Raw genomic sequence first — 139,140 nt, 5'->3', positions numbered from 1 at the left:
AATTATTATCGTTGTTCTGAATAAACAGTAGGAATAAGGGGAAGAGCAGGGATAAAATAGGTAGTGATGTGACTATGCTGGGATGAAGTTGCAGAAATAAATCAGAAAAACATACCCAGCATATATAACCAACATGTAGAAAATGCTTTGCACACATTAGACACTTAGTATCTAATCATTTGAGTACTTAGGGGTTTATAATAAACATCTAAGTGCTAAGGGTGGCTTTTGGGTTCAGGGTGTTGGGAATCAAGAAAGTTTTTCTGGTGTGGTGGGCTTTTAGTAGGGCATCTAGTTAAATCCTGTCTCCTCTTCCTCCACAACATTTCCAGAATCCTTCCCTTCCTCTCCATCCAAACCGCCCCCAGACTGTTCCGGGCACTTAATATTCCAGCTTGCCTGCTGATTCAGCCTCCTCACCCATTTCCCTGCCTCTTATCTCTATTTCACTCTGCTACTCAGATCATTTTCAAAACTGATCTGCACGTTCCTCTCCATTCCTCTTTGTACCGAACAAAAACTCTTTGCCATTGGCTAATAGGCCTTCAGTCACAGCTCTTTCTCTTTTAGTCATTCCCTCTCTTTTCCCACTATACCCCAGTTTACACTCCTCAATCCTGGCATGCCAACTTACCCAATGGGCCTCGTTCTTATCCTCCCTTCCCGCCTGGCACTGCCTCCCCCTACGCATCTGACCGACTGTGGCTCTCCTCACCTTTCAAGCTTTTCTGAAACCACACCTCCTCCAGGAGGCCTTCCCTGATTGATTTCTAATATTCATTCATTCGGTCGTATTTATTGAGCACTGTGTGTGTGCAAAACACCGTACTAAGGGCTTGGAAATTAAAATTCTCCACCCTACATTTGCCTAACTTCCATTTCAGCACTTCTGCACTCCGAAATCCTTGAGCACTCACGACTGTCTTTCACCCCTCCCCCGCCCCCCCGGCCACCTCCTAGCACTTATGAACCTATCTTTCCCTTCTGTTACTTCTTCCTATTTGTGGTTTATTTTAGTGTCAATAAACCCATCATTCATATTCACTGAATACTTACGGTGCGCAGAACACTCTACTAAGCACTTAGGAGAGTAAATTAGAATAAGTTGAGAAGCAGCGTGGCTCAGTGGAAAGAGCCCGGGCTTGGGAGTCAGAGGTCATGGGTTTGAATCCCAGATCTGTCACTTGTCAGCTGTGTGACTGTGGACAAGTCACTTCACTTCTCTGGGCCTCAGTTACCTCATCTGTAAAATGGGGATTAAGACTGTGAGCCCCACATGGGACAACCTGATCACCTTGTATCCTTCCCAGCTCTTAGAACAGTGCTCTGCACATAGTAAGTGCTTAACAAATACCAACATTAGTCATGCTCCTGGCTGACAACGAGTTTAATGCCTGTCTCTCCCGTTTGATTGTCTACTAATTCTTTCATTCATTCATTTAATCGTATTTATTGAGCACTAACTATGTGCAGAGCACTGTACTACACCCTTGGGAGAGTACAATACAGCAATAAACAGACACATTACTAATTCTATTCTACTCTTCAACATACTTAGAACAGCATCCTGCATACAGTAGGCAATCAGTAAATACTACTGATGGACAAAGAAGTGGGAAAATGATAAATGTGTCATAAGAAATAGGGATAATTTTTCTTTCTCTCTTCTCAGGTGTAGATAGTGGCTCAGACTTTCCTTCCAACTTTGTCTCGACTCCATCTGAGACACTCGACTGCACCTGACCCTTGGATTTTAAACTAGGCAACTTTTAGTCGGGACACTGGCAAGTCACAGTCTGGGAAAAGAAGTCTTTCCTAAGCCGGATTTTTCCTGAGATTTTAATTTTCTCCTTCATGGTTTTCAGTGACTGTCATCCATCAGGCAGAGAAGGGTTCGAGGATCAATGTGCCGAGGGGAGGGGTTTGAGGAACGGAACGTCAGGGTCAAAAAGGCTCAGCCGATGTGAGATTTATTTCGCGTGGCCAACTGAACTTCCCTTTGGGAAAGGATGTAATTATTTCATTATTTTGGGCGCGGCGAACTGAACTTCGCTTTCAGGAGGAATTGGATTATCTTTGAGGCAGACTGAGGTTTCCAGCTAGGATCAGCTCTGGTGTCGCAGACGCTGGCCGCCCTCCGGGCCGGCCGCAAAGCCGCCTTTTGTTACAGGAGAGGCCGATGCCAGAAAGAGCAGTCAACAGTGCTCAGCCTCGGCGACTTCTGGGCTGCTCCGCGGGCAGTCCGAGGCAAACCCGTAGCCACGGTGAACGCTCCGGAAGTTGCCATGGCTATCACAATTTTCCCGAGATTCTGTGGAGGCCTCAGGCTGCAGTTGCTTTTCTCCTTCCCGCCACGGTGGTCCAAAGCAAGTCAGCAGCGTTTAACTTTCGACTGTCCTGTCGTGTTTCCGCTTTCCATTAGGTTTCAGATACACATAGGCAGAGGACGTACTTTGTGCTGCTGTACTTCAGTAGACGCCCCATAAATCGAAATGCTTAATAAAGCATTTCATTTTCGCAGGAAGATCGTTCATTCATTCATTCAATCGTGTTTATCAAGTGCTTACTCAGTAGCCGCTTGGGAGAGTAGACATTCCCTGCCCACGGTGAGTTCATAGTCTAGAGGGGGAGACAGATACCAATATAAATCAATAAATTACAGATATGTACCTAAGTGTCGTGGGGCTGGGATGGGGGATGAATAAACGAAGCAAGTGAGGGTGACGAAGAAGGGAGTGGGAAAGAGGAAAATGGGGGCATAGTGAGGGAAGGCTTCTTGGAGGAGATGTGCCTTCAATAAGGCTTTGAAGGCCTAAAGCTATTTTAACCTTCCAAGCTGTTTTTCTTTTAGACAGAAAGGGTTTCTTGACTGTCTGTGATCAGGAGACGGAAGCTGTCTGGTCTTAGGGCAAGTGTACCTTTGCAGGAGTCTCTGACCCCTGTTTTCCCAGGGGGGTCTGGCAGCCCCGGAAATCCATCTCTGGGAAATCTGTCTCAGCAGGTGGGCCAGTTCATACCCACAGTTACGACATAAGAGCTCCCTTTTTAGCACTCATTCCTTCGATCATATTTATTGATAGTTCACTTGGACCACTCTAAACACTTCGTACACTCGGCGGCCAGTGTAGAGTGATAGGGATAGGCCGGGGACCCCTGCCCCTTAGAAATTGCAACGGTGAGACTGGCTGCCTCCCAGGTTAAATGAATTTCGGTTCCAAAATTCCGCCGCTTCCCCAAACCCAGACTCTATAAGTGCCAGAGCCCAGGCCTGGGAGCCAGAGGGACTGGATTCTAATCTCAACTCCACCACCTGTCTGCTGTGTAACTTCGGGCGAGACACTTCACTTCTCTGGGCTTCAGTTATCTTTTCTATAAAATGGAGATTGTGGGGTAGGGACCGAGACCAGTGCGATTATCTCGGCTCTAGAATAGGGCTCGACCCCTAGTATGGCTTAACAAATACCATGAAAACAAAAAAAACCTGGAGTCAATGAGCAACAGAGGTCCAGGAATCAGCTGCAGGTCCGGAGGGAGTGGCAGGGGCCTGGGGTGGCCACAGGGCAATCAGTAGCCAGCCCAAGGGGTTACTTGCCCCGCAGTCTACCCCAGCTAATGAGCTGGACACTCTGCAACAGGATCAGATGTCCAGTCTGGCTTGACAGAAAGAGCATGGATCTGGAAGTCAGAGGGCCAGGGATCTAATCCCAGCTCTCTTACTTTCCTGCCGCGTGACCTTGGGCAAGTTACTTCACTTCCTTGGACCTCAGTTTCGTCAACCGTTGAAGGGGGTTTCTATACCTGTTCTCCCTGGCATAGTGGATAGGGCACTGGCCTGGGAGTCAGAAGGTCAGGGGTTCTGATCCCAGCTCTGCCACTTGTCTACTGTGTGACCCTGGGCAAGTCACTGCACTTCTCTGGGCCTCAGTTCCCTCATCTGTAAAATGGGGATTGAAACTGTGCATCCCACATGGGGCAGGGGCCGTTTCCAGCTCGATTTGCTTGTATCCACCCCGGTTCTTAGTACAGTGCCTGGCACATAGTAAGTGCTTAACAAATACTGTCCTTATTATTATAATTATCACTTACCTCCTTCCCATCAGCTTTAAAGCATTCAATCATCTTGCACCCTCCTACCTTACCTTGCTGCTTTCCCAGTCTGCGTGCTGCACTTTTCCAGTGCCAATCTCCTCCATCTCATCTATCTCGTCGCCAACTTCTCGCCCATGTCCTGCCTCTGTCCCGGAATTCCCTCCCTCTTCAAATCTGACAGAGAATTACCCTCCCAACCTTCAAAGTCTTTCTAAAAGCATGTTTCCTTCAAGAGGACTTCCCTGACTAAGCCCTCATTTCCTCTTCTCCCACTCCCTTCTGGCTTGCCCTGGCACCCTTTATTCACCCCTCCCTCAGCTCCACAGCATCTTTGTACATATCCATAAGTTATTTATTTGTATGAATGTCTGTCTCCCCCTCTAGCTGTACGCTTACTGAGGGCAGGGAATCTGTTCACCAACTCTGTTATACTGTACTTTTCCAAGTACTATTATAATGCTCTGCACACAGCAAACACTCAATAAATGCGATTGATTGATAACTTGGTCGGTAAGTCCTGTGTGGGACAGGGACTGGGTCCAACTCATTTATCTTGAATCTACCCCAGTGTTTGGAACAAAGTGTGTGCTCAACAAATACCATAATTATTATAAGCGGTCCCCCCAAGGAAAATGCATATTCTGTAAACTGTCAGCTGGTTATAGGGGATGCAAGACGCAGACAGGAGGAGACAGGAGTGCGGCCCCAGCCTCATAGCTCTCCACTATTATTATTATTATCATTATTATTATTGTACTTGTTAAGTACTTACTCTATGCCAAGCGCTGTTCTAAGCACTGGGGTAGATACGATTTAATCAGGTGGGACTAAGTCCCCATCCCACGTGAGGCTCACAGTTTAAGTAGGAGGGAGTAGGATTGAATCCCCATTTTACAGATGAGGGAACTGAGGCCCAGAGAAGTGAAGTGACTAGCTCAAGGCAGCAGACACTTGGCAGAGCGGGATTAAAACGCAAGACTCCCAGGTCCCGGCTCTATCCAACAGGCCATGCTACTAAGCTTATTTAGCATGCTAAGGAAGAGAGACAAAACCCTACCAGAAGGGCTCCCTAGGGAGAGGTTTGGCAGCAGTTTCTGTGGTGCTCAGGCAGAGCCGATCCCTCCAAATGGAGGAAAGAGAGGAGGAGAGCCCCCCTCCCCAGATAAAACTCTCCTTCCGGACAACTCCTGGATGGTGGCTCGCCCTGGAAAGATCAGATGGCTCAAATACTGGCCCTTTAACTCGTTCTTTGACCTTCTCAATGGGACTTTTGTGATTGGCCCTCAGACTCTTAGCCCATGAGCTCATCCCTAGCCCTGCCCCTTAGCATCAACTCGGGACAGGTTTAGCAGGTCCTGCCGGGTGGTCAGGGTCTTTTGAAACTCTGCAGCTCCAGATTTTTGACCATATTTGGCATTCGACCCGTCAATCAATGGTGCTTACTGATGCTTACTCCATGGCGAGTACTGAGCTAAGCGCTCGGCCAGCAGCTTCTCTGCATGGCGGTGGGCCCCAGTTGCGCCTTCTTAATCCAGATTTTACACTACCATCTTCCTTAATTCTTTGACTTTATAATAAACCAGGATCAACGCCCCCGTGGGCTCACCACCCACCTGACCACACCAACCTCTCAATCAAATTAAAAATGTTAAGACTTTAATGGAGACCAGTGTCCACTTGGAAAAGCATCCATAAAGGTCAGAAGCAATCTCATGTTCTAGCAAAAAAACTGACAGCGCTTATTGCGTGCCGAGCACTGACTCGTCTGAGGCCACACGGCGGACAAGTGGCGGAGCTGGGATTAGAACCCACAGCCTCCTGACTCCCAGGCCTGGGTAGAAACAAGGGGGTGAGCCGATTGAGTGCTTTGAATCAATCACTGGTATTTACTGAGTGTTGACTGGATGCAGAGCACTGTACTAAACACTCAAGAGAGTAAAACGATGTTGGTAGACCGGTTCCCTGCCCACAGTGAGTTTACGGGTTTTGAGACGGGCTTATCATCTACGGAGTCTTTCAAGTCAGTGGTAAGGAGTTTAATAATGTTGGTATTTGTTAAGCACTTACTATGTGCAGAGCACTGTTCTAAGCACTGGGGTAGACACAGGGGAATCAGATTGTCCCACGTGGGGCTCACAGTCTTAATCCCCATTTTACAGATGAGGTAACTGAGGCACAGAAAAGTTAAGTGACTTGCCCACAGTCACACAGCTGACAAGTGGCAGAGCTGGGATTCGCACTCCTGACCTCTGACTCCAAAGCCCATGCTCTTTCCATTGAGCCATGCTGCTTCTCTGTTGGATGCAGAGGCGGTTGGTTTAGAGGAGTGGCGAGATGTGAACCAAAGATTTTTCAGAAAAATAATCGAACGGCTGAGTGCAAGGAAGGACTGAAATGAGGAAAGATAGGAAGCAGGAAGGTCAGCAAGGTGGACGAGGAAGAAATCAAGGTGGGATAGGATAAGAACAGTAGCTGTTTGAATAGAGAGGAAAGGATGAATTTGAGCAATGTGGTGAAGGAAGAACTGAAAGGAATTGGTGACAGAATATGTGAGCTTATTCGGAGAAAGGACTAGAGGACAGGGACAAGTTTACAGGGCCTGTGAGATAAGGAGGATACTGGTACGGTGTACAGTGATGGAAAAGATAGGGGAGGACAGAGTTTGCGTGGGAAGATGAGGAGTTCTGCTTGGACGTGATAAATTTGAGGTACCAGGGGGACAGAAGAGAATACAAGATAATTAGGTCCCTGGAGACAGAAGGCAATGTGAGACTGCTTAGCAGGAGAGATATCAAGGCTGAGGATGTAGATTTGGGAATCATCGGCATAGAAATGGTAGCTGAAGTCATGGAAGTGAATGACTTCTCCACGAGAATGGGTGCAAATGGGGACTCAGAACTAAATCTTGAGGGTCTCCCACAGTTAGAGGGTGGGAGGCAGAGGAGGAACTCATGAAAGAGACTGAGAATGTGCAGCCAGACAGAGAGGAGGAAAACCAGGAGAGGACAGTGTCAGTGAAACTAAAGGAAGAGAACGGTGCTCAGCACAGAGTAAGTGCTTAACAAATGCCATCATTATTATTATAATGTTTCAAGGAGAAGGGAGTGGTCCACAGTGTCAAAGGCAGCTGAGAGGTCGAGGAGTAGAGGCCGTTGGATTTAGCAAGAAGGAGGCTTTTGATGACCTTAGAGAGGGAGGTTTCCATGGAGTGAAGAAAGCGGAAATCAGATTGGAGGGGATCAAGGAAAGAATTGAAGGAGAGGAAGAGGAGGCAGACAACTCACTCGAGGGGTTTGGAGAGGAACGGTAGGAGGGAGGTGGGGCGGTAACTGAAGGGAGCCGTAGGGTCAAGGGAGGGTTTTTTAAGGATAGTGGAGACATGAACATATTTAAAACGAGTGGGGAAGAAGCCATGGAGAGCAAACAGCTGAAGATGGTTGGTCAGGGAGGGACGAAGGAGGGGGTAAGTGTTTTGATATGCTGTGAAGGGTTGGGTTTGGAGATGCAGGTGGCTGGCTTGGATTTTGAGAGGAGGTAGGCCATCTCCCCTTGAGATACTGCTGGAAAAGATGGGAGAGTTGAAAAAAGGGGAGGAAGAGGAAGGGCCTGGAGAGAAGCAGGAGAGATTTTAGGAGATCACGCCTGACGGTTTCGATTTGATTGATAGAGTTGGCGGCCCGGTCGTTAGGTGCAAGAGATGGAGCTGGTGTTGGGGAAGGTGCTCGGAGGGACGAGAAAGAGGTTTGAGGAAGGAGTTAAGAGCCAGTGTCCAGACACACACAGTACTCCCTGGCACCTGGAGCAGGTTGGAGAGCATCTGGACTAAAGAATTAGTTCCAGATGACAGTTAGTCAGTGGTTAAACCAGAATTTCATTTTTCAAGTCTCTATCGACTTATCCTTATTATTATTATTGCAATTATTATAATTGTTAACAACCACCTTATCAGATCAACCTCGTCCACTTCAAGTTTATCCTTTTGTGCTTTAACTCTGCCCTCTCCTCTACCCAGCAGAATTATTTCTCCATCCTTACGGACACCCATGCCCGTGGACCTCGCCAGCTGTTCCAGAGGTTAAACTCGTTCCTCAAACCACTGTCCCCCTGCTTCCCCCATCTCTTGCCCCTAACGAGCTGGCCAACTACTTTATTGAGAAAATCGAAACTACCAGGTATGATCTCCCTAAAATCTCCCCTGCCCCTCCCCAGTCCCTCCCTCCTCCTGCTCCTCCTTCAACTCTCCCATCTTTCCCAGCAGTATCTCAGGAGGAGATCTCCTGACTTCTCTCAAAATCCACCCCCTCCACCTGCTCATATGACCCCATCCCTCTGTCACCTCCCTTTGTCACTCCTTAACTGCCATCTTCCACTGTTTGCTCTCCTGTTGACTTCTTTCAAACATGTCCATGTCTCCCCTTCCTTAAAAAAAAGCCCTTCCTTGATCCCACTGCTCCCTGCAGTTATCGCCCCGTCTTCCTCCTCCTGTTCCTCTCCAAACCCCTTGAGCGATTTGAGTACACCCACTGCCTCAAGTTACTCTCCTCCAATTTTCTCCTTGACCCCCTCCAATCTGACTTCCATCCCTTCACTCCACAGAGGCAGCCCTCTCGAAGGTCACGCATCATCTCCTTCTTGCCCAATCCAATGGCTTCTACTCCATCCTAATCCTCCTTGACACCTCGGCTGCCTTTGACACTTTCAACCACCTCCTTCTTCCGGAAACGTTATCCGGCCTCGGCTTCACTGATACCGTCCTCTCCTGGTTGCCCTCTTACCTCCCTGGCTGCTCATTTTCCATGTTTTTTGCAGGCTCCACCTCTGCTTCCCACCCTAAATGCGGGGAGTCCATCAGAGTTCAGTTTCAGGTCCCCTTCTATTCTCCATCTACACCCACCCCCTTGGAGAACTCCTCTGGCTTCAACTATCATCTCTAGGTGGATGATTCCCAAATCTACATCTCCAGCCCGGATCGCTCTTCCTCTCTGCAGTCTCGCACTTCCTCCTGTCTTCAAGAGATCTCTACTTGGATGTCTTGCTGTCACCTCAAACTTAATATGTATAAAACAGAACCTCTTATCTTCCCAGCCAAACCCCGTCCTTCCCCTTAATTTCCCATCACCATAGATGGCACCGTTATGTTTCCTGTCTCGCGAGTCTCCCAGCTCCTCGACACTTAGGTGCACGTGCCTAATTTCTTTCTTTATTTAAGTATATTCATGTTGGTCTCTCCCTCTCGACTGTGAACTGGTTGTGGGCAGGGAATGTGTCAGTTTGTTGATATATTGTACTCTTCCAGGCACTTAACACAGTGCTCCGCACACGGTAAGCGCTCGATATATTCAACTGAATGAATGAAAGAGCAAGCCCAAAACCTTGGCGTTATCCTTGACTCCACTTTCTCATTCAACCCAGGTGTTCAATCTATCGCAAAATCCTGCCTGTTCAACTTCACACCACTGCTAAAATCTGTCCTTTCCCCTCCACACAAACTTCTACTGATCCAATCACACCAATCACATTTCCTATCCTGCCTCGATTACTCTATCAGCTGATCTCCCGGCTTCCCGTCTCTCCCCACTCCAGTCCGTACCTCACTCTGCTACCTGGATCATTTTCCTATTCAGTCCACATTTCCTCACTCCTCAAGAACCCCCAGCGGTTGCCCACCCGCCTCCTCGTCGAACAGAAACTCCTCCCCTTCGGCTTTAAAGCACTCGATCACCTTGTTGTCCCTTCCTACCTTACCGCACTGCATTCCTACCGCGACCCAGCCCACACACTTGGCAGTTCTGATGCCAACCTACTCACACTGTACCTCGGTCTCATCTATCTCTCCTCCGAACTCTCGCCCCCATCCTACCTCTGGCCTGGATTGCCCTCCCTCTTCATATCTCACAGTGACTCTCCCCACCTTCAAAACCTTATTAAAAGCCCATCTCCTCCAAGAGGCCTTCCCTGACTAAGCCCTCTTTTCCTCTTCTCCCACTCCCTTCTGCGTCACTCTTGGATTTGTGCCCTTTATTTGTCTCCCCTCTCAGCCTCCCACCTCTTCTATGCATATCTGTAATATATATATTTATGTAAATGTCTGTCTCCCCCTCTAGCCTGCAAACTACTCTGGGCAGAGTCTACCAACTCTGTTGTTCTGTACTCCCCCATCAGTACAGTGCTCTGCACACGATAAGTGTTCGATAGATGCACAGTTGCTCGATTGATTGACATAGTATCCCAAAACTCAGGCAGGAGAGCTGGCTCGAGGCTTCGGGAGTCGGGGAAAGAGGAAGATCCACTTGTCTGCAAGGCTCAAACCCCTGACCTCGGTAGGCTCGGCCCAAGCATTTTGCAGTATGGTCTTTCTATGGTTTGAAAGCCTTTTCCGTGTTGATTTTTACCCTGGCCTGCATTCAAAGGGAAGAGGAAAGTTTGGAGCAATTGAGCGGTTCAAAACTGGCCTCTTGAGGAAGGGAACGCAGACCTGCCGAGGGAAAGGGGGAAGGAGGTTTGCAAGTCTTGCGTGGCCCCGAAGCATTATGCAACGCAGATAAATGACTCAGAGGCGTTCATCCTCAATTAAAGGTTCATCATCCAGGACCCACGTGAAAATTCATCGCGGAGAGAGACAAAATACCTGCCTGCTGCAATAAGGCAATTATGGACACTTATTCGTTTGAACTTTCCTGAAGAGTAGGGTGGATGCCTGCCGCAGTGGAGGGGACAGTAGACGTCTTCTCTGATGAACACGGTTGTTCACTTGAACTAGCGCTGCCATCTTACGGGCAGCAGGGTGGACTAGTGGAAAAACACAGGCCCGGAAGTCGGAGGATCTGGGTTCTAATCCTGGCTCCGGGACCTTGGACAAGTCACTTAACTTTCCGGCGGCTCAGTGCCCGTTCTCCAACCCCTTAGACTGCGAGTATTATCGAGAAGCAGCACAGCGTAATGGATAGAGCCCGGGCCTGGGAGTCAGAAGGTCTTGGGTTCTAATCCAGGCTCCACCATTTGTCTGCTGTGTGACCTTGGGGAAGTGACTTTACTTCTCTGGGCCTCAGTTCCCTCATCTGGAAAATGGGGATTGAGACTGTGAGCCCCACGTGGGACAGGGACTCTGTCCAACCCGATTTGCTTGTATCTACCCCAGTGCTTCGTCCAGTGCCTGGCAAATACCATAATTATTATTATTATTATTATTATTATGAGTGACAGGGACTGTGTCTAACCCATGTTTATGGCACAGAGCCTAGCACATAATAAAGGCTTACAAATATCACAGTTATTATTATCTATGGAGCTGGACAGCTTGAGAGAGAGTTGATTTACTAGCCTTGTGCAGCGAATTACCATAAACTGCCCTCTCATGTTTCTAGGCATCGCCCTCCTTTATATTTCTTTTTCTACCTCTATTTCCTTCCACTGTCAGTCAGTGGGATTTATTAAGAGATGACTTAGTGTCAAGCACTGTACCGATGGCCTGGAAGAGTACAGCAAAAGGCAAGGCGTATCTGTTCCTTACCTTTAAGGGGCTTTTAGAGTCTACCATGTCACGATAGAACGTAAACTGGGGCCCGACTTAATGATCCTGGGCAACTTCAGTAATTAGTGCATGATAAATCTCTGAACTGTATATATTGTGGACATTTGGAGCCGATGGTATGCCTGTACACCTATGCAGACAGACAGAAGTGCTTTACGAATAATTGGAGTAGGGGGAAGAACAAGGAAATTCATTCAATCGTATTTATTGAGCACTTACTCTGTGCAGAGCACTGTACCAATAAAGGGAATAGTACAAATTCATCAGGATGAAGTAGCTGAATGAATAATCGAATATACAAATGCATAAATAAATAAAAATGCTGCCCTACACCGTGGTACTGCCATAATATATTCCTCGAAACCGTGGATGTACCGTGGGGAATGCTTTCTTGTAGACTCAAGAGTTTATAAATTGGAACTCATTCCAGAATCTCCGGAAAAATTATATGAACTCCCTTTGCATGCAGTATTCAGAAATATTGAACATGGATAAACTACTGTTTATTCTGAAGTAAAGTAATTCAAAGAAAAACATCACGCCATTAATTAAATAAGAAGTAGCCTTCACAGGGGTCTGCAGAAGTAGAAACTAGATCCACTGAATGTGGAAACGGTTTTCCAACTAATTGGACACAATTTAGGTTGACCAGCACTCTCCTCTTCTCTTGGTAGAGCCCCCGCCCTGGAGCAAGCTAAGTCCTTCTGAAAATCTCTTCCCACCTCTGATCTTCTGTCTCTAATGGGGTCTTCCGCGATCATTTGTAAAAGCCCATCTGCTTTCTGGAAAATTGAAGTGAGACTTTCTAAACCAGAAATCTTAGCTGGTAGAAGAGCTGAAATTCTCCCCTGAGTGGAAACCAGTGCTCTACCACTGGGGTGGGGAGGACTGGGGTTTCACTGCTCTATTCAAAAGCAACACAGCATCAGGGTGGGGTGAGGGAAGGAATTTTAGCTGGATTCTACCATGTCTTGAGAGAACATAAAGTGGGGCATGACTTTATGATCCTGGGCAACTTCAACAATTAATGCGCGGTAAATCTCTGAACCTTTATTGCGGTCATTTGGAGCAAATGGTATGCCTGTATACATATGCAGACTTACATAAATATCTTGCACTCCCTGCTAAGCGGTCATTCATAAGCGCTCAATAAATACGATTGAATGGATGAATGAATGTACATAATTCCATTTCCCCTCTTCCTCCTACCTTTAACCTTAGTGTCAGTTTCCCACTGTAGTTTGCAAGATCTGGAATTCTTTTGGACTCTCTCAAGCACTCGGTGCAGTGTTCTGCACAAGAGTAGATGCTCAATCAACACTATTGATTGATTAATTGAAATGTACCTAAGTGCCGCAGAGAGGAGTGAAACACAAAAGTGACCGTAGTAATGATTGTGATGTTTGTTAAATGTTAAGCATGAACTGAGGAAGGCTTCCTGGAGGGTTTTGAATCAATCGCTAAATCAGTGGTATTGATTGAGCACTTACTGTGTGCAAAGCACTGTCCTAAGCATTTGGGAGAGAAGCAGCGTGGCTCAGTGGAAAGAACCCAGGCTTGGGAGTCAGAGGTCAGGAGTTCGAATGCCGACTCTGCCACTTGTCAGCTGTGTGACTGGGGGCAAGTCACTTCACTTCTCTGTGCTTCAGTGACCTCATCTGTAAAATGGGGATTAACTGTGAGCCTCAGGTAGGACAACCTGATTACCCTATATCTACCCCAGTGCTTAGAACAGTGCTCTGCACATAGTAAGCGCTTAACAAATACCAACATCATCATCATCATTATTATTATTAAGGGGTTAGGGGATTCAGGAAGTTCAGGGTTTTTGTTAAAAAGAAATGTCCAGGTGAATAGGGTCAGGTCAGTGAAGCTGGCGAGGGAAGCCAGAGGCTGGGGGAAAAGAGAACCGTGAATCTCTGGGCAAAAGTGGGGCGATGGGGCCTGCTGCTCCCACCCATTTCCAGCTGTGGCATTGAGCCCATAGCAGTCGATCATCTCAAGTCTCAAGCAGGTTTTTCCATCTTATGAATGAGCAAACTTCACTGACTACTTCCCATCTCACACCCTTCACTCCCCAGGTCCAGTTCGCTTGATTCCCCTGCCTCGGACCTCTTGTTCATGCTCTTCCCTTCCCTCTTCCGCCAAATTCACGGACCACCGCTCCGTGGAAATTGAAACCCTGAAAGGGTTCTAAGAATGCCTTAAGTGGGGTTTCGATTATGCTGAGAGGAGGTGACTGTGGACAGGACCTGAAAAGAGCCTATCATGGTTTCTGTCCCCAGCTTCTACAGAGTGGAAGCAGATCGGAGAATTTTCCTTTTTACCAGAGGTGGTCTTGGGTGGAGATGGACATGCTTTGACAAAATGGGTTTAATGGAACAAGTTGTAAAATTAAACAAAAATTCCAGAGCACCTGGAAGGCAGCTCAGAGCCCCTTCCGGATGCGCTCACTCTTCCCCCCTTAAAGTGGTGGGTCCCGGTGCTTTACTGGGTGGCTTGAGGCGAATTTGAGTAGCTTCTCTAATAAACACACCACCCACAACCTCCCTTCAGCCTAGAACTCGCTCCTCGCTCATATCCGACGGACCACAGCTCTCCCCACTTTCAAAGCCCTACTGAGATCACATCTCCTACACTAGGCCTTCCCCGACCAAATCCTCATTTCTCCTGTCCGTCCACCCTTCTGCATCGCCTAGGCATTGAATCTGTACCCCTTAAATCACTTGATAATCACCCAAGCCCCAGTCTTTACGTACATGTCCTTTTACTCTCCCATTAGCCTATCCCTAAGCCATTTTGTCGGTCTCCCCCTCTAGACCGTGAGCTCCTTGTGGGGCAGGAACGTGTCTCCCGACTCTATTATTTGGTTCTCTTCCAAGCACCTAGTCCTGGGAGGACACAGGTCACCCACTGGACACTGTGAATGTGACCCTGACCATGGTGGACCCATTGGCAGGTCGTCTCGGGCTCCCCTCACCCGGGCTTGGCCCATGCAGAACTAGACACGGAGCGGAGAGAGCCGGGGGAAGGAACGGTGCTCAGAAACACGCTTAGCGCTCAGTGAAATTAATAGATGGAGTTCCTAAAACGGATTCTGCTTCAGTACGTTCATTCTTCTGCCTGAGTGACAGTATGGGCACAACTTGACCTTTCGGAACGTGTCTTCTCTCCTCCAACCACTTCATTTGGAGTAGCATCTCACACGCTACCTTGTGGTCCGAGAGCAGCAATAGGGAGGCATTTAGGTCATCGGCAACCTCATCCCGGCATCGCCATCATCGGCAAACATTTGTAAACATCCTGGCTTTACAGAGCACCTCTGGAGGTCCAGGCCTTTGAATCCGGAGGTTAATAATAGGAAAGCCAGGTTCCCTACCTTCAAATAATTTTCTGTCAAAGAACCACTGGAGCAGAAAGAGAAAGCAAAACCGTAACCGAGAATTGAGTAATAAAGGATACACCCAGCTGTAAGGGGCATTTTTATCTGGAGTCTAAACAAGACTGACGATTTTCAAACAAGTTGGATAGCACTTGGTTTGCTATTCGGGGACATCGGGGCCAAGTGGTAGGAAGGCCAACACTGCCTTACGTTTTGGAACCGGACAGGATCGATCAATCCATCAGCGGATTTATTGAGCGTTTACTTTGGGCAGATCACGGCACTAAGAGCAATAGAATTAATAGGCCTCATCCCGGCCCTCGCGGAGTTTACTGTACATCCTCAGCCTGTATCCATAAGCATTTACTCCATTATGCGTTCATTTCTTTACTCTGTTTGCAAATGCTTTCGTGACCGCCTCTCCTCTTGGTCTGGAAGCTCCTTGTGGGCAGCGACGGGTCATTGCTTGTTTTGTACTTCCCAAGTACTTAGTATATGGCATGGTAATCAGTGGGTGCTCAATAAAAAATGACTATGAGTCTTAATATTACTACTAACTTATTTTCGTGTCTGTCCTCCCAGCTAGACTGTAAAGAAGTAAAGAAGTAGTTTCTCCTTTGAATAGGGACAACTATATCGGGCTACTTCATTCGATCGTATTTATTGAGCGGTTACTCTGGGCAGAGTACTGTACTAAGCGCTTGGCATATACAATGCGGCACCAGGTAGAGACAATTCCTGCCCAACGACGGGCTGACAGTCTAAAGGTGGGAGACAGACAGCAAAGCGGAACAGAACAAAACCAAACCAGACAACATCGTCAAGATAAATAGAATCAAGGAGATATACACCTCATTGACAAATCGGGTAATAAATAATATATACAAACGAGCACAGTGCTGAGGGGAGGGGAAGGGGGAAGAGCAGAGGATGGGAGGGGGAGCGGAGGGAAAGGGGGACTCAGTCTGGGAAGGTCTCCTGGAGGAGGTGAGCTCAGTAGGCTACTTCTATAGACTCTATATTAATAGCAGTAGCCGTATATAGTTGTCCGTATCTGAAGGATATACTTCTTCCTTTTTACAGCCTAGCTGGGAGGACAGACGGTAAAGTAAATTAGGAGTAGGAAGAAATGATAGATTATAGAAGATGAGGGCTTCCGTGTGTTGAGAGGACTTAAGTCCTCAGCGAGAGCTGAAGAGGGGTGGATACAAAAGGGGGAGAATAGACTTGAATCTGGGACTGCTTCCTGGAGGGGGTGAGATTTTTGTGAGCTGGAGTGTGGCAAACGTGGAGGGGGAAGGTATCTCTGGCAGGGGGAGAGACTGCAGCCAGGGGAGGGGCCAAAATGTCAGCTCCATTTTTGGTCCCGGTCTGGCCCAGTGCCAGAAACTCCGATTATATTTGTTGAGCGGTCATCGTGTGCAGAACACCGTACTAAATGGTCAGAGAGAGTACAATACATCAGAGAAGAGAAGCAGCGTGGCTCAGTGGAAAAGGCCCAGGCTTGAGAGTCAGAGGTCATGGGTTCTAATTCCGGCTCCGCCACTTAATAATAATGTTGGTATTTGTTAAGTGTTTACTGTGTGCCGAGCACTGTTCTAAGCACTGGGGTAGATACAGGGTAATCAGGTTGTCCCACATGAGGCTGTCTTGATCCCCATTTTACAGATGAGGTAACTGAGGCACAGAGAAGGGAAGTGACTCGCCCAAGGTCACATAGCTGACAAGCGGCAGAGCCGGGATTCGAATCCGTGACCTCGGGCTCCCAAGCCCGGGCTCTTTCCACTGAGCCACGCTGCTTCCACGCTGCTAGAGGAGCCTCCACCTCAGGCCTGAGCCAAACCCTTGTAGAAGAGGAAGAAGAGAAGGAGGAGGAGGAGGAAAAGGAGGAGGAGGAGGAGGAGAAAGGAGGAGGAAGGAGAAGGAGGAAAGGAAGAGAAGAAAAAGGAGGAGGTGGAAGAGAAGAAAAAGGAGGCGGAAGGAAGAGAAGGAGGAGGAAAAGGAGAAGAAAAAGGAGGAGGAGGAGGAGGAAGAGAAGGAGGAGGAGGAGGAGGAGGAAGAGGAGGAGGAGAAAGTAGAGGAGGAAGAAGAATAAGAGGATTAACAGAAAAAAAAGGAGGAGGAGGAGGAGGGAGGGAAAGAGGAAGGGAGGAAGGGAGGGAGAGGAAGGGAAAGAGGGTTGGGGAAGAGAAATGAAGGTGAAGAAGGGGGGCGGAGGGGATCAGGGAGGATGGAGGAGGGGAAGGAAGAGGAAATGATAGGGCAGGAATGTTGTGTGCTTTAATCTCCCACTACCTCCCCCGTTCCCTTTCCTTTTCTCCCCCTCCATCACTCACGTATAGTGGTGTGCATTCCATTATTTATTTTGCCCCATCTAACTGTAAAAGTTGACATTTATCTCCCCCATTAGGGTGTAAGAGCCTTCATATTGGTATTTCCCAAGTGCCCAAGTGTACTGCATCAAGTAGGCGCCCAATAAATGCGAAAGTTCCTGCTATTACTACTCTATCCCCTCATTCCCTTTTATCCTCTTCTTTTCCTCCCTTTCTTCCTCTTTTGCCCCACTCCCTGAAAGTCCACCAGCTCAAGGATCTGCCCAAAGCTGGCCCCTGAATTGGAAGTAAGAAGTAGGCCCCTTTGTTCTCACCGTTACTCTTATTGGATTGTTATTTTTTTCTTTTACAGGCAGAGAGACCAATCGACACCATCAGCTGACAAGGAAAGCATAATTTTTAAAGCCTATCTCTGAAACAGTTAGGTTCTAGACACACCTAACCAGTAACACCGAAGCACCTTGAGTTCTTCAGCTGTTTCTCAAATCACCACCGTGAGACAAGCTTCCCTATTTTTCCAGATGAGGAAATGGCCTTTTGAGGGCTAAGCAAAATGCATCTGTGAGTCCAGACACAATTCCCAGTATTGTGCAATTATTCCCTGGATAACAATGAATGAAGATTTTGCCTTGGGTTTCGGGAGTGAGCACTTAAAGCGGTAGGGTCGTTTCTGGGAAGTTAAAATTGGGGACCGAAGCGGGATTTGGAATTCATTTGTTCAATCGTATTTAATAATAATAATGCTGGTATTTGTTAAGCGCTTACTACGTGCAGAGCACCGTTCTAAGCGCTGGGGGAGATATAGGGTGATCCGATTGTCCCACGTGAGGCTCACAATTAATCCCCATTTTACAGATGAGGTCACTGAGGCACAGAGAAGTGAAGTGGCTTGCCCACAGTCACACAGCCGACAAGTGGCAGAGCAGGGATTCGAACCCATGACTCCCAAACCCGGGCTCTTTCCACTGAGCCATGCTGCTTCTCTATTTATTTATCTATTATCTATTTATTGAGCGCTGACCGTGTGCAGAGCATGTGCTAAGCGTTTGGAAAGGACGATTCGGCAACAGAATGGGGATTAGCAGGAGTGAAATAGGCTGCAATTTTCATACAAGTTACATGAGAGATTGGGAAATATTCTATCTTGCCACTGCCCTCCTTCTGGCCCAGAACCCCCTCCCCTTTCATACATGACAGACCACCGCTCCCCCCATTTCCAAAGCTTGATTAAAAATCACATCTCTTCCAAGCACCAAATAAATACTATTTATTGATTGACTGTGAAGCAGCGTGACCTAGAGGAAAGAACATGGGCTGGGGAATCAGAAGGCCTGAATTCTCCTCCCAGCCACTTGCCTACTATGTCCCTGTAACTTAATTTCTCCGTACTTTTACAGTATCTTACTGATCTGTAAAATGGGGGTTCAGCCCCCGTCCTCCCTCCGGCTTGATGAGCCCCGAGTAGGAGGGGGACTGTGTCCAAGCTGATTACAGAGACGCGGCGTGGCTTAGCGGAAGGAGCTCGGGCTTGGAAGTCAGGGGACGTGGGTTCTAATCCCAGCTCTACCGTTTGTCAGCTATGTGACTTTGGGCAAGTCACTTCACTTCTCTGTGCCTCAGTTACCTCATCTGTAAAATGGGGATTAAGAATGGGAGCCTTGTGTGGGACTACCTGATTACCTTGTATCTGCCCCAGCACTTAGAACAGTGTTCGGCACATAGTAAGTGCTTAACAAATGCCACCGTTATTATTATTATTACCTTGTATCTACCTCATTTTATCGGGATTATGTTGTCTTGTTTTTGTCCGTCTGTCTCCCCTGTTTAGACTGTAAGCCCGTCATTGGGCAGGGATTGTCTCTATCTGTTGCCGAAATGTACATTCCAAGCGCTTAGTACAGTGCTCTGCACATAGTATGCACTCAATAAATACTATTGAATGAATAATAAGCACTTGACAAATACCGCCATTATTATTCGTGATCCTAAAATGCCTGAAAAATCTTGAGCTTTGAGGGCTTTAATAATAACTGTGGTTATTTGGTGAACAGACGACAAACCATTGGCAAATCTCAGTACAGTATCTGAATCCAGGTTGGGTCAATTTTCTCGTTTTAGGAATTTAAATTTAGATACATTTGTTTGCCAGAATGACTGAAATAACTTCTTTTTGTCTGTTTGACTAAGTGTATTAGGTCATCCTGTCTAAAACTGGAGATAAGTAGGCATCCCCTTTATTTGCTAATTAAATTTATTTCCAGGCTGAAGGTTTTTCCTGGAAGAAGATCACTTTTTTTTCTTTTGAGTCCCTGATTTCAACCGGGTCTCAGTGACCGCCTTCTTTACAGGGAACGGAGAAGAGGGTTGCGAAGGGAATTATAGTAGCGATCGAAGCAAAGCGTCCAGTTAAAAGAATCCGTTAGCTACTGTGAGACAGCGTTCTTGTCTGTCCGTCTCCCCCGATTAGACCGTGAGCCCGTCAAAGGGCAGGGACTGTCTCTATCTGTTACCGATTTGTACATTCCAAGCGCTTAGTACAGTGCTCTGCACATAGTAAGCGCTCAATAAATACTATTGAATGAATGAAAGTTTTCGTGACGCTGGGAATTAGCGGGTCAGCCTGGAGGCCCAGATCGTGCCCCACCGTTGGGATTAGACTAGTGGGCTCGAAAAGTCCCCAGAAAATGGCTCCGGAAAACCGGAATGACTGCGATACATGGGGCGGCCTCCCTGTCCTGGGTCCGTCTTTGGAAGTTACGGCCTTCGCGGTGCCCTAAAACAGGTCCGCTACTGCCAGCCCGGCAGAGAATGGACAAGTGGGATGGTGGCGGGGGGGCGGGTCTGTCTTTTTAGGATGGGAGCTTCAGGTCAGGGTTAGGATGGGAGCTTCAGGTCAGGGAAGCTGCCCATCTTGGCATCAGCCCGGACAGTGGGTCGCCGGGCCTCATGCCGACCCCTGTCTGGGAAGGGATGTTTTCCCTGTGTGTCCCCTCTGTGTCGGCCCATTCGTTTGATGGTATTTATTGAGCGGTTCCTATGTGCAGGGCACTGTACTAAGTGCTTGGAATGGACAGTTCGGCGACGTCCTGGGGGTGGATGGGAGACGGGCCCATTGGGGGGAAAAATGAGAGGAGAAAAAGCCCCCTCAGGCTGCCGGAAGCCCAGAGACGAGGCCTCGGGCCCGGGCCACCAACGTCCCCCGAGGGCCCCAGATGTGGGGGTCCCCTCTGCCTCTCCCGCACGGAGGGGGGGAGAGAGCCAGGCCCCAGCCGACTTTGAGGTGGGCACCCTTTGTCGTGCCCCACAGTGAGGAGGGCTGAGGGGAGGGCGGGCGTCGTCTTCGTGAGGTAAAAAGAAAAGGCCCCGGGGAGGGCGGGTACCGTCTTGGTGAGGTAAAAAGAAAAGGCGCCAGGTAGAGCAGGCATCGTCTTGGTGAGGTAAAAAGAAAAGGCGCCGTGTAGAGCAGGCATCGTCTTGGTGAGGTAAAAAGAAAAGGCCCCAGCGAGGGCGGGCGTCGTCTTGGTGAGGTAAAAAGCAAGGCCCCCATGAGGGTGGGCGTCATCTTCATGAGGTAAAAAGAAAAGGCCCCGGGGAGGGCGGGCATCGTCTTGGTGAGGTAAAAAGAAACGGAGCTGGGGAGGGCGGGCACTGTCTTGGTGAGGTAAAAAGAAAAGGCCCCGGTGAGGATGGGCATCGTCTTGGTGAGGTAAAAGACAAGGTCCCGGGGAGGGTGGGCATTGTCTTGGTGAGGTAAAAAGAAAAGGCCTCGGGGAGGGTGGGCATCGTCTTGGTGAGGTAAAAAGGCCCCAGTGAGGGTGGGCATCGTCTTGGTGAGGTAAAAAGAAAAGGCCCCGGGGAGGGTGGGCGTCATCTTGGTGAGGTAAAAAGAAAAGGCCCCGGTGAGGGTGGGCACCGTCTTGGTGAGGTAAAAAGAAAAGGCACCGGCAAGGGCGGGCACCATCTTGGTGAGGTAAAAAGACAAGGCCCCGGTGAGGGTGGGCATCATCTTTCTGAGGGAAAAAGACAAGGCCCCGGTGAGGGTGGGCACCGTCTTGGTGAGGTAAAAAGAAAAGGCCCCGGCGAGGGCGGGCACCGTCTTGGTGAGGTAAAAAGACAAGGCCCCGGCGAGGGCGGGCACCATCTTGGTGAGGTAAAAAGACAAGGCCCCGGTGAGGGTGGGCACCGTCTTGGTGAGGTAAAAAGAAAAGGGCCCGGCGAAGGCGGGCACCGTCTTGGTGAGGTAAAGAGAAACGGAGCTGGGGAGGGTGGGCACCATCTTGGTGAGGTAAAAAGACAAGGCCCCGGTGAGGGTGGGCACCGCCTTGGTGAGGTAAAAAGAAAAGGCCCCGGCGAGGGCAGGCACCGTCTTGGTGAGGTAAAAAGACAAGGCCCCGGCGAGGGCGGGCACCATCTTGGTGAGGTAAAAAGACAAGGCCCCGGTGAGGGTGGGCATCATCTTTCTGAGGGAAAAAGACAAGGCCCTGGTGAGGGTGGGCACCGTCTTGGTGAGGTAAAAAGACAGGGCCCCGGTGAGGGCGGATATCGTCTTGATGAGGTAAAGAGAAACGGAGCTGGGGAGGGCGGGCATCGTTTTGGTGAGGTAAAAAGACAAGGCCCCGGTGAGGGTGGGCACCATCTTGGTGAGGTAAAAAGACAAGGCCCCGGTGAGGGCGGACACCGTCTTGGTGAGGTAAAAAGACAAGGCCCCGGTGAGGGCGGACATCGTCTTGGTGAGGTAAAGAGAAACGGAGCTGGGGAGGGTGGGCACCATCTTGGTGAGGTAAAAGGACAAGGCCCCGGTGAGGGTGGGCACCGTCTTGGTGAGGTAAAAAGACAAGGCCCCGGTGAGGGCGGACATCATCTTGGTGAGGTAAAGAGAAGCGGAGCTGGGGAGGGTGGGCACCATCTTGGTGAGGTAAAAAGACAAGGCCCCGGTGAGGGTGGGCACCGACTTGGTGAGGTAAGAAGAGAAGGCCCCGGTGAGGGCGGACATCGTCTTGGTGAGGTAAAGAGAAACGGAGCTGGGGAGGGTGGGCACCATCTTGGTGAGGTAAAAAGACAAGGCCCCGGTGAGGGTGGGCACCGCCTTGGTGAGGTAAGAAGAGAAAGCCCCGACGAGGGCGGGCACCATCTTGGTGAGGTAAAAAGAAAAGGCCCCGACGAGGGCGGTGTGAAGGAGGGGGGGGAGGACAATACAAGAGGGGCAGAAGGCAGCCGTGGGTTTGGGCCAACGGCCGAGCGCCGCCCTCCTCGGGCCCGAACCCCCTCAGCGAATGGGGCTTGGCGCAGTGCGGCGGGGCTGCGCCTCAACCCAGCTTGGCGGCCGGGCCCCGCCCCCCGCGGGCGGGGCGGGCTCCGATTGGCGGAGGCGGGGGCGGGCCGGCTGCCCATTGGCGGACGCGGGGGCGGGCCGGCTGCCCATTGGCGGAGCCGCCCCGCGCGGGGCCCGGCGCCGGCCACTGGGCCCGGCGCGCCGCCATAAGTGGGGCTTCAGTGGAGCCGTGGCGCCAGCAGCGGGCCGGAGCTCTATGGAGGTGGCGGCGGGGACCGGGTGGTGGCTCCGGCGGCGACTTCCCTGAGCCGACACCGCTTCCCCGGCTCCTTCCTTTCCCCCCCTTTTCCCTTCCCCCCTTTTTTTTTTTTTTAATTCCCCCCCTTTCCCCTCTTCCCCTTCCCCCCCCCCCCGGACCGGACCCGGCGGAGGCAGCTGCGGCGGCTGGGTGAAGGTGAGCCGCCTAAGATGGCCGCCGTCCCCTTCTTGTCGGCCGCCACAAAATGGCGGCCGAAGGCGGCGGTCGCCCGGACCGGGCCGGGCCCCCTTCGTCGCCCTCCCTCGAGGCCCGGGCCGCCCGAGGGGACGGGGACGGGGGGGGGGAGGCCCGGGAGGGAGGGGAGGGAGGCCGCCTGGGGGTCGGGCGGCGGGCGGGGGAGGCCCCGGGGCCGCGCCGAGGAGAACAAAGAACGGCCAAGGCGGGCGGCGCAAAGGAGTCTGGGAGGGAGCAAGAGTGGGCCGCTTTCTGCCTCCCCACCCCGGGGACCAGCCCGGCGCTTAGGCCCTAGTGAGCGCTCCCCATCCCCCGCCGCCCCCTCTCTGCCGGGTGACCTTGGGCCCGCCGCCTCCCCCAATCCATTCCAACCCATTTACCGGGGAAGGGACCCGATCGATGACAGCCTCACGGTCTAAAAGCGGGGGGGGAAGACGGCGAACCCCCCCCCCCCCCCGATTCCCACAATTAGGACGCAGGGGAGATGCCCCCATCAGTGGTATCGATCCCGGCGCCGCCTTGGCGACCTTGGGCAAAGCCGCTTCCCGGGGCCTCGTCGGGAAAATGGGGGAGCCCCACGTGGCTTCTGGCTTCCCCCAGCGCTTAGCTCAGTGCTCAGCCCATCCTAGGCGCCTAACGAGTGCCCACATCGGTGGTAGCCCCGGCCCCGCCACTTCTCTGCTGGGTGACCTTGGGCAAGCCGCCCGGCTTCTCTGGTCTCAGCGGGGAAAAGGGGGATGAAGCCCGGGAGCCCCACGTGGGACAGCCTAATCGCTTTGTTTCTCCCCCCCCCCCCAGCGCTTAGAACAGTGTTTGGCACATTGGGAGCGCTTACCAAACACCACCATGATGATGATGACACGCTCTGCCCCCCACCCCGGCCTTTGAGCCCGAATCCGCAGGAAAGGCCCGCGGTGCTAAGACCGCTGACTTTGTTTGTTGGTTTGTTTCTCTTCTAGGTTCTCCCCTCCTCCCCCTCCCCACCCGTTAAATATTATTCTTTTGAAGATTCTTCATTATCAAGCCGCCAAAGTGGAGAGTGCGATTGCAGAAGGGGGTGCTTCTCGTTTCAGGTAAAGGAGCCTCTCGAGCTGGGGGCCGGGAGACGACCCGGGGCCTTTTGTGAGCCGAGGCGGGGCCTTTCCGGCTCCTTTTCCTTTCCTTTCTGCAAAACCTCACCCACCTAAACGGGGTGGGTTGTACTCGACTGCGGTTTCACTGACCCAGCCTTTCCTTTAGTTGAAGGGGGGGTGTCGGTGCCCAGTTTTTCCAACACCCAGTAATTACTATTAATTGAGTCTCCCAAACCCTAGTTAAGCGTCTGCCTGCTTATGGTATAGGAGTCTGTGCTCGGGCACTCAAGGGGCCAGAAGGACCTGGGGGGAAAAAAGGCATCCGACTCCGAGTCCCCCGTAGCGATTATTTCCTTAGTTTTCCCATGCTGTGATGGACTTTTGCCGACCGGCCTAATGAGAGATTATTTCTGAAAACAGTGCTTCTTCGGGCGGAGGAGGAAGTAGGGGTGCACCTCAGCACTATCCCAAGACTGCTGGCAACAGGTATCGTGTTTATGGCGAGGGTATGGGAAAATAACACCGTGGAGAACAAGTCGGCTTGTTAGGGGTTTCGGTCCCCCAGACTTGCCCTAACTCGACCCACGCTTAATCACGTGTGATCTGCCCTCTCTCTCTACCTGCCACCTGCCTGCTCACCACCTTGAGCGAGGCACGTGACTTCTCGGGGCCTCGGCTTCCTCGTCTGTGAAATGGGCCCTCGATCCCTGTCCTCCCTCCCTCCTTAAAAGGCGAATCCCCCGTGGGACAAGGACCGTGTCCCACCTGGTGGTCTTCTAGCCGTTCTAGCGCTTGGGGTATAGTGTCTGACGCACACCGAGCGCTCAACAGATACCACAGGGATTATTCCCTGCTCCCGACTGCTTGGCAGTGGTAAAATGATTCCTTCGGAGTAGCCGGGACGCGGTTCTGTGGTTGAAAGCGTTCTTGGTCAGCAGGCTTCCGGGCCTGATTTCGAATGTTTAAATTGTCGAGTTGTTTTGGTCCCTGACTCTCCGGCCTCTTCCCTTCAGCGAGTTCCTGGGGAAAACCCCAGGGCAAAACGCTCAGAAATGGATTCCTGCACGAAGCACTAGACGAGATGACAACTCCGCAGCAAACAACTCCGCAAACGAAAAAGAACGACATGACGCAATCTTCAGGAAAGTAAGAGGGTACGTACTGAGAACGGGTGAACCGCTTGGACACGTGAGATCCCGAAGCATCCCCTGGATACCAGGGGGATGCGGTGAATAAATGCACTTGCAGGCTTGCTAGCCTTCTCTACCCTCAACTTTCGAAACTTTGGTAAAATTGGCAGGATGAGTTCTAAGGAACTATGTCCCAGGCTTTGGTGGTACATAACTATATATTTTTGGCTGTAATGTGCTTTTTTTTGTTTTTCTTCCTTAGCATACTAAATAAGCTTACTCCTGAGAAGTTTGACAAGCTATGCCTTGAGCTCCTCAATGTGGGTGTAGAGTCTAAGCTCATCCTCAAAGGGGTCATACTGCTGGTAAGTTTAAATTACACTGAATTGCTCTCCTGTGCGCACACAGACTTCTCCACCGTTGTTTAGTCCATAGCCCTGCACCGGTACTTACTTAATCCCAGGATTCCTAGGGTATTGTGGAGATGCAGCGTGGCCTACTGGAAAGAGCCCGGGTCTGGGAATCAGAGGATCTGGGTTCTAATCCCGGCTCCTCCGAGCGTCTCCTGCGGCCTTGGCCAAGTCCCTTTACTTCTGCCCCAGTTCCTCATCCGCAAAATGGGCTTTCGATCGTACTCCCTCCTGCTTGAGACTGTGAGCCTCGTGTGGGATTTGTCTCCACCCCGGGACTTAGAACGGTGCTTCGCACGCAGTAAGCGCACAAACGGTACCAAAATCGGGGCGGTCGCTCAAGTCACAGATAGCCGTGGCATAGACTGAGAGGAAGTTGTGAAGTCCGCCCAAGGAGAATTAAGAGGTGGAGGCAACAATGATGGCCATGGAAGGGAAGTTGTTACTCAGATTCAAGTCGTGCCACGTTCCTTTTAGACCGAAAGTTCCTTGTGGTAGGGAACCTGTCTACCAACTCTGTATTATACTCCCCAAGACGCCCAGTACGGTGCTGTGAACCCAGTGAGCGCTCCGAAGATGCCATCGGTAAAGGAAGTGGAAGTCGGCTTTATCGCTGACACGTGTTGGCATTTAAGCTTAGCCTTAGTAACATTAGCTACTTCCCCATCAGAGGACTAAAACAATGTGATGGCTGGAAGTTAAGGTCAAATGTGTCTGGCTCTTGGGTTTTTGAAAGCAACTACTTGAAGTAGAAGACCTCCGCCCACTTAATTCGTATTTTTACCCCCCCCAAAATGTCCACTAACCTGATTCTGCTAGGTTGGCTCGAGGTACACCACTAAGAAATGGGCTGGGACGAAGCACTGCTGCGCCCTTCCAAACTTTACCGACCTGATAGGAGGATGGGATCGTTTGGAATACATTCACATGTCAGCGTGTCTGACGTATATCTGGTGCTGTTTTGACCTCTTTGCAGATTGTGGATAAAGCCCTCGAAGAGCCAAAGTATAGCTCGCTGTATGCTCAACTATGTCTGCGATTGGCAGAAGATGCACCAAACTTTGATGGCCCAGCAGCAGAGGGTCAGCCAGGACAGAAGCAGAGCACAGTGAGTTTGAGCTCTTGTCTGTCATCTTGCAATTAACATTGCCTTCTCCGCGTACGCCTTTAGAACGCTAAATCGGGTTCTCGCTCTCTGTCTCTTATCCTAGACATTCAGACGCCTCCTAATTTCCAAACTACAAGATGAATTTGAAAACCGAACCAGAAATGTTGATAGTAAGATGTCCGAACTGAGCGGGGTTCATTTGCTGGGGTTTTTTTCCTCTTTCGTTCTCATGGACCCTTGCTGACTTGGTGTTTTATCTTGACAGTCTATGACAAGCGTGACAACCCCCTCCTCCCTGAGGAGGAGGAACAAAGAGCCATTGCTAAGATCAAGATGTTGGGGAACATCAAATTCATTGGAGAGCTTGGCAAGCTTGATCTTATTCATGAATCTATCCTTCATAAGTGCATCAAAACAGTTACGTATTGGGATGGGGTTGCTTATGTGCTTTCCTGGGAGGCAGGTGCTGATCTCGTCGTTTTGGGGAATCCTCTAAGCACCTCTTTGAAAGGCAAGCTGCTTTATGGAGCTCCTTTCCAAAAATTAGCGGTCAGAATAGAGAGAGTGAACCATAGGAAGAGGGATAAACTAATCCACTGAGGAGGAGCCGAACCCAAATTTCCTTCTGCTGCTATACTGTTATCCCTTCCGCTAAACTGAGGTTTCCGGATGTTGGAAAAGATATCCCTTAGCCTTCTCCCGACCCAAAATGCTAAAGTCCTGCGAATGTAGGAGACCCCTATTTTAAAGGTAGGGAGAAGGGTCAGTGGGCATCACCCCTATTGTTGGAGCCAACCTACTTGATGAAGTTGCAATTTATACAAAATGGCACGAGATTAGAGGGGACATCTGATGTAACACCGCTGCACCCACGTGACAAAAATCCTGTCATCCTTGTCACGTGGGTTAGAGAGTGGGGTGGGTCTGTCGGTGTATGTAGAGAGCCTTCTGTCTCTGGATAAATTGGAGAGCTAACCTCAACTCATACTCTTGTTTCTCAAACACTTAAAGCTTTTGGAAAAGAAGAAGAGAGTCCAACTCAAAGATATGGGAGAGGATTTGGAGTGCCTCTGTCAGATAATGAGGACGGTTGGGCCTAGATTAGACCACGAGAGAGCCAAGGTACGTGACCGTTCCCCCCCCACCCCCCACGTCAGAGTGTTCTGAGGTCAAAGCATTTGGCCGTTTTGACATGACTTTTTTTTTTTTCCCCCCTCTTCCTCAGTCCTTAATGGATCAGTACTTTGCCCGTATGTGCTCCTTGATGTTAAGTAAGGAATTGCCAGCAAGGATTCGTTTCCTGCTGCAGGTAAGACCAGTGTGTTGGACACGGTTTGATGGCCGCCTGACTCTTGAGGTGGGGGAGGGGGGTGGAAGATTTACTCCTTTTTTTTTTTTTCTTTACTCCCCTCCTCTATAGGATACTGTGGAGTTGCGAGAACACAATTGGGTTCCTCGCAAAGCTTTTCTTGACAATGGACCAAAGACGATCAATCAAATCCGTCAAGATGCAGTAAAAGTAAGTACGATCTCTCAGGGATATTGACTGTCAGGGTCCTTCCCTCTGCTCTGATCCGATCAGTCAGCCCCGTTTATGGCGAAGCGGTAGGGCCTAGTGGGAATAACATGGGAGTCGGAAGACCTGGATTCTAATTCTGGCCCTGCCACTCGTCTGCCGTGACCCTGGGCGAGTCACGTCACTGCCCCGCCTCGCTGATTTCATTGGTAAAAGGGGAGGTTAAATCCTCTGACTTAAACTGTAGGTCCCATGTGGGACAGAGACCGTGTCCAGCCCAACTGGGGCTTAGAACGGTGCCCGGCCCACAGCGGAAGGGCTTAAAAAATAGCGAAAGGGAGAGTACGGCATAACGGAATCGGTAGACGTGGTATTGGTCGACAAGGAGTCTGGAGGATCTAGGCATCCATTTGCTGAGTGCCCTTAATGGCTCTTCTGCCTGTCAGCGAGAATCGAGCGCGTCCTTGGCATCGAGTCTCTGTGGCTGCGTATGCTTCAGGCATATCTTTCTTCCTCCGCCTAGTTGCTCTTCCTTCACGTAGTTCAGCTTCCACGCTGCCCCGGTATAAAAGGACGTGGGGAAACTGTAAGCCCATCGTGGGGGTGGAAGCACGTCTACCAACTCTGTTGTCGTACTCTCCCCAGCCTTTAGCCCGGCGGTCTGCACGCGGTGCGTGCTCAGATACCGTCGGTTGCCTTGAGGAGTGTTAGGCCGACTTGAATGGGCTTTCTCTGTCGTTCCTTTTGAAGGATCTGGGAGTTTTCATTCCTGCTCCTATGGCTCAAGGGATGAGAAGTGACTTCTTTCTGGAGGGACCGTTCATGCCACCCAGGATAAAACTTGATAGGGACCCACTTGGAGGACTTGCTGATATGTTTGGACAAATGCCAGGTGACTCTCCAAACAAACTCATCATCGCCGAATCCCATTCCTCTCTGGGCGTGTCGTGAATCCTCCCTTTTTTTTTTTTATTTTAGGAAGCGGAATTGGTACTGGTCCGGGAGTTATCCAGGATAGATTTTCACCCACCATGGGGCGTCATCGTTCAAATCAACTCTTCAATGGCCATGGGGGACACATCCTGCCTCCACAGTCCCAGTTTGGCGAGATGGGAGGCAAGTTTATGAAAAGCCAGGTGAGAACGAAAATGGGGAAACCATGGAGGCTCCAAAGGTGTCTGCACGCTGACGCTCGGCTTGCCGGAACCTTTCAGGTTTTAAAGTTGAGGTTGCGGCGTCCTAGTCGATGGCCGTCTACTCACTGAGCTTTTGAGCAGATCGCCAAAGCGCTGAATCCTAGAACTGTCCTGATAGACATTTAGCGGGCCCGGAACGTGTTGTTGAGCCGGTTTGTCGTGGAGTTGCCTTTTTTTTTTTTTTAATAAACAACTGCAAGGCATCAGACAGGGTAGAACGGTGCCCTTTTTTCTTTATTATTTTATTTTCATTTTTTTTTTTTTTAATCTTCCCCCTACTTGGTCTTTTCTCTCCTGGCATATTCAAGTAGGCTTTCTTCGTGACTTGTCTGAGCCCTCTGGCACTCGAATACCATATTGTGGACGCCCTTATCTAGACCTTTCTCTCTCTCTGAAATAGGGGCTAAGCCAGCTCTACCATAACCAGAGTCAGGGACTCTTATCCCAGCTACAAGGACAGTCGAAGGATATGCCACCCCGGTTTTCTAAGAAAGGACAGCTTAATGCAGATGAGGTACATTCCTATATTGTTTCTGCCAGTTTGTTGGTTCGAAATCTTACTGCCCAATGATTACAGAAAGACGCGTTATTACGAGGACTTATGCTGGAACTCTGCTTTCTGACCTTTTCTTTTTTCCTCTCTTCCCCACCCTCTGCTCCACCTGCCTTCATTCTTCTCTCCTCCCCCCCCCCCCCCCCCCCCCCCCCCCACCTTGGGTGTCCAGCGTCCTATGAGCAAGATTTGAGATATGAGGGCAACTCTGTGATCTTAGAATAGAGCGAGGAAAATGTCCAGGCTTAGTGCCTTGTTGAGAGTATGTGGCTATTTTTTTTTTCTCTCCCCTTTTCTCCCCCCGTTTGAAGCCTTATCCTCTAGCCGTATATCGAGTCGGGATTAGTAAAGTTTCCACGTGCGCTGTAATTGGGGAGCAAACCCTGCAGGCCGGAAATGTGTTACATTGCGCCTCGCTCTCCCGGGCGCTTTATACAGTCCCCCGCGCGCAGTAAGCGCTCAGATCCGATTGAGAACCGCTTTGCGATTTGGAGGAATATACATTGTGTACTTGGATACGCTCTTTATCCTTGGAAGTGCTGAAGGATTTCCTATTTTTAAGGCTTTAAAACCTACGAAATCTTTTTTTTTTTTTCCTCCTTCTTTTTGGTCTAGTTTTCGTACGTTCTAATGACAGTTTGTCTCATTCCATTGCAGATCAGCCTGAGGCCTGCTCAGTCTTTCCTGATGAATAAAAATCAAGTGCCAAAACTTCAGCCCCAGATAACCATGATCCCTCCCAGTGCACAGCCACCGCGCACTCAAACACCACCCTTGGGACAGGTAAAGAACCTCGGGAGGAGCCGTTGCGTCTCTCAAAGACTCTCTCTCAATCTTCGGAGGGCAGGCTGCTCTGATTTGGAGAAGGCTGTCGAAGAGAGAGTTGCCTAAATTTAACTCGGGGCGCACGGCTTTCCCTCGTGAAAGCGCTTAATCCCTTGTGCTTCCATTGTCTATTTACAGACTCCTCAGCTTGGTCTCAAAACTAATCCACCGCTTATCCAGGAGAAGCCTGCCAAGATCAGCAAAAAGCCGCCTCCGTCTAAGGAAGAACTACTTAAACTAACCGTAAGTTGACCGGAAGATGCTTAAAATGGGCTTCCTTTCCGTGACGTCGGGTGAGCCTCTCATGGCTAGCGCCCGCCTTCTCCCATGGCCTCTTACAGGAAGCTGTCGTGACTGAGTACCTGAACAGTGGGAACGCGAACGACGCCGTCAATGGCGTTCGAGAGATGAGGGCGCCCAAACACTTCCTTCCGGAGATGTTGAGTAAAGTGATCATCCAGTCGCTAGATCGGACTGACGAAGATAAGGAAAAAGCAAGTTCTCTGATCAGTTTACTGAAGCAGGAAGGAATAGCCACCAGCGACAACTTCATGCAGGTACTGGAGCCCTCTCCACCCCACCTCGCGTCGGTGCGTTTCTAGGGCGGCCACCCCAAGCGGAGCCGAACTGACGGCGCGGGCCTGCTTCTCTCTCCCCCCAGGCTTTCCTGAATGTACTAGACCAGTGCCCCAAACTGGAGGTGGACATCCCTTTGGTGAAATCGTATTTAGCACAGTTTGCAGCCCGGGCCATCATTTCAGAGCTGGTGAGCATTTCCGAACTGGCTCAACCATTGGAAAGCGGCACCCATTTTCCCCTCTTCTTGCTCTGCCTTCAGCAGTTGGCTAAGTTACAAGATCGCGAGTGGTTAACCGAACTTTTCCAACAAAGCAAAGTCAACATGCAGAAAATGCTCCCAGGTAAGAAAATTTACCCCCCCCCCCCCCCCCCCCGCAGCACTCACGTTAAAGAGGAGTTTCCAGCTGTAGTGTAATCCTTTGCTTTTCTGAACTCGAGTTCAGAATTTGCATGTGGAAAATGTTTTTTTTCCTCTCATCCACAAATTACTGCCGTGTGATGTTGTGGGGGCCTCCGGTGTTAATTACCTGGAGGATTTTATTTATTTATTTTTTTAATTAGGTGGGCAGAGTAGTGTGGCTTCATGCTACAGTTATGTAAAATGAGTTGGAGCCTGGTAATGTTTGTAGTCAGTAAGCAGTGGGACGTGCCTTGCAGATAAAGGGAGTTAGTTGCTGCTAATAGGCCAGGATTATCCAAGGAGGCACAATTCTAGATGAAAAATGTATGTGGTATTTTTGTTTTGTTTTCTAGAAATTGATCAGAACAAGGATCGAATGTTGGAGATCCTGGAAGGAAAGGGACTTAGTTTCCTGTTCCCCCTTCTCAAACTAGAGAAGGAGCTGTTGAAGCAAATAAAATTGGATCCATCCCCTCAAACCATTTACAAGTGGATTAAAGATAACATTTCGCCCAAACTTCATGTAGATAAGGGATTCGTGAACATTTTAATGACCAGGTGAGAATTTGGGCGGGTCACTGCTTCCTTGTTGGAGGTGTATGCGGGAAGGTGTGCTTTTGAGCCTGGTCCTGATGCACCATCCTTGTCCCCTCCAGCTTCTTGCAATATATTTCTAGCGAAGTGAACCCACCCAGTGAAGAACCCGATACTTCCTCTGCTCCTTCAAAAGAGCAACTGGAGCAAGAAAAACAACTGCTTCTTTCTTTCAAGCCTGTAATGCAAAAGTTCCTCCACGATCACGTTGACCTTCAGGTCAGTGCCCTGTATGCTCTTCAGGTGCACTGTAACAATAACAACTTTCCAAAAGGTGGGTAGCCGAGACTTCCTTCCACGCGCCGGCCTGGCCGTCGGTTGAAAGGGGTGGTGGAGGGGGAGTCTACCCTGTGGCCAAAAATAACCCCTCGTCAACTCTGCTTTTCGTAGGCATGTTGTTGCGCTTTTTCGTTCACTTCTACGACATGGAAATCATTGAAGAAGAAGCTTTCTTAGCGTGGAAAGAAGATATAACCCAAGAGTTTCCGGGGAAGGGCAAGGCTTTATTCCAGGTAGACCCTAATGTAGAAACGGCACGGCCCGCCGACCCTCCCTCCCCGCCGTCCTGCCTTGTACAGCTTGGCGTGGAATGGCTGACCGGCGAATGCTCTGTCTTTGCAGGTGAATCAGTGGCTTACCTGGCTAGAAACCGCTGAAGAAGAAGAATCGGAGGAAGAAGCTGACTAAAGAACCAGCCAAAGCCTTAAATTGTGCAAACATAGTGTTGCTATGATGTAACCGCATTTGACCTAACCACTGCGAAAACCCATTCCGCCGTAACGTTTTCACGATATCTACCGCAGAACCGCGTCGACGGGATTTTCTTCTGCATAAGGTTTTTTTGTAGCGTAATGTCTTTAATCGTAGTCTGCCATCGGATATTTTAGAGTATCGTTAATGTTTAGATAGTAGCATGCAATAATTTCATCCTACGTTCTCCGGCAGAGGCGGGCGATGGCAGAGACCTTCTTCGCCGCCAGTTCTCATAGGCTGTCTTTGAGTTAGAAAACGGAAACGCAACACTGAATAATACTGTAGGAATGCACTTTGCTCAGTATAATACTTGAGTCGTTGCAATATTTGATTATCCATTTGGTTGTTACAGAGAATTCTTAAAAACTGTAATCGATGGTTGTTGCTGTAATAGTATATTGCCTGTATCTCTACCTCTAGTAATGGGCTTTATGTGTTTAGATTTTAATATCCTCGAGCCTGGGCAAGTGCACGAGTCTTTTTAAAAAGAAACATGGTTTACTTGCACAAAACTGATCAGTTTGGAAGAGATCGTTGATGCCCTTGGAAGTGGTTTTTGTGGGTGTGAAACAAAATGGTGAGAAATTGAATTGGTCCCTTATTATAGTATTGAAATTAAGTCTACTTAATTTATCAAGTCATGTTCATGCCCTGATTTTATATACTTGTATCTATCAATAAACATTGTGATACTTGACCCCCCCGGGGTTGTCTTTTGGAGCCGGCGGGAGAAGGGGAAGCAGAAACCCAGGGGCCGGGTCATCTCTCTTTTTCCTCCTTCCTCCTCCACTCTCTTCTCTCCGTCCAGGACGTACGAGGTGGTCTTTGCCGGTCGGCTGGCTGCCCCTAGGCCTCCCCCAGCCACCCCTCGGGGCCAAAACTGCGCCTCGCCGTGACGTGAGGCCCGCAAGGCGCTCCTCCAACCGAATGAGCGCACCTTGACGGGGGCGGGGCGGGATAAATCTCCCTGGAGGAGTTCCAAGCCAGGGGACGGAGGTGGGGCAAGAGGAGCCAGGAATAACCGAACTACAGAAAGCGGAGGGGAGGTGAAGAGAGCCTGGGAGCCAAAGGTGAAGTTGGCTGGTGATGTGGAAAGGGAAGGCGAGAGGAGAGAGCAGTTGAAATGCGGAGTTGGAGACTGGAGAGGAGCCTCAGCCTCGAGCTGTACTACGACCAGACCGTGTAGCGAGCTGTGAGTGGAGAGCCAAGCGTGGGTCGAGAAGCTGGTGTGCACGAAGGACTGGCAGCAGTTTTTTAATGAGCTTAAGTGCTGACTGTGAGCCAAGCACTGGGGTAGATCCAACATAAGCAGGTGGGACACAGTCCCTGTCCAACATGGGGCTTACAGCCTGGGTGGAAGAAGGATCGAATCCCCGTTTAACATTTGAGGAAAGGGAGGTGCAGAAAAGTTATGACTGGCCCAAGGTCACCCAGCAACGAAATACGGAGTTGGGATTAGAACCCGGATCCTCAGGCTCCCAGGTCGGTGCTCTTACCTTCTCCTCTCCTACAACCACTCCGGCAGAGAACTAATTTGCTACCGCCTCTGAGTTGATGAATCGCAAATCCACCTCTCCAACCCAGCCCTGATCTCCCTCTTGCAGCCTTTTTCCCTCTGTCTTCAGGACAACTTGGAAATTCCACCGACACCTCAAACCTAACATGCCCCAGATGGAATTTCTTACCTTCCCACCCGACTCCTGCCCTCCCCCCGATGGCTCCACCCTCTTCCCTCTCTCACGCTCCCCTAACCTTGCTGTTATCCTCAACTCATCTCTTGTTCAACCCGCGTGTTCATCCTGTCAGGCCTGCCTTCACACCACCACTGAACCCTGCCCTTTCCTCGCCATCCAAACAGCAACTACGCTCATCTGTGCATTCATTCTCTGCATTTAATTAGACTTACTGAGCGCTTACCACATGATACGCGGGACTCGTATCTACCCCAGTGCTTAGAGCGGGCCTTACCAAATAAAATAGTAAAGTGTGGGAAGGAGATGTGGATTTTAGTTGGGCTTTGAAGATGGACAGAGTAGTGGTCCGTCATAATACCAGTGGTATTTAGTAGATGCGAGATGTTTACGTCCAACACCGTCCCTGTCCCATGTGAGGCTCGCAGCCTTAGTAGGAGGGAGAGCAGAGGGGAAGCTCCTACCTCAGTCTTGTTTCTCCAGTTGGAGGCAGAGGTTTGCTCTGACAATGCAGGCCCTTGGGCAGGAATCTTCTTCAACTTGGCCTCAGCTGGCTCTGTGCCGGACGTGGGATTACCTTCTAATCTCCAGCCAAGCCTGATGCTGAAGGGCAGCCCACGCGGACGATGGGAATCCAGACACCGGGCCAGCTTCGGCTCTGCTCGGTCAGTTTGGACCTTCTCCTTGACAACTTTTCCACGTTCTTCCAGGCCCGTCGATTTTTCCAAATTCAGCTGCCTCCTGCAGCGAGCCCTGTCCTTACCATCTCACAGTATTGAGAAGCAGATGACCTACTAGAAATCAATCGACCAATCAGTCGTATCTGTCGAGCGCTTTCCGTTTGCAGAGCGTGGCCCTAAGCTCTTGGGAGAATACACTAGAACAGAGTTGGTAGAGAATTTCCCCGCTCACAATGAGCTTAGAGGGGGAGACAGGCGGTAATAGAAAGAAATTACAGATATGGACGTAAGTGCCGAGGGACCGAAGGAGGAAACAAATTCAAGTGTAAGGGGGCTGCAGAAAGGAGTGGGAGAAGAGGAAAGGAGAGATTAGTTGGCCAAGCCCCCTGGGAGATGTGTTTTTAATGCTGTTTTTAGGAGGTGAGTGATTTTTCTGTCAGATGAGGAGAGGGAGGGTGTATCTGCCCAGAGGCAGGACATAGGAGAGATAGATGAGGTTGAGTTTGGGGTCTGTCTCCCCCTTCTAGATTGTGAAGCCCGTCGGTCAGGGACTGTTTCTATCTGCTGCCGGATCGTACTTTCCAAGCGCTTAGTACGGTGATCCGCCCACGGCGAGCGCTCAATAAATACTACTGAATGAACGAAGGGATGAAATACCATCTTCGTTTCCCCGTCCACACCCTTCATGGTTCTGAAGACTTGGATCCTGTCCCCGCCGCCAGCCTGCCTCTTCCAAACCTCGGAGAGAGCCCTGATGCTTCCGGCGGGTCCTCCCACGGAAACCTCCCTTCTCCCCATCGCCTTGTTCCTCTCCATTGCCGGACCGTACCTTCCAGGCGCTTCGCACGGTGCCCTGCACAAGGTAAGCGCTCATTGAGTCCGACAATGCCTGAACGAATGGAGCCGGCCACCCGATTCCGGGTGGGGGTGGGTAGTGGTGGGGAGAGAGCTGGGCAGGGGGTTGTGACTCTCCTGGGCCGGGGCTGGCGATCGGCCCGTCCCGACGAAGGAAGCCCCGGGGTTTAGAGCCGGTCTTTCGGGCGCCGAGCCTCCCGCGATGCTCTGGGACTCAGCCGCTGGGGCTCCGTCCGCCCTTCCTCCGGGTTAAAGGGTCTGGGCCCGTGAGCGGCTCTTGGAAAACCATGGGGCATCTAAAAACGTGGGACCCTCCCTCTTCCTCCCTGAGATGGCCTGGTCGACGTCCGAAGGGCCTGGGTTCTAATTCTGCCTCCACCACTTGGGTGCTGTGTGACCTGGGGAAAGCACTTCACTTCTCTGGGCCTCACTTCCCTCATCTGTAAAGTGGGGATTGAGACTGCGAGTCCCATGTGGGACAGGGACGGTGTCTAACCTGATTAGCTTTGTAATTACCCCAGGGCTTAGAACAGTCCTTGATACATAGTAAGCACTTAAATACCATCTGTATTATTATTATTCCATATGACATCACAATGTTTTACTCTCAGGGCACAATTAATAATAATAATTGCTGTATTTAAGTAGTGCTTTGCACATAGTAAGCGCTTAACCAATACCATCATTATTATTATTATTATCATTAAGTGCTTACCATATGTCGGGAACTGTACAAAGCACTGAAGTAAATACAATTTAATCAAAATCCCTGTCCCCCATGGAGCGGAGAGCTCAATGAGCTCGCCCCCTCCGACCTACCTCGCTGATGTCCCGTTATAGCCCAGTCTGCCCGCTTCACTCCTCTAATGCCAACCCCTACCCACCGCCACCATGTCCTCCCTCTGGCCCTGTCTCGTGGGCTCCTTGTGGGCAGGGAACAAATAAGAATAATAACAATATTAATAATAATAATCATGGCATCTGTTAAGTGCTTCCTCGGCGCCAGGCCCTAAGAGAAGCAGCGTGGCTTTGTGGCAAGAGCGCGGGCTTGGGAGTCAGAGGTAGTGGGTTCCCGCCACTTGCCTGCTGTGTGACCTTGGGCAAATCACTTCACTTCTCTGGGCCTCGGTCATCTCATCTGTAAAAGGGGGATTGAGACATGGGACAACCTGATGACCTTGTATCTCCCCCAGCCCTTAGAATCGTGCTTGGCACATAGTAAGCGCTTGACAAATGCCGTCGTTATTACTAAGCACCGGGGTGGATACAAGTAAATAGGACTGGACACGGTCCCTGTCCCACGTGAGGCTCACAGGCTCAATCCCCATTTTACGGATGAGGAAGCCGAGGCCCAGAGAAGTGAAGCGACTGGCCCAGGGTCACACAGCAGACAAGCAGCAGAGCCGGGATTAGAATTTACGTCCTTTTGACTCCCAGGCCCGGCCCGGGCTCTATCGGCTACACCGGCCCTTAGTAAAATGCCCTGCAATCAATCGGTGGTATTTATTGAGCACTTATTCCATGTAGAGCACTGTACTAAGCGGTTGGGAGAGTACGATACCACTGCAGGACAAGCGGGGGCAGGGAGGCTAGCTAAGATCTGTTGGCTGGCTGACGAAGGCTTCCGAAACGATGGCCGAACCGGATTCCCAGACGGAAGAGTGGACAAAGGCAAGAGGTAATCGTGACTGCAAATTGGGAAGCGCAACAGAAAGCTACCGAGATACACAGCGTTTACAGCAAGATATTTACAACCACTGAGGTTTAACGTTGCAAACGCGGAGCTCGTTTGCCTGATTATAAGGGCCTCACACCAGCTGGGGTGAAAGCAATCAGGGTTTGGGCAAATCTTTGGAAAAATTAAGCTCCACCCTGAAGTGGGTGGATCTCTCCATCCAGCCCGAAGGAGACAAACTCCTCCCAAAATGGCTCAGTGGCAGAATAGGCAAACTAAAATATCTGTACTTTGAGTTAGGTAGTTTTTGTGTCTTTCCTTCCCTGCGCTTATTTTCTGGCCTGTTTTCAACCAGAGGGTTTTGCACAGCACTGGTTGGGATGTGGCCTGGCCGTCTCACGGGTGGGGGAGAGCAACCTGAGCGTGGTTTCCCAGCGGATCATTCCCTCCAGGGCTGAGCTCTCCCACTCCCAATCAGATGGTCAAAGGTATTTATAATAATAATAATGTTGGTATTCGTTAAGTGCTTACTATGTGCCGAACACTGTTCTAAGCGCTGGGGGAGATACAGGGTCATCAGGTTGTCCCCCGCGGGGGACTCACAGTCTTAATCCCCATTTGACAGATGAGGGAACTGAGGCCCAGAGAAGTGAAGTGACTTGCCCAGAGTCACAGAGCTGATAGGTGGTGGAGCGATTACTGTGGCAGAGCGCTTGGGAGAGTACAATTCAACAATAAAGAGACACATTCCCGGCCCACAGCAGGCTTACAGTGTAGAGGAGGAGATGGACGATAATCTAATAAATTATGGTCATCATAATAATAATGGTATTTGTTAAGCGCTTACCATGTGCAGAGCACTGTTCTAAGCGCTGGGGGGATACAAGCTGATCAGGACATCCCATGTGGGGCTCACGGCTTTAATCCCCATTTTACAGATGAGGTAACTGAGGCACAGAGAAGATAATAATAATGTTGGTATTTGTTAAGCGCTTACTATGTGCAGAGCACTGTTCTAAGCGCTGGGGTAGACACAGGGGAATCAGGTTGTCCCACGTGGGGCTCACAGTCTTAATCCCCATTTTACAGATGAGGGAATGAGGCACAGAGAAGTTAAGTGACTTGCCCACAGTCACACAGCTGACAAGTGGCAGAGCTGGGATTCGAACTCATGAGCCCTGACTCCAAAGCCCGTGCTCTTTCCACTGCGCCACGCTGCTTCTCATATCTTTGGCCAAAATAAGTGACTTGGCCAAAGCGGCGGAGCTGGGATTAGAACCCACGACCTCTGACTCCCAAGCCCGGTCTCTTTCCACTGAGCCACGCTGCTTCTCCGTCAGCGGCGGATTCGAGGAGGGAGGGCGTTCCAGGCCAGAGGCAGGACTTGGGTGAGGGGTCGGCGGCGAGAGAGGCGAGATGGAGGTACGGAGAGAAGTTTGGCATTGGAAGAGCCAAGTGCGAGGGCCGGGTTGTGGTGAAGAGATGGTGTAGGAGGGGGAGAAAAGTGATCGAGTGCTTAAAAGCCAAAGGTGAGGAGTTTCTTCCCCAGGGATCACTGCTGCTCCAGGCTTGGGTCAAGCCCAGTGTTATCCCAGCTCCGCCGCTTGCCCACTGTGCGACCTTGGGTAAGTAATAATAATAATGTTGGCATTTGTTAAGCGCTTACTATGTGCAGAGCACTATTCTAAGCGCTGGGGTAGATACAGGGTAATCAGGTTGTCCCACATGAGGCTCACAGTCTTCATCCCCATTTTCCAGATGAGGGAACTGAGGCCCAGAGAAGTGACTTGCCCACAGTCACCCAGCTGCCATGTGGCAGAGCTGGGATTCGAACCCATGACCTCTGACTCCCAAGCCCGGACTTTTGCCACTGAGCCACCAATAAGTCACTTATTGTCTCTGCCTCATCTGTGAAATAAGGATTCAGTACCATCCTCTTTCCCTCTTAGACTCTGTGGGACAGGGACTATTTGTGATTGGACCGTATCCATCCCGGCGCTTAGTAATAATAATGTTGGTATTTGTTAAGCGTTTACTAGGGGCCGAGCACTGTTCTAAGCGCTGGGGGAGATACAGGGTAATCAGGTTGTCCCACGTGGGACTCACTTTCAATCCCCATTTTACAGATGAGGGAACTGAGGCACAGAGAGAGAAGTTAAGTGACTCGCCCACAGTCACACAGCTGACAAGTGGCAGAGCCGGGAGTCGAACTCATGACCTCTGACTCCGAAGTAGACGGCCGGTATTATCCAATTACTCTGCGCACGGCAAGCGCTCAATAAATACGATTGAATGAAGTAAGGGGAGGGTCAGCGGATGGGAAGCAGAGGTCCTTCTGCCTCTTGTCTGCTGCGTGACCTTGGGCGAGTCGCTTTACTTCTCCGTGCTTCAGCTATCTCCTCTGCAAAATGGGGATGGGGACCGTGAGCCCCACGCGGGACGGGGACTGCGTCCAAACCGATTCGCTTGTACTCATTCATTCAATAGTATTTATTGAGCGCTGACTATGTGCAGAGCACTGTACTAAGCACTTGGAATGAACAAGTTGGCAACAGATAGAGACAGTCCCTGCCGTTTGACGGGCTTACGGTCTAATCGGGGGAGACGGACAGACAAGAACAATTGTATCCACCCCAGTGCCTGGCGCGGAGTAAGAGCTTAACGGATAACATCATTATTATTATGATGCCGCCCGAATCCAGTGCGGGGGTAGGGGTGAGCACGGGAAGCGACGGGAGGGGGATAGATTCGTGGACAACGGAGGGGAAGTTAGGAACGGAGAGGGGAAGGGGTCTCCCGGCCTCCAGCTTCCCCCGTCTCCAGTCCACGGTTCTTCCTGCAGCCTGAACCACGTTTTTATAAATGATCTTTTGAGAGACCGAGGCGGGGCTATCGGGAAAGTCAGCGGGGTGAGGGCGTGGGCTGGTGCTGCCGGGGCAGGGGAGAGGAGCTTTGAGGAGCTCATGGGGCAGTGACACCTGATTCGGGGCCTCTCCAGACCCGTGTGGAGGCTAGCGGGTCTAACCGGGGGGCCGGGGGTGAGGAAGGCCGGGCCGGACGGCCCCGCCGGCTGCCGGAAACCTCCCCGGGGCCCTCGTTGGCCACTTCCTCCCCCTCCGAACGACCACCTCGGTCCAGCCTCTGGTCAGATCCCGGCTAAATTAATAATGTTGGTATTTGTTAAGCGCTTCCTATGTGCAGAACACTGTTCTAAGCGCTGGGGTAGACACAGGGGAATCATGTTGTCCCACGTGGGGCTCAGAGTCTTAATCCCCATTTTCCAGATGAGGTAACTGAGGCACAGAGAAGTTAAGTGACTTGCCCACAGTCACACAGCTAACAAGTGGCAGAGCAGGATTCGAACCCATGACCTCTGACTCCAAAGCCCGGGCTCTTTCCACTGAGCCACGCTTCTTACTCTACCAGCCCCCTCGCTGACCGCCCGGCCTCCAGCCTCTACCCCTTTCCCTCACCCACTGTTCAGGTGGATCATTTTTCTAAAATGATAATAGTAATTTTGGTATTGGTTAAGCGCCTACTATGTACCAAGCACCGTTCTAAGCGCTGGGTAGATACAAGGTAATCCGGTTGTCCCACGTGGGGCTCACAGTCTTCATCCCCATTTTCCAGATGAGGGAACTGAGGCACAGAGAAGTGACTGGCCCGCAGTCACACAGCTGATAAGTGGCAGAGGCGGGATTAGAACCCACAACCTCTGACTCCCAAGCCTCCACTGAGCCACGCTGCTTCTCAACTTGTGCCCTAAAAGGTGGTTGTGCCCTGAAAACTCTCCTCCCTCAGAACGCATCTCCCAGTCGAACTCCACATTCCTTGATCGCACTCATCTAATCACCGCCCGGGAATCTAAAATCGACACACTTTTAGGTAGATTAACGTATTTATTTGTACGTTTCGTTTTTCTATTTCTCCTTGGGAAGCAGCGTGACCCAGTGGAAAAAGCAGGGGCCTCTGGACTCAGGAGACCTGGATTCTAATCCTGACCCTGCCACTTGCCCGCTCGCTCTACACTTAACTTTTCGGTGCCTCAGTTCCCTCATCTGTAAAATGGGAATCAAAGGCCTGCTCTCCCTCCCCCTCAAATTGTTACTGACCTCCGAGTGGGACGAGCTACCCCCGGTGTCATTACTTTCTACCTACCCCAAATGAAGGCAACGTAGTTTGGTGGATAGAATCCAGGACTGAGAGTCGTGGGACCTGGGTTCCAATCCCGCCTCTACTGCCTGTTTATCATGTGACCTTGGGCCAGTCACTTAACTCCTCTGTGCCTCGGTCGCCCCACGCGTAGCGTGACCACTAAGCCCCTGTTCTCCTTTCCCTCTTAGCCAAGGAAAACGTCTGATCTGCTTATTCTGCTTATTCTGCATCTCCCTCCGTTCTCGGTAACCTCGTAACAGTTACTGGGATTGTTACGAGGGAAGCAGCGTGGCTCAGTGGAAAGAACCTGGGCTTGGGAGTCAGAGATCATGGGTTCGAATCCCGGCTCTGCCACTTGTCAGCTGGGTGACTGTGGGCGAGTCACTTCACTTCTCTGGGCCTCAGTTACCTCATCTGTAAAATGGGGGTGAAGACTGTGAGCCCCATGTGGGACAACCTGATGACCCTGTCTCTCCCCCAGCGCTTAGAACAGTGCCCTGCACATAGTAAGCGCTTAACAAATACCAACATTGTTATTATTTATTATTTATTATGGACCCCGGCCTCCAGAGCCCTGGTCGTAGCTGGGAGTTTTCGACGGAGACGCCCCTCGCGGCGAGGATGGCGTCGGATTTCCGGGGAGCCTTTCTCCGAGCATCCCGATCCCAGTCCTGGCTGGGAGGCCTCGGCTACCGAGCGTCCGAGAGCTTGCCGACCGACTCCCTTAGGCATCGCCGGTTCCGAAACTGTCCGGGCAAGGACTCTCATGGGGGGTCTGCAGTTGGGGGGTCCCTCCGCCGGGCAGGAAGGGTCCTGCTCACCCACTGCCGGCAGAACGATGGCATTTATTAGGCACTTACGACGCGCCAGGCACAGTCCCTGGCCGGGCTGGGCACTGCCAGCCTCCCGGGAGCCAACCACAGAGGGGTTACGGCGACGGGAGAATCAGCCGGGGTTTAGCGGAAAGAGCGCGGGCTGGGGAGCCGGAGGTCGTGGGTTCTAATCCCGGCTCCGCCGCTTAGCTGGGTGACTTTGGGCAAGTCGCTTCACTTCCCTGGGCCTCAGCCACCTCGTCCGTAACACGGGGATTAAGACCGTGAGCCCCAAGGGGGGGGGGGACAACGTGATTACCCCAGTGCTTAGAAATAGCGAGCACTTAACAAATGCCATCATTCTTATTACCATCAATCACCATCGACCGGCCACATTGGGCTCATCGCCGCCTCGGCCCTTTAATCCCCCGCCAAGTGACTGACTTCATACGGTGGAAGCTACGGTGGCCTCTGCTTCCCCCGGTGGGGCCTTCCGCCCTGCCCGGCTCACTTGGGGACGACGGGAGGGAGACCCTGCCCTCCTCCTCTAGAGATTTCTAGGTCCTTTATCCCATGGGATAGAGGGACTCCCGCAAGGGGATGGATCGGGGTGGGAGGCGGGCAACGGCTCAGACTATACAATAGGGCGAAGACCCGATTCGGTCGCCGGGACGCCCCGACAATCACTCGGCAACCCAGGACACCCCGAAAGAAGTTGCCCACAGAAGTTGGTGACAACCAAACTTTATTACCTGACGTTGGCAGATCTTTACAGCCTACTACCGCGAGAACTCTTCCCTTTCTGAGCTCATAAATCACGCGTCCGCCTACTCGCGACAGGGCGGCAGGATCACGTCGTAAAAAAAAACCCCTCCACCGATATCTTTACTGGTGTCGCCCAAAGGGAGACGTTCTCTGGGTAGCAGCAGAAGGTACAGGTAAAACTGCAGAACACGGGGAACGTTTCTTTCGGTGGGAGTAACTTTGACCGCGGTCTATTTTCAGAACGGCCCAACTACCAAGCTCCTCCTCCCTCAGCTTGGTCAGACTGAGCGGCCACGGCTAGCGGCTTCCCCGTGGAAGAACGGGGGGACCCGGGCTCCGATTTCACCCCACCGACTCGGGTGGCGGGGGCGAGCGTCGGCTTTAGCCTCTCTCGCAGCTCTAGGCGTGGACCTACCCGGTAGGATCTGGCAACCCCCGGCCCCGTACGCCTCTCTTGGGGCTCGGTATTGTACAACCCGATAGAAAACAACATTTTAGGAAAAACTTCACGACAGTTCCACAAGGGTTTCGGCCCCGCCTTCGCGTATTTGAAGAAGAAGAAGAAAAAAAAAACAGGTTTCCCTTCAGAGGCGGAGCTTATTTACAAAACTTAAGAAAATCCGAACGGCCGCAGCCGCTACCTAATCGCTGTCATCCGATCCACGTTCCGACCCCCGGTCCGAGGCCTCGTTGTGGGACCCCTCCGGCTCGGACTCGTTGCCCGAGGCCTCGTTCTCGGACTCCCGGTCCGACTCGGCGCTGCGGGACGCCGGGGGGGATCCGTTCTCCGAGCCCCCGGAGCGGCTTCTCCCCGACTGCACGGACTCGTTGTCCGACTGGTCCGAGCCCGAAGGCCCCCTCTTTCCGGCCGAGCCGTCGCTGTCCGAGTCCTCGTCCGAGGGCCGGGCGCCGGCCCCCCGGGGGCTGCCCGTTTCGCTGCCGGACTTGTTCCGGTTCTCGTCCGAGTCGCTCTCTGACATGATGCTCTTCTGGTGCGGCTGCTCGCCCTCGTCCGAGTCGCTGTTGCTGTTCCTGGCGTTCCTGGAGAACGGAAGCGGTCGGAGATCGAGCCCCCGGACGCCCCGGAGGGCTCGAGTCTCTCCACGGGGCCCTAGGTGACGCCCCGGGCTCGATCCGAAAAGGGGGTTTGAGGAGGGAGGACGGGGAGGAGGAGGAGGACTGCCGGAAAGGACGGAGCAACCCGGGAGCCTCTTGGAAAATCTGCAGTCGGACCCACTCCCCTGGCGGGCTCCAGGTTGGATTTCCAGGTTGCAGGATCAACTGCGGGGCCCGAAACCCGATCCTCGTGGGCCGGGCGTCTTCTAGGGCCCCGTGGCCCAGTACTCTGCACCCGGGACACACCCGGACGATGCTGGTGATGCCTAACGAGTCTCGCTAAGAAAGGAACCTGCACTAACAGGGACCCCCCCACCAAGAGGATGGGCCCCGCTAGCCTTTCGATCCGGGAGGCTTCCTTTAGAGCCCTGAGCCAGGAGGTGCTCCAAAACAGAGCTGGGAAAGGACCTAATGACCTGGGCAAGGAGATGCCTGCAATCTCTCACCTCCCGGCATTCTCTCCCCCTGTGTCCTGGGAGGGGACGAGACAGGGAATGAGAGGTGGGGAAACGGAGAGGGCAGGGTAGAGGGAGGAAGAGGCAGAGAGGCCTCCCCCCGCACCGCAGACAAGAGGCACCAGGTGGGAAGGAGGGGCCCCGGCCCACCCCTGCCGACCCATCACCCCGACGTCGGGCTCTCAGCGGGACGATTTTTAGAAAGGGAAATACTTGCCCTTCATCGGCAATCTTGAGTTTATCCTCATCCGAAGAATCATCGCTTGACGAGATGATGGCTTTGGACTTTATTTTTCCTTTCATGGAAGGAGGCAGACGTTCTGGCTTGGGCTAAGCAGAAGAACCGCAAAGAGACCGATACGTGACTCGGCCAACGGACGGTCCCTTAAGCTCAGCGACAGGTGAGCGACCCCGAGGCCTGGCAGGCATCCCGGGGCAGAATCCTTCTAAGGGGATGGCTCCGGGCTGGGAAACTTCTCTCCTTAAGGAGGAGCAGCGTGGCCTAGTTGCGGGAGTACAGGCCCGGGAGTTGGGGGCCCTGGGTTCTAATCCCGGGTCCAACACATCTGCTGTGGGATACCGGGCAGATGGCTTAACCTCTCTGGGCTTCGGTGGCCTCTCTGTAAAGCGGGGATGAAATCACCATTCTACCCCGCTTCAGACCAGGCGCCCCACGTGGGGCAGGGACAGCGGCCTGCCCTGACTGTCCTGTTTCCTCCCCAGCGCTCGGTGCGGGGCCCGACCCGTGGAACGCGCTTAACGACTACTACGATCATCACTTACGGCCTTTTTCTTCTCTGCCCGAGGCGGGCGGCGTTTCTTCGGTCTGGGCCCGTTTTCGTTCTCGTCCTCGTCGGACCCCTCGTCACCCTTCGGAGGCCTGAAACAGCAAACGCGGCGTCGGCACGGAGAAGCCGCCGGCGCACGGCGGCGACCTTCTGGTCTTCCGCCCCGGAGCCGTCTCCAGCACCGCTCCAAACCTACCCTGGCCCTCTCTTCCAGCCAGCACGGACCAAGAAAAGCCTAAGAATCGAGGACTGGAGGACTAGGAAGGGCGCCTGATGGCTTCCGTGGATACGGAAGTCTGAGGAAGCAGATGATTGGGCTGAAACTGACTCCCACGGTTGCTATTCCCCGAGAAACGGGATGGGTGAGGTGGAGACGGGGAGTCCCAGCAGGCTAAACTTGGTTTCCCCGAAGTTTAGGTCTGAGGGGCTCCAGCCTTTTCCTTTCCCGGCCACTTTTACTATTATACTCGTCAACACGGGCTGGTGTGGAACATTTCAATGGCACCTTCTTCCCCTCGGCCGTGGCCTAGCTCGGGCTGAGGAGAGGGTCACATGCCCAGGGGCAACTGAACGTTATAGAGTGGGCCAGAGGTGGCAGATTTTGCCCTCGGTGCCTCTTTTGACTTCCAGGGCCCTGCCCAACAAAACTTAAATCTGGTGCTGCCCAGCTCCTGGCTGACCCTGGAGCAAGGATTCATTCGTACTTATTAAGCGCTTACTGTGGGCAGAAGCCAGCTTCTACCCGGGCAAGAGGTAGCCTGAGCCTCAACCGTCATCCTAGCCACTATGAATGCAGCTGGAAGCCCAGCGGCGAGCCGAGCCTCGAGGGCGGTAAACATCACCTCCTGGGAGAGGAGGGCAACGGGTGGCCAATCTGCTTCTTCAGAAAAATGCCCCTTTTAAGATGCACATGAGAGGGAGAGAGAAAGATAGAATGCGCGTGTTGTGCACAGGCTTCATCTGAGTTTCTCTTTCGGCTGATGCTTCTTCCAGATTTCACTGGACTCCTCCAAGATGGTAGCTCAGTACTAGGTTTACCTGGCTCCGTCCACGGTTAGCCCCCGGTGAACCTGTTTTGGGAATGTTGCCGGGGACTCCAGCAGGTGCTCTGGAGAGGGCTGGACGGTCCGGGAGAGGTTTCCATCTGGAGAACCTGGACTAAGAACAGTGGGATCTACACCATTCCCTGGGTCCTCCCTTCCGGCTAGCTGAGCATATAGGTGGGTTTCCCTCAGCCTTCCGGCACAACCTCGGCGAGGAGAGGTGCCGGGGGCTGCCTCCGAATCCAAAAAAATCCCCGGCAGAGAGACAGCCCAAAGGAAGCCATCTTGCCATCACAACTGAACCGCCACGGGGTGAACTTCTGGACAAAGGCGCGCATCTTCAACTCGACATTACCTCCTCCTCTTTTTCTTCTTCCGCTCACCCTCTTCCTCATCCCCTTCCTGTTCGCTGCCGCTGCCCTTCCTCCTCTTCTTCTTTTTGGACACGGGCATGTCGTCGTCGGTGTCGTCATTGACGAATTCATCAAACTCCCCTCCCTTCTTGGAGCGCTAGAGGGGAAAAGACGGTGAATTATTATTGGCAAAGGGGAGGCAGAGAAGCCCGTTTCTATTTGAGACGTCATCGAAGGGCAAATCAACCACATGGACCTGGAACACCCTGGGCTGAAAACACTGGGTCAGAGGAGGACAGGTTGGAGGGAAAGGACTGCGTTAATTCAATGGGGGGTTTGGGGGGGGACAAGCAAGCAGACTCAAAGGGAGTTAAAGGATGAGCTTTCCCCCAACGCTGTGCCAACAGCGACTCTCTGCTCTCAGGTAGCCAGAACGGAGTCTGCCCCTGGTAGCTGGCAAGGATCGTATGTCTCGGCGCGCTGGGCTCCAGAGCACCAACGAGGCCCGTACCCGTCCACCGCCGCCACCTCTCTTCTTCTCCTTCGACCCTTCGGTTTCTCCGGTGAACATCAGGATGTTCTTGGTCTTCTCCACGTACTGAGCTCGCTGTTCCAGAAGTTTCTTCTGCTCTTCCTTTTCTCGGAGACGCTTCTCTTCCTAAAAATGGAAACGGAGACCACCCAGTATTACTGTACTCGGGTTTACTTAGCAGTCGTTCGGGAAGGTAAAATGAAAGTTCACCTTAGCTTGCTTAAGCTCCGCCGAGCGCACACGAGGCTACTCGCTCCTGTCACCACGACGTGACCATTCAGACACGAATGTAACGTGTACACCCAGAGGACTGGACGTGGGCATGCATCATTCAACTGGTCACAAAAATTACGGATAAACACCTGCTCTTTGAGTAGTTTCTGCCGAAGCAACTCCTTTTCTTGTTCTTGTTTGGCCCGCAGCTCCCTCTCTTCTTCATCCTGCTTGCGTGCCCGAGCCACGTGGTACTGAGCCTGACTCAGCAGGTCGGAGCACTGCCTAAAACACGTCAGGAGAGTTTCTGAGAATGGCGTTCATCGCCCTGAAACCCATCGTCAAACTACCACCACGAATTAATTTGACACCTTCGAAAGAATTTGGGGTTCGGTATTAAAAGGCCAAGGGAAGTAAATGGAGGGCTATGATCGGATGTCCTCGGGTGAACGTTGGGTTAGTCGATAAGGAGTGAGAAGACAGTTTCTCTAGTTTCATTAAGGCGAAGGGAACGGGCCTGGGAGTGTCAGGAGATTTGGGTTGATGGCCGAGTGACCTTGGGTAAGTCGTTTCTCTTCCCCGGCCCTCAGTTTCATCTGTTCAATGAGAACTACGCACTTCACTTTCCTACTCAGGCCGGGAGCCCCATGGCGGGTAGGGGCTGTTCATTTCTCCGTCGGTACACGGAGTACAAGGCGATCCCCGGCTCAGGTGGACAGCATTTGATTTCGGACACCGAGTCAGAGAGTCACAAGGTAAATCCAATACCCGAAGGAACGGACTGATAGGAAAATTCAGTTCCAGAAATGATGTCGTGTTTGGGCAAAACAGACAGGAGGATTACCTGGCTTCTGTGGCAGCGAGGGCCAAATCGAATCTCATTTTGTCTCCCACTTTACTTAAGTAGCTGAAGTATCTAGTTGGGGGGAGAAAAAGCAGAAGACTGAAACATTCAGTTCTCAGACAGCCTCGTGAATCTTAAAGTTGAATAACCGAAGTCTTCTTTAACGCCCAGAGAGAGCACTCCAGGTTTCCAGCCCGCTCTTCCCAGGACCAACCCAAGAGCTGTGCAGCCTCAATCAATCGATGTTATTCACAGAGTGTTCACTGTGTGCCGAGCACAGTACTAAGTGGTGAGATGTGCTCCCTGCCAAGAAAAAGCTTCCAATCCAATGGGACAGGCGCTAAATTCCAGGGAGGCCGTAAGCTCGATGGGGGCAGGGAACATGTCCACCGACTGTTGTCAGGAATCGGCGGAGAAAAAGGGCCATGGAGGTGGGCATCGAAAGGGCTTAATCAGTACGGATGCGAGGGCTAGCCGTAGATCCAGAACTAGCCGTAGATCCAGGCGGCAGGATGCCTCCGGCCCGGCCCCGAGGGAACGAAGTCTAGAACAACCTTTCCAACTCCGGGAAGGCTAGAGTGGTCTCTAATCGAGGACTGTTTGCCTCCCTTTCTTCCGCTTCTATTGGGTGCTCCCAAATGGCCAGTTGGGTGCTCAAAAAATACTACCGACAGACTGGAGCGAGGAGAAAAAGTCCTCACGGGGAAGGCTGATTATTCTTATTGATGATTTTCTCAGAGTTTATAATGGTAGTACAACAGACTGACTGGGGATTCCTCTCTCCCACTGCCCTCTAAAAGATGGAGAGGGGGTCCCAAAATGTCATCCGCCGCATCCTCTGCCCAGGATTTGAGCACTGGTAACGGTAGCTGCCCTTCCTATTGCTGGTGAATGCTTTTTGCCCTTGTGAAGAAATGGAAGCCTTTATTATCAGAAAGGGACAAAGGCCACGGCGGGGGCTGGGCCTTCGTCGACGTTTGATTCCCTGAAACCGGACTTTGTGTTTTACTGGACTTTTTTTTATTTTCTGATTTTTCAAACTGTACACATCCACTCACGCAAATAGAGACAAACAGGCGAAGCGCCTAATGCTCAAGGATACACACACAGAGAGGCCAACTTGCACTCATCCACTCATCTGACGGATCCAATCAAGTTCTCCTAGGATGGGGTGTAGGGTTCCAGGCTTGGTGGGAGTGGGAAGAACCCAGCCAAGAGAAGGTCCCCTAATGCCCTCTCTCGGTGCTGCCGGGACAACTCATTCTTTTCCAGCTCGGCCGGAGCTGGAAACCTGGGCTTGGGGCTGGGAGAAGCCGGGCGGAAGCCGCAGGCCTGTCACTTTCAGGAATTTTGTCCACTCTGGTCAGTTTGGGGGGCTCGGCAAAGAATACCATCTAATAATCTGCAGCCATTTATGCAATTTTAGTCTCTGTTTTGGGTCCCTAAAATCAAAAACATGGATAAAAGCTATGAAAAAAGCAGTCCTCTTTTAGTCGCAACGCCTACAAAAATCCAAAAGACTCAGCAGCAAAGGAAAAATTCATACTGCTCCAATTCAAGAAGAACTTGCTTGCTAGTAGGTGGAAAGTAAAACATCAAATTCGAATCCAATTCTACGCCTTTGAGAGCCTCAGAAACATTAGGCCTGATTTTTTTCCTTTTAGTTTTCACCGCCTAGAGGTGAGGAAAGGGTACAAAAGGAACAACGGGGCTCAAATTCTATTTTTAAAAAGCCATCTGTACTAAGTTTAAAGAGCTTCAGAACACAAACGTCATGGCCAGAGGGACCTTTCCGAGGCCCTCCGGACCGGCCCTTAGCTCTGCGTGGAAATTATTCTCTCCTTAATCTTGGGGGACGGAGACTCCATAACCTGTCTTGGCAACTGGTGTTCACGTCCCCAATGACCGGGAAGTCCTTTCTTATGTCCCGCTGAAAGCGCACCTGCTCTAACTCCATCCCACTCTCTCTTGTGCAAACCTCAGTAGGCTCCAAGACCATCCGGTGGCGTTATCCACCACCCGGGCCAGTTTCCGGGCTCTGCTCTGCCTCCTTGCCTCCGGGGTCCACAACCCCAATTCCTTCAGGCTTCCACGGTAATTAAGACTGCGAGCCTCACGTGGGACGGGGACCGCGTCCAACCCGATCATCCCCTAACCACTCCGGTGCTTAGGACGGTAAGTGCTTAACAAATACCACCATTATATTATCCTAAGGCCTACCCATTCTTATCACGTCTTTCTATACCCTCTTGCCATCCTGTCCCAAGTGGCCCTGGGACTCGGGATGCTGATCCTGCCCTGCATCCCCTTAGCTTTTTAAACTTACTACGAGCTCTGCATCCAACTACCGGTTCTGTTCTGCCATATTTACGCCTCGCCAGCGCCTGCCCTCTCGACTGGGAGCTTCTTGGGGGCAGGAATTAGTTCTGCCACCTCAAGAGTACTCTCCCAGTTAGTCCAGTGTTCCGCACGCACTAAGTACTCGATAAATACCCCTGACGGGGAGTTTTTTTGTCTCGCAAGAGAACCTCTTTGATCTGGCCCCAGCCGAATTTCATCCTCTCTCCTACAAGGGCATTTCCCCAGTGTGATCAAAATCACCGTGAATTTCATTCCCATCTTCGAGCACCTCTTCTCCATGCTTTCTGGAAGCTTATTCTTCAACTGTACTCTCCCACCTGCTTAGCCCAGTGGCCTGGCCGTAGCGTCACGAATGCTACCGACTGATCGAGCGAGGGGAGGGAGGGGTGTTCTCAGCCGCCTTCCGAGACGCCCCCGGGGAGGAAGCGCGATCTCAAGAGCCGTCTCCCCGACCGCCGTCCGTACCTGTGGGCCAGCTCCAGCTCCTTCACAGCATTCAGCACCTCCTTCAGATTGCTCTTCTCGTCTTTCAGAACCGACGTGGCTAGCCTCTGCAGTACCAGGGCCACGTTAAACATGAGGACGGTGTCACTGGGGGCCACGTGTCTAGCCTGTTAACAGAAGGTGCGCGTTCATTACCCTGACCGGATCACATAAGGGAAACTTATTGGCCAGGACTACTTTCTCCAGGCCAAACTGCCCGTTTTGGGAAGCGCGGACCTGCACGGTTCAAAAAGAAAAAAAAAAAATTAAAAAAGGAAAGGAAGAAGAGGAGGGCTTGAGCTCTCTCCCGGAACAGGCCACGAAAATGAAATTGTCATAAAATGAACTGTTTTCTTTTTACCTTTAGCAAGGTCTGCTTGCATTCCTGTAACTTGCCGCATTTGAAAAGGGCCCGGGCCAAGTACAGGACCACCTCGGTGTTCTGATGTTTATAGAACTTGCGAAGACAGTTCTCATACTGAAAAAGTATACGAAAGAGAAAGTCACTAAACAACTTAATCACGTCTCTAACATCACCACAAGGTCTCTATCTTCTCTATCGCACTGTACTCTCCCAGGAGTTTAATAGAGTACCGTGTATGGACTCTCTGAACCGGCTTAAAGGCCATTCAGTTTCATCACGAAGCAGCAAGGGTTAGTGAAAAGAACATGGACCTGGGAGTCTGAGGACCCGAGCTCCACCACTCGTCTGCCGTGCAGCCTTAGGCAAGTCACTTAACTTCTCTGGGCCTCAGTTTCCTCGTTTGTAGATGCAGATTGAATGGGGACTCGATCCTGGACTATCGTCCTCCCTCACTTAGACTCGGAGCCTCACGTAGAATCTTGTATCTACCCCGGTGCTTAGTACGGCGCTCGGCACGTAGTTAAGCACTTAACAGATACTACTGCTGTTATCCTAGTTCCTGGTTCTTTGCGCCTCACTCCAGCCTGCATATAGGAGTTTTCCTGCTCAAAAACATTACCCTTTCGGAGCCTAATTTCTCCATCTTTTAGCTGTTCTTGAAACACACCTTTTGAACGCCTCGACTGACCATTCCAAAGGAAGTCCACAGAGCTTACAGACCTTTCAACCCACAATTATACCTAGTAAAATACTCTCCGAGAAGCTCCCCCTTCCTAAGGCCAAGGCTGCTGCCATCTGAGCCACGCTCTGAGCACACCGACAACCCTGTCGGTGTTTCCCCGACAGAGCTGCCCGGGGCCCGGGATGCCAAGAAGAGGGTGTCCAGGAAGCCCCGTCTGCCTTTGCCGCTCGTATTGCCGCCAGGCCCGTTGGTAACGAACAGCAGGCCGGATAATTTGGGGGGGCAGTAGGGAGGAAGAGAAAAGGGGCGCAGACAGCTCTGGGGGACAGTCCAAAAGGAGCAGAGGTTGCTTCAGGAGTAGGAACGAGAAAAGGGCAGGGTCAGAATCAAGGCCAAGACAGTGGCTACGGTTGATCAAAATGGACCCGAAGAGCGTCAACGCCACCCTTCCGCTTCATTTCCACTCCCTTCCGACCCCGCTCTCGCTATTCCCAATGCCTTCAGTGTGCCCCCCATCCCCTCCAGCTCCTGTCCTTCTCGTCCTGGCTCCTGCCCGATCCCTTCTCCCGCTGCCTCTCTCAGCTGTTCCCGCCCGTCAGCACACGCAATTGTTCTCATTTCTCGCTCGGGCAGGCCCGACCCCTCCTGTCTCTCCGGAACCCGCCTCCTCCTTCCCCCTGCTCCTCTCCCACGCGCCCTGGCAGCTGGGGCGACCAAGCCCTGGGCCCTTTCGGACACTCAAAGGCCGAATGAATAAAGGGTGCGATAGAGGAACGTTGCTGGTTCCCCCCTCCCCTCCTCCGCCTTTCAGTTTTCTTCAGGGGCGTCAGCCATCGGGCACCGCCTGAGCCTCCCCTTCCCCATCTAGAATCGGTTACTCGACTGCTCTACGGCAGCACGGCTCAGCCCCAGCAAGAGCAAGGAGGTGTGTGAGTGTGGGCCCCGGCCCGCAGGAAGACGAAGGAATAACTTAAAAAAACAAAAAAAGGAAATGTTTTAAATAAGGGGAGGGAGGGCGGAACTGGCTCAGAAAGCGATTGCGCATTAGCAACTGGAATGAAGATGTTCTCTCGGGAGTCACCGACGGCTCCGATTTTCCGTTATAATCACTTCTGCCATGATCCTTCTTTTCATTATTCCAGTTGGCTAGAACTCGATGGAAGGACAGGGGAGCACAGACACCGCAAGGTAGCTAAGAACTGATTCAAGCGGGGTGGGGTTCTCCCAAGAATGCTATTTCAAGCAGCGCCAGGACGTGTGGAAATCTCCTATCAGTCCTTCTTCGCCCATCTTGCAAACGGAACCAATTGCTGCTTCGTCCGATTCGGTTTACTTGCAATTCATTTTAAGCAGCACAGTTTAGAGCTCCGTGAGATGCTAATGGCCACTGATGCATGAAAGAGAAACAAGTACACCTGTTCTCCCGCCGGGGGTGGGGGAGGGAAGCAGAGAGGATTCATTTTCAGTAAAACTGCATTAAGGAAACCTGCCATTTTAGTAGCCGGCAGAAGCGGCAGTGAAGCCTCACGGAAAGAGCACGGGCCTGGTAGTCAGCACCCCACAGCACTTTTGTATTTATCCTTCTCTCGTATACGCTTCCTGCAGGCAGGGAATGTGTCTGCCAGCTCTGCTGTATTGTATACTCTTCCACGTGCTCAGTACAGTGCTCTGCACATACTAAGTGCTCAATAAAGACCACTGATGATGATATCTGTAATTTAATATCTGTCTCCCCCTCTAGACCGCTTGTTGGGTGACCCTGGACAAGTCACTTCATTTCTCTGTGCCTCAATTCTCCCTCCTACTTAGATGGTGAGCTCCATGCGGGCCAGGGACTGTGTACGACCTAATTCACCTGTGTCCACCCCAGCGCTTAGAACAGCATTTGACACACAGTAAGCGCTTAACAAATACCGTAACCCCCACGGGCCCATGATGCCCTGAATATGCACACAACCAATTCTGTGCAAGGCTCCGTCCGGACAGATGCCTGTCGTCAAACGGACGTTCCTAATTCTGCCATTGTCTTCTCGCTTCCCTCATTTCCCACTTTAACCGTCCTCGACCCAACGCGATTTTTAGGTAACGGGGCGGGGGGTTGGCGACGACTGTGTCGCAGGAGAAACGCTTATGCTGCTAGGACGACCGAAGAGCAGAGACGTTACCATCTGGACCGCGCTAATATACTGCTTCTGCTCCACATAGATATGCGCCAGGTTCAGCCACACGTCGCTGATGTCAGCCGTGGCCTCTCTGACTTGAGCAAACACATCCCGAGCCTCCCGAAAATATCCTTTGTGAGCCAGCACGGCACCTGAAGGAGAGGAGAAATGCACAACGTGAACCTCTAGGTTTCGGGGTTCGACGGCCGTTCCGGAAGGAGACGCAGACTGTACTCTGAAATGGAGGGGAGGGATCGATGGCCCCTAGCGTAGGCAATCTCCGGCCTTTGTGGGAAAATGGGACGCCGCTGCTAATGCTAAGCAGAGTGAAGCGGAAGAGCGAAACCGAGAGCATGCAGAAAAGGGCCCCCAATTCCGGGAACCCCAGCAAAGACGACTCCGATGTTTACCGATGCCATTGGCTGCATACAGATTCTTTGGATCGTTTCTGAGCACTTGCTTGTAGATGGCCAGGGCCCGATCTTGATGCCGCTTTTCCTGCAGAGGGAAACACCACCGGATCGCTACTGAATGACTTTAATGCGTCTGACACCTCAGCGAAGACAACTGTCACCTTTCTGCATCCGCCGGCCACTCCACCCTCGGTCCCACCGCAATTACGTACGTATCCCTCGAGAGGGAACACTTCTGCTAACCCTGATGTATTGCGTACTCTCCCACGCGTTCAGTACAGTGCTCTGCACATAGTAAGCACTCGAACACCGCTGACGACGATATCTGTAATTTATTTTAATATCTGTCTCCCCCTCTAGACCGCAAGCTCCTGTTCCACTGTACTCTCCCAGGTGCTTAGCCCGGGGCTCTGGGCTCTCCCCAGGACTCGGCACAGTGCTCTGCCCACAGTAAGCACTCAATATATAACTGCTGATTGACCAATTACCTTCTCTCGATCCCTAGTGGGCTGATGTAGAGTTTGAAGCCAGACATTTCCGAGGGCTAGCATGGAATAGGTGTCGTTCTGAGTGGACGGCTGCTTCAGTATTCTCTCGAATTTCTTCTGGCCCGGACCCCATTCTTGTTTAGCCAAATGAAGGTTACCAATCAAAGACCAGGCGTCGGGGTGATCCTGAAAAAAATGGACATTCCTCACTGAAGAGAGACCTGCAGGGAAAGGGGCTAAAGAGAGCAAGGGCAGAGAGACGCACAGATCCACCAAATCGGTTTCTCAATTACCTCCCCAATCGTGGCTTGAAGCTTTAATTTTCCCAGCCCAAAGACCTGAGATGACCCACCTGATTAATCTGAAGGGCTTCTTTAAACCAATCCGAAGCCTCGTAAAAGTTTCCTTTATCTCGAGCCATGGCTCCCAGGCGCAGATAACCTGAAAGCGCATGTCGGAATTAATCATGTCGCACTTGAAACCTTTTTAAGCCCTTTCCCAGGGCGTGCAAGTCTAAGAATCTCACGTGTCAGCACACGCCAGAACATCAATTCACCTTTCCCAGAGTTCCTCCAAAAAACAATTGTTATCAAACGGACAGTTCTCAGATTTTTCCAGGAAACAACATCTTCCCTGAAGGCATTCTAGCCAAAGCACGGAGTGAAAACACATGTTCTGACAGAATCTAGTGTATATTTATATTTTATATTCTTCGAGTCATATTCTACAACTAATTCCCACACTAATACAAGTGACGGCCAAACACACGATTTTTTTAAGTCTACAAAGGTGCTTCCCCCCCAGCCCATCGAACAGCTTAAAACGCTTACAGTCGACATAATTAGGGTGTTCTCGTAAAATATTCTTATACAGCTTTTCTGCTTCGTGGAATTCACACATAGCCTCGTAGAGTCGGGCCAGATTGTACGATGTGGTAACAGAGATAGCATTATAGTAATGCTCATCATGTTCGGCTTCCGCTTTCGCTCGATCCAGCGATGCCAGAAAATATTTCTGTCAACACAAGGAAATGGCAGAGAGGTGACGTTTCCAGAAGGTCACCAAGACTAAAACTACCCCGGGACCCAAACCTAACATTTCTGGGAGTGCGCGGGCGGAGGGGAGCAGAACGGACAGGATCCCCCGGCTCTCTTACCTTGGCCTCCCCGAGGTTCCCGAGCCGGAAGTGGAGGGCGCCCACATTATTCAGGATCTCCGGCGGGACGTCGGCCTGCACCTTCTCTTGAAGGATGCGGGTTGCCGTTCCATAGGCCGAGAGAGCGCCCTGGGCGGTGGTGGGGATAAATCGGGGGGTGGAGGGAGACAGAGAGATCAGCAAGCCCTCGCGCGGCTTCCGGAGAGCTGCTCAACCGCTGCTGAGCACCGGATACCTACCTGGATGTCTGTCTGCTCCAGGATTTGGGCCAGTTCAATCCAGGCCTCGACGTCGTCGGGGTACTGCTCAGTGACTTTCTTCAAGTGGCCCTGGAAGAGGTAAGACACCACGTGTCAAAGCGGTTTGGATCTATAAACTGGAGAGGTCTATAAACTGGAGAGGCACACGTCACCAGGAGATGTGGCATCCCAGGCTGCGTAAAGCAGAGCGCTCCCCCGACCAGCCACCGATCAAGCCGACGACACCAGTCTCAGTCCACCCGTACCAGTAACGCGACCGCTCCCGGCCTTAACGGAGGTGAAGACCGCGGCGGGGATGCGAGCGGTTCGGAGCCAGTGAACGTACCTTGGCGATGTCCCGTTTGTCTTGATCTTCCGAAGCGGCGTACAGGGAACCGAGAATCTTCATGGTCTCGTAATTGTTCGGATAGGCTTTCAGAACTTTCTCGAAGCACTGAGACGCATTCTCCTTGTCTCCTCGGTAAATGTACATTTGGCCCAAACCGAAGAACGGCAGCACAAAGGAAGACGAAGCAAACTGTGTGGCCTGATAGTAGTACTGGAAAGCTTGGTCATAGTCCTCCTGAAAGGCACAGAAAAGCAGGAGATGACGACTCGGCTCAACTCGCTGGGTTGAGTCACTCAGAACAGTCGTAAGCTGCTAAAAAAAGGCTCGGGAAGGTTTGCTTACCTGTACGTGGAAAGATCTGGCTAGCTGATAGCAGCTCTCTGCCTGCATAGCTTCTACTTCCGTGTTGTGGAAAGCGTGGAGGGCCAAATGCTGGACTTTACTGTAATCCTACGTAACGAAGAACGCAAACTCATTTTAGAAAGAACGCGCACACTCCCGACCATCTAGCTATCTATTCCGATACTAGTGATGCCTGTCGACTTGTTCTGTTTCGTTGTCCGTCTCCCTCTCCTAGACCGCGAGCCCGCTGTAGGGTAGGGATCGTCTCTCTCCGTTGCCGAACTGTACTTTCCAAGCGCTTAGGACGGCGTTCTGCACGCAGTCAGCGCTCAATAAATAGGACCCAATTAAAGAGTGAATGAATCAACTAAAGCCTTGCTCCAACTGTGGTGCTAAGTCGATAGTGATGCAAGGCCTATACTGAAAGGGGGCCCTTTGGCCAAAGCGGGGCCACGAGCCATCTAGCCAAGCTCACGGAGACTCAGCCTTATGTCTCCTTACGGTCAAAGTGGCAGATTTTTTTCCTCAGCTAACTTAATACATCCCACTGTCCTTTGGCCAACTTTAAATTATTATTCATTGCTTCCACTAGCGGCAGCATTTGCTGAGTGAATGCAATGTTCTTGTACAGAATATTAAAGGACAGATTCCCTGACCACAAGGAGCTGACACTCTAAAGAGAATCTTCCCTTTTTAAAGACCTATTTTTGGTTGGAGTTAAGGAAAACCACACAGTCCCACTTATGGCTTTGCTCGGCTCTGGGTGCTTTAAATTTGAAATTTTACGCATCATGCTTGCTTGGGAGTTTGACACTTCCTTCAGTGTACCAGTCTTAAAAACCTCCCCAGAAGCGGAACCAATTCCTGCTCTGAAATAGGCGAAATCAAGACTAGGCGGAGAAGGATCTGTCTACCTTTTTGAAGAAGAAGTGATTTGCCAAGTGATTCAACACCATGGGGTTGCTGGGGTCGATCGTGTATGCTCGGGAAAGAAGTTGAACGCCATTTTTGATGGAATCCGCCTGAACGAAACAGTTACCAGTTGATGAGCCGGAAGGTAAGAGTCAGTAACGCTAGCTTCTAAAAGGAATTCTTTTTGGAGTACCAGGATATGAGGTTTCGCCACGTCTAGCCCAGGTGGGGTCGAATAGCCATGGCTTACCAAGCTTTTGAACAAATTCAATGGAAACCACCTTTGGCAAATAAAAGTTCTGTTTCCCTACATACACCTTTTGAGAACCGGCTCCCAACTAAAACCTCTCGTGTTAGTTTAGGGGCATACAAAATATTCACCAAAAATTCCGGAAAGTATTTATAAAAGCCCAGTGAAGAAGTAAACCGTAAAAGCATTTTCCGTTACAATGCGTTTAACTGACTTTTTAACCCCTAATAGGGCTCCTTTCAATTTTCTTTATGGTATACCGATATTAGTTACGGCTCTATTTTCAAAAGCTAGAATATTTTAAGAAGTCCTACATTTCAGAACGCACTTTCAAAACACAAATCACTCTTTAAGCGACTTTATTATTTCTTTTAATGTATCTGTTAAGTGCTCACTATGTCCCAGACACTGCCAGGTGCTGGGGATGGCACAAGCTAATTCGGCTGGACACGGTTCGTGTTCCACGTGGGGCTGACGGTCTCAATCCCCATTTCAGAGAGGCCCAGAGAGGTGAAGTGACTTGCCCCAGGTCGCACAGCATACAAGTGGGGAAGCTGGGATCAGAAGACCCGCGTCCTCCTGACTCCCATGCCCAAATTCTAACCACTACGCCTGCTACGTCTCACATCTCTCCATGGAAAAACATCTGAAATATTTTCCTGGCTCCCACACCTGATTCCCACCTGCGGACCCTCTCCCAGCCCGCCGTCCGGTGCTCGGCGCCCAGGAAGCACTTAACCCTCTTCTTCCCATTATTACGTACCTCTTTGTTATTGAGTTCCAAGACAGCCAACCCCACCAAGGCCCCCACACACTTAGAATTGAGCTCCAGAGCCCTGCTGAATGCCAGGCGAGCTTTCTCCAGTTTGTTCAGCTTCACAAAACAATGGCCCATGCCCAACCGGACTTCGGCTAGAAAGAAAAATTTCTGACTCATTTCGGTCCTGAGGCTGAAAAGCCGTACTTCACACTTCCCAGCATTATGACCCCCAAATCACCACCCCTTTAGAAAAGCTCCGGGCTAACGGAAGCAAATTTCGGGCAGGACAAATGGGCAACGGCCTTCATTTAAATTTTTAAGTGCTTAACGGCGCGTGACTTTTCCCCGCCGGATGTTGAGGTGGCTTTTGCGTTTTTTAGGAACATCACGGGGACACCCCGAAACCCAATCTAAAGGGATGCAGCAGAGCTGCTGAATGCTGGAAGCAGATGCGAGAGGCAATCAGTCCATCGGTGGTATTGACGGACCCCTCCTGAGTAGACAGATTACGATCCCTGCCCTTAAAAGCTTACAATACAGCAGGGGGAAGACGGATATTAAAATAAATTACAGGCAAGGGAGGCAACAGAGTATAAGGATATGGACACCACTGCTTTGGGAGGAGGGGGGAGGGGAGCTGGGTTCACACCAAAGTGTTTAGAGGATACGGAATTAAGCGCATAATAGATCACACCCAAAGGAGGGAGACTTTAACGGGAGGCTACGGCTTCTTGGAGGAGGATATGACTTCACAAGGGCTCTGAAGACGGGGAGAGTGAAGGTCTGAAGGGTAACAGACGGGATGGAAGTTTCAGAGAGGAAGGACGGATGAGCTAGGGGGTGGACGGCGAGAGTGAGGAGAACGAAGCACGGTGAGTAGGCTGGTGTTAGAGGAGGGAAATGTGCGGGCTGAGTTGGAGTGGGAGAGGTGTGAGGCGAGGCAGGGGACAGACGGAGCAGGGAGCCTTAAAGCTTCTCCTTGATGGACAGCTATTGGATGGGCAGCCACAGGAGGTGTGTGAACTTAGTTCCCAAATGAAAACCTGGCTCCACTAGAAAGCCGGAAACACAAAGAAGGGTCCGGAATCTCAAACTATCTTTTTCAGAAACAGACGGTAAAAGTAACAGCATTGAATTAAATGCTCAGTTGCAGTACCATTTGGGTGACATTTTGCCCCCAACATTGTAAGCTCGTAGGCAGGGAATGTGTCTACCAACTCTGTTGCACTGTTTTCTCTCAAGTGCTTAGTACAGGCAGCGCTCAAAAAATACGACGGATGGACTGAGTCTTCCCCTAGAGCCACAGAGTTAAGAGACAGTCCAAACGTCCTGTGGCAGACCGTGCCTTCGGCCCGAACCAACCGGAATGACAAGAGACTCGAATCTCTTCTTCCACCTTACCTGGACAACCCGGGTTGGTGCGCAGGGCTTTTTTGTAGTACGCAAGGGCTCCTCTGTAATCTTTCTTGTTGAATGAAATACACGCTTTACCTGTCACAACATAAAAAGGGCTGTGAAGTTGTTTGGCACTGCCTGGTGAAATCCATACTGCAAGCTCCCTGAAAACAGCTCCTGGCAAAACTGTTGGTGGCCTGTCATTCGATTAAATCGCATCACTACTTTTAATGCAGACCCGCTGGCGTGCGGCAATGGGCACAGGAAGAGATTTTATCAATCAGACGTGGTCGCGATGCATTTGCTTCTGAATTTTTCGGATTTCTCACTCAAACTGTAAGCAGGACGGACTTATTATTATTATTATTTGGATTTACCTTTAAAATGAAAATGTGAATCCGTTTGGAGGACTGTCCGAAGGGTCACCATTTCTTCACTGGGCTGACGGACTGGGGAATCTATTGCCCAAAACTTATCACGTGCCTAATGGACCACTAATTTCAAAAGCGGAAAATAATTCTAGGCAAGGTACTGCCTCAAAGCAACTCTACAACTGTCATTAACCCAAGAGACATCCTCAGAGGACTTTTCAAGCCTACGCTTTCCAAAGCCCAAAGACAAACTCTCTCTCCTCTCTGGTCAGACCCAGTTCCTTTCCACTAAAGACAGTCACGGTCCTCAAACGGCTGCCGAAGGTTCCTTACCAAGAAGGGCTGGAATATTATTTGGAGACTGGTTGAGTACAAAGTGAAACTGCGCATCGGCCTGGTCCATTTTGTCCCCTTCCAACAGACAGAAGCATGCTCTTCCCAGCAAATGGTTCTGAAAAAGAGGAAGTCGCCTCCTCAAAGACGGTCCTCTAGTGAGGGCTATGCACATTAGGTTATTTTGGTGAAGGAATAAAGCATTAGAGAGAAAGCCACACAAAGGAATGCCCTGCAATCATCCTCCATTTTACCTCGCAGGTAGTTGTTCCCTTCTGCCTCAGAATGAGTGCCACAAAATTCAAGTCGTTTACATTGGCTGCATACTTAATGGAACTGAATTAAGTTGCTTAATTCACTATGGCAATCATCACTTTGTTAGCAGTACGCCTGTAGACGACAGACTGAAGAAATTCTAGCTGCCTGATTTGCTGATACGCAACCACTGACAGGGACCAGTCTGGGGTAATACGTTAACTGTGGAAATTAACAAACCCTTTGGACGCTTTTCCCTTTGGGGATTACTTAAAAGACACTGAAATGCCCTAAACTCTCGGCAAAACGCCCATGCCACATAACCTATAAACAGATGTGTGAATACAGCAGCTGGTAAGAGGGGGTAATTCTTTTTTTTTTTTTACCTGATCGTACATAATAATTTTGTCTGCCATAGTGTACAGCAGGGTTGCTTGTGTGATGAGCTCCTTCTTGTTGTCTTTATTCTTTTCCTTCCGGGCCTGCTGGACATAGTACGCGGCCAAAGTGTCTAAGCAAGTCATCTGGTCTTTTTCGTGGTCTCTGTAATCCAGGTTGCCATCTATACGTGCAGCTTCCAATAGCTTCACGAAATCCTCCGTTTTCCCTTGTTTGTAATATTCCAGCTGGACAACAAAAGGTCAAATTAGGCGTGCTGCATTTACCTTCGGTACCGTTCTGCCTCCTGGCGACGTAGCCGGATTTGGTTTAAATAGATCACTGAACTCTCAAACTCAAAAACGCCGTCTTCAAGATGCTTTCAAGAATCAAACGCGGGCTATCTCCACACTCCGCTGTTGATGACGATGTTACACGTTTAGCGATGATGACGGGGATGGTATTTGGGAAGCGCTTACTACCGTTCTAAGTGCCGGGGTAGACACAAACTCACCAGGTTGTCCCACTTGGGGCTCACGGCCTTCATCCCCATTTTACAGAGGAGGGAACTGAGGCCCGGGGAAGTGAAGCGACTTGCCCCAAGTCACCCAGCTGATAAGTGGCGGAGCTGGGATTAGAATCCACGACCTCTGACTCCCCAGCCCGGGCTCTTGCCACTTAGCCACGCCAAGCACCGGACAGGATGGGGGTAGATACAAGATAACAGGACAGTATAGAATCCCTATCCCACATTCCACGTCTCTGAGGTGGTTTGAGATTGAGCTTGCGTATGTTACCAAGATGTTTCTTCTGTCCTTCCCGACTGCAGCCGGCCTACTCAGCTCACCATAGGGTAGCTGCTTAAATACCCTGCTGCCATCCGTTCTCCTTACGTCAGTTGTCTCTGCAGCCTCGCTGTGAGCTCCCAGACTGCCGTTTCAAATCCCGGCTGGCCGCTAAGAAGTAGCTAGGGCATATGGATAAAGCTGACGAACCTGCGCTGGAAATTAAATACCCTGGGAAGCAGCGTGGCCTAGTGGATAGAGCACAGGCCTGGGAGTCAGAGAGTCACGGGTTCTAGTCCCGACTCCTCCACGTGCGTCTGCTGGGTGACCCTGGGCAAGTCACTTCACTTCTCCTTGCCTCAGTCCCCTCACCTGTAAAAGGGGGATTAAGAGTGTGAGCCCTCTGTGGGACAGGGACCGTGTGAGTGGCCTGTGTAGTCGTAATTGTATCTATTGTCTATTGTGTGCAAGGCCTGGGAAAGAGAAGACGGGTGGAAGTGAGAGACGGCCCCCCTCGGTGGGGATCAGTGCATGGACGAATGTCCTGTTCCCGTTCCTGTCAGGGAAGGGGAAGGTGGACTGAAGATGGACTTCACGAAGAGACCGAAACCAGACGTGAAAAAGCTTCACCTATGAGTCCAGGACGCTGGGAGGAGTTCTGCCTGCCGGAGAGCTAAGGGTCATCGGAGAGCCACTTCTTCCGCGGGGCTCAGAGGCCCTCCCCGTGAACTCTGGTCTATTGAAAGGATCATGACCTTTCATCTCCAGGTGTGGAGGTACAGCGGGGGTCCAAGTCTGGTGCGTTCAGGGGGACAGTGAGACGCAAACCAAAGCCTGAAGCCAAGGAAGCCTGAATTCAGGGTCCTGCCATGAAGACTGGTTTTTTTTTATGGTATTTCTTAAGTGTGCCGGGCACTCTACTAAGCATCCAGGTGGATGCAAACTCATGGGGTTGGACACAGCCCACGTGGGGCTCACCGTCTTCATTTCCAACCTGCAGATGAGGTAAGTGAGGCAAGGAGAAATTGGGTGACTTGCCCATGGTCACACAGCAGACAAGTGGCGGAGCCGGGATTAAAACACTGGTGAGTAAGGAACCAGCCGGGGAATAAACGAGGTTGGATAAAACTGGACTCGTTACGTAACTGAGGCACCTTCAGCTCTTCCTGGGACCAGCAAACTTTTCAGGGCAGCAAAATCTGCTTATTAGCTGCCCCGACCCAGGTCTTTTGATGGAGTCAGAGGCTCTCCTAAGGTCTACAGGCCTTGTGGAAAGGCCTTGGACTCTTTTGCGCTTCGTCTAAAATGCACAAGATGTTCAAGAAAGACACAGTTGAGTAACAGAGGCTGGCAAAGATGGGTGATACCAGGAAAATCCGTTAACTGTTTTAAAAAGCATTAAAAGCTCACATTTCAGCCAGGTAATAAACAGATAACTGAAATTAACGCTCTGCCTAAATGAGACTCTTTCTACATTCTCACTGCGGCGAATTCAGGTCCGAGTCTTGGAACGGAGCAGAGCTTCGATTGAAAATAACTCTGGCCCAGAAATAAACGTCCTAGAATCCGAGCTGTTCTAGCACGGCCAGTACCAAAACTCTGAGTTCTCTACTTATAAACCGGCAGCTTGAAAAAGATGTCCAAGGGAGCAAAGGTGTCTGTGATCTTCAAATAAGGGCAAAGAAATAAAGGAGGCTTCCAAACTCAAGTCAGAGGCAGGTATGCTGAAGTGTAAAGTTACTGGACTAAATCGAGACCTGTGTCTGCTCTATTGATCAATCGTGGCCGATTTACAGATTTAATTTTTACGATCGGTTAACCCGGTACAGGCAGGCACCGATGGGTGACCACAGTTGATTTCTGTACAAACGTAAGGAATTGGGGAGCAGGGTGGCCTAGTGGAAAGGGAGTCAGAGGACCAAGGGCTTGCTGTGTGACCCTGGGCAAGTCACTCAACTTCTCAGTTCCTCGGTTCTCCTGCCTACTTACACTGTGAGCTCCATGAGGAACAGGGATTGAGTCCAATCTATTTCACCGGTATCAACCCCAGTATTCAGAAGAGTGTCTGATATATAGCAAGTGCCTAATGAATGTCTTTTTTTTTTTTAAGTGCTGTAAAATAGTGATTAAATACCTGTTTGCCCTCCCCTTTAGAATGTGAGCCCCATGTGGGACCGGGACTGTGCCCAACCTGATAAACTATCCCGGAGCTTAGAACCGTGCTTGACACATAGTAAGCGCTAAATAGATACCACCAGAATCATGATAATAATATGTAAAAACTGTCTCGTTCCAGGTCATCGCCGAGCAAGGACCGGCAACGAGACGGGCCCCGGGATGACCGGAGAGGTGGGCTGACCGGAGATGACCGGGGGGGGGGGGGGGAGAAGGGAGCTTGGACACGTGAGAAGAGCGGCGGGGAAGAGAAGAGTCTGGCAACTGAAAGAACACGGGCAGAAGGTCCGACAAGGAACGGTAACAAGAAGAAGGGCGGGGAAAATACAAAGACACTTGGATGTTGCTGGGGCAGTATTACTTGTTTTCATTAGCCTCAAACATAAATATAAGGTCTGTTTCTCTATAGAGGCCACAAAATAGTCTTTAACAGCTTCAAAATCAACACCGATGCAGTACTCGGCTCCTCTGGGTGCTGGAAGAAATTAGTTTATGGATTATGATGTGGATAAAAACCATTTTATACATAAATTTTTACCCCTTTGTAACTTTTCCCCGATCAGCAATTAGCACACGCTTAGGCTAGTCTAAGGATCAACCTTCGATTAAAAAAAACAGCCACTCTCCTTATGACATACTGAAAGACTGTAGGTAGGGGAGAACAAACATACAGGATGTCTCTCGATGTTTTTGGCCAGAAAAAGAAGGGCATTTACTAAACGAATACTAACCGCTAAAGCAATCCAAATGTGCAGTTGAGTGTGTTCCTGCTTCAGAATACTTATAACTTCATCTCCCTCCGGTAACTGATCGAAGTCAAGTTCGATGACCTAGAAGACAAAATTTCACGTTACCCCTTTTCACAAGTCACGTGTCATTTTTCACAGATAGTTTGATTGAAGTACAAGGTGTATTTATTTAAGCGCATTGAATTCATTGGCTCTTTGAGGGCGAGCATCGTGTTCACTGATTGGACGCTCCCCAATGCCTAATACCTCCTAAGTGCCCCCAAAACACCACCGGTTGATTAATAAACACCATCGTCATTCTCTCTGCCTTACAAGCCTTGGGTTTATCCTCGACTCATCTCTCTCACTTACCCCCCCACATATTTAGTCTGTTACCAGAATCTACTGGTATTACCGTCGGATCATCTCTAGAACCGGGCCCAAGGTTATGGGCTTTTGAAAGGTGGAGGACAGTGGTGCTGTCTGGGAAACACAGGGGAAGGACGGCGTATGGAGAGACGGAAAGATGCGGAGTTCTGTTTCGGGACATGGGACACCCACATAGAGATGCCCCGGAGGGAAGAGGAAATGTGAGACTTTCCGAAAAGGAGAGCGGTCAGGGCTGGAGAAGCCAATCTGGGAATCATCAGACTAGAGATGGTAGCCGGAGTTGGACGTGAACGTGCTCTCCGAGGGAGGGAGTGCAAGTTTCTTTAAAAACGCCCCTACTGCATTCTAGGGGAATGAAGAGTCCATGCATTTAAGTGCAAATTATAACCACACAAAGGCAGTGTTTTTAAGTCCTTCCTTGCTCCGAAACATTCTTTCAAACAGGTGTCTATTTTTCATTTGAATCTGGTGACGGGGCTTCGGGTGGAGGGGGACGATGCGGGTGGGAAGCAAGAAGGACACGGTTTGGGAAGGGCAACTCGCTTTAGAAGAATTAACAGCTTCGAAGGACTCGGTCTGGGGTCCCAACGGTCACCTGTGAGGAGGAAGGGCTAGGAGTCCGATCCCAAAAAGCTGAGGCTGTGAAAACAACTGGAAAACCATGGTTGACGACCCCAGTGACCCTGACAGGGTAAGCACCTGTGACTGTAAGCTTCTTGTGGGCAGGGACCATTTTACCAACTCTATTTTACCGTACTTTCCAGAGCACTTACTAAGAAGCGGCGTGGCCTAGCAGAGAAGCAAGATTGGCCTAGTGGAAGGAGCACGGACCTGGGAGTCGGATGACCCTGGGTTCTAATCCCGGCACGGCCACGTTTCCTGGGTGACCCCGGGCGTCGCTTAACTTCTCTGTGCCTCAGAAAAAGTTTCCTAATGCTGCCCATCCAAAATGCGTAGTGAAAGATGCGTATTAGGAGAAGAACCGCCATACACCTTAAACCCAACGGTTGCCCTAGCTGGTTATTAGCTGATCGGACACCTGATTTTCAGAGCGGGTGAGGACAAACGATGGATCCTCGGGGCAACTCTCCTTTGACAACCAAGACGAAACTAGTCAGAAACCTCAGTCGAGGGGAAACAAGCTAGCCGGACGAAAAGTCGACATCGGATAACTTCCGGAACGGATACATCCCGGGAGGAAAACAAAATGCAGCAGATACAAATGTAGCGATACACTGCATTCCACTTCTGAACACGCGGAAGTTTCCTTTGCCTCCCTAAATGTTTCAATCCTCCTGCGGGAGGAATCTGGGGTATTTACTAAGATCTAAAAACCTCCGGCCTAGAATATTTTTGCGACAAGTCCTTCATTAAAACAAAAAAAAAGGAAGAGCTGGGGGATTAAACAGCCAAAGGTTACGGGGATAATTTTGTGAAAATACGAATTGTCCGTTCCAAACGCTTACTACAGTACTCTGCACACAGTAAGTGCTCAATAAATACAAACAAATACAATATAAATAGCAATGTAAACAGAATTATAGCTATATACACATCAATATAAATAGATAGAATTATAGATATGTACAAATGCCGTGGTGGGGGGAGGTAAGGGGAGCAGAGGAAAATACAATTTGCTGGTACCCACCCCAACGCTTAGTACAGTGCCTGGCACCTAGGAAGCACTTAACATGTACCACTAACATGATGGTGGTGATGGTAATAATAACAATAATGTTGGTATTTGTTAAGGTCTTACTTTGTGCCAAGCACTGTTCTAAGCGCTGGGGTAGATACAGGGTAATCAGGTTGTCCCACATGGGGCTCCCAGTCTTCATCCCCATTTTCCAGATAAGGGAACTGAGGCCCAGAGAAGTGAAGTGACTTGCCCCCAGTCACACAGCTGACAAGTGGCGGAGCCGCGATTTGAACCCATGACCTCTGCCTCCCAAGCCCGGGCTCCTTCCACTGAGCCATGCTGCTTCCCATTTGTCAGCTGGGTGACTTTGGGCAAGTGGCTTCGCTCCTCTGGGCCTCCGTGACCTCACCTGGAAAATGGGGGTGAAGGCTGGGAGCCCCACGGGGGGCACCTCATTACCTTGTTGCATCTCTCCCAGCGCTGAGAACAGTGCTTGGCACATAGTAAGCACTTAACAAATGTCATTATTATTATGATGATGATCTTCTGCACACAGTCAGCGCTCACGAACTGCGATGGAATGAATGAGTGAGTGAGTGAGTGAATGAGTGAGTGAATGAGTAAGTGAATGAATGAGTGAATGAGTGAGTGAAGAGTAAGTGAATGAGTGAGCGAATGAATGAGTGGGTGAGTGAATGAATGAATGATGATGATAATGTTGCTATTTGTTAAGCGCTTGTTATGTGCAGAGCACTGTTCTAAGCGCTGGGGGAGATACAGGGTCATCAGGTTGTCCCCCATGAGGCTCACAGTCTTCATTCCCATTTTACAGATGAGGGAACTGAGGCCCAGAGAAGTTAAGCGACTTGCCCACAGTCACACAGCTGACGAGTGGCAGAGCCGGGAATGAATGAATGAATGAATGAGTGAGTGAATGAGTGAGTGAATCCCGGCTCCGCCGCTAGTCAGCTGTGTGACCTTGGGCAAGTCACTTAACTTCTCTGTGCCTCAGTTACCTCATCTGTCAAATGGGGATTAAAAAACTGTGAGCCCCACATGGGACAACCTGATCACCTTGTATCTCCCAGCGCTTAGAACAGTGCTTTGCACATAGTAAGTGCTTAACAAATACCACCATTTATTTATATTTTATTTATGACTAGATGAGTGAATGAGTGAGTGAATGAGCAAGTGAATGAGTGAGTGAGTGTGTGTGTGAATGAGTGAGTGTGTGAATGAGTGAGTGCGTGAATAAGTGAGTGAATGAATGAATGAGGGACTGAATGAGTGAGCAAATAAGTGAGTGAATGAATGAGTGAGTGAATGAGTGAGCGAGTGAGTGAGCGAATGAATGAGTGCGTGAGTGAATGAATGAGTGAGCAAATGAGTGAGCGAGCGAATGAATGAATGAGTGAATGAGTGAATGAATGAGTGAGTGAATGCGTGAGTGAGTGAGTGAATGCGTGAGCGAGTGAGTGAATGAGTGAGTGAATGAATGAGTGAGTGAATGAATGAATGAGCGAACGAATGAGTGAGTGAATGTATGAGCGAATGAATGAGTGAGTGAGTGAATGCGTGAGCGAGTGAATGAGTGAGTGAGCGAATGAATGAGTGAGTGAATGCGCGAGTGAGCGAGTGAATGAGTGAGCGAATGAATGAGTGAGTGAATGCGCGAGTGAGTGAGTGAATGAGTGAGTGAATGAATGAGTGAGTGAATGAATGAGCGAACGAATGAGTGAGTGAATGTATGAGCGAATGAATGAGTGAGTGAATGCGTGAGCGAGTGAGTGAGCGAATGAGTGAGCGAATGAATGCGTGAGTGAGTGAATGCGTGAGCGAGTGAGTGTACGAGTGAGTGAGCGAATGAGTGAGTGAATGCGTGAGCGGGTGAGCGAATGAGTGAGTGAATGAATGAGTGAATGAATGAGTGAGCGAATGAGTGAGCGAATGAGTGAGTGAACGAATGAGTGAGTGAATGGATGAGCGAATGAATGAGTGAATGCGTGAGTGAGTGAGTGTACGAGTGAGTGAGCGAATGAGTGAGTGAACGAATGAGTGAGTGACTGGATGAGCGAATGAATGAGTGAGTGAATGCGTGAGCGAGTGAGTGAGCGAATGAGTGAGGAATGAATGAGTGAATGAATTAACGAGTGAGCGAACCAACCCGCCCCCCCCCCCCCGCCCCGCCCCCCCCGTCCGCGCCGGGCGCCCCCTGGCGGGCAGGCGGCGCGCTGACCTCGTCAGTGTCCCGGAGGGGAATCTCGATCGATCCTCGCGACATGGTGAAGCCGGACACTTTGCCCGCTCGCCGAGGAAGTCCCGCTCCTGCCGGCCGCCTCGCAGCCCTCGCCTTCCTCCTCCTCCTCCTCCTCCTCCTGCTGCTGCTGCTCCTGCTCCTCCTCCTCGTCCTCCTCCGGGCCCGTCACCGTCAGCGCCGCCGCCCCCTCGCCTCAGCGGCGGCCCCAGCGCCGACTACTTCCGGTTGACCCCGCGCCGTGACCCGGAAGGACTTGGGGCGCCAGCCTGCCTTAGCCTCTTCGTTATACTAAAAATAACCATAATAATAATAATAATGTTGGTGTTTGTTAAGCCCTTCCTATGTGCAGAGCGCTGTTCTAAGCGCTGGGGCAAATACAGGGTCACCAGGTGGTCCCACGTGACGCTCCCAGCCTTCATCCCCATTTGACAGATGAGGGAACTGAGGCCCAGAGGAGTTAATAATACCACCATTATTATTATTAATAATGATGTTGGTGTTTGGTAAGCGCTGACTATGTGCAGAGCATTGTTCTAAGCGCTGGGGGAGATCCAGGGTCACCGGGTGGTCCTACATGAGGCTCCCAGTCTTCATCCCCATTTGACAGATGAGGGAACTGAGGCCCAGAGGAGTTAATAATACCACCATTATTATTATTAATAATGATGTTGGTGTTTGGTAAGCGCTGACTATGTGCAGAGCATTGTTCTAAGCGCTGGGGGAGATCCAGGGTCACCAGGTGGTCCTACATGAGGCTCCCAGTCTTCATCCCCATTTGACAGATGAGGGAACTGAGGCCCAGAGAAGTTAATAATACCACCATTATTATTATTATTAATAATGATGTTGGTGTTTGGTAAGCGCTGACTATGTGCAGAGCATTGTTCTAAGCGCTGGGGCAAATACAGGGTCACCAGGTGGTCCCACGTGACACTCCCAGTCTTCATCCCCATTTGACAGATGAGGGAACTGAGGCCCAGAGAAGTTAATAATGATGGTGGTGTTTGTTAAGCGCTGACTATGTGCAGAGCGCTGTTCTAAGCGCTGGGGGAGAGACAGGGTCATCAGGTGGTCCCACGTGAGGCTCACAATCTAAATGCCCATTTGACAGATGAGGGAACTGAGGCACATAGTAAGCACTTAAAAAATACCATCATTAATATTATTATTATTATTATTGTGAAGTAGCCCGGGCTTGGGAGTCAGAGGTGGGTTCGAATCCCGGCTCGGCCACTTGTCAGCTGTGTGACTGTGGGCAAGTCACTTCACTTCTCTGGGCCTCAGTGACCTCATCTGGAAAACGGAGATAAAGACTGTGAGTCCCACGGGGGACAAACCTGATCACCTCATATCTGCCCCCATCGCTTAGAACAGTGCTTGGCACATAGTAAGCCCTTAACAAATGCCATCATTATTATTATTATTACTGATAATAATAGGATGGTCCCTGTTAAGGGCTTACTCTGGGCCAGGCCGGGCCTGTATCTTAATTCCCAACTGGGCATTCATTCATTCAGTCGTATTTATTCGTTCAGTCATTCATTCAGTCGCATTTAGGGAGCACTTGCTGTGTGCAACGCATTCATTCATTCATTCAGTCAGTCGCATTTAGGGAGCGATTGCTGTGGGCAACACATTCATTCATTCAGTCGCATTTAGGGAGCACTTGCTGTGTGCAACACATTCATTCATTCATTCAGTCGCATTTAGTGAGCGATTGCTGTGGGCAATGCATTCATTCATTCATTCAGTCGCATTTATGGAGTACTTGCTGTGTGCAACACATTCATTCATTCACTCAGTCACATTTATGGAGCGATTGCTGTGTACAGAGCATTCCTTCATTAATTCAGTCGCATTTATGGAGCGCTTGCTGTGTGCAATGCATTCATTCAGGCATTCATTCGCATTTATGGAGCGACAGCTGTGTGCAGAGCATTCATTCATTCAGTCAGTCATTCAGTCGCACTTAGGGAGCGCTTAGTGTGTGCAGAGCCTCCATTCATTCATTCAGTCGCCCTTAGGGAGCGCTTACTGGTGCAGCTATTCATTCATTCAGTCGCAATTACGAAGCACTAAGTGTGTGCAGAGCATTCATTCATTCAGTCACATTTATGGAGCGCTGGCTGTGTGCAGAGCATTCATTCATTCACTCAGTCGCACTTGTGGAGCGCTTGCTGTGTGCAGAGCATCCATCCATTCATTCAGTCACACTTGTGGAGCGCTTACTGGTGCAGCTCATTCATTCAGTGGCAATTAGGGAGCACTAAGTGTGTGCAGAGCATTCATTCATTCATTCAGTCACACTTGTGGAGCGCTTACTACCTGCAGAGCCTCCATCCATTCATTCAGTCGCACTTAGGGAGCGCTTAGTGTGTGCAGGTTATTCATTCATTCAGTGGCAATTAGGGAGCACTGTGTGTGCAGAGCATTCATTCATTCACTCAGTCGCACTTGTGGAGCGCTTGCTGTGTGCAGAGCATTCATTCATTCATTCATTCATTCAGTCACACTTGTGGAGCGCTTACTGCCTGCAGAGCCTCCATCCATTCATTCAGTCGCACTTAGGGAGCGCTTAGTGTGTGCAGCTTATTCATTCATTCAGTGGCAATTAGGGAGCACTAAGTGTGTGCAGAGCATTCATTCATTCACTCAGTCGCACTTGTGGAGCGCTTGCTGTGTGCAGAGCATTCATTCATTCATTCATTCATTCAGTCACACTTGTGGAGCGCTTACTGCCTGCAGAGCCTCCGTCCATTCATTCAGTCGCACTTAGGGAGCGCTTAGTGTGTGCAGCTTATTCATTCATTCAGTGGCAATTAGGGAGCACTAAGTGTGTGCAGAGCATTCATTCATTCGGTCGTATTTATTTTCCATTGTTTTTATGAGATGTTCTTCCCCTTGACTCTATTTATTGCCACTGTTCTTGTCTGTCCGTCTCCCCCGATTAGGCCACGAGCCCGTCAAAGGGCAGGGACTGTCTCTATCTGTTGCCGACTTGTCCATTCCAAGCGCTTAGTACAGTGCTCTGCACATAGCAAGCGCTCAATAAATACTATTGAATGAATGAATTTATTGAGCACTTGCTGTGTGCATTCATTCATTCATTTAATCACTGAAGCAGCGTGGCTCAGTGGAAGGATCCCAGGCTTGGGAGTCAGAGGTCATGGTTTCGAATCCCGGCCCTGCCCCTCGTCAGCTGTGTGACCGTGGGCGAGTCACTTCACTTCTCTGGGCCTCAGTTCCCTCATCTGTCAAACGGGCATGAAGACGGGGAGCCTCACGTGGGACCACCTGACGACCCTGTAATAATAATAATAATGTTGGCATTTGTTAAGCGCTTACTATGTGCCGGGCACTGTTCTAAGCGCTGGGGGAGATACAGGCTAATCAGGTTGTCCCACTTGAGGCTCACAGTTAATCCCCATTTTACAGATGAGGGAACTGAGGCCCAGAGAAGTGAAGTGACTTGCCCCCGGTCACCCAGCTGACGAGTGGCAGAGCCGGGATTCGAACCCCTGACCTCTGGACTCCCAAGCCCGGGCTCTTTGCACCGAGCCCCGCTGTCTCTCCCCCAGCGCTTAGAACAGGGCTCTGCACAGAGTCAGCGCTTAACAAAGAGCAACATTATTGTACTCGAAAAGGGAAGGGAACTAAAAGGCAGTGAGGACTGGAACCCAAGGTGGTGACGCGAGCAAGGAAAAGCAACACTCAGGGACAGTGTTGGATAGATCAGAAAAGGGAGAGGTACGAGTGACACAACGGCCCCCCTCCTCCTGTTTGGCTGTGCCTTTATTTATTATTTATTGAGAAGCAGCGTGGCTCAGTGGGAAGAGCATGGGCTTTGGAGTCAGAGGTCATGGGTTCGAATCCCAGCTCTGCCACTTGTCAGCTGTGTGACTTTGGGCCAGTCACTTAACTTCTCGGTGCCTCAGTCACTTAACTTCTCGGTGCCTCAGTCACCTGTAAAATGGGGATTAAGACTGGTAGCCCCACGTGGGACAACCTGATTCCCCTGTGTCTACCCCAGCGCTTAGAACAGTGCTCGGCACATAGGAAGCGCTTAACAAATATCAACATTAAACATTAGATTAGAACAGTGCTCAGCACATAGTAAGCGCTTAACAAATACCAACATTATTATTATTTATTTGCAACATCTAGGAGAAGTAGCGTGGCTCAGTGGAAAGAGCACGGGCTTTGGAGTCAGGGCTCATGAGTTCGAATCCCGGCTCTGCCACTTGTCGGCTGTGTGACTGTGGGCAAGTCACTTAACTTCTCTGGGCCTCAGTTCCCTCATCTGGAAAATGGGGATGAAGACTGTGAGCCCCATGTGGGACAACCTGATTCCCTTATGTCTACCCCAGCGCTTAAAACAGTGCTCGGCACATAGTAAGCGCTTAACAAATACCCACATTATTATTATTAAGTAGCCAATCACAAAAAAACTCGGACAAGTGTGTCTTCTTCAATGACAAAAGAGACTCTTCGAGCAGGCCTCATCTGTTTTGGCTAAGAAGCCATCTCCTGTCCCCCGGAATTTGGAATTTGCGGATGTGATATCCATCCCGCCTGAAATGGGGGACTTCCTGAGACAAAAACAGAGTCATTTAGATCAAGAGCGGCTATGCTCGGAATGCCGTTTTTAACCATTATTGTTGGAGAAGCAGCGTGGCTCAGTGGAAAGAGCACGGGCCCTGGAGTCAGGGCTCATGAGTTCGAATCCCAGCTCTGCCACTTGTCGGCTGTGTGTCTGTGGGCAAGTCACTTCACTTCTCTGGGCCTCAGTTCCCTCATCTGGAAAATGGGGATGAAGACTGTGAGCCTCACGTGGGACAACCCGATTCCCCTGTGTCTACCCCAGCGCTTAGAACAGTGCTCGGCACATAGTAAGCGCTTAACAAATACCAACATTATTATTATTATTAATCGTATTTATTGAGCGCTTTGCGCGTGGAATGTACAATTTGGCCACAGAGAGGGACAATCCCTGCCCACCAACGGGCTCACAGTCGAGAAGGGAGACAGGCAACAAAAAGGCATCGATACCCTCAAAAGGGATAAAGAGAAGCGTAGATATATAAACATCACTAATAGAATAATAAATAATATATACGACTAGGCACAAGTGCGAGGGGAGGGGGAGGGAGGTCAGGGGGCACCGCCCAGGGTCACGTGACCCACCCCTCGCTTTAGCCGTCGACGCCACTGCGCCTGCGCACCCCCGCCCAGGGTCACGTGACCCGCCCAGAGCAGGCGTCCCTCCCCGTCCGGCCCCGCCTCTCTCCTCAGCCCCGCCACCGCGCCTGCGCCGCGGATCACGTGGTTCTCCCCCCCTCCCTCTCAGGGCCAGCGCTCCTCCACCTCCGGCCCCGCCCCTCTTTAGCCGTCGACGCCACTGCGCCTGCGCCCCCCCCCCCCCCGCCCAGGGTCACGTGACCCCCCAGAGACGGCGTCCCTCCCCGTCCGGCCCCGCCCCGTCTCTCTCCTCAGCCCCGCCCGCGCGCCCTTCGCCGCCACCGCGCCTGCGCCGCAGCGAGGATCACGTGGTCCTTCTCCCCACACACCCCCCCCCAGCCAGCGCCCCCCACCTCCGGCCCCGCCCCATCCACCTCCGGCCCCGACCCCTCTCCTCAGCCCCGCCCGCGCGCCCTTCGCCGCCACGGCGCCTGCGCCGCAGTCGGGGATCACGTGGTTCTCCCCCCCCTCAGGGCCAGCGCCCTCCCTCTCCTCAGCCCCGCCCCCTCTCTCTCCTCAGCCCCGCCCGCGCCGCAGCCGGGGCTCACGTGACTCTCCCCCCTCTCCTCAGCCCCGCCCCCTCTCTCTCCTCAGCCCCGCCCGCTCGCCCTTCGCCTCCACCGCGCCTGCGCCGCAGCCAGGGCTCACGGGACTCTCCCCCCTCCCTCTCCGGGCCAGCGCCCCTCCGCCTCCGGCCCCGCCCCCTCGCTCAGCCCCGCCCGCGGGCCCTTCGCCGCCACCGCGCCTGCGCCGCAGCGAGGATCACGTGGTTCTCCCCCCCCCCCAGAGCCAGCGCCCCCCTCACCTCCGGCCCCGCCCCCTCGCTCAGCCCCGCCCGCGCGCCCTTCGCCGCCACCGCGCCTGCGCGCCCCCCCTCCCCCGGGCCGGCGCCCCTCCACTTCCGGTCCCGCCCGCGCGCCGTCGCCGCCACCGCGCCTGCGTCGCCGCCGGGGGTCACGTGGCCCCCCCCCCCCCCGCCCCCCCCGCCCCCCCGCCCCCCCGCCCCCCCGCCGTCGTCCGTCCCTTCAGGACCGGCGGGGCCCGGGCCGCCGCTTCGTCTTCCTCCTCGTCGTCGCCCCGGCGGTGTCGGGGCCGTGTGGGGGTGGGGGTGTGGGGGCAGGATGTCGGGTCGGCGCGGGGGCGGGCCGGGGGCCGGCGAGGCGTCGGAGCCGGCGGCGCGGGACCTGTTCGAGGCCTGCCGCAACGGAGACGTGGAGCGGGTCAAGCGGCTGGTCACCCCCGACAGGGTCAACGGCCGCGACACCGCCGGCCGCAAGTCCACGCCGCTCCACTTCGCCGCAGGTACCGGCCGCGCCGCCGCACTTCGCCGGGGGGGCGGGAGGGGGGCTGCGGGGGTCGTGGGCTGTGTGGTGGGAGGGGGGAGGTCCGGGGGGGGGGGGGGGCGCGTCTGTGTGCGTGTTTGGGGGTGAGGGGGTGTGGGGTGTCTGGGGTGTGTGTGCTGTGTGTATGTGGGGGGGTGGGGGGGGTGTTTGGGGGATGGGTTGGGGGGGGTAGATGTGAATGAGGGGGCGTCTGTGTGTGTTTGGGGGGTGTCTGTGGGTGAGGGGGTGGAGGTGAGGGGGTGTGGGGGGGGGGTGTTTGGGGGATGGGTTGGGGGGGTAGATGTGAGTGGGGGGCGTCTGTGTGTGTTTGGGGGGTGACTGTGGGGTGTCTGGGGTGTGTATGCTGTGTGTGTGTGTTTGGGGGGTGTCTGTGGGTGAGGGGGTGGAGGTGAGAGTGTGTGTGTGTGTCTGGGGAGTGTCTGTGGGTGAGGGGATGGAGGTTGGGGGGGGTGGCTGTGGGTGAGGGTGGGGGGGGTGTCTGGGGCGTGTGTGCTGTGTGTATGTGGGTGTGTTTGGGGGGTGTCTGGGGGGTGTCTGGGGGTGAGGGTGGGAGGTGTGTGTGTGTTTCGGGGGGGGGTGCCTGTGGGTGAGGGGGTGGAGGTTGGGGGGGGTGTTTGGGGGGTGGCTGTGGGTGAGGGGGTGTGGGGTGTCTGGGGTGTGTGTGCTTTGTGTATGTGGGTGTGTTTGGGGGGTGTCTGGGGGGTATGTGCTTTGTGTATGTGGGTGTTTTTGGGGGGTGTCTGGGGGGTATGTGCTTTGTGTATGTGGGTGTGTTTGGGGGGTGTCTGGGGGGTGTGGAGGTGAGGGTGGGGAGGGTCTGTGTGCGTGTTTGGGGGTGAGGGTATGCGGGGTGTCTGGGGTGTGCGTGCTGTGTGTATGTGGGTGTGTTTGGGGGGTGTCTGGGGGTGAGGGGGTGGAGGTGAGAGTGTGTGTGTGTGTCTGGGGAGTGTCTGTGGGTGAGGGGGTGGAGGTGGGGGGGGGTGTGTTTGGGGGGTGGCTGTGGGTGAGGGTGGGGGGGGGTGTCTGGGGTGTGTGTGCTTTGTGTATGTGGGTGTGTTTGGGGGGGTGTCTGGGGGGTGTCTGGGGGTGAGGGTGGGGAAGGTGTCTGGGGGGTGTGGAGGTGAGGGTGTGGGGGGGTCTCTGGGGGGTGCATGCTGTGTGTATGTGGGGGGGTGTTTGTGGGATGGGTTGGGGGGGGTAGATGTGAGCGGGGGGCGTCTGTGTGTGTGTTTGGGGGGTGTCTGTGGGTGAGGGGGTGGAGGTGAGCGGGTGGGGGGGGTGTCTGGGGGTGTGTGTTTGTCTGTGGGGTGTCTGGGGGATGTGGAGGTGAGTGTGGGGGGGCGTCTGGGGGTGTGTTTGGGGGGTAATAATAATGTTGGTATTTGTGAAGCGCTTACTATGTGCCGAGCACTGTTCTGAGCGCCGGGGGAGACACAGGGGAATCAGGTCGTCCCACGTGGGGCTCACAGTCTTCATCCCCACTTGACAGATGAGGTCACTGAGGCACCGAGAAGTGAAGTGACTTGCCCACAGCCACACAGCTAATAATGTTGGTATTTGTTAAGCGCTTACTATGAGCCGAGCACTGTTCTAAGCGCTGGGGTAGACACAGGGGAATCGGGTTGGCCCACCTGGGGCTCACAGTCTTCATCCCCATTTTACAGATGAGGGAACTGCGGCACCGGGAAGTGGAGTGACTTGCCCACAGTCACACAGCTGACAAGTGGCCGAACTGGGATTAGAACCCATGACCTCGGACTCCCAAGCCCGAGCTCTTTCCACTGAGCCGTGCTGGGGGGTGTCGGGGGGGTGTGGAGGTGAGGGTGGGGGGGCGTCTGTGTGTGTGTTTGGGGGTGTCCGTGGAGTGTTCCCCCCCCCCCCCCATCTCCCTCTGCTCCTCCCCCTCTCCCTTCCCATCCCCTCAGCACTGTACTCGTCCGCTCAACTGTATATATTTTCATCACCCTATTTATTTTGTTAATGAAATGTACATCGCCTCGACTCTATTTAGGTGCCATTGTTTTTACGAGATGTTCTTCCCCTCGACTCTATTTATCGCCATCGTTCCCGTCTGCCCGTCTCCCCCGATTAGACCGTAAGCCCGTCAGAGGGCAGGGACCGTCTCTCTCTGTTGCTGACTCGTTCATTCCAAGCGCTTAGTACAGTGCTCTGCACATAGTAAGCGCTCAAGAAATACTATTGAATGATTGAATGAGTGTGGATGTGAGGGTGGGAGGGCGTGTGTGTGTTTGGGGGGTGTCTGTGGGGTGGGAGGGGGTGGGGGAGTGTGCTGTGTGTATGGGAGTGTGTGCGTGGGGGGTTTTTGGGGGATGGGTTTGGGGTGTTTCTGGGAGGGGTGTTTGGGGGGTGTCTGTGTGGGTGTGGAGGTGAGTGGAGGGGCATCTGTGTGTTTGTGGGGCGTCTGTGGGATGTGGATGTGAGGGTGTGGAGGGTGTCTGTGTGTTTGTGGGGTGTCTGTGGGGTGGGGGGGGGCGTCTGTGTGTTTGTGGGGTGTCTGTGGGATGTGGATGTGAGGGTGTGGAGGATGTCTGTGTGTTTGTGGGGTGTCTGGGTGTGAGGGTGTGGATGAGGGCGTGGGGGGTGTCTGTGTGTGTTTGTGGGGTGTCTGGGGTGTGGAAGTGAGGGTGTGGGGGGTGTCTGAGGTGTGTGTGTGCTGTGTGTATGGGAGTGTGTGTGTGTGTTTGTGGGGTGTTGGTCTGTGAGGGCGTAAGGGGGGGGGGTCTGTGTGTGTTTGTGGAGTGTCTGTGTGTGAGGGGGTGAGAGGGTGTCTGTATTTGTGGGGTGTCTGTGTGTGAGGGTGTGTATTTGACTGTGGGGTGTCTGTGTTGGGGGTGGGGTGCATATGTGAGTGTATGTGGGGGGGGTGTCTGTGTATGGGGTGTGTGTCTGGGAGTGTCATGCATGCGGGGTGTTCGTGGGGGGGGCGGCGGGGCGGGTTCATTCATTCAGTGGTATTGATTGAGCACTTGGTGCAGAGCACTGTACTAAGCGCTTGGAGTGTGGGGGGTGGGTGAGTGTCCCTGTATGTGTGTGTGTGTGGGGGGGGGGGGTCCTGTATGTGTGGGGGGTGTGAGGGGTGTCTGTGTTCATTCGCTAGTATTTATCGAGCGCTGACTATGTGCAGAGCACTGTACTAAGCGCTTGGAGAGTGTGGTGTGTGGGGAGGGTGTGCTGTACGTATGTGAGTGTGTGGGGGGGTGTGGTGTGTGTATGTGGGTGTGGGGGGGGGGGTGGGTCTGTGGGGTGTCAGTGTGGAGTGGGGGGGTTGTGAGTGTGTAGGGTGTATGTGGGGGGGTTTGGGGGGTGTATGTGAGTGTGCATGTGGGGAGGTGTCTGTGTGTTGTGGGGGGGGCGGTGTTTGGGGTGTCTGTGTGTATTTGAGGGGGGGGTGTCTGGACCCTTAACAACAACAGTGTTGTTTGTTAAGCGCTTACTATGTGCAGGGCACTGTTCTAAGCGCTGGGGGAGATCCAGGGTCATCAGGTTGCCCCACGTGAGGCTCCCAATCTAAATGCCCATTTTACAGATGAGGGAACTGAGGCCCCGAGAAGCGAAGTGACTCGCCCACAGTCACCCAGCTGACAAGGAGCAGAGCCGGGATTCGGAACCCCTGACCTCTGACTCCCAAGCCTGGGCTCTTTCCACTGAGCCACGCTGCTTCTCTGACCATTAGACCGTGAGCCCGTCAGCGGGCAGAGACCGTCTCTATCTGTTGCCAAATTATTCATTCATTCAGTAGTATTTATCGAGCGCTTACTACGCGCAGAGCACTGTACTAAGCGCTTGGAATGGACAAATCGGTAACAGAGACAGTCCCTGCCCTTTGACGGGCTTAGGGTCTAATGGGGGGAGACGGACAGACGAGAACAATGGCGATAAACAGAATCAAGGGGAAGAATGATCCATTCCAAGCGCTTGGTACAGTGCTCTGCACGTAGTAGGTGCTCGATAAATACTCTTGAATGAGTGAATGGTGTGGGTTGTCTGGGAGTGTGGGGGGTGTCCGAGTGTGCTCTGTGTGTGTGTGGGGAGGGATGTCTGTGGTGTGGGGGGGGTCGTTGTGGAGTGGGGTGTGTGTGTGTGTGTAGGGTGTGTGTGTGGGGGCTTTGTGGGGTGTGTGTGCGTGTGGGAGGGGTGGGGAGCGACGTCGGGTCCAGCGTGTGCCTGCCCGGCTCTCCTGCACCGAAACCTTCGTATTTTAATGTCTCCTTTAAGCCTCAGACGCTGTTCTAAGAGTTGGGGTACTCATCCGCCGCAGAGCCCAGGGCTGGGCACAGCGTAAGCGCTTAAATATCATCATTCAGTCGAACTCAGCGCCTACTGTGGGCAGAGCACTGTTCTAAGCGCTGGGGCAGATACAGGGTAATCAGATTGTCCCACGCGAGGCTCACAGTCTTCATCCCCAATTGACAGATGAGGTCACTGAGGCCCAGAGAAGTGAAGCGACTTGCCCACAGTCACACAGCCGACAAGGCGGCAGAGCCGGGATTCGAACCCGTGACCTCCGACTCCCAAGCCCGGGCTCTTTCCACTGAGCCACGCTGCTTCCCGAAACCATAACCAACAATCCTTTCGTTTGTCGTTTCGGTCGTCTGTGGGCGGAGCGCGCGTGGGAGAGCACAACACGGCAGTCGAGAGAGACAGTCCCTGCCCACAGCGGGCTCGCGGTCTGGGACCGGGGGGAGAGAGGCAAAAATAAAAGAAAAGGGGCATCAATAGAAATCAAAAAATGACAGATGGATCCTTAAGTGGGGTGGGGAGGGGGAGATGAGGAAAAGTGAGGCTTTAGTCGGGGCCTTAGAGTGATGGTATTTGTTAAGCACTTACCGTGTGCCAAGCACTGTTCTGAGCGCTGGGAGGGGACACGAGGTCATCAGGCTGTCCCACGTGGGGCTGACGCCTTCATCCCCATTTTACAGATGAGGAACCCGAGGCCCGACGGAGCGACTCGCCCGAGGGCACGCAGCGGACAGGCGGCGGAGCCGGGATTAGAACCCAGGACCGCCCGACTCTCAGGCCTGCACGCCAGGCTGCTGCTCAAAACGAAAGGACTGTTGGTTATGGTGTCGGGAAGCAGCGTGGCTCAGTGGAAAGAGCACGGGCTTGGGAGTCGGAGGTCACGGGGTTCGAACCCCTTGCCAGCTGTGTGACTGTGGGCAAGTCACTTCACTTCTCTGGGCCTCAGGTACCTCATCTCTAAAAATGGGGATGAAGACTGTGAGCCTTGTGTGGAACAATCTGATTACCCTGTATTTGCCCCAGCGCTTAACAAATACCAACATTATTATTATTTTAGCGTTTGTGAACGTAGCGCCCGTAAAATCCCGGAGGGGAGGGATCGTGCCTCACAACTCCTGCGGGGTCCCGCGTGTTCGGTAGGATGCCCCGCACGGAGCGAACGCTCGACGGATCGCTCTCGATCGGCTCACGTCGCTCCCCAATCTCTTATTGATAGGCGTTCGCCTCACCCCTCGGGTTGTCAGGCCCGTAAAATGGGGGTAGGAATCGCGTCCTCTAACTCTCGCGGTCTCCCAGGCGCCTCGTATCGCCTTCTTTCCAGAATCCGGTGCCCCGTAAATGCCGGTGAGGGAAGCCCTCGTCCCCGGAGGTTGCACGAGTGCAGGCGGTCGCTGCTGGTTATCGATCGCCTCTTTGATCCGTGGGAAAACAACAGTAGTTCGGGAAGGCGGGATCTCCGCCCACAAGGCCTTCGCAGTCCAGCCGCGGGTGCAACAGATATACGGCAATTTTCAGAGAGGAACGGTGGTCGCGGTGTCGGAGTGCCCTCTGGGCGCGGTGCGCTGTGCCAAGCGTTTGGAAGAGCACAGTAAAAGTGACTGACGGTGTTGTGCGCCCCCAGAAAGCTTAAGCTCTCCATGGGTTAGACCCACACAATCAGAATAAGCCCCATAAGGCTTTTTAAATGCTTTTTCTGAGTGTCTGCGTGTGCGTATGTATGCACGTGCGCGCATCCGTATACGTGCTGAGAATGGGTGCAAATAAGAGCCAGAAATGTCCGAGAGGTTCGTTGAGCAAGTCGAGGATTAGGTGGGGGAGGCTCGTCGGAGGAGGTGGGATGTTAGGAGGGCTTTGAAAATGGGGGGGAGCCGAGGTCTGATAGGGTTGGAAGATGGAGGTGGGAGAGCTGAGAGGGAGAAACAGATGAAGCGAGCGAGCCAGGGAGTGAAAGGTGAAGACAGGAGGTAGGCGAGGCGGAGAGTCTGGAGTCCCAGGGGTTTGTTGTTTTTTTTTTTTACTTGATGTGGAATATCAGAAGGCAGTGTGGGCTTTCACGCCACTTCGTCTTCCACGATCTTTAGCGAGCGCTCGGGAGGGTAGACTTACAACAGATTGGGTAGGCACGATCTTGGAAGGCAGGTTGAAGCCGGGAGGGACTGGAAGTTAGACAGACCGGTGAAGGAGGCAGCCGGCGGGATTCGGCCGTCGGACCGATCGGGAGCCGAAAGGCGGCGAGGAGCGAGGGCGGCGCCGGGCTTCTGCGAAGCGCGGTGGTGTTAGCGATGAAGGTGCGAGAGTCGGGGGAAGAGGAGGAGCGCCGTTTTAGACGTGTCCCCTGAGGCGACGGCGGGGTATCCAAGCGGCGGTGTCCCGGAGGCAAGAGGAGGTGAGGAAGTGGAGGTCCGACGAGGAGCTTCCTTCAGCAACCCGAGGTGACTTCACCTCGCGACTCCCCACCCTGTTTTCCCTTCCGTGTCCCCTGTATGCTAAAGGCCGTGCCCCCTAAGCACTTGGATACTCCTCCCACCCCCCACCCTCAGAGCCCCGAGGTGCCTCAGTCAACGGTCTTTGAGCGCTTCCTGGGTCCGGAGTGCCGTGCTCGGGAAAATACGGTACAACAGAGTCGGTAGATGCATCCCCTGCCCGCCGGCAGCTTTGAGTCTGCGTATCCCGGCTCTCCCCGTAGCTTGGAAGCACTCGGTTGACTCCCTTCCTCTCGCCCCGTCTCCCCGATCTCGCACTACAACCCGACCACCGCGCTTGGCTTCTCCAACGCCCGTCCCGCCGCCGACCCCTTCCCGACTCTCTCCGAGCTGGAACTCCCTCCCCCTCCGTACCCGACGGACCCCTCCACGCTCCCCCGTCTTTCAAACTCTTCTAAAATCCCATCTCCGCTGAGGCCCTCCCCCATTCAGACCTCATCTCCCCCAGGCCGGGCGACCCCCTGAGTGCTTGGCTACCGACCCCCAGCCCCTCAACCCGTACCTCACGCGTCCTTACGCCCGGCTGTCTTCCCCGATCTGTGATGTATTTCTAGTTCTCCCGCCCCGGGTAGGTCGTCAGGTCCTTGCGCCAACTCTGTTGCGCGGTGCTTTTCCCAGAGCGCACACGCCGTGCACACGGAAAGCACTCAGTAAATCCCGTCGCTTGACTCAAGGGTCAGGGAAGGCAGATTGGGGCCTAAGTGGGATAGCCGGAGCCCACGTGAGCCCGCAGAGCGGGTATGGGAGAGCAGGGCAGGAGGCCCAGAGTGTCCGGATCGTCATGGCGAGAGGCAGAGGGTATTAGTAATTAGCTTTAAAATTAAAATCCCGGGAACAGAATGAGTCGTTTTACGTGGCAGGAACTCTTCCTGTGCTCCACATGGCACTCGTTGCTTCCAGATCAAGTGTTTGGGGTTTTCTTTCTACGCTTCGTTTTATATAAAACACTAGTAAGGAACGCTCTTCCAACCGCATAATAATCATGGTGGTATTTGTTAAGCGCTTACTATGTGCAGAGCACTGTTCTAAGCGCTGGGGTAGATACAGGGTCATCAGGTTGTCCCAGGTGAGGCTCACAGTTAATCCCCATTTTACAGATGAGGGAACTGAGGCACAGAGAAGTGAAGTGACTCGCCCACACCTCTCTGGTTGGGGCACAAGGCATCAATCCCTTGTATTTGTCGAGCACTTACCGCGTGCGGAGCACTGTTCCGAGCGCTTGGGAGAGAACGCGACAACGGACACGTTTCCAGCCCACAACGTGTGTACGGTCCGGGGGAGAGACCGATATTAACGAGAAGCGGCGTGGCTCAGAGGCGAGCGCCCGGGTTTGGGAGTCAGCGGTCGTGGGTTCTAATCCCGGCCCCGCCACTTGTCAGCTGGGTGACTTCGGGCAAGTCGCTTCTCTGGGCCTCAGTGACCTCAACTGTAAAACGGGGACGAAGACTGTGAGCCCCGCGTGGGACAACCCGATCACCTTGTATCCTCTCCAGCGCTTAGAACGGTGCTCGGCACCTAGTATGCGCTTAACAAATGCCATCGTTATTATTATTAATATACGTAAATAAGTGACAACTGTATACATAAAAAGCGCTCTGGTGTCAGGATGTCGCCAAAGGGAGCGGGAAACGTCGGAGCAGCTGGTCGGGTGGGTCTGTTGTACTCTCCCAAGCGTTTAGTACAGTGCTCTGCACCTAGTGAGCGCCCACTAAATACCGTTGCTTGATCGAGTGATAGACGAACGGCGCCCTGACTCCAAGGTGAGTTTGCTTTCAGCGGAACCGTTAACCGGCCACTCTGTAGGAGAACCGAGTGGAGGGCATTCCCCGCCCGCCTTCCCCGTCCAAGGGGAAAGGGAGGGTTAACAGATAATGGAGCGTGATGGAGATCGGTTGACGGGGAGGAGGAAAATCAGGAAAGATCCCTGCCACCTCCCAGGAATACTGGGAAGACCGATAAGGGAACGTGGGGCCCTTTGAAGTGCTCTGATAAAGCAGACCGCATCTGTGGGGCACGGGAACACCGGTAATAGGAGCACATGGGAGCGCGTTTTTAAGTGATAAAAACGTGAAATCTCCGGGAGACTGGGTGGCTGAACCGGGAAGCTCTTTCTTGGGTGAATTTCCCGTGGTTTCCGTCGTTTTCAAAAATGTTACTTAAATGGCTCGGCGTTCTAAGAGCTCCTGACGTCTTGTGTGGCAGAGTCTGCCCACCAGACCGGTGTGTTTGGTTTTTATAAAAATCAATCCTCTCTGGCAGCGGCTGGCAAGGTGAGGGGAAGAGAAAGGATGCCTTTCTTGGGCTAGGTTCCGTGAGAAACGTAGCCCACGTGAAATAGATCCTCCCGATGAGTGAACGGCCCGGGACTTCTTGCGGAGTGGGGATTAAGGGGAAGAGGTGTGTACTACTTTTCAGAAGCGGAGTCGGCGTTTCACAGCGGGTTATCCTTCTGTGGCTTCTGCGAAGGTTTGGAAGAGCCAAGGGCCCTCTCGGGGCCAGGCAACGGGAACCTGGAAAGGGGCCTGGGTCCGGCTGCGAATGACGGGCTCTGAGCCCGCTACCGCCAATAACCGTAGTATTTGTTTAGCGCTTTTACTGTGTGCCAGGCATTCAGAGAAGCAGTGTGGTGCAGTGGAAAGAGCCCGGGCTGGGGAGCCAGAGTTCATGGGTTCGAATTCCGGCTCTGCCACTTGTCAGCGGTGTGACTGTGGGCAAGTCACTTCACTTCTCTGGGCCTCAGTTCCCTCATCTGTAAAATGGGGATGAAGACTGTGAGCCTCATGGGGGACAACCGGGTGACCCTGTATCTACCCCAGCTATGTGCTCTGCACATAGTAAGCGCTTAACAAATACCAACATTATTATTATTATTAATATTATTATGCGCTGGGATGGAGAGGAGCAAATTGGGTTAGGCGCCGTCCCTGTCCCACGTGGGGCCGAGCTGCTTCGTGGCTCAGTGGAAAGAGCCCGGGCTTGGGAGTCGGAGGTTATGGGTTCAAATCCTGGCTCTGCCACTTGGCAGCTGTGTGACCTTGGGCGAGTCACTTCACTTCTCTGGGCCTCAGTTACCTCATCTGTAAAATGGGGATGAAGACTGAGACTCGTGTGGGACAACCTGATGACCCTGTATCTCCCCCAGCGCTTAGAACAGTGCTCTGCACATAGTAAGCGCTTAACAAATACCAACATTAGGATTATTAATCAGTTTAGGCACAGTCCCCGTCCCCCGTGGGGCTCACAGTCTTCATTGCCATTTTACAGACGAGGTAACTGAGGCCCAGAGAAGTTAAATGGCCTGCCTATGGTCTCACAGCAGGCAGGTGGTGGAGCCGGGCCTGGAACCCAGGACCTTCCTACCCCCGGGCCCTGGCCACTAAGCCACCCTAGAGAGCAGCCGTGAAAAGCCAGGGTCACCTACACGCCTAAGATCAAAACGATCTTCCCTGGACTCTCACCGTCGTCGCAAGGAGAATAGTAATTATGGTATCTGAGTGCTTACTACGTGCCAGGCGCTGTACTAAGCGCTGGGGTGGATGCAGACAGATCAGGCTGGACACAGTCCCTCTTCCAGGTGGGACTCACAGTCTCAATCCTCACTTTGCAGGTGAAGAGACTGAGGCACAGAGAAGTGAAGTGAGTTGCCCAAGGTCACACGGCAGACAAGTGGCGGCGCCGGGATTAGAACTCACGACCTTTGGAGTCCTAGGTCCCTGCTCTATCCACTATGCCACGTTGCTTCTATCAGGGCATTCTCTGGGCGCCGGGAGGAAAACCTGGCCTCTTTGGAGAAACGAAATGTCAGTACTCGCTGTCCTCAGGGACTTTTCAGCCTTTTCTTTCCTAAAATACACGTGCCCCTATTATAATTACCTTTCAGTGGGACTCGAAACCACAGTCGGGTGCTTTTTCTTCTCTGCTCTTCATGAGTTTCTTTAAAGTCCATTTAGAATTTTGTAAGCTACTCCCACAGGACTCCCTCCTTTTTCCGAACGACGGCCGGTTCCTGAAGATGCTTACGTTCATCTTTATCTGTTCCCCACAGTTTTCCTCTTGTTCCCAGAGGCGCACATGATCGTTACGGTAAAAGGATTCCAGCTGTTTACTGTTGGTTTTTTTTTTCCCTTTGGTCTGTTCCCTGTGGTGCACCGGGATCGGGATTTACCAATTTGTTAAAAAAAAAAAAAAAAAATTCCCAGAGCGGAGAGCCCAGGGAGAGTAAAGAAGTGCCTGATGGTCGTCTCAGAAGGCGCTGTAATAGATTCCTTTTGACCTGAATAGATCCCGGGAGGGGAGTCGAGTTGAGATCGGGGAGAAAAAATTAGGCGACGCAGGTAAGACACCAGTCAAAGGAAACGAAAGAGAAATCGATGTTTTCTGCGGCATTTTATTCCCCATTGTGGGCGGGGACCGTGTCCACCAACTCTGTTATACTGCACTCTCCCAAGCGTTTAGGAGACTGCTCTGCACCCCGTAAGCGCTCAGTCAGTACCATCGTTGGTTGAATTCAGAAGTCTGCTTCGGTCGGATGCCGCTAGAGAATGATCGATCCCTGATCTTAAGGGCCCCGTAAGGGAAGAATGGAGAAAAGAAAGACCGACGTACAAATCAACATAAAGGTCTAGGTATATACGTAAGAATGAGTCGAATGGCTGTAGGGTCAGACTGGAGGGATTATTTTTATTACTACTGGGGCTAGTATTAGTATGGTATTGGTTAATTTGTGAACGTGCTTATAAGAATAAGTGGGAGTATATTGGTTTTTAGGATGCTGGAAGGAGGATTTATTCACACAAAACATTGGTGGTTTCTGCTTCTAGCGTTGGTTTTATTTCCGTAGCGTCTCCCTAGATGATTTGGAAGGAGAGGTGTGCCGTGAAATCGTGTTTTGCCTATTTCCCCGAGTCCTTCCAGACGGCAGGTGGGAGGAGAACTTGAGGAAGAGTTCATGAGGCTGGTGAGTGAAGTAGGCAAAAGGGGACGTCAGCAAGCGCAAGGGAATTCAATTAGGAAAAAGCCCTCGAAAAGATTGAGCAAGAAGGGCCGTGGACAGACAGCCCGGGGGTGGCCTTCTGCCCATCTTGCCCAAACTAAAGGTTACCTTGCTCTTTCTCCTGAAACTGAGGAGCTTCCAACTGTTCAGGCAAATTTTGGAGAGGGATGGAAACGAGATGGCAGAAATTTGCAGATCTCATCCTCTGTCCAATTATAATCCTATTTACGTAATAAAGGCCCTCTGATCACCGAGGCGCCAGGTTGTGTCGGCGGACAACTCTGACACTAATGGAGTGATGCTGAGCCACTCCTTGTTAAAGGATGCAACAGCTGACTTGGAAGTTGATATAGGAATAAATTCCCGATTTTCTGGAAGACGTAGAACTGTACCGGGTAGAAGGGTCCTCGGAGATCTTTGATAGCGTTTTTATTGGGATTTTTTTTGATTGGTATTCCTTAAGCGCTTCCTAGGTGCCAGGCACCGGACTAAGTGCCGGGGGTAGAAGGAGATAATCAGGTTGGACACGGCCCCTGTCCCACATGGGACTCACGGTCTTAATCCCCATTTTACAGATGAGGAGCACCGAGAAGTCAAGTGGCCGAGCGGGGGTTAGAACCCAGGTCCTTCCGACTCCCGGGCCGGTGATCTATCCCCGAGGCCATGCTGCTTCTTTACTCTCCCAAGCGCTTAGCACAAGTGCTCTGCGTACAGTAAGCGTTCAGTAAGTATGATTGATGGTTCCAAGAGGATCCAGTGGCTGTGTCCTGAGAGCGCACGGTCGTCCCCCTGCCAGATTTTCCTCCCGAGTTCCTGGATCCGCCTTGTAGGCCACCAGCCGGGGTCAGGTCCTCACCTTTCGGCTAGACTGCCGCGAGGGCAGCGGCGTGGCCTAGTGGGCAGGGCACGGGGCTGGGTGATACATGTCCTGGGTTCTAATCTTGGCCCCACCACTTGTCTGCTATGGGACGGTGGGCGAGTCAGTTAATTTCTCCATGCTCCAGTTACCTCATCTGTCAAATGGGGATTCAATCCTCTGTCCTACGTAGAATGTTAGCCTCACGTAGGACGGGAACTGTGTTGACACGTGATTATTTTCTCTCGGTACCATCCCATAGCAAGTACCATTAAAAAGAAGAAAAAAGCCTCATTGTTCTCTCAGACTCCAGCAGTCTATTTTATGTCTGTAACTGAATTTAGTATCATTTTAAAGTACCTGTAATTGGTCAAATCATTTTATTTGCCTACCGTTGAAGAGAACGATTCAAAATCCACCAGGTTGCCATCTGGGCAATTTAGATGTCTGGTTGTCAGTGGCCGACGATGCCAGAGCCGCCTCGTGCGGTAGCCTGCACTGGCCAGCGTGTAGTTTGGATGGGGTGCCCACAACGCCAAATCCAGCTGGATTATCGCCCTTGGCGCTCTGGGCCTTCTCTCTCCTCCCCGCCGCCACCCACGTCCTCCGGCGATATCCGGGCCTCGGAGGAGCAGGGGGAGACGGGAAGGAAAGGGAGCAAAGTGAAATGGAAATGTGCTCTTTTGTTTTCACCGTTCCTTTTAACGTGCCGCCCTGGCAGGACTTCAAAAACGCCCCAAAAACCTCGGGGGTTTGGACGGGTTGGACACCGAGCTCCGCTTTGCAAGTTGGACTCGGGCCAGGGAGTTCCCAGACTGGGTTTGGCTCCACAGTCTGGCCCATCCCGGGTGCTAAATTGACTCTCCCAGATGACTTCCCGAGGACCGTTTCTTGCGGTTCCGTTCCTGGGTCGGATCCGGTATTCATTCATCATTATCCATCTGTAATTTATATTAATGTCTGTCTCCCCCTCTGGACTGTAAGCTCGTTATGGGCAGGGTATTCTCCCAAACGCTCAGTACAGTGCTCTGCATCTGGTAAGCCCTCGATAAATGTGATTCATCCCCTCTAGAACGTAAACTCATCAAGGCGGGGGTTGTATCCGCTAATACTGTCGTAGTGTACATTCCCAGGTGTTTAGAATAGTGCTCTGCCCATAGTAAGCACTCTATCAATACCACCGGTTGATTTATTCAGCCCGGGATCCCGCTTCCACCGATATGACAGGCTCCTCGGAGGAATTCTGAAATAGTTGCTGTCCTGAACAGGAAACCTGGTGATTAGGAATGGGGCGGTGTGGAATCCCAGGCTTTTAAATTTTTTAAAATGGGGTTTAAGTGCTTACTATGTGCAAAGCTTTGGGGTTATTACAAGGTAATCAGCTTGGACACATCCCAGGTGGGGCTTGCAGACTTAAACCCCATTTTACGGCTGAGGTGACGGAGGGCCAGCGGACCGTCTTGCCCACGGTCACACGGCAGAGGAGTGACAGAGCCGGGATTGGAACCCACATCCTTCCGACTCCCAAGCCTGGGCTCTTCCCACTAGCCCGCACTGCTCCCGGGAGGCTTCCTTGGGCTTTCCCTCCGAGTGATAATGTTATGGACCACTCTCTTTGGAACTCCGAAACGTTTGCGGCCTCCGGCGATGAATTTCCATACGCTCCTCACCTGCCGGGTGAATGACCTTTTCCTTCGGTTTCTTTCGAATCCACCCTCTTCACGGTCGAGTGGGCGCCCTCCCTTCCTCAGCCCGGGGGGGCGGGATTTAGTGACTGATTTCGTCGTCGGTCCCGCTTCGCTGCTCGTTGTTTCTGTAAATGTCAGCCATGTCATCATCCTGTGGCCCGGGTCATTTGACAGCACAAGATTCTGATGAGGATTTGGCTCTTGGACGAAGCTGTGCGTTGAACGGAAAAAAAGGCTGAGACGCCTCGCCGCTTTAAAGCACGTAGAACTTCCTCTTTGTCGACCCCACCGCCCCAGACGGGCCCCAGAGACCCCGGGGTGTCGGTCCAGGTTGACCCAGAGGTACCTTTCTCTCCACGCCCGATTAGACGGGGGCAGAAGGAGGCCTGGCTCTGAGGAGAAGGAGGCCGGTCAGAGCGCAGGTTGTGTCCCTGCGGCCAAAGGCGGGGGAAGGAAGAGAGGCAGAAGAGGTTCTAGGAGAGCTTTGCCCCGGGAAGCACACCAGGCGAGCTTCGACTTGGGCCGTCCGAGCGGTTGAGGAGCCTACGTCCCGTCGCGGGCATCCTGCGGCTTGGAATTGCTTCCTTGGTTCCCCGGCTGGTGAGATTGATGTTTGCCGGGGCCACCGGGGAATAGGGCCTGGTTCCCTCACGGATAGTCTGTGGGGGATGGTGGGGGCATTACATAAGGAAAATGGCCCGATTATCTCATTCTCCTACTTCAAATAGAGATGTACGGTGAATAAACACATTCCCCCGACCCTCCTCCACACCCTCCCTCAGTGCTGCCTATTTATGAGCCCCAACAAAATATTATCATAAGGCTTGTGAGCCTTCTTTCATCATCTCCCTCTCCCTTTGATCCTCTCACGCCCTCGTTTCTCCTGCCTCCCCACTTTCCCCGATCAGCCATCCGTGGGGTTCCTCTCCCCGAGCACCTGGTTCCCTCTTCCCCGCTGGCCCCGGCAATGTCTTTTTTTTTGTTTTGTTTTTAACAATACTTGTTAAGTGCTTACTGTGTGCCAGACACTATACTAAACACTTGGTGGCTGCAAGATAAGCAGGCTGGACACAGTCCCTGTCCCACATGGGGCCTTACAGTCTGAGGAGGATTCAATGCCCATTTGCCAGATGAGGTGACCGAGCAGGGAAGTGACTTGTCCAGGGTCACACGGCAGGCAAGCGGCGGGGCCGGGATTAGGACTCCCAGGCCTGGGCTCTTTCCGGTGGAGCGCATGTTGCCCGAAAGGCGCACGAGCATTTTGCCCGTGGACTCCTCCGGGGGAGCGCCTAGAGGAAAATCCGTTCTTTTCTCCATAGTTGTTTCCCCCGCCTTGGTCTGGCGTTCCTCCCTTCCGCCAGGACGGCTGGGATTATTCCCTCGGATTCGGAATCCAACCCCCAGTCGGGCTGGGGGATTTACCCCCGCCGGATTTGCAGCGGGGGATGCCGAAGGGGGCAGGCCATAAGCGTTTCATTTTAATGAGCCCTATTGACCCGCTGGTCTGACCTTGGGGGTGAAGACTCATCCTGGCTGGAATCTAATCTTGGCCGCGTCCCGTCGCCCTCGGATTTTTATCGATAAATTGGGGGACGACGGGAGCGTCTGGCCCGATGCGTTCGCCTTGCAGCCGATCAGATTAGGCCTCAGCGTGACGGTCAGCATGGCAGAGTGAGAAGCAGCCTGGCGTAGCGGAGAGAGCCCGGGCCTCAGAGTCAGAAGGTCGTGAGTTCTCATCCCGCCTCCGCCACTTGTCTGCCGTGTGGCCTTGAGCAAGTCACTTCACTTCCGTGGGCCTCAGTTCCCTCTCCTGGAAAACGGGGATTGAAACGGCGAGCCCCAGGCGGGACGGGGCCTGTGTCCAACGCGATCTGCCCGTAGCCACCCTGGCGCTTAGTACGGCTCCCGGCACCTAGTGAGGGCTCAACAGATACCATCGTCATTATTGTTATTATTCACGCGAAGGCATTTATTGAGCCCTTATTATGTGCAGAGCGCAGAGCTAAGCTCTTGGGGGAGTACAGTACACCGGAGCTGGCCGGCTACGTTCCGACTCTGGTCTCGATGAGTCTGAGCCAGGAGGTGAGGGATCTTTAGAAGACAGGGAGGAGTCGGAAATTCCGTTCTAGCCCTCCGACCTCTTCTGCGGCCCTAGAGAACCTCTGCCTTTAATGCCGCCGTCATTCCGGGGGGACTAGTTAACGGTAATATTTGTTACCGCTCACTATGTGCCGACCACTCTGGGAAGTGCCCCAGAATTTAGCACAGTGCTTGTGTAACGGGTGCCTCGGTTATGATTTCCAGGCGGACCCAGGCCGAGGAGGGAGACCAGGCCTCGAAGCCCCAGTTTCCAGGTGAGGAAACTGAGGCCCAGCGAAGTTGAGTGACTCGCCCAAGCAGGCAAGGGGCAGAGCCAGGAATGGCGTCCACGTCCCCTGCCTCCTGGGCCCGTGTCCCTTCCGTTAAACCACGCCGCATCCCAAGTAAGGGTTTTATGTGGGAGGCAGCATTAGCAGAACTTGCTGGGTAGCATGATATCGGATTGTAGGAGAAATATCATTAAAACATGTCGCTTGATGCCAAAATAATGGTCGACTGTGAGATCTCCTCTTCCTCTTTTCCTCCTCGACAAAACCCATTCTGGTTTCCGCCCCGCGCTCAACCCCTCCCCGTCTCCCAAAGCTCCTGGGGCCGCCGGACGTGACATTAAAGAACCGGTCTTAGGATGTGGTCTTGTTACAGGGAGCTCTAGGGAACGAAACGCCAAGCGCGGCTCGGTGGCAAGATCCCGGGCTCGGCAGTCAGAGGACGTGGGTTCTGATCCCGGCTCCGCCGCTTGTCTGCTGCCTGATCTTGGGCAAGCCCCTTAACTTCTCTCCGCCTCAGTTCCCTCATCTGGAAAATGGGGATTAAGACCGTGAACCCCACGCGGGACAACCTGATTACCCTGTATCTACCCCAGTGCTTAGAGCTGTGCTCGGCACATAGTAAATACTTAACCAATACCTTTATTATTGTTATTATTGCTAGTATTGGTAGGGAACCTTTCCTGCCTCTGTCGCTGTTCCCAAGGAAGCATTTGGAGCAAGGGGAAAGTGACAGAAACTACATGGGGTTGGCAGTGAGTTAGCCAGTGTTCTCCTGTGGGTCTTGGCCTTTTTTTTTCCTCCCTTCCTCCTCCTTCCTTCTTCTCTCACACACACATCCCTCCTTCCCTAAACACACATGCAAACACACAACAGGGTATCCAAGAAGCTGTGGAAGAAGCCTCCTCTCCCAACTCCCTTCTGCCTCATTCCCACCTCCTGTGGAAATAATAACAGTCATAACAATAGTGGTGTTTAAGTGCTTACACTGCATTGGGGTAGAGACAAGATAATCTGGTCAGACCCAGTCCCTGTCCCACAAGGGCCTCACCGTCTAAGTAGGAGGGAGCATGAGTTAATCCCCCAGTTTTCACAGGCGGCAAATGAGGCGCAGAGCAGTGAAGTGTCCTGCCCAAGGTCACACAGCAGACAAGTGGCAGGGCCGGGATCAGAACCCAGGTCGTCCAACCGCCGGGCCCGGGCTCTTTCCACGGAGGCCACCCCCCTGCTTTAGCGTCCTACTCCGTTGGTGTAGAGAGATGGATTTAGAACCACGCTTACCCTAGACCTTAGGTTTATGTTCTCCACAGTGCCCCGCACCCCCCAGTCATCTCCAAACCCTGGCCTTTTGAGAACTGTGGCGTGCCTGGCCTGTGACCTCCAGAATTGGCGAATCCTATCTGGATTGTGTATTCCTGGGTGTCACTGTAGGAGAGAGACAGAGACAGAGAGAAAAGGAGAAAGAGAGAGGGAATGTATGTAGAGGTCGAGTATATTCCCCCTTGGCAATTTGTAATATTTGGGTGGTTCTCTCCAGGGAAGGAATAATATTTGCCCACTTCCTACTGAACCGGGCAGATTTAAGACATGCATAATATCTGCCCACTTTGCATTGAATCGGGCGGATTTCTATTTTTCCTCCAAATTGGAGCCCCTTACCGATGTAAGAAATGCAAAGGTTTGGGGTTGGATTTTCCCGCATCCTGTTCTAGTTTTGGAAGGCCTTAGGCAGCACCGAGAGCGACGCGATGCAGAAAGTGAACGTGCAGGGGAGAAAACTAAGGCTGCGTTCTGAAATCCAGTTTGAGCAGCCTGGGATCTGGGGGCTGGAGGGTGGTGGGACTCCTGGAGCCCTTTGACTTGAGTTAAATTATGATTTGGTCTCATGGTAGTGCAAAATGAGCTGTAATAGTAATATGACATATGATAATATAATAATTACAGTAATATAATAATAGTGTTTTTAAGCGCTCACTATGTGCCGAGCACTGTACTGAGTGCTGCGGCAGGTAGAAGATAATCAGGCCCCACGTGGGGCTCACAGTCTGAGTAGGAGGGAGAAGAGGTATCGAGTCCCCGTTTTGGAGATGTGGGAACTGAGGCTAAGATAAAGTGAAGTGACTTGCCCAAAATCACACAGCCGACAAGTGGAGCGGGAATTAGAACCCAGGTCCTCCGATTCCCAGGCCCGCGGTCTTTTCGCCAGGCCACGCTGCTTCTCTGACGAAGCTCTGAAACCTGTGAATCTGTGAAACGTGATTTGGTCTCTGCCATCGTCGGCGACAGTAAAAAGCGTTACTCTTGGCGTCACGGAAGGAAGTACGTCCTTGTAGAGCTCCGTGACTTATCTGCAAGTGACCCCAGAAAAGCTCTCGGAGTTCATTCATTCATTGTCGTATTTATTGAGCGCTTACTGCGTGCGGAGCGCTGCCTTCGGTTCATAGAGTCCATTTTATGTAAGACAGCGCTCAACTCGCTCCTACACGGCGCTGGTTGTCATGGAAACCCCCTTCCCCCTCAGGCCCCGAGCCCCACGTGGTGCGGGAACCGTGTCCGACCTGTTTATCCCGCATCTCCCCCCGGCGCTTAGTGCTTGGCACAGGGTTAACCGCTAAACAGCTACAACTCTCGTTATTATTAGTTAATTATAATGCAGCCTAGTGCATTAAACTTTTCACTTGGGATGGTAATCCCGGTCTGACATCAGCAGCCGTGTGACGTGCCCCGAATAATTTCAGGGGAAAGCCAACTCTGGGAAGCGGACTCTAAGCTCTTGGGGGGCAGGGCTCGCGTTTACCAACTCTGTTACGTCGTCCTCTCCCAGGCATTCGGCACAGTGCTCTGCCCACAGTAAAAAAATCAGTGCCACCGGTCGATTGACGCTACCGCCGTCCCAGCGCATGTCATCGGTATAAGTACTGGCATTTGAAGGAAGCGTTTCCCACGCGAAGCCATGGGCCTCTGCCCCTTCCGAAGCTTCCTTGAAAGCTCCCCTTCTCCAGGAGGCATCCCCCAAGTAATCACCCTGCCCTGCTCGTGGCAACCCATCAGCCTCCCTTGCCAGTCGAAGGCAGATGTGTGTCTTTCTTGCTCTTGACGCTTCCTCTTCCGGTCCGTCGGCTCCCTGAGGGCAGTCACTTCCCAAGAGCTTGGGACGGTGTTCACCGATTGTCGTCGTTTCTGCGCGCTTACTGTGTGCGGAGCGCTTGGGAGAGTTCGGTACAGACCTAGACACAGTCCCTGCCCCCGAGTGCCTGGCACAGTGTTCTGCAGACAGTCCCGATCCTGAAGGGTCAAGCAAGGAGATACTTTCTTCGCACGCCTGCTGAAAAACAGCGATTTCTTTTGTTTGTGTGTGTTTTATGTTTTTTTTTTAATCCGGCCTTTGCAGTTAAAGTACTGCTCGATCCATTAGTGAGCCAGATCCTCGTTAATGAACGGATTATTTTAATCGCCGGGTAATTAAGCACGTTTTAACTTGCTCACAAAGAACCGACTACTAGAATATCGCATCCCGTCCTCGGACGCCGTGGCAAGCGCGCATTATGCCTTGTAGAATTTAAAAACAAAAGTTGCAGGACTGGGAGAGAGTAAGCCCATCAGCTCTTTCAACTGAAAAAAGATAAAAATCCACATACTCAGGAAAGAAAGGTAAGTTGGTATTCCTGAGAGATTTTAAATAGCAGTAGTCCCTGGGGGATGGGGGTGAGGGGTGGAAGTTCCTTCATCGGGGAAGTTCTCGGGGAATTGAAATTGGCCCACAGTTGCCCTGCCCCAACTTTTGGAGCTGGACAGCCAGCCAGAATGAGGCTTTCCCACCCCTTCACTCCACAGAACTGCCCTCTCAGAGGTCACCAGCAATGTCCTTCTTGCCACATCTGATGGCTTCTCTACTCCACCTCCTCGACCTCTCAGCTGCCTTCGACATTGTCGATCACCCCCTTCTCCGGGAAACGTCATCCGACCCAGGCGTCACTGACACTGCCCTTTCCGGGTGGTTCTCCTCTCTCTCGGGCCGCTCATTCTCAGCCCCCTTCACGGTCACCTCCTCTGCCTCCCACCCGAGGGGATCCCTCAAGGTTCAGTTCCGCGTCCTCTTCTATCCTCCGTCTGCACCCACTCCCGCGGAGAACTCCTTCGCTCTCGTGGCTTCAACTTTCGTCTCAGTGGAGGTGATGCCCAGATCGACCCCTCCAGCCCAGACCTCTCTCCTCTGCAGTTTCACGTTTCCTCCTTCCTTCGGGACATCCCTTGGAGGACCTGCCGACGCCTCAAACTTAACCCGTCCGAAAGAGAGTCTGTTTCCTTACCGCCCAGACCCCGTCCTTCACCTGTCTTTCCCGTCCTCGTTGACGCCACTCTCTTCCTTCTCCTATAAGCTCCTAACCTTGGCTTTTTCCGGAACTCATCTCTCTTGTTCAGTCCACACGTCCAGTCCGTCACCGATTCCTGTCGGGTCTGCCTTCACAGCTTCCACCTTTCCTTTCCATCCAAACTGCCTCTCTGCTGATCGGAGCACTTATCCTTAACTACTGTGTCATGTCTTCCCTGCCCCATGTCTCTGCCCATACCAGGCTCTACTTTGCTCTGTTGCCTGGATCATTTTTGTTAAAAAAAAAAAAACAACAAAAAACCACAAACTAAAAAAAATTCAGGATGTGTTTCCTCGCTCCTCAGAAGCCACCGGTGGTTGCCCGTTTCACCTCTGCAGCAAGCAGAAACTCTTCACCATCAGCTTTAAAGTACTCGATCACCTTGCCCCTCCTTGTACCTTACCTCGCCGAATTCCTATTGCAATCCAGCCTAATTCCCACCTCCTCACTCTACCTCGATCTCATCTGTCGTGCTGCCAGCCCCTGGCCTCCGTCCTTGCTCTGGCCTGTAATTCCCTCTCCTTTCACGTAAGACAGACCACCGCCCAACTCCTTCCCCCTACTTCCTCTCCCGTCCACGTTGTCCGTGCAGTCGGATCTTTACCCTCTAAGCGCTTTTTCTTCACCCCACCTCCAGTCCCCCGGCGCTTAGGAACGTCCTCGTAATTCATTATCATGTCCTCCCCCCCCCCCGTACGGTCCTTGCGGGCAGGGAATGTTTCTTCCAACTCGTTGGGCTGTACTCTCCCAGTCTCTTCCTTCAATGCTCCGCCCACGGTAAACGCTCAGTAAATATCATTGATGGATTGTTCGATACTTCGAGTAAATGGCGGGGCGTGAAGATTCTCAGTGGTTTTCACGTTTTTCTCCCGTTCCGTGGCCAGGTACGTTCTCGGAGAACCCTGAATTAAGGAAACGGGTATCGTGGTATCACACGTGAGCGGGGCCGCTTCTTTGTTTCTGACAGCGCACGGCATCCTGTCGATGCGACTGAGTGAAATCCGATTGGATTTATGGAGCGCAGAGCGCCGTCCGGATAGACTCACATCAGGAAAACATTACCCAAGTCTGCCTTGCTGGTCCATGAGGTGCAGTCACCCGATCGGGAGCTTATTATGTGCCAAAGATAGGTTCAAGATGATCGGACAGATAAGTAACATGATCTGCCAGCGGCGGAGAGGAGATTCTGCCGGTGGTGATGATGTTGGCAGTTCCCCTGGAGAATGACAATTGAGCCTTTGTCCTAAAACTCATCCTCGTAACAGCTGCGTGTGTCTCTAGTCGGTTCCGCCCTCGTGCCAGAGCGGGATGCCTGGAAGAGCCGTACGACCAAGGAAACCTGCACTCCAGTATCTCCTCTTTCTGCTGTCCCTGATGAGGAGAGAAGATGGCGAGGTGTCAGAGACAGGGAGCAGCAGCTCCTCTACCCTCCAGGCTTGTAGGGGCAGCCAACTCTGTCCTATCCCCCCCTCCCAGCCCCACAGCGCTTACGTCCGTATCCGTGATTTCTTTCTATTCGTGTCCGCCTCCCCCTCTGGACCGTGAGCCCGTTGCCGTAGTCTCCCAGGCACTGAGTACGGTGCTCTGGACACGGGAAATTCGACTGCATGAATGAGTGGAATTACTCTCCGAAGCTCTCCGCACATTCGATACCACCGTCGTTGACCGTACAGATAGTTTAGTCATAGTATGCTGCTTTATTTAGGGCTCGGCTGGGGCCCCCAAAGAAGATACAGTGGTCGTGCCTGACTTAACACCTCTATTTGGATGCAGTTTTGAGAAACCTGTAGGTAAAAGCACAAGAAGCAATTTGGGTCGCCTCTAAGTGCCACGGAAGGCCTCAGTCACGGGTTTCCGTGGGTTCAGAGGGTAGAGCCGGGTAGCCGTAGGCGGAGGCTCACGCGGAAACCGGCTGGCTGTTCTCTAGCGATCGTTGCGCGCAATGGAAACGCTGCACATCCTCCGAACTTTAGGCCGTGGCTTTGTGATAGTTGGCCCCTGTGTGAGAGTTGAACCCGTTGTCGTGCACTTTGCTGCTTTGAAGTGTGAATTACGCCTAAGGATGTTTGGAAAAATAGGCATTTGGAAGCGTAGGTCGATATACTTCCGACGGATCCGGGGGGACGTCGTATCGCGGAGCGTTAAGACTCGATGGCAGTGCTGCCGTCTCGATCACCGAAGCCAGCCTGCAGGGTTTGGTGCCAGAGCGGGTGGTGGAGATTGGCAGCCAGGAAAGACCAGAGTGAGAGGAGTCAGAGAGGAGAGGTCTGAGCCAGGGAGAGGAGGGCAGTTCACCTTGAGAGAGGAAGAACGGAAGGACTCAGAGAGAGGAGATGAAGAGGGCAGTTGTAATAATATTTATTTAGGGCGAAAGAATTCGCACGTGGGAATTAAACCCGGTCCCTGTGGAAGAGAGAGAAGAACTGGATTCAGAGACAAAGAAGAGGAGCCCGGCCAGGTGGAAAGAGCCCAGGCCCGGGACTCGGATCTGGGTTCAAATTCCAGCTGTGCCGCGGGCCTGCTGGGTGATCTTGGGCAATTGGTTTCACTTCTCTGGGCGTTAGCTCCCTCTTCTTCTCCCCCCCCCCCCTTAGATCCTGACCCCTGTATGGAACAGGGTGAGTCCCATCCGATTATCTGGTGTCTACCCCGGTGTTTGGCCCTTAGTAAGTGCTAAACAAATAGCACGGTTAATAAAAGGGATTGGAAATGAGACGGATCGTTGTTCTCGTTATTATTTTTGTTGTATTTATTAAGCGCTTGCTGTGCGTCCTGAGCACTGGGGTAGATAGAAGGTAATCAGGTTGGACCCTCTCCAATCCACACGGGGCTCAGGGTCGAAAGAGGAGGCTGCTGATAAAGGACACTCAGATGAGGGAAGAGGAAGAGGGACAGCGAGAAATCAGGACAACTGATGGAAGCACATAAGCCCTAAAATCCCAGGAAGACAAGGTTTAGATCGGTTTATTACGTGAAATATTTATATATATTTTTTCCTCTCCTTTTTCTAGGTTTTGGTCGGAAAGACGTAGTGGAGTATCTGCTTCAGAATGGCGCCAACGTCCATGCCCATGACGATGGCGGTCTCATCCCTCTCCACAACGCCTGCTCTTTCGGTCACGCCGAAGTCGTCAATCTCCTCTTACACCACGGGGCAGATCCTAACGCCCGGGACAACTGGAATTACACTCCTCTCCACGAAGCGGCCATCAAGGGGAAAATCGACGTTTGCATAGGTGATTGTCCTTGCGCAGTCTTCCCCCAGCGGCCTCTGGTTAAGTCCCGAGTTCCTCTGTCGATGACCGCGTTTTGTCAGAGCCGATTTTAGGTACCACACGGTGCCAGGAAATGGAAGACTTGGGATTCGGCTCACCATCCGGTCCTCCTTAAAGGGCTAGGTAAAGGTAGATCGGGGGACATAAATGGCAGGGAGAGCGTCGGGTCACGGGGAACCAAAATCGGGGCCTTAAAGGAGCTCATGAGGCGAGGGTCCCGGGGCAGAGCAGGGGGAGACCCCTGCCTCTTCGCCCGGCGTAGGGGGACCTGTCGACGTGGTCCTTCCTCATCCGTGCTCTGTAGATGCTTCCCAGGCGGGCGCCTTTCGAGGAGCGCAACGAAGCCGCGGGAGAGCTCCGTGCTCACGTTTGCGCGTCTCTTTTGTCGCCGGTCCCCCGGCGGTGAGCCGTCTTCCTCTACGGGCGTCCCACTCCGCCCTGGAGATTGGGCCAAGGCAGTCAATTTAACAAGACCCGCCCCCGTCCTCTTCCACCGCAGGTATCAGCGGCGACACAGGCTGTCGACCTTCCTTCGGCCCAGGGGATTCGGACCGACCGTGGGAAGCCGCCCTTCTGGAGCTAGGCTTCCCAGAAGGAATATAGTTCGGCATTCTAACCCGACAACAGGAAAGCACGGTACCAGGCTTTCTTTCTGGCGGGAGAGAAAATGAGATCCTGGCCAAATTCCCACTCTCATTCTTGCGCCGTACCTCCCCGCTGCTCCGTCCTTAAGCTCTAGCCGTGTGAATAACAAGCTGACGTCAGGTCTGGGGAAGGGGTTGTAAGAACGTGCCGGGGAGTAGCCCCGTGGCCTTCATGTTGGAGACCCAGGTCGCCCGGGGGCCTCATTAGGGCGGTACCCTTGATTTGTACATTCCGAGCGCTTAGTACAGTGCTCTGCACGTAGTAAGCGCTCAATAAATACTATTGAATGAATGAATGAAACGGGAAGATGTATTGCCGAAGGTCAGATGACCAGGTCTCCCCGCCAACAAATCGAATCCCGGCTCCGCCGCTCGCCTGCCGTGCGTCCTCGAGCTGGTCACTTCACTTCTCCGTGCTTCGGTTTCCTCAGTTATCAACGTGGGGTTTTAATACCCGTCCTCCACCTCAGACGGTGAGCCCCGCGCGGGACACCGACCGTATCCGGCCTCGTCGACTCGGATCCACCTCGGCGCTTAGAACGGCGCCTGGCGCGTAGTAAGCGCTTACCGAGGGCCGTTAAAAGAGGAAAAAACCCGGTTTTGTCTCGTAGTGCTCTTGCAGCACGGCGCAGAACCGACCATCCGCAATACAGACGGGAGGACAGCTCTGGATCTGGCAGATCCCTCTGCCAAAGCGGTGCTGACCGGTAAGTCCTCGGGGGATTCTGTATTTCTGAATCGACGTGAGGAGAAGACACTCACGGATCGGTCAGTACTCTTCCCCCGCAGCTCAGAGTGACTTCTAAAACTTTAAAAAGCCCGTTGGCTGGACGGCTGTGCGTTGTGCATTTTCCAGCGGTCGGTCCGTGGTATTCATTGAATGACTGCCATGCTCAGAGCACTGTGCGGAGCACCTGGGAGGGCACGGTACAATATGTTTGTACAAGAGAGTTGGTAGACTCGATCCTTGCCCTCGAGGAGCTTCCAGTACCGCTTCCAGACAGGTACCGGTGGCTCAGTGGAAAGAGCACGGGCTTGGGACGTGGATCCTAATCCCGGCTCCGCCACCTGTCCGCTGTGTGACCTTGGGCAAGCCACTTCACTTCTCCGGGCCTAAGTGACCTCATCTGGAAAATGGGGATGAAGATTGGGAGCCCCACTTGGGACAACCTCGTATCCACCCCAGCGCTTAGAACAGTGCTCGGCATGTGGTGAGCACTTAACAGACGCCATCGTCATTACGCAGCGTGGCTCAGTGGAAAGAGTCCGGGCTTGGGAGTCCGAGGTCATGGGTTTGAATCCTGCTCTGCCACCTGTCAGCTCTGTGACTGTGGGCAAGTCACTTCACTTCTCTGGGCCTCAGTTACTTCATCTGAAATGGGGTTTAAGACTGGGAGCCTCACGTGGGACAACCTGATTCCCCTGCATCTCCCCCAGCGCTTAGAACAGTGCTCTGCACATAGTAAGTGCTTAACAAATACCAACATTATTGTTATTACTGTTATTACCAGGTTGGCAAGGAACACGTCTACTAACTCTGTTATACCGAACTCTCCAAAGCAGTTCATTCCATCGTAAATTCATTCAGTAGTATTTATTGAGCACTTACGATGTGCAGAGCACTGTACTAAGCGCTTGGAATGTACAAATCGGTAACAGAGACAGTCCCTGCCCTCTGACGGGCTTACGGTCTAATCGGGGGAGACGGACAGACAAGAACAATAGCAATAAATAGAGTCAAGGGGAAGAACATCTCATTAAAACAATAGCAAATAAATAGAATCAAGGTGATGTACAACTCATTAACAAAATAAAATCATATTTTACAGTAAAACAAAATAAAGTATATCAGTGGCGTTTACCGAGCAGCTCCCTGCACACAGTAAGCGCTCGATAAATATGGTCGGTAGAGGGGGAGACGGACGTTAAAATGTCAGAAGGGGAGATGGCAGGGTATGAGGATATGGCTCTGCGAGGTCGTTGGAAAGAACCGAGTCTCCTAAAATGGAAAAGACATCTAAGTGCCGCTGCCCTCCGAGGCCCTGAGGATCATCAGAGCGTGATTCCTACCCGGAGAACTTCGGTGACCGCCTGGGCCGTTTTTAACGCTAGCCTGTTGGTCAGAGTTGCAGAGAGTCAGGATCCTGCCGGGCATTCCCGACCGTTTGGAGCTGGGCTACAGAAGAGGTACAGTTGAAGATAACAGAAACCGGTAGTGGCGGCGACATTTTTTGGGGTACCCATTTGGAAAGAACAAAATAAAAGAAGTGACATCATAATAACTGTGGCATTTGAGTGGTCACTCTGTGCCGAGCACCGGGGGCACTGAGCCCCGGGGCGGATCGGGTTGGGCGCGGTCCCTGTCCGAAAGGGGCTCACGGGCTCAGTCCCTGTTTTACAGATGAGGAAACTGAGGCCCAGAGGAGTGAAGTGACTTGCCCAAGGTCACACAGCAGACAGGTGGCGGAACCGGGATTAGAACCCCTCACCTTCTGACCGAGGCCCATGCTCTGTTTAACACATAAATAAAGATTTCCTGCTTCCCTTCGGACTTCTGATGTCAGTGCTCCCGACACTTCAACACTGTAATAATAAGTATTTTTAAGGAGTTTTCAAAAGGCCTTTTAAAAATACGTGTGTGTAGAGGGAGGGAAAAAAAGAAAGTCAAGATACTAATAAGAGTTCTCTTTGGGCTATTTCAAAGGCAATTCGTTGTGGGAGCATTTGACAATTTTTGCCTTTGTCAGAGATGAGCTTCTCCTCAAAGAGATAACGATTTCTGTTCATTTCCAGGTGAATATAAAAAAGATGAACTCTTGGAAAGCGCAAGGTAGGTTACTTTACCCGAGTAAGTCCACGGAAAATGTAGCCGGGAGCACTGTTAGACTCGTCTTGGGAGACAGCAGTAGCAATCTAAGCCAAAGGAGAGATGTCTGTCCTTTCCTCGCATTCCCCGGGCTGCCCTGGGGTCAAGTTTTGCCGGCATTTATATAAACCTCTGAAGAAATTTGTGTTCTAGGAGCGGCAATGAGGACAAAATGATGGCCCTGCTTACACCCCTCAACGTCAACTGTCACGCAAGCGATGGCCGAAAGGTATCTCCTGTCAAATGGTGAATCGGATTGGCCCCTTTTTCGTGATAGCGACGGTATTTAAGCGCTTGCTATGTGCCAAGCACTGTTCTAAGCGCGCTTTGGGGATGACCAGATCTGACGATCAGTCTAAAAATGGAAGTTTTTGAGGAAAGCATACTTTTCTCTGACGCCCCCCCCCAACCCCCCCCCCCGAGTGCATTCTAAACCTGGGTACGACGGTCTTAAAGTTTTGCGTAAAGTTATTTTCAGAGAGCAAACAAGTGATAGTAAGGCTTTCAGCTTACTCTGTTTGCTTTTTATTGGGCCTCGGGGCTTAGTGAAATTATCTGACGCAGCTACTGGTGGAGACTGTCCATGTTTTCCCGAATATGCTCCTTTTAACAGGACCCAGTAACTGCAGCTTCACGCGCTCTGTTAGACGTAGAGTCCGTGACCGTGTTTATTCAAGGACCGTTACCATCGGCCCCTCGTTTTGGCTCACAGTTGTGTGATCTCCCTTTCAGTCAACTCCGTTACACCTCGCAGCGGGTTACAACCGAGTGAAAATAGTGCAACTCTTGCTACGGCACGGTGCCGACGTACACGCCAAAGACAAGGGGTGAGATGAACGTGATCTGGTTTGCCGAATTTCAGGACCGGAAGCCGAGCCACACGGACGAACGCGAGGGCACCGCGTGTGATAATGATGATGATAACGGTCGCGATATAGGTCGAGACCTTTTTATGTGCCGAGCACCGTACTGAGCCCTGAGGGAGATGGTTGTCAGCCGGTCCCGTCCCGCACGGGGCTCGTAATCTAAGGAGGAGGCGAGCAGCGAGGAAGCGATTCAGTCCGCCGGGTCTTCCGGCAGCCGGTCTCCTCCCTTTCTCACAGCCCCGTTCCCAGATACGTTTACCCGGCGGCTACGGGGCTGGCGAGGGAGGAAGATGGGGCGGGAGGGTACTGAGCGGCGACAGGCTGGGTCCACCTAAACTAACCGCCTCCAGGCGGGAAAGGAAGCTCCCGGGTCTCGAGTGCCAGGGCAGAGCGGTAGGGTATCCGTGAGCCCGAAGCTCTTCGCTGTCATACCCCGAGAGAGACTCGGATCCAGCGGCGGGGAGTGAGGGAGAGCACGTACAGATCCCGGCGGGATTTGGCAGCCCCGAAGGGCGGGATTCCGACAGTCATCTAGTGAGAGGACTGCCCTAGCGGGAGTGAAAAAGTTCTCGCCTTCCTCATTCACCGTTTAAAGAAAAAGTATGTTGTCTCATTGAGGTGGTTCATCGCCACTGTATAATGGTGTTAGCTGTCAGAATTCTGGAAGATAGCACGAGCTTAACCTGCAGAAGAATAATCGGGGTGTTTTGGTCCACCTTCAGGGATCTGGTACCGTTACACAACGCCTGTTCCTACGGTCATTATGAAGTAACGGAGCTTCTGGTGAAGGTTAGTTACTTTTCTTTCCTTTCTAAAACGCGTCTCATGTAGCAGGGGAGAATCACTTGTATGAATAAGGCAAATAATAATTTTAGGATTTGTGTGGGGGAGTGCGGGGTGTGTGTGAGAGAGAGAGAATTCATTCTATTGGAATGCCCTATTGGAACTTGCCAGTTTCCTATAGAAATCCCTGTTCTTTTCCCAAATCAAAATCCAGTCCCCAAGACGCAGAAGAGGATGCAGTGGAGTCTTCGCTCTGTTCTGTTCATTCTTCCTCCTCTTTTTTTGTTTTTTTTCACGGCGCTTGGTGAGCACCACTGTGTGCTAGACACTAAACTAGCACTGGGGTAGATGCACGCTGATGGCGTTGGGCCTGGTCCACGTACCACGTAGGGCCCGCACTTCTACTCAGGCTTTTACAGATGAGGTCCCTGCGACCTGGAAGAGTTAAGGGACCCGCCCGAGGTCACACGGCAGACAAGTGCGGGGGAGCGTCGCTAGGTTGGGTTCCCTGTGCCGCCTGGGACAGGAACAGATGAGTCGGAAACACATCCTGTGCACATTTTCTGTGCATTTTTCATCCCCTGAGTGTCCCTCCTGCAGGGAGAGAAAACAAGGGGGGAAAGATGAGGGCGACAGCCAGAGAAAAACCACACTCTTGCCCTAGAATGACCGGATAATAATAATAACAACGGTATTTGTTAAGCGCTTAGTATGTGCCAAGCACTGTTCTAAGCGCTGGAGTAAATACAAGGTAATCAGGTTGTCCCACGTGGGGCTCACAGTCACAATCCACATTTTAAAGATGAGGGAACTGAGGCACAAAGAAGTTAAGTGTCTTGCCCAAAGTCACACAGCTGACGTGGCAGAGCTGGGATTAGAACCCACGACCTCTGACTCCCAAGCCCGGGCTCTCGAGGCAGTTGCAGTTTAAAACATACCCTCTCCCCGTTTTTAACTTCTAAATATAGCACAGGTTGAGGAAGAACAAAGCCTCCGCTGTGTGGTTTTCCGGTTAATCCTCACTCCCATATTTGAGCGGAAGGTGGTTTCACAGTCGGTCAGGTCGATGTAGGCGATAAGGCCGAGGAGACCTCTGGCCCTGTCTGGGACGGGTCGAGGGGGGCGCGGCAAGCCTGTACCCCACACGTCCCCGCTCCTGGGATCGGGTCCCCGACTCCCTGAGGGTGGGGATCCCCTTCTCCGTGGAATGGCCACCCCCCATCGGGAACCAGAACGAGAGGCGAGATTCTAGTTGCGTCTTCAGCGTCCAGGCCCGAGCGCCTCTTGGATCGTCCAGGGGCGTGGAAGGGACCCGGGCGCCGTGACCTCCAGGGGGCAAGTCAGTCCCCTCCCTAACCCGGGACTGACCTGACCTGGGCCGGCGCCACGGCCGACGTTGCTTACCCAAGGGTCTCTTTGACACCTCCCTTCTCCTTTTCCTTCTTTTGGAGCGCGCTCCTTCCTCCCCCAACTGTTCTCCTCTCCCCGTCCCCATTTTCCTCCTAGTTTTTACGCCCCGAACCCCCTCCGGGTTTCGTACGCGTTGCCGTGTCGTTGGTTTTTTTTTTTTTTTTTTAACGCTCTCTATACCCCCGCGACGCCTTAGCCGCCTCTGGGGGTCCGGACGCTATAAAGTACAGTCCGCAGATCGTCTGACCGCCCGTCCCTCTGTCCCCCCAGCACGGCGCGGGGGTGAACGCGGTGGATATGTGGCAGTTCACACCCCTCCACGAGGCAGCGTCCAAAAACAGGGTCGAAGTGTGTTCCCTCCTGCTGAGCTTCGGGGCGGACCCGACGTTGTTGAACTGTCACAGTAAGAGTGCCATCGACCTAGCACCGGCTCCCCAGCTGAAGGAGCGGCTGACGTGTGAGTCCACGACAGGGGCGGGGACGCGGGGCTCGGCGGCCTGCCCGATTCCCAATGGCCTGGCGGCGGCTGTAGGGCGAAGAACGCCTGAAAAATACCACTGGTCTTGACCAGCGGCCCTCTTCCAGTTGGGCGATGGCCGGGCCAGTCGATCGGTAGTATTTATTGAGTGCTTACCGGGTGCAGAGCACTGTGCCGAGCGGTCCGGAGAGTGCACTACAGCAATATCCCTCGCCCACAGCGAGCTTAGAGGGGAATTGGGTCTGGCAGACGCCATTGTTTTTCTAATTGTGACCACCCTTCAGATTCCTCCCCTTGGTCGAAGCCCGGCAGGGAGATAATTAGCCATTCATCCCAACAACAGTTTTGATGGGCCTTTCGTGGGCCAGCCACGGTTATTTTCCTCTAAAGTCTTAGCCGTGGCCCCGCAGGAAAGAAACGCTCCAGTCCCCGAGGCGTCAAGGGAGCGGGAGTCGAGTACGTGGGCCGGGCGGAGAGGGCGAGAGGCAGACCCCCACCTCGTGCTCTCAGGAACCGAAACTCCCCCAGGGCTGTGCAATGCCTCGCCTCGGAGCGCTCGGCTTCCGGAAGGCAGCAGAGTGACATCCAGAATCAAAGTTTTGAGGCTCTGGGTCCCAGTGCCTGGTCTCGGAGCGGTACTTTAAGAAATCTCCGTGTTCTTGGATCCTTCTGGGTCGGGAACCCTCTCCCGTCGTGCGGTCGCAGCCCGGCGGTGGGAACGCACAGGTTGGGATTCCAGGGACCGGCTTCATGTTGGGGCGGGGTGGGGCCGCTGGATCCGGCCGCTCCAGTGGCTAACTGGGACCCTCACCTCTGTCCCGTACACCTGCAGTCGCCGCTTGTGCGCCTTCCCGTCCGGAGCAGCTTAAAGCGGAGACGCTCGGGTCTCCCTGAGCCCGGCCCCCCCGAGCCGCTCTCCATATCTGACTCCGGACGGGTGCGGTTCTGGGACTCTGAGCAGCCTTGGAGCGGGACTTCCTTTATCCCGGAGTCAGTCAGACCGTGGTATTTACTGAGCGCTTCCAGCAGTCGGGAAAGTACAGCGCAGCCGAGTTGATAGGCTGGATCCCCGCCCACTAGCTTGGCGTCCCCCCCCCCCCCAGCTCCCGACTCCCTTCCAGTCGTAAGCGAAGATTCTTTTATTTCCAGATGAATACAAAGGTCACACGCTGCTGCAGGCTGCCCGAGAAGCGGACGTAGCTCGCGTCAAGAAGCATCTCACTCTGGAGATGGTGAATTTCAAGCACCCTCAAACGCATGAAACGGCACTGGTAACGTCTCACGTCCGCGCCTCGTTAAACCGGAGGGTCGCGGAAGCTCAGGCCAGCGGAGAGGGCAGCTTCTGAACCTCGACTCTCTTCATCGGGTTTATCTGGTCCCTTCCGTTCCTCCGGGCCTGTCGGCCATTAGCCCGACACGTCTGTTTTTTCTGGGATCCGGTGGGACTGTCGAAATTACCAGTGCGGTGCCTGTCACCTGCCTGTGTAATATCACCGAGTGAATATATTTAATCCGTCGTACGCAGTTGAGTCTCCCCGTTGCCGTGGGGTGGGAGCGCGGATTGAGCGTAGAAGGGATGGCAGACACACTCGGGCCCCGGAATGGAAGGCAGCGCAGGTGGCGGTCGGTTGTGGCTTGGCCGCCTCCAGGTGAAGAGGCCCAGGGGTGGACCGGTGAAGGCCGGGAGCCAGCTGGGAGGGAGAGTGGCGAGGGCCCAGCATGGGTCCAGTTCAGCTACAGGTACCGTGTCCAAAGACAAAGGCAGGTGGGTTGGACTAGGTTCAGAGAAAACACACACACACATCTATCTCCCTCTCTCCTCCCTTTTCTCTCTCCTCCCTTTTCTCTCTCCTCCCTTTTCTCTCTCCTCCCTTTTCTCTCTCCCCCCTTTTCTCTTTCCCTGCTTTTCTCTCTCCCTGCTTTTCTCTCTCCCCACTTTTCTCTCTTCCCCGTTTCCTCTCTTCCCCGTTTCCTCTCTTCCCCCTTTCCTCTCTACCCCCTTTTCTCTCTCCCCCCTTTTCTCTCTCCCCGCTTTTCTCTCTGCCCCCTTTTCTCTCTGCCCCCTTTTCTCTCTTCCCGCTTTTCTCTCTGCCCGCTTTTCTCTCTCCCCCCTTTCTCTCTCCCCCTTTATTCTTTTCCCCCTTTTCTCTCTCCCCCCTTCTCTCCCCTTTTCTCCCCGCTTTTCTCCTTCCCCCCTTTCCTCTCTCTCCCCCCTTTCCCCCTCCCTCCTTTTTTCTCTGCCCCCTTCTCTCTCTCTCCTGCTCCCCCACCTTGAGAGCATTTTAGGCCAGGGGCTCACTGCAGTGGCCGGGCGCTGCTCTGTCAGACCAGGGCTGTCGCCCAGGCTGGTGATTCTGGCCGTTGGCAGGTCAGGTTCGGGGAAAATCGAAGAGGTTTACTTGGCGACCTGTCCCCTGCAGAGCATCGGTTAATGTTGCAAAAATCAATTTTCAGCACTGTGCCGCCGCGTCGCCTTACCCTAAGAGAAAGCAAGTATGCGAACTGTTGCTAAGAAAAGGAGCCAACGTCAATGAGAAGACAAAAGAGTAAGAACGTTTTGGAACCGTGAATCGTACGAGAGCCGTGTCTCCCGGCAAGTATATTTACCGGGCCTTTTTCTTTTTGTTAAAGATTTTTAACCCCTCTCCACGTGGCATCCGAGAAAGCTCATAATGACGTCATCGAAGTGGTGGTGAAGCACGAAGCCAAGGTAAGACTCTTTTCATGTCGCCCTAGAATCATTCAGGCTGCAGATCCAGTAGGGCATTGTGTTATGATGGCAAGTGGATGGAGGGCCTGATTTCCTAATAATGACAGTTGTGGGATTTTTTGGCTTACAAGGTGGGTTTAGATAAAAGGCAACCAGGTCAGACCCGATCCCTGTCCCTGCGGGGCTCCCAGTCTAAGGGGAAGGAAGAACAGGTATTGAATGTCCATTTTAGTGGTGAGGAGACAGAGGCCCAGAGAGTGCCGGAAATGTTCCCCACTTATATCGGCATCTTCTCCTTCAAACCACCTCCAGAAACCCTCTAGCTTCTAGCCCACCCCCCCCCCCCAAAAAGAACCAGTCCCTTTAAGGCTTATCCCTCCCCTTCCACATTCGGGGATGAGGAGCGGGGGTGGACCCATCCCGGGGAATCAGCCACTGGATACCCAACACCAACCCAGACCCCTGATCAGCAGTAAAATTCAAGTACCTTTGGTTTTTGGGTTTTTTTGTACCGGCCACTCTCCTCCGTCCTCTCTACGCCACGGGTGTTCCTGCCGCTTCAGGTGAACGCTCTGGATAACCTCGGCCAAACTCCTCTGCACCGCGCCGCCCACTCTGGACACCTGCCCACCTGCCGCCTGCTGCTGACCTGTGGCTGCGACCCCTCGATTGTGTCGCTGCAAGGCTTCACGGCCTTACAGATGGGGAGCGAGAGCATGCAGCAGCTGCTCCAGGGTATGACTGCTTGAAATCGCTCATGAGAACTGACATGTCTCTGGTGGCCGCCTGGCCCTCCGGGCTGCTGCCCACCGTCCGTCTGCCGATCAGATTGATTGACTACTGTGTGGTGAATGCTTGGGAGGATACGGTAGAACAGAGTTGGGAGCCGTTCCCTGCCCCCGGCGAGCTCACGGTCTAGAGGGGATGGCGGTCGTGAAGCCGAACTCGTCGTGCGGCGGGGATGGGAAATCCGGTCAAGATCCCGTTCACTCGCTAAATGAGGAGAGTCACATTGAGGGCCCAGAAATCACCACGTGCTAACCGCGGTCTGGCTCGGTAATAAATGCTGAGAACCGTGCTAGGATCCCGGGAGAGTACCATGCCCCTAACGGATTTGCTCTCCGATGGGGTAGACAGACGCAAGCTACTGAGATTGAGCAGAGGTCAGGAGAAAGAACAACGTTCCCAGGGTTGAGAGAGGAGGGTATCTGGTGATAGCAAGGAGAAACAAAGGAAATAAGCGTAGGCATAGGCTAATACACGATCGCCAAGGATAGGTGGAAAAACAAGAACTTCCAGCGATCGTTGGGTTGATACGGTCGGGAAAGGGGGAGAATTAATTGGGGAATGCCCCTCGGAGGAGCGGGTTTTCAGGAGGCTTTTGAGTCGGTGAGTCGTCGGCCGTATTTATCAAGTGCTCACGGGGTCTCGACCACTGTACTAAGCCTACGGGAGAGCACGACGCAGCAGAATTAGCGGGCACGTTCCCTGCCCGTAGCGAATTTACCATCCAGAAGTCAGACCGGTGGTCTGAGAGATTTGAAACAGGGAGGAGGTTGCAGGCGGGTCCGAGCGAGAGGTGTCCCGAGCCGAAGAGCCGAGAGCGTGATGGTCGTCTAAGCGGGCAGGACTCACCGAGAGGTAGTAAGTAGAGCTGATGTAGAAGGGAGAGAGTGCCGTTGGAAAGTGAAAAAGGTAAGGGTGAGAAGTTTCTCTTTAATGGGGAGTCATTCCCATCAAGGGGGTGGCCGAATGAGTCCACCAGTTGTATTGAGCGCCTGCTGGGCGGAGCGCATTGCTCAGAGCTTGGGGGAGTACAATACGGCCGAGTCGGTTCCCTGTCCACAAGGAGCGTACGGTCTAGAGGGGGAGACAGACACAAAAAATTACAGGTAGGTGCCCGAGTGCTGTCGGGCTGAGAGCGGTGTGAATATCAAGGGCTTTTGAGGTTCAGATGCAAGTGGTGCAGAAGGGAGATTGGAGGGGGACGAGGGCTAATCGGGGAAGGCCCCTTGGGGAGATGTGATTATTTTTTTATCCAGCGCTCACGGGGTCTAGACTAACTTTCGGGAGAGTAGGACGCATCAGAATTAGCGGAGGCGTTCCCTGCCCGTAGCGAATTTACCGTCTAGAAGTCAGACCGGCGGTCTGGGAGATTTAGTGAAGCTTGGAAGGCGGGGAGAGTTGCATCTGTCGGATACGAATGGGGAGGGAGTGCCAGGTCAGAGGGAGGATTTGCTCACGTGGTCATCGGCGAGATAGATTTGAGGTACATTGAGGAAGTTGGCAGTAGAAGAGATGTGCGGGCTGGGTTGTAAATATAATAATGATGGTATTTGTTAAGCGCTTACTATGTTTCTCTCTCCCCCCTTTCTCTCCCCTTTCTTCCCACTGGGAGGGGGGATACAAGGTAATCAAGTTGTCCCACATGAGTCTCATGGTCTTAATCCCCATCACCCAGATGCCAAGTGGTGGAGCCGGGATTAGAACCCACGACCTCTGGCTCCCAAGCCCGGGCTCTCTCCACTGAGCCACGTTGCTTCTCATAATAATGGTATTGGTTCAGAGCTTACTATGCGCCAAGCACTGTTCTAAGCACTCGGGTAGATGCAGTGTAATCAGGTGTCCCACGTGGGGCTCACAGTCTTCATCCCCATTTTCCAGATGAGGGAACTGAAGCACAGAGAAGTGAAGTGACTTGCCCAAAGTCACACAGCCGGCAAGTGGCAGAGGGGGATTAGAACCCACGATCTCTGACTCCCAAACCCGGGCTCTTGCCCCCGAGCCACCTATTAGGAAATCGCCAAGGGAGGGTGGAACGGGGAAGGCCAGGTGAGTGGTCTAAAGTCATCGGTGAGGAGTTTTTATCGCAGAGGTGGACGGGCAACCGCCGGAGGTTCTCGAGGAGCGGGGAGATGTGGACTGCGTGTTTTTTTTAGAAAAATGTTCCGGGCAGCTGAGTCAAGGAAGGACTGGAGTGGAGAGAGATAGGAGGCGGGGAGGTCAGCGAGGAGACTGATGCGGTAGTCGAGGCAGGATGAGGTAAGCGCTTAGATAGCACAGTAGCAGTTTGGATGGAGAGGGTTCTGGAGACGTTGTGGAAGTAGAACCGACGGGATCTGACGACGGATGGAACGCGTGGGTCGAACGTGCGAGTCGAGTAGGACTAATGTCAAAATCTGGCCTCGCGAAAGGGGGCGGGGATAGTGGCGTTGTCTACAATGAGGAGAAGGACAGGAGCGGGGCCGGGGTTTGGGTGGGAAGGTGAGTTCTGTATCAGACGTGTTAAGGTTGAGATGTCGGCCAAGCATCCAGGTGGAGAAGTCCCGAAGGCAGGAGGCAACGCGAAACTCAGCGGAGGGAGGGCGAGGCTGGAGAGGTCGATACGGAATCGTCCGCGTACGGGTGGTAGTTGAAGCCATGGGAGCAGATGCGTTCTACAAGGGAATGTGCGGAGATGGAGAGTAGAAGGGCATCCAGAACCGAGTTCTCAAGAACTCTCACTGATGAGGGCGAGAGACGGAGAATGAGCGGCCAGAGAGTTCGGAGGAGAACCGGGAGGACGCCGTCAGGTGAAGGCAAATAATGCTTCCCGGAGAAGGGGGAGGTTGGCGTCGTCGAAAACAGCCGAAAGGTCCAGGAGGACTACGATGGAGTAGAAGCTGTCAGATTTGGCAAGAACAATGTCATGGGTGACCGTAGAGAGGGAAGTTTTCAGGGAGTGAGGGGGTTGGAAGCCAGATCGGAAGGGGTCAAGGAGAGAACCCGCAGAGAAGCGTTAGGCAGCAGGTGTAGGCAACTCGCTCAAGGGGTTTGGAGAGGAGCGGAAGGAGGGAGATGGGGCGTTTAACCAGAGGGAGCTGGGGGGGTCGAGGGAGGGTTTTTTAAGAATGGGGAGACAGAAGCCTGTCATAAGGCGATGGGGACGGAGCCATTCGAAAGCGAATAGTTGAAGATGGCGATCTGGAAGGGAAAAAGGAAGGGGGCAGGTGTTTTGGAGAGATGCGAAGGGATGGGGTCGGAGGCGTGCGGACGGAGGAGGTGGATTCTGAGAGGAGACGAGAGGTGTCCTGCGGTATCGCTGGGAAAGGTGGGAAGGTCTAAGAGGACAGGAGAAAGGAAGGATTGGAGTAGAGCGGGGGAGCGTAGAGGGAGATCGCGCCTGACGGTTTCAGTTTCATCGAACAAGTACGTGGTCGGGTCATCTGGGGCCAAAGGTGGGGGCGGGCGGGGGGGACAAGGAGTCCGATTGACTTCATCGGACTTCAGGGACGGTGGAACGTTGTGGAAAATTGTGCAGCGAGTGCCTGGGTGTGGGGTAGGTGTTCATCTGCCGTGTAACATCTGGGTCTCTGTCCTGCTTCAATTACATGTAAAGTTTTTTTCTCTCTCTTTTAGAGGGCATCCCTTTAGGGAATTCAGATGCAGATCGTCAGCTGCTGGAAGCTGCAAAAGCTGGAGACGTAGAAACCGTCAAAGTAAGACAGAATTGTGTGTGTGTCTGTGTGTGTGATGGATTTTGCTTATTTTGAAGGGTTTTCTCTTCTCCCCACAAAGGGTAACTGTGTTCATTCCTTGCTTGAAAAGGGGGTTATTATTATCTTTAAGTCAAGGAACGGAAACGTCAGTAGGTGATGCTAGAAGTTCCAACCCACATTTGACTTTTTACTGACAGGAAAGGGTGGCTTTCCTGGGGCCCGGGCGGAACTCCCTTCCCCTCCAAAGGGGAAGACCGACCGCTGTTCCTGCAGTCCGATACCGACACGACTGGGTCAATTTGGGCAGCAGGGCGGGAGCCGAGGAGATGGGCAGGCTCGAGGAAGCCGAGGGAAGAGAGGAAGGTGTAGAGAAGGACGAATGGGGAATTGCCCCTAAGCAGGAGAGAAGAGGCGGAGTCCAGCCTTCCAGTTAATCAGCGCCAAAGAGCCTTTGCTTTTCTCTCATTTCTTCGAGCCGTGACGGTAACGGGCGCGTGTCCCCGCAGAGACTTTGTACGGCTCACAGCGTCAACTGCCGAGACGTTGAAGGGCGTCAGTCCACCCCTCTCCATTTTGCGGCCGGATATAATCGGGTGTCGGTGGTGGAATATCTGCTGCAGCACGGAGCTGACGTCCATGCGAAAGATAAAGGGTGAGAGCCCTTCCTGATGTCCCGGCTTCCCTGTGGTGGCCTCATCCCGCTAGAGGATACGGTCCAGGTTGGGGAGGTGAATTGGTGGGATTTCTTCCCCCCCGCCCCCAAAAAAATCCCCGTTAGATTTTACTGGAAAGGCTTGAACCTTATCACGGAAAACCGCCTCCGAGAGTCCACGGCTGTCCCTCGGGGTGTTCATCTTCACGTGTTGGCGGAGGACGGCCAGCCCCGCCCTGAACTCGGGAAGAAAGCCCGAGATAACGGTCGGATCTTCCCTTTCTCTTCTCAGCGGCCTCGTGCCTTTGCACAACGCCTGTTCCTACGGACACTACGAGGTAGCGGAGCTGCTGGTGAAACACGGAGCCATCGTTAACGTCGCCGACATATGGAAGTTCACCCCCTTACACGAAGCTGCGGCCAAAGGAAAATACGAGATCTGCAAACTTCTGCTCCAGGTATGTCCAGATATCCGAGGCGGTGAGGGATGTCGTCGTCTACGGAGACTGCTGAACGGCACAGAGACAGGGCCCCGGTCCTCAACTGGAAAAGAGGGCAGGTCTTAGCACCCCAGAATCCATCAGTCAATCAGCGGCATCTATGGAGTGCTTACCCCGTGCACAACTCCTTACTAAATCCTTTGGAGAATACACTGGAATCAGTAGGCGTGATCCCTGCTCTTGAAGATCTCGGAGCGGGGATGGGCCCTAAAATAAATTACACGTAACAGAACGTCAGAAGATGCACATTTGTGCGGGTGGGGAGGGACAGCAAAGACTCAAGCGTTTAGGTGATGCAGAACTCTTTGGAATGCCAGTAGTGGGGAGATGAGAAATTAGTCAGGAAATCCTCTTGGAGGAGATGTGATTTCAGAAGGGCTTTGAAAACGGGGAGACCTTGAAGAGAGGAGGGGAGAGAGAGTGTGTGTTCGTGTTACGGTGTGAGCGAAAAGTCCACGGCGAGAGGAGAGACGTGCCGTGTGTCGGTGGGTTCGAGAGGAACGAAGCAGGCAAACAGATTTAGTGGGCGGGGGCCAAGGAGAAGCCCAACTGAGTGCCTTAAAGCCAGGGGCTAGAAGTTCCTACTTGAAGTAGAGAGGAATCGGTAACTCTTGGACGTCTTAAAGGGGCGGGAAGACGTGAGCAGAACAGTGTCGTAGGGCGGTGGTCGGAGCGACGGAGTGGAGTGAGGACTGGAGGGAGGGAGAGATCGGAGGCGGGGGATTCCGGAGGCGCGTTGGGCTAGAGGAGTACTTGGACTGGGGCGGTGACAGTCAATCAATGATATCTATTGAGTACTTACTCTGCGGAGAGCACTGAGCTAAATTCTTGGGAGAGTACGGTACGCTGGAATCAACACCGGAGTGGCCGGATGGAACGGGAGGAAGGCGGAGATTCAGGAGACGTGAAGGAAGAACCGGTGGTCGTTTCTGGTGACTGCCGGAACAAGGAAGCCGAAAGAGAGAGGGGAGTCAAAGTTAGCGCCTAGAGCCCGGGCCCGGGAGTCAGGAGGTTATGTGTTCCAATCCCGGCTCTGCCACTCGTCTGCTCTGCGACCCTGGGCAAGTCACCTCACTTCTCCGGGCCGCGGTCCCCTCATCTGTAGAATGGGGATTAAGGCTGTGAGCCCCATGTGGGACAGGGATAGAGTCTGACCTGATTAGCTTCTATCTACCGCAGCGCTCAGAACGGTGCCTGACGCAGAGTAAGTGTGTAACCAATACCGTAATAATAATAATATTAAGGGGAGGATGATGGTGCTCTCAGTGATGGGAAAGACAGGTGAGAGAGAGGATTTGAAGTTGTGAGGATCTGGTGTGTGAGGTGAGGAGTTCTGTTTTGGACATGTTAGAGGTCTTAGCGGGACATCTGTGAAGAGAAGTCCTGGAGGCAGGAGAAGGTGCTAGTGCTAATTAATATTAATTATGGTATCTCTTAAACACCACCTCTGGGCCAAACACTGTTCTAAGCATTGGGTTATCTGGGTGGACACAGTCCTCGTCCCCTCTGGGGCTCAAGGTGAAGGCAGGAGGGAGTCCTCATTCTGTCGAAGGCGCTAGATGGCAGAGGAGGATGGTCCAGGCTAACGGGATCGACTCGGGTGGTCCTGATCCAGGTGGAGGTCAAGTGGGATCGGCCCCGGAAAGATCGGGAAGATGGATTCAGGTGGGTGAAGACCAGTGACCGAGTAACTACCGCAGTAGGTGATTGCTGTTGTGGCCTTATGCCGTCGAGTCGTGTCCGCCCCACAGACACCTCTCCCAGAGCTCCCCCCTTCCTTCTGCGATCGTTCCGGTAGCGGATCCGTAGGGTTTTCTTGGTAAAAATCCCCCATCGCCTCCTTCCGCGTGGTGAACGAGTCTCCGCCCTCGACTCTCTCCCGTGCTGCTGCCCAGCACGGAGGGGTTTTGACTCAGCAGATTTGCTTCCCACTCGCTAGCCACCGCCCAAGCTAGGAGGGGAATGGAACGGGCAGGCCTCCGCTTGACCCTCCCTCCCGTAGTCGTGACCGGTAGAGGACTGGAGGCTCTCCAGGTGCCACCCTGAGAGGGGCAGTAGGTGACGCCAGGCGCGATATGACTTAAAAGCAGCAGCCGGGCCTAGTGGAGAGAGCACCGCCCTGGGAGTCGGAGGATCTGGATTCTAATCCTGGCTCTGCCTCTTGCCTGCTGTGTGACCTGGGGTGAGTCGCTTCACTTCTCGGGGCCTCAGTTCCCTCATCGGCAAAATAGGGATTCGGTCCTTGTTCTCCCTCTTAGACTGCGAGCCACAGGCGGGACCTGATTATCTTCTGTCTGCCCCGGTGCTTTGGCCCTCAGTAAGTGCTTAACAGATACCCAATTATTGTTATTTCTCCGTCCTTCCGTCTTCACGACAGTACGTCTCTCCCTCCCTCATTGACCACCCTGCCCTCAGCTTCCCTCACCTGTCCCGGAGCGTAAGCCGCCTTGTGCGACCTCCGCCGCTCCTTCCCGCTCTAACTCGTGACTTCAGCGGCCGTCGTATTTTCTCACGTAAATGACTTAAAAGCCGAGCTCTGTAAGCCGAGCGGGGGCGGGCAAGGGGTCTCCGTGCCACAGCTTCAGGCTGCTGCTGAGGGTGGAGTTTCTTGAGGGAGTATGCGAGATCAGGACAAGAAGGGGAGAAAGGAGCCGGGGTCAATTCGTTGAGTGGTTATCACTTGCCTGGAGAGCGCAGTATGTCTCCAGTGCCGTTTTACCTTTCCCTTCCTTCTCCTCTCCTTGCCTCCTCCTTTTTCTTCTCTTGCTCTGCCCCTCGCTCCCCTTAGTCCCAGAGTTAATTCTTATGTAATCCTTTGCAACGGCCTGTCACCTCTTTTGGGGTTGCCAAAAAAACCCAAACAGCAGTTTTGCAAGTAAATATGGCGTATCTTGTCAGCTGAGGCAGTCATATTTGAACTTGGGAAGGGCTGCCCTGGGCTCCACGATGTTCCCCTCCCTCGTGCACATTCCTTCCTTCCTACCCGCCTCCTCCCAGCTCTCTGGCCTTCCTTTGCCCTTATTATGGCTGCCCCGCAAGACTTCGTCCCGGGCCCTCGGTCACTGCTCTGCTTGCTCCCACCTTCCAGCCAGACTTCGCGTGTAACCTGCAGACCCTCCGTCTCCTCCGGACGTAGTGGGATCTCTATTAGGTGTCAGGGCCTCGTCCCCTCCACCGGGCCACACTGCTTCCCCTGGATTATATGTAGCCAAACCCAAACTCCTCAGTTTCCCTCCTAAACCTCCCCCTTGGGACTTTACATTGTAATCGACGGCATCTTCACCCTGTCCGTCCCGGGAAGCTTGAAAGGGCGGTGTTTTCTTGGGCTCCTCTCCTGTCTTTCAGCTCCCAGATCTAGTCTTTAAATCCTGCCAGCGGTTTCCCTCTGTTGCCCAGCCCTCTCCTCACCACCCACCGAGCCGCCGCCCTGGAGCAGATTCCTGGCTGGTCCTTGAATCCGGCCTCTCCCTCCCTCCTCCTTCAGGCCATTTCACAACCAACCACCCACGTTACCGTCTTTAAACGTTACCTCGAACGCATCAGTCCCCTCTTCGGAAACCTCTGTTTAACCGCTCCCTTCTCTTAGCATTAAACTAAAACTCCTCTTATAGTTGCTTTTAAGGCCTTGCGCCAGTTGTCTCCCGGTCCGTCTTCTCCCTCCTCCCGTACCACGCTCTCCATTCCTCCCAAGCCGACGTTATGGCGTCTTGCTCCTGACTCTCCCGTGGTGCATCCCGTTGCTCTCCCCTCTCCCCCTGCAAGGAAGTACCTCCACTTTCAAAACCTAGCGAACAAAGCATGGGCCAGGGAGTCCGAGGACCTGAGTTCTAATCCCGCCTCTGCCACTTGTCAGCCGGATGACCCGGGACGGATCGCTTCTCTGTGCCTCAGTTACCTCCTCTGTAAACTGGGGATCGACTCCTACTCTCTCCCCTTAGACTCCCAAGACCCACGTGGGGCAGGGACTGCGTCCGCCCCGATTATCTCTCTACGTAACTCGGTGCCCGGTACGGGGCTTGGCAGGTGGTAGATGCTTAAGAATTGCTATTATTACTCGTAATCGTAATCTGCCAAACCGTCTTCGCCCCCTTCTCCAGTGCCCGGCTCGAAAGCCACCCCTCGGGCCTTCCCCGGTGAGTCGCACTTGGCTAGTCGAGTCATCCCGTCAGGCCCACTCGAACCCTCCTCCGTAGAGCCGCTAATTGCCGACTCTTGTTTTCATCACTTCTGTATCTCTGCTGTCTCTCTTGCGGCATTAGCGACTCGGTTCTCTCCCGCCCCGGTTTTTCCTCTCCTCAGCACGGGGCAGACCCTACCAAGAAAAACAGAGATGGGAATACTCCCTTAGACCTGGTGAAGGATGGAGACACGGATATCCAGGACCTACTCCGGGGAGACGCCGCTCTGCTGGATGCCGCCAAGAAGGGCTGCCTAGCTCGAGTGAAGAAGCTGTCTTCCCCGGATAACGTCAACTGTCGGGACACCCAGGGCAGACACTCGACCCCATTGCATTTAGCAGGTCGGTGAGAAGGCCAGGCCCGGGATAAGCGTCGAGGCGTAATCCGGCCCGGTCGGGCTCAGATTGAACGGCTCACCTTGGCTCCCTGTCAGGGCGGTGTCCGCCCCCCGCCCCGCCGTGGCCCCTCTGAATTGCGCCCTGGACGGGGCCCACGCTTCTCTCAGCCTCTCAAGGGCATCAGTCAGTTGGGGCTGGCTTAGCCGGAGCCCTGAAGGGTAGCCATCTCACCCCAGGCTAGCTCCGGTGCCCCCGATGATTCCCCTTCTGCCGGCTCTCGCCCATCTTTCTGTTTTCTCAGGCTCCCGCTGTTGTCTGCGTGTCCCCCTTTTCCTGGAGCCTAGGTAGACGCGGTCAACCAGTCACAGTGTGTTTTAAGAATTCCCTCAAGGAAGGAGATTCTACTGGGAATTTAAGCACAGCGAGGTGGGGGGCTTTTCCCCCGCGAACTTTAAGCAGTAAAAGTCATTTTGAGAGGGATTTTTCTCTTTCCTTCCTTTCCCGCGCTCAGCTGGCTATAACAACCTGGAGGTGGCCGAATACCTCCTGCAGCACGGCGCCGACGTCAACGCCCAGGACAAGGGGGGCCTGATCCCCTTGCACAATGCAGCGTCCTATGGGGTAAGTCACCTGACGCCCCTTTCCTTGGAGACGGCCGCGTCGCTCACCGGCCGATCCCGGGCGTCTGGGTCCTTCCGGCACCCTTCGACCTTTTGGGGGTGAGCCCTCCCCTCCGGAGCAGCCCGGGGGAAACTCCCCTTCGGCTGCCGGGGAGGGTCCTCCCCGAACCCAGGAGGCCGAGCCGCGGGGTCTCCGTAGCTCTCAGAGGCCGTTCGCCCTCCTCGCTGGTTAGAGTTGGGCGGAGAATTAAATTTCCTCAGGGGATTTGCAGCCCCCGAATTCTAAAATAAGTCAGGGCAGCATGCAAGAGTATGTGCCTGACCCGTCTGCCGCTTGTCTTTCCAAAAGCTGACATTCCCCACTCCCGGGGTCTGTCTTTGGAAAGGAAAACCGCACGTCCCACCCTAAATTGATTCGACCCCAATTCGTGGGGCACCGTTGTTCTCATCTGTTTTGTTTTTCCCACCGAAACACTTCCTTGAAAATGCCGGAGAAGTCCCCCCGAACTAAGCCCCGAATCTTCAGGGCGGGCGGGTGGGTCCTGCTCCGCCAGGAAGGCGTTGCTGTTTTCCCCGGGTTTCCAGAGGGAGCTTGAGAATAGATGTGACCGGGGCGGTTCCTCTTCCAGCACGTCGACGTGGCCGCGTTACTCATCAAGTACCAGGCGTGTGTCAACGCCACGGACAAATGGGCTTTCACCCCTCTGCACGAGGCGGCCCAGAAGGGAAGGACGCAGCTCTGCTCTCTGCTGTTGATCCACGGTGCTGACCCCGCCCTGAAAAACCAGGAAGGACAAACGCCGTTAGACCTGGTTACCGTAAGTGACCGGCTCACGGAGGACCCGGACGCTTCCCTCCCTCGGCCTCGGCTGCTGGAGTCCATCAGGCGGAGTCACCCGAGGGTGGGCGGACCGGGGGCGGGCCGGGGAGGGAAAAGGAGGAAGGAGCAGCAGCATGGGTTGGGCGCTGCGGGTTCCCTCGCGTTCCTCCACGGGGCCAGCCGCGGCGGCGCTCGGCCTCCGTCCTCCCCATTGCGCCGCACCCGTAAGGGGCCGGAGAGTATCCGCAGGTGCCGACTTTGACGCCGGCAGAAGCGGGTCCCAAGGAGCTGGGTCGGATCTGGCCCGGCCCCGGGGGACGTGATGCGAACGGTGCTGAACCGAGCCTTCCCGTCCGGCCCTAAGCCTCAGGCTTCTCCCTCGTTAGGAACGAGGCTGTATTTTAATAGTAACGGGATAGCACCGAAAATACGTTCCGCTTGGTTTTTCCTGCCCAAGGTCAGCAGCTTGGGGCCTAAGTGCTCTGCGCACAGTAAACGCTTGGGAAATACGCTCGAATGAATGAAATGTCCCCCGCCCTGGGGGCGGGGAGATGTAAAAAATGGAAATTCATCTCTTTCTGACAGAGGGGTGTTTCCCCGGCCCCGCAGGTACGGTAGGGTGAAAAAATCATTTTGTATCGACGGCGCGTCTAGCTTGTTTAGAAATACAGTAGGACACATATTTATTTGTCTACCGACTGTGGGATCGTACTCTCCCAGGCGCGCAGTGCGGTGCTCTGCACACGGTTAAGCGCTCAGTAAATTCCGTCGGTTGCCTGACTGATGATGGGAAATGCGGAGGGTGCTTGGAGTGAAGTGGGGTGATCCCAATAGGAGAAAGACGGTCAATCGGGGATACGGTGCCACAGATCATTCCAAAGCCCCAGCGGATCTGGCCGTCCGTGGTCAGGCGAGTGAATAAACGCAAACCTCAGCGTAGGGGAAGACGTTCCCAAGTTTAGGGTTTGCCCTGCCGCGGAGGGATTTCCGGTGCTCCGCTGGGGCTCTGAGCCGTCCTGGCCCGAGACTTTGGCTTCCCCTGTTATCCGCTCATCCCATCGCCCCCGAGTCACGGGGCAGACCGGGCCGGCCAGGAAGCGGCCGACCTTTCCCAGTCTTCTCTGCCCTCCTGCCCTGCACCTGGGCAAAGATGAGCCCCTTCACGTTCGCTCCCGGTGCACTGTGACGAGATCCCGGTTCCGTCACGTTGGAGATTTTCACTCTTCAGAAAGGGTGGAGAGTTCGGGGCTGAAGTTGAGAGAGAAAAATGGCTGATCGAAATAACTTCCTTGTATTTACTTATAACGGTAGCGATGATGGTCTCTCTTAAACGCTTCCTGTGTGTCAGGCGCCGTTCTAAGCGCCGGGGTGGATACAGGCTAACGGGGTTGGATGCGGTCCCCGTCCCACGCGGGGCTCACCACCTCGATCCCCATTTTACAGGTGAAGTAACTGAGGCCCAGAGAAGTGAAGTGGCTCGCCCAGGGTTGCACAGCAAACCGGTGGCCGAGCCAGGATCGGACCCCAGGTCCTTCTGCCTCCCGGGCCCGGGTTCCCCCCACTAGGCCGTGCTCCTGCTGCTGCTCGTGCATGAGTAAAGGCCCGTTCTGGGAGTCGCGCCCGCCCGTTGCTCTGAACGGGACCTGGCCGGCTGCAGAGAGACAGGCCAGCAGCTGGGCGGGCGGGAATTGTATCGCTCCAACCGCCCCTCTGCCCTTCTCTTCCCTCAGGCGGATGACGTCAGCGCCCTGCTGGCAGCGGCCATGCCCCCCTCCGCCCTGCCGTCGTGTTACAAACCTCAGGTGATCAACGTTTCCCAGGCCCCCGGGGCTGCTTCTGGGTCTCTGGCCTCTGGGCCGTCCAGTCCGTCCAGCCTCTCGGCGGCCAGCAGCCTGGACAACCTGTCCGGCAGCTTTGCGGAACTCTCTTCGATCGTGCCCCCCGGCGGAGCCGAGGGGGCCGCCGGCCTGGATAAAAAGGAAGGTGAGGGTGGCTCGGCCGTTCTTCCCGTCCTCCAACGGGGGCCCGTCCCCGCTTCAGCGATCGCTCGTGAGAATGGTGTCGGGCCAGAGCCGTCGTCCATAGAGCCCGTGACTCTGTCTCTGATGCTCCGGGGGACCTCGGGGACCTCAGGTGCTCTCTGTCCTCCCGGACCACCCATCCTTTCGCTTAGAGATGGACTTTCCAACACCCCCCTTCCTCTCCCTTCGGACAGCTCATCCAAAAATCGATCCATCGGTGGTATTTATTGAGCACTTACCACGTGCCGGGCGCTGGGCGGAGAGCTTGGGAGGGTACGGTACGACGCTGCCGGTAGACACGTTCCCCGCCCTCGGCGAGCTTACGGTCTGGAGGAATCGTAACCACAGTAGTATCCAAACCCTTCTTCAGTCTGCTATTTTTGACCCAGCCAGGTCCCCTGGGAACAGTGAAGAAGAAGGATGATAGTAAAGGTGGTATGTTAAACGCTCACTCTGTGCCAAGCACTGTACTAAACCCCAGGGGAGATGGAAGACAGGTTGGACGCAGTCCCCGTCCCACGTGTGGGGCCCACAGTCGAAGTAAGAAGGAGAACAGGTATCAAACCCCCAGTTTACAGGCGAGGAAACAGAAGCCAGGGCAGGGGACCAGCCCAGGGTCATAGAGCAGGCAAGAGATAGATCCGGAATTAGAACCCGGGTCCTCCGACTCGCGGGCCTGCGCTGTTTCCACCGGGCCGCACTGCTCCTCTCCAATCCCATCTGCTTGCCACGCGCAGGGCGAAGCGCTCCTTTCGTTTGTTTTGCCCCCTCTGAGTTTCAGTAGGGTCGTGGATCTGGTGACTGTTCACCGAGTCTTCTGTGCATAATCATCGTTATTTCGCCTCTATTCTTCCAGTTCTAGGAGCTCCTACATATTTAGTCAACCTCAGAAGTGAGCTTCCGCTCCTTTCCGTTCATCCTGGCTTCTCCACCCTACGTCCTCCCGTCTGCGTCGACCGCGCCCTAGGCCGCGAACACCTTAAGCGCTTTGCTGCCCACCCTGGCCCTGCCGCGCTTACGCAAATATCCCCGTGCTCTGTTTTAATTTCTGCCTCCCCCTGTGGACCGCAAGCTCCCGGTGGGCAGAAATTGTGTCTACTGATACTCTGCTGTACTGTTCTTTTCCAAGCCCGGGGTTCAGTAAATGTTCAGTAATTACCACCGATGGACTGATCGGTCCACGAACGCCTCAGGGAAACAGCTCACAGCTGACGGGAGGAAGCTCAGGAAGAGTTTGAAAAGTTTTAAGATCTCAGAGCTGACTCTCCCGATTTTTATAGATAAAAACGCACGACCGCCCAGGGGTGTTGGTTCGTGAGTCGTTGACAGCGATGTTCCTCTCGAATGAGGTGTAAAACTTCATTTTTTCTGGTGAAGATATATCGAGGGAGACGAAATTTCCAGAGAGAATTCTGACTCGCCGAGCTCTAACAGCAGCCTTGTTTCTGTTCAGCCCCCGGTATAGATTTTAGTATCGACCACTTTGTGAGGAATCTTGGACTGGAGCACCTAATCGACGTATTTGAGCGAGAGCAGGTGAGTGGCTGTGTCGGTTCTTGCAGATTCTTGAGTGGTTGGCCATCTGCAAGGGGGCAGGTGACTGTGCTTCCTTAGGGGAGCTCCTCGAAATCTCTGACGGAAGAACACGGTGGAGAGAGGGTAGCTTTTTAATAGCAAAATAGGGCCTAAGACAGTCCGACTGACGTCGACGTGGTCTGACCGTGACGTTTCCACAGTGTGGTGGCGCAAAATCTACCAGCCAGTAGCCCTTTTAGCTGGCTATTTGGGTCTCCTGGCTTTATCCTAAGGAAACGTCTCTCACGCACACTGTCGAGAAATATCTCTCATTTCATTCATTCATTCAATAGTATTTATTGAGCGCTTACTATGTGCAGAGCACTGCACTAAGCGCTTGGAATTACAAATCGGTAACAGATAGAGACAGTCCCTGCCCTTTGACGGGCTTACGGTCTAGTCGAGGGAGACAGACAAGAACAATAGCAAAAATAGAATCAATCAACCTCTCCAGTTAGACCTCCGTGGTAGTTCCTTCCATGTTAGCGTGATGAGAAAATAATTTTGCTGTCCTCTTTTTGTATCCAGGGGTCGAGTGAAAATACATTTCCTTTGAGCGTCATCAAATTAACTTGTAATTCCCCGTGCTCAACTCTGACGCGAAGTGCTCTTTGGGACTCTGATAGATGAATAATGTCGATTTCTGCCCCGTGTAAAAAAAAAAAAAATCTTAAGTTTGGGTCTGTGCTCTCTAGATCACCCTGGACGTGTTGGTGGAGATGGGGCACAGAGAGCTGAAGGAGATTGGGGTCAATGCCTACGGCCACAGGCACAGGATCATTAAAGGAGTTGAAAGGCTTATCTCTGGCCAACAAGGTATCGTGTTTTTGTTACGCAGCCGGGCTCCTCAATTTGGGGGCGTTATTTCTGAAGCCTGGCTCCTGTTCAGTTGAGCCGTCTCCAGGGCTGGCGGCACGAGGGTTTCATACTCAACCTGGGTGTCCGTCGCGGCGGGGTGCGGAGATTGAGGGGGGCGGTGAAAGAGACATTTCTCGTCAGTGGATGTGTAAGTGGGGAGCAGAGACTTCTCTTGAAAGCGACTGAGTGTGTGAGAGACATTTCTTGATCGTATATGTATATTTGAGACATTCCTCGAGAGGGAGTGCGAGACATTTTTCGCCTGTGTGACATCTCTCAACTGAGAGGCATTTCTCTTGAGAGCGTGCGACACGTTTTCCTCGACACTGAGTGTGAGATTTTCCTCGACAGTGAGAGAGATATCTCGACAGTGTGTGTGAGAGGTGTTTCTTGACCCCGTGTGAGACGTTCCTTGACAGTGTGTGGGACATTTTCCTCGACAGCGAGTGTGAGACATTTTCCTCGACAGTGAAGGTGAGATTTTTCTCGATAGTGAGAGAGATATTTCTCGACAGTGTGCGTGAGAGACGTTTCCTGACTCTGAGACGTTGCTTGACGTTTTGTCTGACGTTTCTTGACGTTGCGTGACGTTTCTTGACAGCGTGCGTGAGACATTACAGCACGTGTGTGAAACAGACATTTCTGTGACAGTGCACGTGTGGGAGCCATTTCTCGACATCGGATGAGTGTGAAAGACACTTCTCGACCACGTTTGCGTGTGTGCGAGATTTCTCGGCTGCATGTGCGGTGTGAGAGACAGTCCTCGGCAGTGCACGAGAGAGAGTTCCCATCAGTGCGTGCGTGAGAGACGTTTCTCGACGGCTGAAGAGAGAAGCCCCTCAGATCCAGGGAGCAGAGCCTGTTGATATACTCTTCCCAAGAAATTCTCTAAGGCGTGCCGTGTTAAGATTTGCAAGCCGAAACCGTCGTTCTCTCTCCTTGGGGCCGTCCACCCTCCACCACCCGTATCGGGTTTGGGCACTGTTTCTTTCAGTGGGGGACTTCACGGCCACCACTTAGCTGAATAAACCGTTGGAGTTAACGCCGACGCTCTCAGACGTGATTTGCTCCCCTTCCCGTCCGTGCAGCGTGGTATCCTAAAGTCGATTTGATATTGGTAAGGTCGTCTCCCTTTGCGTGTGTATCGTAGGTCTCAATCCCTACTTGACTCTGAATACTTCTGGGAGTGGGACAATTCTCATCGATCTGTCTCCTGAAGATAAAGAATTTCAGTCCGTGGAAGAAGAGGTATGTCATCGGGCTCTCGAAATGCCGTGGAAAGGGGAGGCAAGAGGATTGCACCTCTAGATCCCCGAGATCGCAAACCAGACCTCTGCACTCAGGCCTCGCCTACAGCAGTGGATGTGTTTGGGTTCGGTTTTTGTTTCGGTCTTTTAACGGGATTTGGGAAGCGGTTACTATGTGCCGGGCGCTTTACTAAGCACTCTGAGAGATAGAAGCTAATCAGGTTGGACCCAGTCCCCCTTCCCACGTGGGGCTCCCGGTCTTAACCCCCGTTTTCCGGCGGAGGGAACCGAGGCCCAGGGAAGTTACGTGACTTACCCGAAGTGCCACAGCCGGCAAGGGGAGGAGCTGGGACTGGAACCCAGGTCCTCTGGCTCCCGGGGCCGGGCTCGCTCCACCAAGCCACGCCGCTCCCCGTTCTCAGGACCCCCGGGTCCGCCAGAGTTGGTTTGCGCCAGTCCAAGTTGGACGTTGAGAGGATCGAAGGCAAGGCTCGTGTCTTTTATCCTGCGGTAACGCTCCCAGAGACCTTGCACGGGACTCTGCAGTCGGTCCGTCGTATTTATTGAGTGCTTACTCTGTGTGGGGCACTTGGGAGAGTGTTGTATAACTGTGCGAGACACATTCCCGCCCACGGTGGACCTAACGGTCTAGAGAAGGCATTCGGTAACGGACAGTGACGACAACTTTGGTAAACCACCCCTTTACCGCTGACTCCAGGACTGCAGTAGATGTCAGTTTGACGACGACAGTTTGCCGCTTCCCTGGGTTTAATGCTCTGGGGGCATCGCTGCCGAGACGGCCGTTGAGACTAGTTGCCGGGATCACCTGGTGCTCCCGGGGTCTCTCGTTTCTCCGTGAGCTTCTGGGGGTCGGCGCCTTCTCCGTTTCCGGATTGAAAGCCTCGGCGACGAGACGCCGCCCCGTCAGCCGCGCGACCCGCAGTCTGAAGAGTCTCTCTTTCCGCAGATGCAGAGCACCGTCCGAGAGCACAGAGACGGTGGCCATGCCGGGGGGGTCTTCAACAGATACAATATTCTCAAGGTAAGGCTTTTTGGGGTTTTTTTTTTAATCGGCTCGTTTCGCCGTCGACGGATGAGCGGAACGTATTGAGCGCCTGCTGGGTGCGGGGCGTTCAGGAGCCGAAGATACGCACACCTCCTCGCTAGGAGCCACTTCCTCGCTGGGTCCTGCTCTTCCCAAGCAGGAAGATGCCCTGTGGTTAAAGTGGAGGCCGGCCCAAGGTCTGAAAAGGGACGGCGACGTCAGACTCCAAATTGAATTGCGGCAAACGTTAGCCGGTTTGGTGGGCGTCGACCTAACCTTTCCGTCCTGCGGATGCGATGGCGCACGCTGTCCCGGCGGTTCCGGGTGCGCTGATGCCCCGGGAATTTCCGAGTGCCCCAGGGTGGTGTCATTAGGTAATTAAGCAGTCGGATGGATCCTTTTTTCTTTTTTTTAGCATGTCAGACGCTATTCTCAACCCTGCTTCCTTGTCCTCTAGACTCTAAGCCCGTAGCGGGCGGGGAATGTGTCTGTCATATCGTTATGCCCTACTCTCCCAGGCGCTCAGTACAGTGTTCCACCCACGGGAAGCGCTCAGTAAACACCATCGACTGACTGACTACGAGGCGACTAGGCCGGACGCGGTCCCCGGCCCGCGCGGGGCTCACGGCCTCAGTAGGAGGGAGAACGGGCATCGCATCCCCGTTTTACAGCGGAGGAAGCCGCGGCTCGGAGATCAGTGACCTGCCCGAGGTCACGCGGCAAGAGTTTGGCGGGGCCGAGATTAGAACCCAGGTCCTTCCGACTCCCAGGCCTGTGCTCTCTCCTGACGGGTCAGTCAGCGGCGTTTACCGAGCACTTCCTGTGTGCACAACCCTGTGCTGAGCACTTGGGAGGCCCGGGCAGCGTCGGGATTCTCCGTCTCTTCTCTCTGAGAGCTGGCGGCTCGGAGCCGGAGAGAATTAGAGCTGACTCGATCGTAGCGTTAACGGTGATCGTTCAGCAGAAGCTCAAGCCGGATTCCAGGATACCGCCCCGTCTCTCTTCTTGCACTCCTTCTCGGCTTCGTCTTGGGGTCCCCGCCCCTCCCGAAATACCGCTCTGTAATAATACTTGTTAAGCGCTAACTCCACGTCACCATACTAAGCGATGGGGTAGTTGCAAGCAAATGACTGTTCACCCAGCTGGCCCGCAGTCCCCTAAAGGAAAAGTCATCCCTTGTCTCTGGGTTGTTGGGTCTTTTTGGTTTGGTTTGGTTTGTTTTTGGGGAGGGGAGGTTGTTTTACTTTTTCCCATCTCATTCCCCAAATTCTCCCCCGAAATTAGCCGTGCTGCAGCTCGAGTCACACAGCAGCCTCCTCCCAAGATAGGTGTTGAGATGAGCCGCTAGAGGTTTCCAGAAACGGTGCACCCTGACTTTTCCCATTGTGCGGGAGGGCGATTCTTCCGGAATCCCGCGTCCGAGAGAAGCTCGCCTTGCGGGGCCCAGCCCTCTCACCCGCACCTCTTTCTCCTGACGCCACATCACCGAAGCCGTCAGAGAGTATTCCCTAATTCTGCCATCTTGCCCCAGCCCAATTTGCGGGGAAAACTGGCAGCCTGACAGAAAGAGGTCGGAGGATAATCATTGTTCTGGTATTGGTTAAGCGCTTCCCAGGTGCCAGGCACTGTATTGAGCGCTGGAATGGATATAAGCAAATGGGGTTGGACACGGTTCCTGTCTCCGGTGGGGCTCACTGTCTCGATCCCCATTTTACAGATGAGGGAAGTGGGCCCAGAGAAGTGAAGTGACTTGCTCGGGGTCACGCAGCTGACGGGTGGCGGAGCCGGGATTAGAACCCGTGACCTCGTGACGCCCGGGCTCTCTCCACTTCGCCGTGCTGCTTCTCCGCAGGGAGCCCTGGGACGTTTCAACGGGTGACCTCTGTCCTTCAGAACGAGTGTTTCTCAGTTGAAACTCCAAATGTGCTTGCCTCGTGGAAGGGATGGAGCCGTCGATCAAGGAGTATTGAGCGATTTGAGCAGGCCACTGTAATAAGCGCTTTGGGAGGGGACAATATAACAGCGGGCAGACCCGAGCCCTCCGTCCACGAGGGGCTTACGGTCCGAGGGGCCCCCGGGTGCCTCGGTTGCCTCGAACGTGACAGCCTTCCCTGCTCACTGGGGCGAGAGCAGCCTGACTCCCAGTCGCGGTCGGTCTTACAGATCCAGAAGGTGTGTAACAAAAAACTGTGGGAGAGATACACCCACCGGAGGGAAGAGGTGTCGGAAGAAAACCACAACCACGCGAACGAGAGGATGCTGTTTCACGGTAGGACCTGGCCGTCTCCCCCCGCGCATCCCCCCACCCCGGATTTAAGCGACCGATCCCCCCCGCGTCTAGGAAAGAGCGCAGTCGAGCTCAGGACGTTGTTGTGAGCCTCCGGCGTCATACCGCCGAGGTTTGGCTCGGCACGGGGGACCCGTTCAGTGTTGACGTGGGGGCGCCCCAGTGCTTGGAACAGTGCTTGGCACCTAGTAAGCGCTTAACAAATGCCATCATTTATATTGGCATAGTGAGAGAAACGCTCTCACCCCCCACGACCCCGATCTGTTGCTCTGTACAGTGGCCAGGAACACTTTTTAGGACTGGATTCGCAGGCGGGCTCCGAGCCATCCGGATGCGCGGACACCCGCCGCTTTCCTGCGTGGATCAGCGCCGTTTAGTGAGCGCTTCCCGTGCGCCGAGCCCTGACCTAAGCACTTGGGAGAGTACCCTGCGGCAGAGTTGGTCGACACCTTCCCCGTAGTGGGCGAACCCCCATCCGGAAGGCGTCCCTAAGACAGCAGCAGGCACGGGCTTCGATAGTACTTATCGAGCGCTTACTATGCGCAGAGCACCATACCGAGCGCTGGGAATGGACATTTCGGCACCAGAGAGAGACCGCCCCTGCCCGACGTCGGGTTCACGGTCTAATCGGGGGAGACAGACGAAACCAGAACGAAACAAAAACAAGACAACGTTATCACGATAAATAGAATGGGGGGGGTGCACCTCATTAACAAAATAAATAGGGTTATGAGTGATATATACAAATGAGCACAGTGCTGAGGGGAAGGGGGGAGAGGGATCTGTTTATTTTTACCGCGTGCCAGGCAACCGGCCTAAGCGCTAGGGTGGACGCGAACAGATGGGGTCGGACGCGGTCCCCGTCCCACGTGGCGCTCGCGACCTCGATCCCCACTAACTCGCTGCGGGGTAGTTAGTAATAATGATAACATTGGTATTTGTTAAGTGCTTACTGTGTGCCGAGCGCTGGGGGAGATACGGGGTCATCAGATTGTCCCCCGTGAGGCTCCCGGTCTTCATCCCCATTTTCCAGATGAGGGAACCGAGGCCCCGAGAAGTGAAGCGACTCACCCACGGTCCCACGGCCGACAAGCGGCAGAGCCGGGACTCGAACCCACGACCTTGGCCTCCCAAGCCCGGGCTCTTTCCCCCGAGCCACGCTTCTTCTCTGTCAGTGACCCCAGAGGTTTGGAACGACGTTGGGCGGAGCGGAGTTGAGTGGCAGATTTCCCTGGGCCGCCCCCGACCCTGAGCCTTTGATGTTGCAGGTTCTCCGTTCGTGAACGCCATCATCCACCGAGGGTTTGACGAGAGGCACGCCTACATAGGCGGGATGTTCGGAGCTGGGATCTACTTCGCCGAAAACTCTTCCAAAAGCAATCAGTACGTGTACGGGATCGGAGGCGGCACCGGCTGTCCCATCCACAAGGATAGGTCCTGTTACGTCTGCCACCGGTAAGAGGTCGCCGTCGGGCCGGGAGTTGAGGCCCGCGGGCCCGTCGGGACTCTCCCCGGAGGAGGGAGGCGTAGAAAGCACCCGGACGGCCATCGGTTCCGATCCCGGCGCCTTTAGTCCCACTCCCCGCCCAGACTTCCCGGCGCGCGTCCGCGGGCCCAGCCGCCGAGCCTCCAGATCTGCGTTCTTTTTTTCAAAAACGGTGTTCGTTAAGCGCTTCCCTGTGCCGGGCGCCGTACTGGGCGCTGGGGCGGATACACGCTAGTCAGGTTGGACACGGTCCCTGTCCCCCCGCGGGACTCACGGTCTTAATCCTCAGGTTCGGGGTGAGGTAACCGAGGCCCGGAGCTGTTGGGATCCGCCCACGGACCACGCTCTGTACACCTCTTGAACTCCCCCGAGCGCTTAGTAGAGGGTTCTTCACGTAAGCGCTCAATAGATACGGTGGAACGTGAGCTCCCGGTGGGCGGGGAATGTCAGCTCTTTACTGATTGCGGGGCTCTGCCCTCAGCAAGGGTTTAATAAATACGAAGGGATGGATGAATTGACGTAATGCCTCCCCAGAAGAGTCTCGCGGGCACCGATCTGCTGTGGCCTTCCATCGGTCCGCCGGGGTCCGGGGCTTCGAGGGCCGGGCCCGGGTCCCCCCGGGAATAATAATAATAATGTTGGTATCTGTTAAGCGCTTACTACGTGCAGAGCACTGTTCCGAGTGCAGGGGTAGATGCAGGGTCATCGGGTTGTCCCCCGTGAGGCTCACGATCTTCATCCCCGTTTTCCGGATGAGGGAACTGAGGCCCAGAGAAGTGAAGTGACTTGCCCACAGTCACACAGCTGACGAGCGGCAAAGCTGGGATTTGAACCCATGACCTCTGCCTCCCAAGCCCGGGCTCTTTCCAAGGAACCACGCTGCTTCTCTCCCGAGGCACGTGACCCCCGCCCCCCTCGACCCTGGACGTCGGCCCCTGGGAACCGAGTTCATCGGAGGCACCTCCTCGGGTCGGCTCGTTCCCCGAAGCAGCTCCAGAACCACTCAGAGGGCTTCCAAAAGGATTTTTACGTGGGTTTCCGGAGCGAGGAAATCCTTGTCTCTGTCTCCCGGCCGCCTGCCCGAGCCTTCCCCTCCCTCTCCCTCAGATCCCCAACGCCCCCCGCGTCCGAACTTGCGCTTCAGGCCCAGCCCCGGCCCCCTCCATGGCGTCTCCTTCCCCGCTCCCTCCCGCTGCGAAGGACCCCCCCCCACCCCGTTCCCCATCGACCACCAGACTCTCTACCCGGGATCCGAGTCCCGGCGACGGCGGAGGCCTCCCCGGCCCGAGGCGGGCCCAAGCGGTGGGTGAGAGGCGGCCCGGCCCGGTGGTTAGGGCTCGGACCTGGAAGTCGGAGGCCATGGGTTCTAATCCCCGCCCGGCCACGCGTCGGCCGCGTGACCTCGAGCGAGTCGCTTCACTTCTGCGTGCCCGTCGCCTCAGCTGTAACATGGGGACTGAGACACGTGGGGCGGGGACCGAGACACGTGGGGCGGGGACCGTGTCCGACCCCGTTGGCTCTTCTCACCCGGTGCTCAGTGTAGTGTCTGGCACGTAGTAAGCGCTTAACGGATACCCTATTCCTTATAGGGCAGGGCAGGGTGGGCGGGAGCCTCGGGGAAGGAGGACGGTGCCGTAGACCCCCGGCTCCTCTCGTCCTGTTGGGTCGACTTGGTAAAAGCCACGGGGCCCGCAACCCCCGGAACGGGAATGTTTTTCAGAGAAAATTTGGAAACGGGTCACGGCGGTAAGCGCTTCCTTGACGGAAGGCCTGTGCCGACCCCTGACTCGCACCCATCTCTCCCCCCCTCGCAGCCAGCTCCCCTTCTCGACGGCGGGGACAGGGGCGAGGCGGAGCAGGAGAAGGTGGAGCCACGTCCCGGAAAAGGGCCGGAGAGGGTAGACCTCTCTCCGGCGAGGGGGCCCGGCTCCTCGGCCGTGCCCAGCGGCCTCGGCGACGCCTTCCCCTTCTCCGTTGCAGGCAGTTGCTGTTTTGCCGGGTGACTCTGGGCAAGTCTTTCCTGCAGTTCAGCGCGATGAAGATGGCCCACTCCCCGCCGGGCCACCACTCGGTCACCGGCAGACCCAGCGTCAACGGCCTCGCCTTGGCCGAGTACGTCATTTACCGAGGAGAGCAGGTCGGGACCGCTTGGGTTCGATGGTCGTTTTTCCGTTCCGAGGCGCCTGGCCCTACCCGCCCGTCGGTCCGCTTCCCCCCACCCCGGCCCCCAGGGGGCTGCGGACGCTTCTCCCCTCCCCCCGCCCCAGACTCGCACCCAGAGCCGGGGGAGACGGGCGACCGGACGTGGCCCGCCTAAGAGATGCCCTTGCTGGGGGATGCCGGGATCTCTCCCGGTGTGGGATCGGAGTAGACGGCGCAGGCCCTCGAGTCTCCCCGTCTAGCGTCGATAGGCCCATGGGTGCGCCCTTTTTTCTTGTTTCTTTTTCATTTCAATCGACGCCACTGACCGAATACCTCGGGGTTCCGCGGCTGTCTGTCTTCCAGGCCTATCCGGAGTACGTGATCTCATACCAGATCGTGAAGCCCGAAACTACCCCCGAAGGATAAGGGGACGCCCCCCGACTGCGTCGGGACCCCGCCCGGCCCGCCCGCGACAACGTCGGAGCGGCCGGGAACCGCCCGACTCGGCCGACCGGCGGCCCGCGACGCGAATGAGGCCTAATGTTCCAACTGGACGGAACCTGGACGCCGTACGGGCTTTTCTACACGTTTCCCGTTTTTCAGCACTTTAACAGATGTCGTTCCGGGTTAAACCGGGTTTGTTGTCTGTACTAAATTATAAAGAGAGTTAACTTGAACCTTTTTCTACATTCCTCCGCAGAGTCTAAGCGGACTCGTAGTGCCCGCAACGGGAAGCTGTCTTACCGAGACTGGGTTTTGGGAAACGCGGCCTTTACGCCGAATACGATTCCATTTGTAAAACTGTAAATAAGAGCTTTTTGTACCAGCCCGGTATTTATTCGCGCTGCTTTGTGACACGGACCGACCGTTGCGGCCCGACGGCCCGGAACGGAGGGTGGCCTTCCCGGTCGCGCCCCGGGCGGCCGACGGCCCCCCGGAACCCGCCCGTATCGCCCCGTCCCCGAGGCGGGACCGCCCCCGTCCTGTTCGGTGTGCAAGCAGAACGTGGGTCTCCGTTCCCCCAAAACCCTGGAGTTTCTCCGTAGCGGCGTCTGTATGTGAGATAGTAGGCAGGTGTTTGTTATTTCCCGTGGCCGCCCGTAGATTCCTGTTCTGGAGGCAACGGTGGGAGGGGTGGGCGGTCATTTTCCAGACGACCCCCAGGTCCACGGCGGCGGGATCCGGGGCCGTCGGCCCGTGCCTTCTCCAGACGCCGCTCGTGGCCGTCCCCTCCCGGCCGGCAGCCCCCGTTCCTGGTTGAGGGTGGTCTCCCCTTTCCACCCGACCCCCGTCGGACTTGCTCAGCGAGCCGAGCCCTCTTGGCATCCGGCGGGGCCGGCTCACCGCCCTGGACCGCCCGCTTCCCGGCCCGGAGCCTCGCCCTCCCGCTCTCCGCCGGCCTCGCGGATGGAAAGTGCCGAAATCACCGGCGGCCTGGGACCGCGGGCCGATCGGGGTCGTCCCGTCTCCGGTTGGCCCTCGCGGCCGAAGGGCGGGACCCGGAGCCCCGATGAGGTCGAAGCCCCGGCCGGGGTCAGGAAACCACCGCCGCCTCGCGGGACCGACGGAACCGTGCCGTGCCCTACGCCGTCCCTCCCGGGCCTCTCCGGGACTCGGCAGCCACGGCTCAGCGGCGCGGGATGGACGGGATCCCGGAGCGAGGTCGAGGAATCAGCCGGGGCACGTAGGTCCCGCGGAGAGGGGCCGGCCGAGGCCCCGGTTCCGCCCGCCTCCCGTCGGGTGGAGTTTCTGCATGACAGACCTTGCTTTCTGGATGGTGGAGCCCAGACTCGTTCGTTCGTGACTCTCTAGTGCCGTCCGTGCTACCCGCTCCTCCCGGAGCGTACTGTATCCCCTGCCGTCTCCCCGCTGACGTCAATAAAACCGTTTCTTGGCCGTTTCCCGGGAGGCTCGGTCGTTCCGAGGACGAGGGAGCGCGCGGGAGGGTCTCCGAGGAGAACTTCCGATAGAAGTCGGGGATCAGGACGGCTCCCGCTGCACTCAGGAATGGGGCAAGTACAACCCGACACTCAACGGGGACGTTCCCTGCCCGCCTCGGGCGCACGGCCTGGAGGGGAGGGTCTCCTCAGGGTCGGGATCTGTCAGATCCCGGGGTGAAATTCCTCGATGGATACATCGCTGGAGCGGGAGGGCGGGGCCCTGGGCGGGGCGGATCCTTCCGACCTCCCCTCTCCTCTCATCCTAAAGGGGTGCCCGCCCGCCAGGCCCGTCGGAAGTAGCGCGTCTCCTCCCTTGAAAGCCGGCCCCGGCGGGAGGAATGATAATCGTGACGGTATTGGTGAGGCCCGTCTTGCGTGTCGAGCACTGTTCTAAGCGCTGCGTCAGATTGGAAGCACATCAGCTCGGACACGGTCCCAGGCCCCCATCTTGATCCCTGTCTCTCAGATGAGGGCGCTGAGGTGGAAGGAGACCAAGTGCCCGAGGTCCCAAGGCGGGGGAGTGGCGGAGGCTGAATTAGAACCCAGGTCCTGCTGTCTCCCAGGCCGTGACAGGGGGCGAGTGGGCGAGGGGGAGGATGGTGGTGACCGGCCGTTCCTTGCCCTGCGCTGGGGAGTCCCTTTACCGTCGGGCTTGGCTCCAAAACGAGGCCATCCGGGGAAAATGATCCCTTCTCCCCCAGCTCCGGCACCTCACGATCCTCTCCGTGAACGGCGTTCACTCATTTGAGCGCTTAGTACAGTGCTCTGCATGTAGTAAGCGCTCAGTAAATACGATTGAGGGAATGAATGCGATCCTCTGTACTGAGCGCTCACTGGGTGCAGAGCGCTGGGCGAAGCGCTTTCCCCTCTAGGCGGTTTGCAGAAATGGCGGCCGAGGGAAGAATCGTCATGATGTTGGTGTTTGTTAAGCGCTTACTCTGTGCCAAGCACCGTTCTAAGCGCGGGGGGGAGCCCAGTTACGAGAGAAGCAGCGTGGCTCAGTGGAAAGACCCCGGGCTTAGGACTCAGGGGTCATGGATTCTAATTCCGGCTCCACCACCTGTCAGCTGTGTGACTTTGGGCCAGTCACTTCACTTCTCGGTGCCTCAGTTCCCTCATCTGGGGATGAAGACTGTGATGCGGGACAACCTGATCACCCTGTATCTCCCCCAGCACTTAGAATGGTGCTCGGCACATAGGAAGCGCTTAACAGATACCAACATTATGATTATTATTAGGAGGCGGAGGCGGCCAGCTCCTAAGGGTTGACGCCCGGGGGACGGGCCGGTGGCAGGAGGGCCAGGCCCTGGTAGTCCGGTGGTCGCCCGGCAGGTCGGGGCGCACGTGGTGGGCGGTGCGGGACGGCCTTTGACCGCTGCGGGACCTGAGGCGGGTCACCACCGGTCTGTGCCTCAGTTACCTCATCTGTAAATTGGGGCC

At 53.5% G+C, this 139,140-nt stretch overlaps 3 protein-coding genes, 1 long non-coding RNA gene and 1 other non-coding gene across 8 annotated transcripts; 4 read left to right on the top strand and 1 right to left on the bottom strand.

The window, feature by feature from the left end:
* Window positions 1–23,075: 23,075 nt before the first annotated feature.
* On the top strand, window positions 23,076–33,934 carry EIF4G2 (eukaryotic translation initiation factor 4 gamma 2). Its single transcript, XM_029059845.1, has 21 exons — window positions 23,076–23,143; window positions 24,060–24,173; window positions 24,594–24,659; window positions 25,187–25,327; window positions 25,566–25,668; window positions 26,690–26,821; window positions 26,925–26,991; window positions 27,087–27,238; window positions 27,833–27,943; window positions 28,047–28,130; window positions 28,242–28,340; window positions 29,088–29,229; window positions 29,316–29,473; window positions 30,744–30,869; window positions 31,050–31,154; window positions 31,253–31,468; window positions 31,573–31,831; window positions 32,244–32,448; window positions 32,547–32,758; window positions 32,875–32,996; window positions 33,106–33,934. The coding sequence occupies exons 1-21, from the start codon at window positions 23,076–23,078 to the stop codon at window positions 33,169–33,171; spliced, it is 2,748 nt and encodes a 915-aa protein (XP_028915678.1). The 3' UTR covers window positions 33,172–33,934.
* Window positions 30,094–30,292, top strand: LOC114810534. The gene has a single exon (XR_003758230.1). It is a non-coding gene; the product is annotated as a small nucleolar RNA SNORD97 (small nucleolar RNA).
* A 9,899-nt stretch (window positions 33,935–43,833) lies between the features above and the next one.
* Window positions 43,834–71,014, bottom strand: CTR9 (CTR9 homolog, Paf1/RNA polymerase II complex component). The gene is made up of 25 exons (XM_001506496.4): window positions 70,861–71,014; window positions 66,599–66,697; window positions 62,916–63,155; window positions 62,275–62,392; window positions 61,577–61,666; window positions 60,179–60,327; window positions 59,168–59,275; window positions 58,254–58,361; window positions 57,909–58,145; window positions 57,563–57,652; window positions 57,324–57,452; window positions 56,998–57,181; window positions 56,520–56,608; window positions 56,168–56,353; window positions 55,677–55,764; window positions 55,270–55,418; window positions 52,420–52,536; window positions 52,041–52,186; window positions 49,215–49,286; window positions 48,520–48,655; window positions 48,137–48,283; window positions 47,628–47,782; window positions 46,225–46,321; window positions 45,659–45,771; window positions 43,834–44,911 (listed from the first exon to the last, which is right to left on the bottom strand). The coding sequence occupies exons 1-25, from the start codon at window positions 70,903–70,905 to the stop codon at window positions 44,512–44,514; spliced, it is 3,492 nt and encodes a 1,163-aa protein (XP_001506546.1). The 5' UTR covers window positions 70,906–71,014; the 3' UTR covers window positions 43,834–44,511.
* On the top strand, window positions 60,933–66,213 carry LOC114810139. 2 transcript variants are annotated; one of them, XR_003757866.2, is made up of 3 exons: window positions 60,933–61,047; window positions 65,189–65,411; window positions 65,989–66,213. It is a non-coding gene; the product is annotated as an uncharacterized LOC114810139 (long non-coding RNA). The 2 variants fall into 2 exon arrangements; XR_003757867.2 differs by lacking the exon at window positions 65,189–65,411.
* A 6,211-nt stretch (window positions 71,015–77,225) lies between the features above and the next one.
* TNKS2 (tankyrase 2) lies at window positions 77,226–137,661 on the top strand. Of its 3 annotated transcripts, none has more exons than XM_029059991.1 (27): window positions 77,226–77,421; window positions 101,493–101,717; window positions 103,012–103,107; window positions 105,194–105,230; window positions 105,420–105,495; window positions 105,999–106,093; window positions 106,855–106,921; window positions 108,596–108,782; window positions 109,953–110,035; window positions 111,258–111,349; window positions 111,435–111,513; window positions 112,077–112,248; window positions 115,912–115,991; window positions 116,498–116,643; window positions 116,936–117,101; window positions 121,443–121,662; window positions 122,171–122,280; window positions 122,909–123,097; window positions 124,830–125,082; window positions 126,574–126,656; window positions 127,391–127,511; window positions 128,704–128,801; window positions 129,768–129,842; window positions 132,009–132,114; window positions 133,401–133,587; window positions 135,599–135,755; window positions 136,124–137,661. In XM_029059991.1, the coding sequence occupies exons 1-27, from the start codon at window positions 77,241–77,243 to the stop codon at window positions 136,184–136,186; spliced, it is 3,444 nt and encodes a 1,147-aa protein (XP_028915824.1). In that variant the 5' UTR covers window positions 77,226–77,240; the 3' UTR covers window positions 136,187–137,661. The 3 variants fall into 3 exon arrangements, with proteins under 3 accessions (XP_028915824.1, XP_028915825.1, XP_028915823.1); XM_029059992.1 differs by having other exon boundaries at window positions 109,953–110,074; window positions 135,599–135,730; XM_029059990.1 differs by having other exon boundaries at window positions 109,953–110,074.
* Window positions 137,662–139,140: the final 1,479 nt, after the last annotated feature.

This window comes from Ornithorhynchus anatinus, chromosome 3, assembly GCF_004115215.2.
Source record: "Ornithorhynchus anatinus isolate Pmale09 chromosome 3, mOrnAna1.pri.v4, whole genome shotgun sequence".
NCBI classification, from domain to species: domain Eukaryota; kingdom Metazoa; phylum Chordata; class Mammalia; order Monotremata; family Ornithorhynchidae; genus Ornithorhynchus; species Ornithorhynchus anatinus.
This window is presented reverse-complemented; position numbering and strand designations above follow the sequence as displayed.

Coding starts and splice junctions, on each gene's coding strand:
- TNKS2 (XM_029059990.1), top strand. CDS start 77,241: ATGTCGGGTCGGCGCGGGGGCGGGCCGGGGGCCGGCGAGGCGTCGGAG. Junction 112,249..115,911: donor CATGCAGCAGCTGCTCCAGG/GTATGACTGCTT, acceptor TCTCTCTTTTAG/AGGGCATCCCTTTAGGGAAT. Junction 121,663..122,170: donor GACCCCATTGCATTTAGCAG/GTCGGTGAGAAG, acceptor TCCCGCGCTCAG/CTGGCTATAACAACCTGGAG.
- EIF4G2 (XM_029059845.1), top strand. CDS start 23,076: ATGGCCGCCGTCCCCTTCTTGTCGGCCGCCACAAAATGGCGGCCGAAG. Junction 25,669..26,689: donor TCAAAGGGGTCATACTGCTG/GTAAGTTTAAAT, acceptor ACCTCTTTGCAG/ATTGTGGATAAAGCCCTCGA. Junction 32,997..33,105: donor AGGGCAAGGCTTTATTCCAG/GTAGACCCTAAT, acceptor CTGTCTTTGCAG/GTGAATCAGTGGCTTACCTG.
- CTR9 (XM_001506496.4), bottom strand. CDS start 70,905: ATGTCGCGAGGATCGATCGAGATTCCCCTCCGGGACACTGACGAG. Junction 57,182..57,323: donor GGAACCTCGGGGAGGCCAAG/GTAAGAGAGCCG, acceptor TTGTGTTGACAG/AAATATTTTCTGGCATCGCT. Junction 45,772..46,224: donor GGGCAGAGAAGAAAAAGGCC/GTAAGTGATGAT, acceptor TCTTCTGCTTAG/CCCAAGCCAGAACGTCTGCC.